The 105,000-nt window shown below is 42.0% G+C and overlaps 3 protein-coding genes across 5 annotated transcripts; all 3 read right to left on the minus strand.

Annotated features, from left to right (window-relative positions):
* Positions 1–6,824: 6,824 nt before the first annotated feature.
* Positions 6,825–65,805, minus strand: tmem63a (transmembrane protein 63A). 3 transcript variants are annotated; one of them, XM_084083218.1, is made up of 23 exons: positions 65,665–65,805; positions 60,317–60,488; positions 58,102–58,184; positions 56,499–56,577; positions 54,473–54,510; positions 53,238–53,380; positions 51,230–51,281; positions 50,422–50,530; positions 48,055–48,125; positions 46,983–47,063; positions 43,905–44,028; positions 40,603–40,736; positions 38,920–39,078; positions 37,882–38,035; positions 37,156–37,262; positions 36,321–36,407; positions 35,931–36,002; positions 34,892–35,054; positions 33,187–33,292; positions 11,056–11,223; positions 9,566–9,681; positions 8,996–9,037; positions 6,825–7,398 (listed from the first exon to the last, which is right to left on the minus strand). In XM_084083218.1, exons 2-23 carry the CDS (start codon positions 60,476–60,478, stop codon positions 7,252–7,254), a joined length of 2,397 nt encoding a protein of 798 aa, XP_083939344.1. In that variant the 5' UTR covers positions 60,479–60,488; positions 65,665–65,805; the 3' UTR covers positions 6,825–7,251. The 3 variants fall into 3 exon arrangements, with proteins under 3 accessions (XP_083939344.1, XP_083939345.1, XP_083939346.1); XM_084083219.1 differs by having other exon boundaries at positions 60,317–60,485; positions 65,665–65,786; XM_084083220.1 differs by having other exon boundaries at positions 60,317–60,485; positions 65,661–65,681.
* Positions 14,797–16,194, minus strand: LOC311063852 (nuclear factor 7, ovary-like; the record flags this gene model as incomplete). The annotated part of the gene is made up of 1 exon (XM_084083464.1): positions 14,797–16,194. The coding sequence occupies one exon, from the start codon at positions 16,192–16,194 to the stop codon at positions 14,797–14,799; it is 1,398 nt and encodes a 465-aa protein (XP_083939590.1).
* On the minus strand, positions 24,149–29,473 carry LOC311063855 (uncharacterized protein; the record flags this gene model as incomplete). The annotated part of the gene is made up of 2 exons (XM_084083467.1): positions 24,149–25,515; positions 28,087–29,473. 2 exons carry the CDS (start codon positions 29,471–29,473, stop codon positions 24,149–24,151), a joined length of 2,754 nt encoding a protein of 917 aa, XP_083939593.1.
* Positions 65,806–105,000: the final 39,195 nt, after the last annotated feature.

Genomic DNA, 105,000 nt, shown 5'->3' on the forward strand with positions numbered 1-105,000 from the left:
TTATGATCGTACTCCGTCTGTATGGCGGTGTCGCGCGCCGGAAATAGATCCTACGATCGCACAATGCGTCACGATAAGACACATTGTCGTACGCTTTGTACGTAGATGAGCTATTTCTGGATGGTTTCATCACTTGTTCATCATGTCTCAGTCTCTCAGCATCAGATTCAAGCAGCAGAACGGAGGACAAGTGGGGAACAGACTTTTTGCTAGTTTTACACATTATAAAAGTCAAGGGCGCCGATACTGTGGGTGCCTCGGGGCTAAAGCACCCAGGGGAAATGAAGAGCACCCATCACAAAAAAGAAAAAGAAAAAAACACCGACATCTTCACTTCAAGGAGTACATTTTTGGTACCGAATTAACCGAATTAACCGCATTAAAGTAACAAAACCCCCACAAAAAGCGCTACGCGCCGGCCGCTGCGCACCCAGAAGTGCGGACATAAATCGCCGCCCCTGATAAAAGTGATTATAAGCGTTCAAATGATGTGTCATATCGTTGCTGTTTGAGCTTGTACCTTTGCTATTTTTGAATTTGAATCCTGATAAGTAACAGTTGTGGACATACTGTATGAGGTTTCCACCCGACAGAGACCATATATTGAAATCTGAACGTACAGGTGAAGAAGATATACTTGAGTGTTAAACCTCAAATCTGAAAAAAGAGCCTGTCAAAGTGACCGTATCCGTCATCTCACAGCAGTTACTAGTTTATGGATAAATTGTAAACTGTAATCTGTTGAATAGTGGATTCTTCTACATTTAAAACTTGTGTAATGACAACCCATTTCTTTGGATTTGCACGATTCCATGTGTGTCTACTTATACGGCACATTTGATCTGATCCTGTCACAAATATTCATCATGATGCAAACAAGATGATTGGTTATGGTCTGGATTACTGCATGCTCAGTCTGTTTGACAACTCAACGCATACACACACACACACACACACACACACACACACACACACACACACACACACACACACACACACACACAGAGCTGCCTGAACAGAAGACCTCTCAGCACCACACACACACACACACACACACACACACACACACGCTGCCTTAACAGAAGACCTCTCAGCACCACACACACACACACACACACACACACACACACACACACACACAGATAAATGAGCTACACGACGTGTCGCGGGACACGCTTGGCGGGAATCGGTCCTCCACCACCTAATTCATGTTATGAGTTATCACCGCTCTCATGAACAGAGAGACTAAATATTTACCCTCCGGTGTCATGCTGTGTAGACAAACACTGGTGCTCCCTGTCTAAAGATGTAATGTGTGGTTATTAGCAGCAGTGTGTAATTACTGCATCATGTGAACCAGAATGGTGCTGCCTGGTGTACGTGACTGTGTGCATGTGTGACTGTGTGTGTGTGCATGTGTGTATTACAGGCGGGGTCGTGTTTGGATATTAATTCTCTGAATTACGCCAGGCATTGTTTCAGCCTCTCTAGTTGGTCATTACACAGCCAACAGGCCAAGTCAGTGCTGTACTGTTGTAGTGTTGTACCACGACAGACTGGGCTGGACCTGAACAATGCCGTCTATAAATCACTGCTGGAATGGAACTAGTAGTAGGCCGACATGTACATGATTTACTCAAATACTAAACTTTGAGGCAGTGGCGTGCACAGACATTTTGAGGGGCAGGTGCTCAAGTAAATTATACTTTTTTTTGTTTCCTTGGTCTGCTCTTTTTTCCCTCTACACCTATACCTCTTTGCCAAAAATAGACGATCTACAAGCTCACAACGCCTCGCAGCGCGAGGCGTTGTGGGCTTGTAGATCTGCGATTTTTGGCTAAAGTTCTCCTCAGAAAAGGGATGCTAGGTTTCGAGTGGTTATGGTAAAACGAAAAATCATATCACATAAAGATGTGGCGGACCCCCTGTAGTAACTCTGAGGGCCCCCTAGGGGTCCCGGACCCCCTGTTGAAGACCCCTGCTGTAAACTGAAAAAAAGAAAAGGGCACTTCTGGTCAAGAGGGCAAAGGGCAGGTGCTCTAGCACCACCTAGAGTCTATCTGTGCACGTCCCTGCGTATACTTTTACTTTTACTTCTAGTTATTTACCATTTACTCTGCCAATTTAGATTAATATAAAACATGCCGATACATTATGTTGTAATATACAGTAAAGCTACGCAGCAGCACCAATTAATTCATACATCACATGAAATCGTTGCCCAGCTTTACCAGCTGCAACATTAACTAATTATTACAACCAAAGTTACGATTGTGAAATGGACTACAGGCATATTATGATGCCAATACTTTTGTACTTTTACTCAAAGTCGAATTTTGGACACAGGACGTCTTCTTGTGACAGAGTATTTCTACATTGTGGTACTTGTATTTTTAAATCTGAGTACTTCTTCTTCTGCTTTGAATGAGACGTTGATCAGCTCGGTTGATCGTATAAAATAATCACCCTTTGGCTTGAGAACTTGTTTCCCCAGATTATACTGGCCTAAATTATAAGAGGCTTTAACAGGTGCTAATGCTTCTGAATAATAATAATGAATTGCATTTTTATAGCGCTTTTCCAAGTGCTCAAAGCGCTTTACAATGGTTCATTCATTCATACAGGGTTAGGTATGAATGTTCATTAACACAATGTAAACACTACTGTAGATCAGAGCTAATTAGTGCAGTATAAAATATCGTCACTGTTGGGCAGAAACCTCTTATTTCCATATTTAATTATTATTAATAATTTAATTAATTTTCGTAAATTAGCGCCCTACTCGATCATACTACAGTGTCACACACAAGCATCAATAGAAGATCCTCAAGCACTAAACTCAGCGCGAAGCAACGCGTTTTGAGCTTGTAGATCTGCTACTTTAGCTATTTTAGAATTTGAATCCTGAAAAAGTAAGTTTTGGACATATGAGGTTTACACCGACAGAGGCGATAAGGAAAGAGTGCCAGCCGCTAAAACCAGGAAGTACTGAAGTTGTTTCCCGACAATGTCAGGAAATAATGTCACCCTTCATTAGGGCACAGTGATCCTATGTAATCCAACAACTCCCTCTTTCCCCCCTGTCAGCTGTTAGATGTGTTATTTAACCCTTTAAGACCGGGAACACATCTGTATCATTTTGAATTTAAAAATAGCAGATCTACAAGCTCATAGCGCGGCACCGAGTGCCGCGCTATGAGCTTGTATATCTGCTATTTTTGAATAGCCAAAGATATCTTAAAATGGCACACATGCGTTCCCTTCCCGGCCTTAAAGGGGTTAATAGCTTAGCACTTCATTAGCCTTACTTGACAAACGTGCTAATCGCTATAGGCCCTTAAAAACACACTTTAACGGCTACAGGTTTTTCAGGGGAAAAGGACAGAGCAGGATACACAGTAAAACCCAGTGTTAACGTATCAGTTTCTATCTCTTGACAGCGTCCAAATGGAACCAAATGGACCCCCATCTGTACGCTGTCACAGTTCATAGAAGACCACGGCTCATACCAGTGTCAGCTTGAATTAAAATGAACTCTTCAGTTCAGACGTGTATGTGTTCTTCTATTTCACTGCTTAATCATAGAGAAACGAGAGGAACTTTTAAGAGAACCTTTTGCAGGACAACAGCACCGCCTACAGACACACACGGAGACGTGCAATACTTCAACACATTTTTTAAATCCATTTACTGAAGGTCAATATTTATTAACACTGAAAATTGTGCCGTCATTACATTAACAATATGTTCATCAATGACACAAATGTTGTCAAATAAAAGAAGACGTTTGGTGCCTTCGAAATGTGTAACAGCTTCTGTAGAGCAATATAGTACAGTGTCAAATAGCAAAGTGAAAGTTATTCAACGTCAACTTTTCTGAAATAATTTGGTTGCCTTGTTAAATAATAACTCTCCAAGGTGCAAAACATTATTATTATAAAAGTACAGTAGAATGTAACCCGTTATCTTTATTTAAATCAATTTACGTTCCTTAAAGCTGCAATGTGGAACTTATTATAATGAATAAAATCATATTTTAACCAGTCTGTATTGTAGCGTATGTCAAAGTTAGACTGGAGCTCTGAACTGCCTGTTGCCTGTACTACTGACAAATTAAATGGAGATAAGAGGGTTCTGCCCGACAGCAACGATATGCATTATAACTGTAACGCGTTAATGGCCAACACCAGGATCAAATGGGACATAAATTACAGATTGCAGCTTTAATAGTTAACTTTCCTTCCTTTAAACCAGAGCAACGTGTCTCAAAGTAATAATAAGCAAACCAGTGGCTAGACTGTAAACAAATAAAATGTCACAGAGTCTATAGGTATAAAATTCCCACAAATATTGAGATAACAGTTTGTCCAACATGTTTCAACAGGAAGCTCTTGATAATAAACACCAGAGTTCTTAGTCTCGCGTAGCCAGACAACTATTCCACAATCTCCGAATGCTATATAGAGTCTGGAACTACAACTCCTGAAATCCGAGAGAGGAAACTGGCACTTCCGTTCACGAAAATATATTTTAAAATATATTTACATTTTAGTTTTTAATTTCCATTTCTGCAAAGCAGCAAGCTAAATATACTTAGATGATTTGTATTTATATGAGGATAAATTTGCGTGACTGTAAAGACGAAACGGAAGTGGGGAGGAGGCTTCACATCCGGTTTATATTCTAATCATGATCAGAGCCCCAGACTGTATGACCGGAAACATTTGAAAATTGTGGGAGGCAACAGTCTGGTAACGCGAGACTAGACAGTTCTCTGTCCGTACAAAACACATAGGATGTGAGGTACAAACAAAGGCACAATGGAGACGTTTAAAAACCCAGGTGATAAACTACACTATACCAAAACATTACAAACACACACAATCAGGCAGCATGTTATGTTTTTCTATCTACACAGTACAATCCTCCCTGTTCATTTATCCACTTGAAGAAGAGTGTAAAACGTCTATTTGGTTGCAAGTGAAAGGGGGTGTAAGTGATATTTATGTGTTAAAATAAGTGTTAAATAGCTAGTGCTTGTTCAGTAACAGGGGTCTCCCCCAGCTCTTTGGTAGACAGATCTTTTTTTTAATTTTCAGGTCGGGATACCAACTTCATCCAATCAGAGCAGAGCGCGAGAGGGAGCGAGAGAGCGGAACTACACACTATAACACTATAAAACTGACGCTGATAAAATGTTCTTTGTGTGATCAAATTGGTATCCCGACCTGAACATGTTTTTTTATGTTCACTAGAGAGACACGGATATGGCCATAGGCGGCGGGTAATGAAGGCTAGGGTAGGCTAAGCCTTCCCAAATGTTATGCTGGGAAATTCTGGGAATTGTGCAAATTATATATAATATATGAGTGCAGCATTATTTAGTAATTTTTTGGGATAATAAATCACTAAAATCAGGCAAAAATAAGAATTAAATAACCTAACCCTAACCCTATAACCGAAATAAAGTAACCAAAAACCAAAAAGAAACTAACACAATCCGCCCAGAAACCACATTTTTTTTGCGTGCGGCCGACCCCCAGCCTTCCCAATTGTCGAGCTCACCCGCCGCCTATGGATATGGCCCAATACTGAACAAACCGGAGGGGACCAGGTATAGACTCCTGGGGAACCCCGTTGGTCAACTATGTGGTTAACTGAACACTGAGGATTGTACTGTGAACCACTATGGCATCTATAGTGGCTTGATGGGTTTGGTCATGGTTGTATGATTGGCTACACAGCGAGTTCATGATCACCATGGATGTTGGCTGTGTGTTCAGGCTGTGTGTTCAGGCTGTGTGTTCAGGCTGTGTGTTCAGGTATGAACTACAGTCACTGTATGGAGAGTGTGTTCTTATGCTTGTTTTCAAAGGGCACTTTGTGGCTTAACATTCTTTCTTTGGTAAAAGTCCTTGATGGAGTGTGTGTGTACAGAACTGTGCTTCACAGCAGTGATTCTCAAACATGTTCATATCTAAATGTTTTGTGCCAGCGACGCCCATAAGACGGGGGTCTTATAGGACCCCCTCCTCGAAAAACGTAATGCTGAATCTCAAGGGATTATTCCTAATAAAGAATTTAATTCAAGTGAAGATAATTGTCAAAATTATTCCACGTTTTCCCACAATATTTTGAATGTAGCCGAAGTATATAAAGGGTTTAAAACTGTTCCTCACTTTGCTGGGGACCCCCACCAAGGAACCCCTGGGGGGGGTCCGTGGACCCCCACCAAGGAACCCCTGGGGTGGTCCATGGACCCCACGTTGAGAACCACTGCTTTACAGCATGCCATCTGGAGTGTTAATTTAACCCTTTAAGACCTGGAACGCATCTGTGTCACTTTAGATTTCTTTGGCTATTCAAAAATAGCAGATCTACAAGCTCGTAGCGCGGCACTCGGTGCCGCGCTACGAGCTTGTAGATCTGCTATTTTTTTTTAAATCGTGAACAAATATTTTTCACTTAGAAAACATTTTTAAGAATCGCCTCAGGTCTTAATGGGTTAACACTGAAGAGTGTTAAAAAGGACCCGTGTGGGTGATAAATGAACACTCAGCGCTTTGTGGTGTAAAAACGTTTGACATATTTGTCCTTCATGGGTTTCTCCACCAATGGCATCTTAAAGAGATGCTTGTTTACAGTTCAGTAACCATGATCCATAACTCACATGGAATTAACGTCAATTCCTCTTCTTGTTTTTGCTCTCTTTGCTTTAGAGAGAGAACGCAGTGTTTGACACAGGAACTCACTTTAACCGCCTGTTTCCTCACAGTGTTGTTGTTGTTGTTGTTGTTGTTGTTGTTGTTGTTGTTGTTTGCAGCTCCAGGCTTTTTTTTTTGGAAGCGAGTCCACTCTCCTCTCTAGCGCCACCTGGAGTTCCCAACGAGGAAGAGAGCGGTGGGGACTGAAGTCAACTCAAAACGCTGACCGCCTGGTCAAATCTGACTTCCTACGCCCTGAAAGGTGCTTTAACCACTTTACACCACCGGGGGCCATATTTTGGGCATTGGTCATTATAGGCAAAAACTTTGAAAACATAACTTTTTTTTTTCTTTCTCAAAATATTTAAAAATGTGTTACGAATTTTGAAAACAGCAAAAAATAAGCATATCTACGAGATGTAGCAGATCTTGTAGACGGGCTATTTTAGCATAACATAGGGCTAAAGTGGTTAAGGTTAGGAAGAGTACCAAGTCAGCACTCAGGTGTGTGCTCCTCCAGCCCCTCTACCTGCCTGGGGGGGGGGGTTCAGGGTTCCAGGGGGTCCTCGTCGTCCACAGGACTGGAGCCGTTGGTGGGACTGTTGTGTATGGAGCCGTAGGACGGTGGAGACCTCTTTGGGTCACCGCCGCTGTTGGATGATGACTCAGCTTGAAGCACTTTGGGCAGATACACCTGTAGACACAGCAACAGTTTTTTGAAAAAAAAACAAAAAAATATTTTTTCACGATTTTTCAAAAATATCAGATATACAAGCTCGTAGCGCGGCACTCGGTGCCGCGCTATGCTTGTATATCTGCTATTTTTGAATAGCAAAAGAAATCTAAAGTGACACAGATGCGTTCCAGGTATTAAAGGGTTCAGATACACCTGTCTGGACGATATTAATTTAGTACATCGTTGCTGTCAGGCAGGAACCTCTCATCTCCATAATCTAACTTTTTGTGTATTTTCATAAATGAACACCCTATTTGATCATACAGCGTCACACAAAAAAAGCATCAAAAGTAGCTCTTGGAGCTTGTAGATCTGCTACTTTTGCTGTTTTAGAATTTGAACCCTGAAAAGTAACAGTTTTGGACGTGCGAGGTTTCCACCCGACAGAGACGATATTGGTCATTACTTGACATTTTGGACGACATGGGTATCGGCAGCTATGTGCAGTCTAAGTGTCCAGATCTCTAACCACTTTCAACTGGGTGTCCCGTCTATACTTTGGGCATGTCACTTCAATACAGAGCCAATCTACAATCTCACAATACGTTGCATTGTGAGCTTGTAGATCGGCTATTTTTGAAGTAGTGAATTATGATTAAGCGGAAGAACAACATAGAGTTCAGTTCATGTTTATTTTTGATCTATCGAAAAATATGGGTCAAAACATTGGTAATCGGTAGCCTAGGACTCTCCAAAATCACACCTAAAAATCAGATATTGGTCGGGCTTTAAATTCTGTTCAATGTGACCTCAATGTGACTCATCTCCTCCATGCTCATTTCACCAGTCTTGGGTGGCTTAGAGTAGAGGAGAGAGTATCCCAGTTTAAAATGTGCTTGGTTCACAAAATTAGAAGTAATGTAGCGCCCAATTACTTCTGTGACTGTTTTAACAAGGTCAGTGATACTCACAGCCATTTCACCAGGGGGAGCCCTACTGATTTTAAGCCCTACAAATTTTCCACCAATCTGGGAAAAACATCATTCCTTTACTCAGCAGCAGTTCAATGGAATGATTTGCCTTCCAGCCTCAAATTGACTGGTTCTTTTGACAATTTTAAAATGGCATTAAAGAGATGGTTGGCCATTAACATGATGTAACTTTTAAACAACAACATTTAGATGTTTTTAAAAGTAAAAAAGAGAGAGGGATCTTAGTTTTTGTTTAGTTGATGTTCAGTCTTCTGTTTGTCCTTTTTGAACTTGTAAGTTTTATTTGGCCTTGTTTTATGTTTTTTATGTTATTATATTGTATTGTATTGTATTGTTGCTCCCTATGTCCCCTTTCCCAAAGGACCACAATTGAAACAAGCCTACGGGCTTTCTTGTGTTTTGACCTGACCACTCCAAAGCAGGGAAATGGAAGTGAGAGACAATGAACACCAGCAGACTGATAGAACTACCAACGAGGCTCAACTGGCTTTGAATGGACTACTGCACTGTACTATGTTAAGAAGACCAGTGAAAAGAACGTTATTACTACTGTACATTACTACTGTACTCTGAATGTTAAGCATAAGACCAGTGAAAAGAACATTATTACAACAACAGCTTACCAGGCGGCTGTCTGCAAGTCCATCATCATCCTCCTCCTTCACCTGCAACACACCAGCAGCATGAGATGTGGAAACAGCACTGTTGATTTATTCGACTAAAACTATGACAAAAAATGTTGTTCGACTACCTTTTTCCACTGACGAAAACTAAACAAAAGCTTAAGAAAAACTAAGCTATGATGACTAAAACAAAGACAAAATTATGTTGACAATTTCGTCAACAAATAAAAACTAGACTAAAATGTTAGTGAGGGATCTAGTGGAGAAGAGATCCAGTAGAACTAAAAGACAAGTCATTTTATGTTTGGTTGCGCTCGGGTGTTGCACTCTGAAAATAGCAGATCTACAAGCTCACAACGCGTCGCGCTGCGACGCGTTGTGAGCTTGTAGATCGGCTATTTTCAGCATGCAACCAAGTGTAAAATCAGCCATTATGACTCCATCAAGGCACCACCAACATACATTTTAGTCGACAAATGACAAAAACTAAATCAAATTTTGCTGTCAAAATCAACACTGGGAAGCAACACATGCACACACACACACACACACACACACACAGAGACTCACCACATAGGTGAGTGGACTGAGGTACTTGAAGTGTCCGAACAAGGTGTAGCTGAGACCGATGAAGACTGTGATACACAACACCACCAAGGTGAAGAGAGACGTCACAGCCATGAAGCCTGAGAGATCACACAGACACACACACACACACACACACACACACACACACACACACACACACACACACACCCACACACACACACACACACACACACACACACACACACACACACACACACACACACACACACACACACACACACACACACACACACACACTAGAGGGATTAGAATTACACATCAACATATTGTGTGCAAGGCTATCCATATGCAAGGCATAGCTGGCGGTGCCAGGACTCGGGACTCGAACCCAGAACCTTGCGGTCCAAAAGGCGAGTCCGAGCTACCCGGACACATAACAGTGGGGCGGCAGTGGCTCAGGGGTAGAGTGGCCGGTAGAGCGGCCGGATGGAAGCCGTGAGGTTTCCAGTTCGATCCCGGGCTCCCCCAGAGTTAGTGTTGAAGTGTCCTTGAGCAAGACGCTGAGCCCCTAATTGCTCCCGATGAGCAGGTTGGTGCCTTGCATGGTTTCCTCTGCCATCGGTGTGTGAATGTGTGTGTGAATGTGTGTGTGAATGTGTGTGTGAATGTGTGTGTGAATGTAATGCACAATCTATGTAAAGCGCTTTGGATAAAAGCGCTATATAAATGCACCATTTTACTAAACAGTCTAATGACAGCATGTCTTCCCTGTGGAACTTGACATCATGTTGATGAGGTCATATATGATGACGTGAGTCTTGCCCAAATATGGGCGGACAGTGAATCTGAGATTATGAAGCGCAAAAAAATGTGAAAGATGTTCCCACAAAAATGTACACTGATCCAACCGACAGTTTGCATCATTAACCCATTGAGACCTGAAGCCGATTCTACATGTCTCCTAAATCCCAACATTTTTCTGAAAAACGCATGTTTCTATATCAGTGATGCTCAATCTTTTTCATGTCAAGGACCCCCAAAATTATATGTATTTGGCCGCGGACCCCCATCAAAATATTTTGTTCCAGGAACCCCCCCAGAAGCAAATATTTGAGTTAAAAATGTTCGCTTTAAAAATATACATATTCAAAGATTTGCACACATTTCCACGATTTTTCAAAAATAGCAGATCTACAAGCTCGTAGCGCGGCACTCGGTGCCGCGCTACGAGCTTGTATATCTGCTATTTTTGAATAGCCCAAAGTGTAAAATAATGCTTTTTAGCTCAAATCTAAAAATGACACAGTTCCAGGTCTTAATGGGTTAACCACAGTGTGTGTGTGTGTGTGTGTGTGTGTGTGTGTGTGTGTGTGTGTGTGTGTCTGTGTCTGTGTCTGTGTGTGTGTGTGTGTGTGTGTGCGTGTGTGTCTGTGTCTGTGTCTGTGTCTGTGTGTGTGTGCGCGTGCGCGTGCGCGTGCGTGTGCGTGTGCGTGTGTGTGTGTCTCCCTCACCTGTCCGGAGCACAGAGAAGAAGTAGAGCCAGATGAGACAGATGATGGGCGCGGCCAGGGCTTGATTGACAGCTCCCAGGTGGACCTGGCGGTCCAGGCGGGCCGGCAGGTAGGCGAAGTACAGGTTGTGTTTATCCACCAGGTGTTTCAACATGAGATATAACAGACCTACACACACACACACACACACACACACACACACACACACACACACACACACACACACACACACACACACACACACACACACACACACACACACACACACACACACACACACAGTTGTTTAAATTGAAGCCATATATACAGTAGGAAGTGACAGTTCATATGCATGGCCCCTAGTTTAGCTACTGTATTTTTTACTGTATATTATAGTAGGGTATGTTTCTAGGGCTTCTACTGGTTCTACCGAGTGAAGACCCGCCCTCGCTGAGGTTGCAGCCAATAGCAGTTGTTTTCTGTTTTTTTTTCCAGGAACCGGTACTTCAAAGATGGCGGATTTGAATTCACCAAAAAAGTGGCTTCAAAACTGTCTGTAGAAACCAATGAGGCTCGCTTTGTCCATATTCTTTTTACAGTCTATAGTCATAACATATACGGTAGATTTGTTATCTGATGCAGCTGAACTCAAATCACACAAAATGTGTGGCTGTTTATTTGAATTAATCATAAATCCTTCACATACTGTACCTTTGCCTTTGCAGATCTATATTAGAACGCATTCATATTGTAGAATTATTTTGTAGAGTGACAGGATATGTCCCAAGTTAATACATGAAACCAATTCATTTAAACCATTCGTCATTCATCCAAACTCACAAAGGGATTCTATAATTTATGAGGAAGCTGTGTAGGAATAGATTAGAATATAGGATAACACCTTTATAATGAAATACATACTATATGCTCTCATTATAATGATACACTGCAAAACAAAAACAAACAAAAAAACTTTAAAGAGGTGGTGCCATGTTTTTGCACTTTTTCTGTTTTTCATGTGTCTATGAGGTTGATAGAACTTCATTAAGCCCCCCGGAGGTGGTTTTATGGTGTTTTATGTCTTCTCTGATTATTTGGAGTTTTTTCCTGGAGGCTGAAATCTTGAGGGTCAAACGTGCCAATAGAGAAACAGCCCTTTAGTGACATCACAGAGCCCCCAAAAAAACATACCCTCCCCCTCATTATCATAACACAACAGGTGTGGGCAACATGAGGAGGAGGAGGGACTAGGACAGGTGGGTGGTGCTAAGGTGGTGGAGGAGGTGCTAAGGTGAGAACCAGGCATACTTAATGAACTGGAGGCGTGTCCACATAAAAACATTTTTTTTAAACAATTTCTGTACACTTTTTTTTTGTTGAAAAAAATCCTTACATAATAATAATACCTTATGATCAGGTTTTAGGGTTGAAAAATATCATGGCACTCCATCTTTAAATGTTGAAAATGTTTGTAATTCACCATGTAGGAAATTATCTTTTCAAATTCTAAATGCTTACCCACCAGTGTTACTCAAATATGTCATGCTAACACGCCCTGCAGTAAGACTGGACTAGAATCCTACATGCAGTCATGAAACATGAAAATCCACTACTGTAGCTCACTGTAAAAACAACCATGACTTCAGAGCATTTTTTCTATATTCAGACTTTAATTATGAATGCAGTCACATTAAACATCAGAAACACTGTCTCCCATATCATTGAGCGACTAATACAATATACAATGACAGTTCACTCCTGTTATTTATTTATTCTTTACATTCTTTTCTACTGCAGGAAATCAGTATGTTAACCCTTTAAGACCTGAGGCCGTTTCTAAGAATTTTCTAAATCCTAAAAGTTTTTTGAAAAAAAAAATCTGAAAAATATTTTTTCACGATTTTTCAAAAATAGCAGATCTACAAGCTCATAGCGCGGCACTCGGTGCCGCGCTATGAGCTTGTAGATCTGATATTTTTGAATAGCCAAAGAAATCTAAAGTGACACAGATGCGTTCCAGGTATTAATGGGTTAATCAGTCATTTTCTTAGTAGGATCGAAGTTTTTAACCACATGTTTGTGCTTTGCTATTTGTACAATACATGAAAAGAATAGAAAACAAAGTACAGTTTTGGAACATTAGTCTGATACATCATAGTAGGCCTGACCTCGATTAGATGAATAGTCGACTAATCGCTCGAGGGAGTCTCTGATTCGACTGCCAATCTCTCAGTCGAATCCAATCAACAAAAAAAAAAAGCATGATTCGACTACCAGTCGACTATAGGCAACATTTGGCCAATCAGATTCGACCACCAGTTCCAACCACGTGCATTGGCCTGGTGCAAATTTGGCCATAACTGAGTGACAGTTTGTCCAAACATCAACAAACTAGATGGATATGTCTAATGAAGCTGTTGAAACATGTCCCCATAAACTGAACAGTAGGGGTGATGGTATTGCAGAAGGTGGTCATGCCCTGGCACACATTTAGCCATACATGAATGACCGTACAGTATGTCCGGTTGTCATGCAACCTGTTAATTATATACAGTTTTCAGAAACTGTCAAAGGACTAGATCGCTTGCAGTCCATGTTGGCTTGAAACCCCAAATTGCCACTTTGCAGCTATATTTATTATTATTTTGATAATTTAATGTACACTCTGAACCTCAAATATAATAATAACCATCACTAACTAACAATCATTAACATAACAATTATACACATTACATACATTTTAGCATTACTATTATCATTGATAGTTTTTTTTTTTTTAAAGATATTTTTGGGGATTTTTTGGCCTTTAGTTATAGTCACAGTAGAGACAGATAGGAAACAGGGAGAGAGAGATGGGGAGAGACATGCAGCAAAGACCCGTCGGGATTGGGACTCGAACACGCGATGCGCTGTCAGGCAACATTGGAGCCTAGCTGCCCGGACCGCTAGGCCAGCGATCCGGGCCATTATTATTGATTATTAACAAAAAAAAACAGTAGATGTTATTCAAAACCACTTAAATCATCCCATCCTTATGAACATTTTGATGACATCAGAGATCAGAGTGTTACTTTAGACACTTGTGTTGATGGTCATCCATAGATCACAACACTATCCTCATCGTCTGTCTGGTGTAAACCTCATATGTTCAAAACTGTTACTTTTCAGGATTAAAATTCAAAAATAGCAAAAGCCACTTCACGCCGTGTTTCGAGCTTGTAGATCTGCTACTTTTGATACGTTTGTGTGATGCTGTAATATTATCAAGTAGGGCGTTAACCCATTAAGACCTGGAACTGTGTCATTTTTAGATTTGAGCTAAAAGGCATTATTTTACACTTTGGGCTATTCAAAAATAGCAGATATACAAGCTCATAGCGCGGCACCGAGTGCCGCGCTACGAGCTTGTAGATCTGCTATTTTTGAAAATTCGTGAAAATGTGTAAAAGCAAACATTTTTAACTCAAATCTTTGCTTCTGGGGGGTCCCTGGAACAACATATTTTGATGGGGGTCCGTGGCCAAATACATATAATTTTGGGGGTCCTTGACATGAAAAAGATTGAGCACCACTGATATAGAAACATAAGTTTTTCAGAAAACTGTTGAGATTTAGGAGACATGTAGAATCGGCTTCAGGTCTCAATGGGTTAATTTACAAAAAAACACAACAAGTTTAAAAATAAGCGGTTTCTGCCCGACAGCAACGATACAGATACTATACGACTAGTTACGTTCCCCTTTAAAGACATCATCATGATGTCTAACTATCCACAGTTACACTGATCTTCCCTGGTAACATCTTCAGAGGGACAGTTTCATCACAATTGTAAATGTATGGAAAGAGTGTGTCAGTGAAAGTGTTTTTTTTGAAGGTGTGTATGTGTGTGTTAGTATCAGGATCAGAGAATGACAGCTTTCTTTTCTTCCAGTCCAGCTGGACTCTGATCCTCTGAGGATTCTGCTTCAATGAGAGATCAGTGTCTGACCCTGATGAGGAGCCTGCTGCGTATTTACCTTCATATAACCATATTGACCAGTGCTGACCCCCTCTGTCTCCCTTCCTCTGGTAAGACTCTGCTAACACACCCACTCCCCAGTATGTATTGTCTCCAACCTCAACATCCCAGCTGTGAGTCCCTGAGTTAAAGCCCTCAGAACCCAGGACATAGCCAACCTCGTCAAACCTCTCTGGGTTGTCAGGAAGCTGCTGTTTCTCTCCCCATCTCACGCTGGTCAGATCATCAGACAGGGTGTATGATGGATAGGCAGTGTTGGGGTCCAGAATGAAAGGAGTGTAGGAGACAATGTCCTTCATCTTGTTCCAGACTCTGAAGGTCAGGTTGTTCAGGTGTTTGGTCACGTCTATCAGTGGTCCAGAGACCGGCTGTGGGTCCTGCAGTGTGAACTGGACTCTTTCCATTGTGGTCTTGTAGTTCTGCAGGAATGAGATGTGTTCAGCTCTCAGCTCCTCCTCTATGGCTCTGATGTTGTTTGAAAGGGTTAATATGTCTCTGTTCAGACCCTCAATCTTCTCCTTCATCATCTGACTCTTCTGTTGTTCTTCATCCCTCAGTGTAGTGATGCTGGCCTCCTCTTCCTCTTCTAGAAACCGATGAATCTTCTTAAACTGGTCCTTAATCTGCCTTTCTGTGTTCTGGGCCTGGACCTTAATGTGTTTTGCTGTTTGGTCACAGTTTGTTTTAACTTGATTAAAGACCTTCAGTTTCTCCTGTAAAGGCTTCAGTGATTTCTGGACTTCCTGCTTGTGATCCAGAGCAGCTTCATCGATGGGTCTGAAACTGTGGTTGGTGTGTTTTTTAGAATCTCGACACACACCACACACTGGCTGTTGACAATCCAGACAGAACAGTTTGAGTTTCTCAGCATGCAGACTGCAGATATCCTCAGGCCCTGTTGAAGCTCTCGGTCTCTCCTGTATGAAGGCCTCACACAGGTTCTTCAGAGCCAGGTTACGGGGTAGATGATCTGTTAAATGTATTTCCTTACAAACTGGACATTGCTTTATTCCCTTCTCTCTCCACCATTCCTGCAGACAAGCATTACAGAAGCTGTGGCTACATGACAGGACAACAGGATCTTTAAATATATCACAACACACAGGACAGGACAAATCCAAAAGAGGCAACTTGGAAGCCATTTAGTCTCTGAATGAAGCTACAAACACTCTCCTCAATACAGGAAGTGAGTCATTGATGGTAACACGTCCTCCTCTAGAATGTTCCCTGAAGTTTACTTTCACTGTGAATCGTGGTTGTTGTTAAAGTCCATTCAGCTGACAGAGTCAGCTGCAGGTTCCAGTGGTCTGGGTCAGTATTCCCTCCTGTAGCTGATGTGGAAACACAGTCTGTCCTCCTCACTGGAAGATGCGTTTGATCTGAAGGTGAATCTTATTGCCCGTCTCTCTCTGTGTGTGTGTGAGCATGTTCCGGAGCGGAGTAAGATTAACAACCTCTCTGTTTCCTGTTTTGTGTCAGATGAGTCACACAAGGGGCAGAGCCTTGCCAACACCATGAAAATTGTTGCAAAGTTCAAACATATTCACCCTTTCATCCACGGAGGGCGGAGGCACCTGCTGCTGCATGCGCCCGCTCAGTGGGAGCAGTTAGGGGTTCAGTGTCTTGTTGAAGGACATTTCTATACGCAGTGTCAGGTAGAGAGCTTTTCAGAGGATGTCAAGACATCACAGGAAGACAGGAGAGATGTCATGTGACACGTCTTAACCCATTGAGACCTGAAGCCTATTCTACATGTCTCCAAAATCTCAACGGTATTCTGAAAAACGTATGTTTCTATATCAGTGGTGCTCAATCTTTTTCATGTCAAGGACCCTCAAAATGATATGTATTTGGCCGCAGACCCCCATCAACATATGTTGTTCCAGGGACCCCCAGAGCAAAGATTTGAGTTAAAAATGTTCGCCTAAAAATATATATATATATATTCAAAGATTTGCACACATTTTCACGATTTTTCAAAAATAGCAGATCTACAAGCTCATAGCGCGGCACTCGGTGCCGCGCTACGAGCTTGTAGATCTGCTATTTTTGAATTGCCCAAAGTGTAAAATAATGCTTTTTTAGCTCAAATCTAAAAATGACACAGTTCCAGGTCTCAATGGGTTAAAGAGAGTTTGGAAGTCAACAGACAAAAAAAAGTGCTTTTAAGGATTTGTCCAAACGTTAACACTCCTATTGGTAAATGTTTACACCGGGAGTTAAATTAACACCACAGATTTAGATGTGAAGGCATTGTAATGGCCTGACGAAAAATAGAAGAAATTAAAACACTCCTAATTTCTACTACCCTCAATAGTTTCAGCAAAGACCTATAAACCCTATGAATTTAAACCCAATAAGTGTGGGTTGTGCTGTTTGCACCCCGAATAACGCCATGCCCCACGCCGAGAGGTTTTCAGACCAAATGTAGCCGTGAAACTATGAACCACTCTCTGCACAGGAAACACACTCTAAAATGCCTATTTCTATTTATAGTAACCTCTGTTGCATATTCTCTCACTCACCAAATTGTCCGCTGATAAGATCAGAAGGCTCGTATGAAGAGATCCTCTTAACCCATTAAGACCTGAGGCGATTCTTAAAAAAAAAATCGAAATCCTAACAGTTTTTTGAAAAGAATCTAAAAAAATATTTTTTCAATTTTTTTCAAAAATAGCAGATCTACAAGCTCATAGCGCGGCACTCGGTGCCGCGCTATGAGCTTGTATATCTGCTATTTTTGAATAGCCAAAGACATCTAAAGTGACACAGATGCGTTCCAGGTATCAATGGGTTAAGACTTCTCTCGTAGAAAAGGGTTTTTTATTTAACACTCAAGCTAATACAGGCTTTTAGCAATAATACAAATACATATATATATATATATGAAAAGGCAGATTTTCTGATAAGACAGACAAGCTCTATCTCTGCGTCCTCAATCTAAGGTGCCCGGCGCAGACAGAAAAATATCCCCAGATTCACTTAATTCAACCAAGATACGGGCTTGCCTAGAATTCTTGATTGAATGTTAAATCTGGACAATATTCCTCAATTCCTGCGACCTACACGGCCATTGACAAACACATCCCCAGAGTCAAATCTGGAAAATATCGATCATTTCCCATGCAATAAGCAGGCTACCTAAGATGAAGTGACCCAGCAGTCGGTAATGCTAGGAGCTGACACAATTCTCTGTTTATTCAACCAGATTATGGGCAATGCCAAGGTCCCAGTCGAATACAGCAGAATCCACTATCGCTCCCCGCAACCTTGTTGCAGTCTGGCCACCCAAAAAAGGAACTAATCAGAGAGAGCTAAAACGGGGAGAAGCTCCGCACAAGGCTATGTCCGTCGCCCGGCAAAAGGGACAAACATGGGATGGCCTCCCTCCTGGTTAGATCATTTCAGTAGATAAACCTTATATGGTGCTGGTTGGATTATTTCAGTAGCCAAACATAATATGGTGCTTTCTTTCTACCAGTTAAAACATTTCAGCTGTTGCCATAGCAATTTGGTCATGTGAGCGAAAAGGTACAGTTTGCCTAGCAAGTCATAGCGTAAGAGGAAGTTGTGGCCGTGCTGATAGCATCAAGGAGCAGAGGTGTCAACAGCAGCAGAGGGTTGATTTGCCTTCCAGCGTCTACGTTGTCGTCCGCCGCGCTCGTTCCTCCTTTTCAGCAGAGTGCGTTGCTCGGCAAGGTCACCCCGCTGCTGCTGCGGGGTCAACAAAGGCCGGGGGAATGACTAGGCCCATGGTTCTCAAAGTGGGGTCCGGGGACCCCCAGGGGTACTTGAGGGGGTTCCAGGGGGTACCCAACAAAATGTGTGAATATAGCATCACAATAATTATGACCTTTTATACTTTGGCTATTCAAAAATAGCAGATATACAAGCTCATAGCGCGGCACCGAGTGCCGCGCTATGAGCTTGTAGATCTGCTATTTTTGAAAAGTTGTGATTTTTTTTTTGCAAATCTTTGAATATATATTTTTTAAAGCCAACATTTGTAACTCAAATATTTGCTTCTGGGGGTCCCTGGAACAACATATTTTGAGATGGGGGGTCCGCGGCCAAATACATATCATTTTGGGGGTCCTTGACATGAAAAAGTTTGAGAACCACTGGACTAGGCCATATCTCAGCCTAACCATGTCGGTATGAAATGTGAAAATATGGCAAAACTTTAGGTATGAAGTCAGCGGGAAAGGCAAGCCCGCCAATAAAATGGCAAGGGACAACCACATAAACATGTCAATGTTGGTGAAGCATCTGTCGGAAAGATACCCTGATGAAGGATAACCTGATCACCAAAGTCCAACCGGTGTGATAGATAACTAGACAAAGTGCTCCTCGGAGCACAGGTCTCCGCCAGGTCAGGTAGGTTACTCATGATTTGAGGCATTTTGTTCCAAAAATGTGTTTTGCAAAATTAGACCTGCTGGTGGCGCTATAACAGGCCAATGGTAAAAGGGTGGCATTTCTTCCTCGGCCTAATAGAAATGTGCGTGTGAAATTTACGGACGGACGGACGGACGGACGGACGGACAGGGGGTAAAACATACTCTCTCGCCATGCCTTTCGGCCTGGCGGAGACAATAAGTAAAATATAGGCCTCCACGAGTGCATGCTTGAACTCGTACTATAAGTAATCTATAAGTACTAAGTGATCTCAATTCCTGCCTCAATGAGATCCATCGTTGGATGGGTAAAAACCTTTAAAAACTCAACGAGGGAAAAACTGAGATTCTCCTCACTGGAGACAAATTTCAGGCAATGCTTCAGGAAGAGCGAGATCCCAAACCTGGCCAGACTGGTCAAAACAGAGGTCACAGACCTGGGTGTGATCTTGGACTCCGACCTAAATTATAATTCCCATTTTAACAAGGTCACAAGAACAGCCTTTCTCCATTTAAGAAACATGGCTAAGGTAAGACCTTTTTAGCGGTGCCAACCGCTCTACGTTTGACTCTGTCTGCGTGTCCGTCCGTCCGTCCGTTTGTTTGAGCCTGGGATGAGCACGGCAAAGAAGCAACACATACAAACACACGCACGCACGCACACACACACACACACACACACACACACACACACACACACACACACACACACACGGACTTGGAGATTGCCTATGCCATCTCTCCTCTCATTGGCCACACGTGCCACTGGTTATCAAAGAGGGGTCCAGGGACCCCCAGCGTATGTTATGTCCGTCCGCCAGTATGAGCACGGGATGAGCACGGGATTGTAAACAGCTAAAACTCGTTTGCAGCATGCCACCAAGTCCAAATTTGGTATGTGGACTTAGACCACCAATAGGGACGAGCATGAATTACTGAAGTTATAAAAGAGGGGTCCAGGGACCCCCAGCGTATGTTATGTCCGTCCGCCCGTATGAGCACGGGATTTTAAACAGCTATAACTCCAGTTTGCAGCATGCCACCAAGTCCAAATTTGGTACGTGGACTTAGACCACCAATACGGACGATGAATTGCTGAAGCCCCGCCCCCTCTGTCTTCCCATTGGCTGGCCTTTAAACAGCCATAACTCAAGTTCGCAGCATGCTACGGAGTACAAATTTTGTACATGGACTAAAACCACCAATAGGGACGAACTGTAATTAGTTAAGCCCCGCCCCCTCTGTCTGCCCATTGGCTGGCCTTTAAACAGCCATCATTCCAGTTTGCACCATGCTACCAAGTACAAATTTGGTAAGTGGACTCAGACCACCAATAGGGACGAACTGAAATGAGTTAAGCCCCACCCCAAAGGCACCACTTCCTTCACACAGGGTGTGATTTTTTAAATCAGAGAGATGCAGAAGTCCTTATCCATGCTTTTATAACAAGCCGGCTAGATTACTGCGACTCTCTTTTTACAGGGCTAGCAAAGAAATCCATTAGAAAATTACAAGTAATTCATAGTAATATGGCAGCTAGAATTTTAACCAACACTAGAATAAGAGATCATATTAGTCTAGTCTTATCAACTCTTTAATATGGCATTTATTTAAATTCATCTTGTGGTTTCATTATTTTTATTACTTTTATTTTGTATTGCTATTTCTATTTTTGATTGTGTATAAATCTGCCCTATGTTTACTTGATTTTTAGTTTAACTACATTGTTTAGTTTTGTTTCTGTTTGCCAATTCTTTTTCAGGCATTCTACTGTTTATTGTCTTGATGTGAAGCACTTTGGGTTGCAATTTTGTATGAAAGGTGTTATACAAATAAAGTTATTATTATCATTATTATTATTATCATTATTATTATTATTATTATTAAGTGATCTCATACAGGGAGATTATGACCTTATGTTCCATTAGCTAATAATTAAATCAAGTTTCGTCATGAGACTCCTAACATACAATAAACTCATTACAGCAGTGGTTCTCAAAGTGGGGGGACCCCCAGGGGTCCTTGAAGGAGTTCCAGGGGGTCCCCAGCTAAATGGTATTTAGGAACCAAATAGACCCTTATGGGTCTGTCACTCTGAGAGTGTACAAATGGAACCAAATGGACCCGTTAGGGTCCATTTGGTTCCATTTGTACACTCTTTGTACACTCTCATAGTTAAATTAACATTGATTTTTTTATATTAATTGGGGTCTCAGAGATATAAATGCCATTAAATGGGGGTACGTAGCCTAAATGCATGTCAAACTGGGGGTCCTTGAAATTAAAATGGTTGAGAATCACTGCTAGAGCCGTAAAAAAAATTCTCTTATGGCATATCTTTTCTTTTCAAATGGGGGTCCGCGGGCTAATAAGTGTCAGTTTGAGAACCACTGCATTACAGCACCAAACCACAAGCTGTTGAGTCATTGCCACTGTACCAGAGACCCAGCGCTTTGACGCCATAATGTACTATTATGAAGATATAAAAGATGTCCAAAAGATGCCAATTACTTTTATATATTTTTAACCCCAACCTCTGATCTGTAGGTAGTTGTACATCGGTGTTCCAACCACTGGACGAGTTCACAACGTGTGGTGCTGAGACATGTTGTGAACTTGTAGATTTGCTCATTTCAGGTAATTCCAATTCCATCCTCTAGACCTAACCTCTAAATGCCTAATCTGATTCTTTTCCTAGTTGTAAGCCTAACTCTAGGATACATTTTTAACTATAAAACAAGAGGTGGTATGTTGTTGTAGGGACAGAAATGTATTGACAGCAGCAAGTTTGAGAATGAGTGAATGTTTGGGATGGCCTAAAGCTGTGGTTCCCAAACTTTTTAGCTTGAAATCCAAAAGAGAAATGTGATGTCTCCCTGGGACCCAAACTAGTGAAAATAACAGATCTACAACAGATCTTCTTTCATTCATTAATTAAATTCTCTATCTCAAAAAAAAAAAAAAAGAATTTGCATTTAATTTATTAAGTATTAAGAATTTTGGGGGGAATTATTTGAAAATGTTTTGAAATAATTAATAACAAAATGTGGGGGAAAAAAATAAATCATTTTTACTGTACCCATAAAAATGAATCCACGTATTTTATTATAATACCTTTATAATAAAATACATGCTAATCTTCCCTTATGCTCTCATTATTATGATACACTGCAAAACAAAAACAAAAGAAAAACTTTAATTGTTGAAAATGTTTGTAATTCACCATGTAGGAAATTATCTTTTCAAATACTAAATAATTACCCACCAGTGTTACTCAAATATTTCATGCCAACACACCCGGCAGTAAGACTGGACTAGAATCCTACATGCAGTTATGAATCATGACAATCCACTACTGTACAGCAGTGGTGGAAAGTAACTAAGTACATTTACTTAAGTACTGTAATTAAGTACAATTTTGAGGTATTTGTACTTTACTTGAGTATTTCCAATTTCCAATACTTTTACTTCTACTCCACTACATTTCAGAGGCAAATATTGTACTTTTACTCCATTACAATTATTTGAAATATTTAGTTACCAGTTACTTTTCAGATATAAATGATGATATAATGAAACATACATTAACCATTTTAGCCCTACTTTATACCTAGGCTATTTGAAAATAGCCGATCTACAAGCTCACAACGCGTCGCATAGCGACGCGTTGTGAGCTTGTAGATCTGCTATTTTCAAATATTTAGTACTTTTACTTTTGGTACTTTGAGTACATTTTGATGCCAATACTTTTGTACTTTTACTCAAGTACATTTTTCATTCTGGACTTTTAATTGTAACAGAGTATTTTTATATTGCAGTATTGGTACTTTTACTTAAGTAAATAATTTGAGTACTTTTTCCACCACTGCTGTACAGTAGCTCACTATAAAAAACAACCATGACTTCAGATCATGTTTCTATCTTCAGACTTTAATTATGAATGCAGTCACATTAAACATCAGAAACACTGTCTCCATATCATTGAGCGACTATACAATAAACAGTTAACAGGACATTACAGGGAGCATGTCAATTTAAAATACAAATTTTAGTTGAGTGTCTTGTCTTCCTGTTCATTTCCATCCTTCTCCTTATCTATCCCTTTGATTGTATTCATCCTTTTCACTCCAGTTATGTATTTATTCTTTACAACAGCAGGACAGGAAATCAGTATGTTAATCAGTCATTTTCTTAAGTAGGATCAAAGTTGTTAACCACATGTTTGTGTTGAATGAATGAATGAATGAAGGATTGTATTTAAGTGTCATGCCACCTCGTGGCCCATCCCTCATGGGATTATATGACTCCTTTTCAGATTGTGTTATATTGTTCTTTGTATAATATATGAAAAGAATAGAAAACAAAATATATTTTTGGTACATTAGATAAATCATAGTATACACATCTTAAGCTACATTGGAGCCTAGGTGCCCGGACCGCAAGGCCAGCGATCTGGGCCATAATGATTGACTAACAACAGTAGATGTTATTCTTCTTCTATAAAACTGTTACCTTTCAGGATTCAAATTAAAACATTGCAAAAGTAGCAGATCTACAAGCTCAAAACGCAAGCTTGTAGATCCGCTGCTTTTGATACTTTTGTGTGAAAAACACAAAAACGTTTCTGCCCGACAGCAACAATATATATATATTATACTACTAGTAATGTTCCCCTTTAACATCATCATCATCATGATGTCTAACTATCCACAGTTACACTGATCTTCCCTGGTAACATCTTCAGAGGGAGAGCACATGCAAAAAAGTATGGAAAGAGTGTGTCAGTGAAAATGTATTTGAAGGTGTGTATGTGTGTGTTAGTATCAGGATCAGAGAATGACAGCTTTCCTTCATTCCAGTTCAGCTGGACTCTGATCCTCTGAGGTTTCTGCTTCAATGAGAGATCAGTGATTGACCCTGGTGAGGAGCGTGCTGCGTATTTACCTTCCTCTAACTCTATTCTCCAGTTCTGACCCCCTCTGTCTCCCTTCCTCTGGTAAGACTCTGCTAACACACCCACTCCCCAGAATGTATTGTCTCCAACCTCAACATCCCAGCTGTGAGTCCCTGAGTTAAAGCCCTCAGAACCAAGGACGTGGCCAAGGTGGTCAAACCTCTCTGGGTTGTCAGGAAGCTGTTTTTCCTCTCCCCATCTCACACTGGTCAGATCATCAGACAGGGTGTATGCTGGATGGGCAGTGTTGGGGTCCAGAATGACAGGAGTGTAGGAGACAATGTCCTTCATCTTGTTCCAGACTCTGAAGGTCAGGTTGTTCAGGTGTTTGGTGACGTCTATCAGAGGTCCAGAGACCGGCTGTGGGTCCTGCAGTGTGAACTGGACTCTTTCCATTGTGGTCTTGTAGTTCTGCAGGAATGAGATGTGTTCAGCTTTCAGCTCCTCCTCTATGGCTCTGATGTTGTTTGAAAGGGTTAATATGTCTCTGTTCAGACCCTCAATCTTCTTCTTCATCATCTGACTCTTCTGCTGCTCTTCATCCCTCAGTGCAGTGATGCTGGCCTCCTCTTCCTTTTGTAGAAACTGACAAATCTTCTTAAACTGTTCCTTCATCTGCCTCTCTGTGTTCTGGGCCTGGACCTTAATGTGTTTTGCTGTTTGGTCACAGTTTGTTTTAACTTTATTAAAGACCTCCAGTTTCTCCTGTAAATGCTTCAGTAATGTCTGGACTTCCTCCTTGTGATCCAGAGCAGCTTCATCGATGGGTCTGAAACTGTGGTTGGTGTGTTTTTTAGAATCTCGACACACAACACACACTGGCTGTTGACATTCCAGACAGAACAGTTTGAGTTTCTCAGCATGCAGACTGCAGATATTCTCAGACCCTGATGAAGCTCTCTGTCTCTCCTGTATGAAGGCCTCACACAGGTTCTTCAGAGCCAGGTTACGGGGTGGATCCATTGAATGTATCTTCTTACAAACTGGACATTCCTTTATTGTCTTCTCTCTCCACCATTCCTGCAGACAAGCATTACAGAAGCTGTGGCTACATAGCAGAAGAACAGGATCTTTAAAGATGTCATGACACACAGGACAGGAATAATCCTCTTCTGGAAGAGACGACGTGGAAGCCATTTAGTCTCTGAATGAAGCTACAAACACTCTGCTCAATACAGGAAGTCAGTCAGTAGTGGTAACTCTCTCTCTCTCCTCTAGAATGTTCCCTGAAGTTTACTTTCACTGTGAATCGTGGTTGTTGTTAAAGTCCATTCAGCTGACAGAGTCAGCAGCAGGTTCCAGTGGTCTGGGTCAGTATTCCCTCCTGTAGCTGATGTGGAATGACAGTCTGTCCTCCTCACTGGAAGTTGTGTTTGATCTGAAGGTGATTCTTAATGCCCGTTTCTCCGTGTGTGTGAGCATGTTCCGAGGGGAGTAAGACAACCTCTCTGTTTCCTGTTTTATGTCAGATGAGTCACACAAGGGGCAGAGCCTTAACAACACCATAAAATAGTTGCAAAGTTCAATTATATTCACCCTTTCATCCACTGAGGGCGGAGGCAGCAATGCAAGTCACCTGCTGCTGCATGCGCCCGCTCTGCGGGAGCAGTTAGGGGTTCAGTGTCTTGTTGAAGGACATTTCTATATGCAGTGCCAGGTAGAGAGCTTTTCAGAGGATATCAAGACATCACAGGAAGACAGGAGAGAGACACTCAGTAATGAAACTCATTACAGCACCAAACCACAACTGCTGTCAAGTCATTGCCACTGTACCAGTGACCCAGCGCTTTGATGCCAATTTTACAGATTATGAAAATAAAGAATACATATTATATAATAGTAATACGTTTGTATTAATGTGCTATTATGAGGATATAAAAGACGCCAATTACTTTTATAAATATGTTTAACCCTCACCTCTAATCTGTAGGTAGTTGTGCATTGGTGTTCCAACCACTGGACGAGTTCACAACGTGTGGTGCTGAGACATGTTGTGAACTTGTAGATTAGCTCATTTCAGTGCAAGACACTGGTGTAAAACTACGTATAAACCAGGTAATTCCAATCCCATCCTCTATATACCCAACCTATAAATGCCTAATCTGATTATTTTCCTAGCTGTAAACCTAACTCTAGAATTATGTTTTTACTATAAAACAAGAGATGGCATGTTGTGGTAGGGATACAGAAATATATTGACAGCAGCAAGTTTGAGTTTGAGTGAATGTTTGGGATGGTCTAAAGCTGTGGTTCCAAAAACTTTTTGGCTCAACGTCCAAAAGAGAAATGTGATGTTTCCCCGGGACCCAAACTAGTGAAAATAATAGATCTACAAGCTCACAACGCGTTGTGAGCTTTCTATCGTTCACTTATTTGATGTTTTAAAGAATTTGCATTTCATTTATGAAGTATTGAGCATTTTTGGCAAAAACATTTCTTCAAAACAGTCCGTACAAAGCAATGGGGCTCCAACACTTAAGCTCTATATACTTTGTCTTATGACTAGCAGCAAAACTATCCAGGGTTAACCTCTTAAACCATCTATTGTTAGTAAAACAGACCTGAGTTACAACTGTACTTAGACACTTTCTTCCTGTCTAAACCAAATCTCTTTGGAAAAAACAGCTATTTGGGGTTCAATTGGCTAAAGATAAATGTATTGATATTCAGAGGATTAGACACAACTCACTTATTGTGTATTTTACTCAACCCTTTGTTGGTTTCATAAAACATCTGTAACATTTTAAATACTGACCTCTGCTAACATATAACTTGCAGCTGAACTCAAATCACACGAAATGTGTGGCAGTTTGTTTTAATTAATCATAATTCCTTAACACACAATTTTATTTACAGATCTATACTTTCATTAGAACTCAATTCATATTGCAGTATTATTTTGTAGAGTGACACATGGTTTTGATTGAACCGTTTCATGTATTAACTTTTGATACAACCTCATTGAATCATGAAAATCCACTACTGTACCTCACTATAAAAACAACCATGACTTCAGATCATTTTTCTATAGTCAGACTTTAATTATGAATGCAGTCACATTACACATCAGAAACACTGTCTCCCATATCATTGAACGACTATACAATAAACAGTTAACAGGTCATTACAGTGAGAATGTAGAACATAGTACATAGTACAGATAGAAACAACTACATTTTAGTTGAGCGTCTTGTTTTCCATTCATTTCCATATCTATCCCTTTGAGTGTCATTTTCTTAAAGGGATAGTTCACCCCCAAAATGACTTTTTTCCTATCCATTAGTCACCCCATGGAGACTTGAATTCATGGATTTGTTTTGTTTTTGTCGCATTCCTAAGACAATAATATGATGTCCGGCAGCGGTTCCAGTAGGAGACACAAAGAGTCTCCTTTGTGTCTCCTACCGGAACCGCTGCCTGCCGGTCAACTGGTCATCAAATTATTGGCTTAGGAATGCGACAAAAACAAAAAAATATCCATGAATTCAAGTCTCCATGGGGTGACTAATCGATAGGATTAGATAGGATTTTTTGGGTGAAGTAACCCTTTAAGTAGGACCAAGGTTTTCAATCCACCGGTTTGTGTTATTGTTCTTTGTATAATACATGAAAAGAATAGAAAACAACAGGGTCTGCATGCTTACTACTAGTAAATGTAGTAATGTTCCCCTTTAAAGACTAACTATCCAGATTTACACTGATCTTCCCAGGTAACATCTTCAGAGGTTGAGCCTGACCAGTGTTAATGAATGGAAAGAGTGTGTCAGTGAAAGTGTGTGTGAAGGTGTGTATGTGTGTGTTAGTATCAGGATCAGAGAAAGACACCTTTCCTTCATTCCAGTCCAGCTGGACTCTGATCCTCTGAAGATTCTGCTTCAATGACAGATCAGTGGCTGCCCCTGGTCTGGAGCCTGCTGTGTAATTACCTCCCTGTAGCCCTATTCTCCAGTGATGGCCTCCTCTGTCTCCCTTCCTCTGGTAAGGCTCTTCTAACACACCCAGTCGCCATTGGGTATTGTCTCCAACCTCAACATCCCAGCTGTGAGTCCCTGAGTTAAAGCCCTCAGAACCCAGGATGAGGCCATACTGGTCAAACCTCTCTGGGTTGTCAGGAAGCTGCTGCATTTTTCCATGTCTCACACTGGTCAGATCATCAGACAGGGTGTATGCTAGATTGGCAGTGTTGGGGTCCAGAATGAAAGGAGTGTAGGAGACAATGTCCTTCATCTTGTTCCAGACTCTGAAGGTCAGGTTGCCCAGGTGTTTGGCCACGTCTATCAGTGTTCCTGAGACCAGCTGTGGGTCCTGCAGTGTGAACTGGGCTCTTTCCATTGTGGTCTTGTAGTTCTGCAGGAATGAGATGTGTTCAGCACTCAGCTCCTCCTTTATGGCTCTGATGTTGTTTGAAAGGGTTAATATGTCTCTGTGTAGACCCTCAATCTTCTCCTTCATCATCTGACTCTTCTGCTGCTCTTCCTCCCTCAGTGCAGTGATGCGAGCCTCCTCTTCCTCTTGTAGAAACTGATGAAGCTTCTTAAACTGTTCCTTAATCTGCCTCTCTGTGTGCCGGGCCTGGTCCTTAATGTGTCCTGCTATTTGGTCACAGTTTGGCTTAACTTTATTAAACACCTTCAGTTTGTCTCGTAAAGGCTTCAGTGATTTCCGGACTTCCTCCATGTAATCCAGCGCAGCTTCATCGCTGGGTCTGAAACTGTGGTCGGTGTGTGTTTTAGAATCTCGACACACAACACACACTGGCTGTTGACATTCCAGACAGAACAGTTTGAGTTTCTCAGCATGCAGACTGCAGAGAACCTCAGACCCTGATGAAGCTCTCCGTCTCTCCTGTATGAAGGCCTCACACAGGTTCTTCAGAGCCAGGTTATGGGGTGGATGGCCTGTTGAATGTATTTCCTTACAAACTGGACATTGCTTCATTCCCTTCTGCCTCCACCATTGCAGTAGACAAGCTTTACAAAAGCTGTGGCTACATGACAGTATAACTGGATCTTTAAAAATGTCAGAACACACAGGACAGGACAAATCCAAAAGAGACGACTTGTAAGCCATTTAGTCTCTGAGTGAAGCTACAAACACTTCCTCCTCTAGAATGTTCCCTGAAGTTTACTTTCACTGTGAATCGTGGTTGTTGTTAAAGTCCATTCAGCTGACAGAGTCAGCAGCAGGTTCCAGTGGTCTGGGTCAGTATTCTCTCCTGTAGCTGATGTGGAAAGACAGTCTGTCCTCCTCACTGGAAGTTGTGTTTGATCTGAAGGTGAATCGTACTGTCCGTCTCTCTGTGTGTGTGTGTGTGAGGATGTTGGTAGTGAGGGGAGTAAGATTAACAACCTCTGTTTCCGGTTTTATGTCAGATGAGTCCGGCAAGGGGCGTAGCCTTGACAACCCCATAAAATAGTTATATTCACCCTTTTATTCACTGAGGGCGGAGGCAGCAATGCAAGACACCTGCTACATGCCCGCTCAGCAGGGGGAGTGGGTTCGGTGTCTTGTTCGAGGACATTTCTAAACGCAGCGTCAGGTTCAGTGTCTTGTTCAAGGACATTTCTAAGCACAGTGTCAGGAAGAGAGTTTTTTTTTGTAGGATATCAAGACATCACAGGAGGACAGTCATGTTCTCACATGACATCTAAGGATTTGAGTTCATGGCAGTTATGTAGTGTTGGTGGACATGGTGACATGGCCCTCTTACAAAGGTTTCCGTACAAGAAACCACGGCAGACTTTAAAGACGAGTTAAATATAGGCATCCACGAGTACATGCTTGAACACATACTATAATAAGTGATCTCATACATGGAGATGCTGACCTCTGTCCCAGTAGCTAATAATGAAATAAAGTTTCTTCATGTGACTTCACGTTACAGCACTAAACCACAACTGTCTTTTCAGATAGGGGTGGACATAAATGAAGTACTGATAGAAGAGAGGAGACATGCCCTATACGAGTTAAACCATTAAGACCTGGAACTGTGGCATTTTTAGATTTGAGCTAAAAAGCATTATTTTACACTTTGGGCTATTCAAAAATAGCAGATATACAAGCTCATAGCGCGGCACCGAGTGCCGCGCTATGAGCTTGTAGATCTGCTATTTTTGAAAAATCGTGAAAATGTGTGCAAATCTTTGAATATATATATTTTTAAAGCGAACATTTTTAACGCAAATTGTTGCTTCTGGGGGGGTCCCTGGAACAAGATATTTTGATGGGGGTCCGCGACCAAATACATATACTTCTGGGGGTCCTTGACATGAAAAAGATTGAACACCACTGATATAGAAACATACGTTGTTCAGAAAACTGTTGAGATTTAGGAGACATGTAGAATCGGCTTCAGGTCTCAATGGGTTAAACTAAGTACGGTACTGATAGAAGAGAGGAGACATGCTCTATGAGTTAAAAAACCCAAGAGGCTTATATATTACTGACAACTTTATATGTCATAGTTTGTGTCATTGGAATACTAGTTAGTGGAAGTATTTTTTTCCTCATATAAACAGAATGTCTCTGCAGTATAAACCATGCCATAGTTGCACCCAAGACAAAAATAGCAAGACATGCCATCTCCGGGTTTACTTCCCGTGTCTGCGTGAAGTAGGTGGCTGCCTTTTTAGGAGACCGGAAGCAAGTTAGAGTCTATTGTTTGCAATGGGAGAGTGAACGTGAACCATAGACTGTATAAATGAGATTGACAAAGCCACTCCGCTGCTTTCTACAGACCGAAAATGAAGCCGATTGTTCCAAGACTGTAGGTCCGCCATCTTTCAATATCGCGTCAGAATGAGACCAGACCATTATTGGTTGGGTAGCTTGTCAATCAAGAGCGGGGGGCGGGGAATGAATGCTATTGGTTGTGAAGCTTGTCAATCAAATCATCCCGCCCCTCCTAGAGAATAGCCTACTTTATCGTCAATTTTAAAATAAATAGGACCATAATTTAGCAAAACGCATATCCTGATGATTGAAAGGAGACTTTAAACTAGCGACTGGAAGCATATAGAATTCATGACAATTTTTATTACAGTAAGAAAATCTAGTCTAAAGTTTGTCAAAAAACCCATTCACTTGCGTTAAAATAAATTCTTTCTGACACCGCAGGTCGGTGCAGGGTAAAACAGCGCCACTCTGGCCATTTTGTCGGCCTCATCGTAAATATCTAAGACTTTCCCCTTGATGTGAACACAGCGTCTGAACCTTTCTTTAGCCCCACATGTTCACTGAACTAAATACTGGACCAGATCGTCACAAGACACACAATATTCCCAAGATTTTCATACTAAAATGGCTTTTTTTCAGAGAGACATCAGGATAAAATCGACTACATTATCGATTTTATCCTGAATCGACTACATTATTATTAGTGTGTTGCCGGGACCTTTCGGTCCCGGCAACACACTCTCACAGGATCTAGCACCAGTAAACATTTGTAGGTAAACAAATGGTAGGAGACCATTTGTAGGATTTGTGTACCATGTCACCTCTAGTGGCTCCAATTGGGATGGTGTATCTTCATAAATTAACCATCTTTGGTGGCACACCGGTGTTCTAACCACTGGACAAGCTTACAACGTGTGGTGCTGCGACATAATGTGAATTTGTAGATTTGCTACTTTCAGTGCCAATGACACTGGCGTTCAACCCCATCCTCTATACCTCATCTCTAAATGCCTAATCTGAATCTTTTCATAGTTGTAAGCCTGACTCTAAAATGATGTTTTAACTAGCATATAAAACAAGAGGTGGCATGTTGTGGTAGGGACACAGTCAGACATGTATTTACAGCAGCAAGTCTGAGTTTGAGTGAATGTTTGGGATGGTCTTAAGCTGTGGTTCCCAAACCTTTAAGCTTCAAATCCAAAAGATTAATTTTATGTCTCCCAGGGACCCAAACTAGTGAAAATAACAGATAGATTTGCTATTTTCAAGTTTTTATATTATTCCAATATATGGAATTTCTTAGATTTTCTTTCATTCATTTATGAAATTCTCTTGAAAAATGTTTGGATTTGCATTTAATGTATGAAGTATTGAGACTTTTTGGGGGGAATTATTTGAAAATATTTTGAAATAATAATTAAAAACAAAATGTGGGAAACAAAATATAAAAGGCATACTTACTGTACTAGTGACCCATACAAATGCATCCGCGACCCACAAATGGGTGTGTGTGCAAGAAAATGAGTGATTCCCCACTGCATATGAGCGAGTATGTACATTCTTGGAGAGAACACATACAGTACACACACGTGTGTGTGTGTGTGTGTGTGTGTGTGTGTGTGTGTGTGTGTGTCTGTGTCTGTGTCTGTGTCTGTGTCTGTGTCTGTGCGTGTGTCTGTGTGCGTGCGTGCGTGCGTGCGTGCGTGTGTGTGTGTGTGTGTGAATATCTCCTCCATTATAGGCAGTCGATCTATTTGGAGGAGAAGGTGCTTCCTGTACCCATAATTAGTAATATGGCAGATTGAAGTGTATGACCAATGTTAACTGTGAATAAGTTCATATGCATTTGTTGTGAACATTCTGAACTTGTTTGTACTGAAGCACAAGGACACATGTTGTTTCGAGTGCGCGGGACATCAAAAGCAACTGAAAAATATTTGTGCCCCTGTAATGTATTTTATAAATGTGGACTCAAATAAAGAAATTGAAATGTGTGTGTGTGTGTGTGTGTGTGTGTGTGTGTGTGTGTGTGTGTGTGTGTGTGTGTGTGTGTGTGTGTGTGTGTGTGTGTGTGTGTGTGTGTGTGTGTGTGTGGGGTAGCCACTCACCAAAAGGCACAATGACAGGACAGGTGATGCTGTAGGCCATGATGACAGTGAACACACACAGAGTCCAGCCGTACATGGCTCCATATTCAAACTCATACGCCTGGTTCTGGAGAAGGAACATAAACAGGCAGAATGTAATCAAGCACATAAACAAAGTGTTGACATATTACATATAACTATGTACAGACCATACTAAATATAACTTATAACTAGTGATGTACACAGTTATTCCACCAGAGGGAGCTCCACAGACTCTGAACTTTGGAATGGGTTTCCTGCTAGCCTTACACTCAAAGGGCCACGATGGAAATAAACGTTTTTTTGTGTTTGATTCTTTTGACAGATGTACAATATTATGTTCATGTGTATATGCATTTTTCTCAATAATAATGCCAATCATCTATAACTAAACCACAAAATGTGCTATATAAATAACTATTGATTTTATTTATCTTCTACGATTTTTTTTATTGTAGAAGATGACATTTTTCACATTCCATTCCAAAAAGATCTGGGACCTTCCACTGCTACAGTTATGAGTCAAGTAAAATGTTAAAGTCACAAACAGTACACAATAATAAAAATCCACACACACACCAGTATTGCGAAAAATGTCTGATAGTAATATTAACCCTGAAAAAGCATCTTTACACCTAACTAAATATTGTGTAAATTACGTTTTTTTTGTAAAACAAAAGCAACAGAAATTCTTATCTCCATATTTTTGTGTTTTTTTCGGCCTACTACATACTACAGCGTCACACAAAAGCATCAAAAGTAGCAGATCTACAAGCTTGAGCTTGTCGATCTGCTACTTTTAATATTTTAAAATTTGAATCCTGAATAGTAACAGTTTTGGACATAATATGAGCTGGGGTGCACATAACTGGTGCGCAGGTGCGCATGCGCACCCAAAATAAATAATGCGCGGCACATCAGACGACACCAGGCGCTTTTGCGTACCAACAGCTGGGACAGGAATTTCCAAGCTTTTATTTTTTAGCAAAAATAAAAAATAAAAGCCTGGAGATCGAGGCTAGGAATGTTCTTCCTGAAGCCACACTTACACAATCACGCTAAAGCACGCGTCGGCCCCATGTACAGCCATTAGGCGCAAAAGGAGAGGACGCATGCTGCACGTGATTGTGTGAGTGTTGACACAGACACGCTGCGACTCGCAGCACGCTGCACGCAGCCAGCAGCAAAATATGCCGTGAACGTCCCAATCTGGTGGATAAACGCAGCACAGGGCACCAACCTTGGTGGGGTCACCAAATGGCGTGAAGAAAAAAAAAACGGCGAAAAACGACAGAATTTAGAAGCAGGGCGCTACAACATTGACATTTTTTCTCGAGCACCCCCCCCCCCGTTGATAAAACGGCGGCCGGGGGGCAACGGACCTTTTATTGACCATTTATTTGGCACGCACCAAGTAACAACTCCTGGTGCTGTTCTGAGGACTACACCAAAAAAGTTATGTGCACCCCTGCATATGAGGTTTCCACACGACAGACACGATTATGGGAGCAGCAATACTGGTGTGCCGATTTATACCATTTAACTTTTTTTGATCCAGCACCCAGCCTAGTACAGGTCTGGGTCCTGGGATGGGTGAGTGTGTTTTATAGCTCTTTATCAGCTCCTTTCTCAAAAGGAACAAAACAAAACGGTGCATATTGGAACGAGTGCTGGTCCCCTGACTGACCTGTTTGACGTACTTCCTCTCAGCAGCAGAGCGGGCCAGCGCCATGCGGATGGTGTACAGCAGCAGACCTGGCAACCTGAGCAGCTCCATGCCGGAGCCCACCAGGCCCGCCGCGATCACGTAGTTCACGAAGAACGCACCCTGGTCGGGTAGGAACACACACCTGGAAGAGAGTCAGCAGGAGAGGAGAAGACAGTGAGACAACGAGGGAGGGACACACAGACGGCAAGAAGAAAGAACAATAATACAAGTAGATTCTTTGAGACGGGGGGCTGGGGGACTGAATGGAGTTAACCCATTTTGGGCGGGAACCCCTATTTGTAACTATACCTTTCAGGACGGGAACCCCTTTTGGGGTTCTTGTTGATATGTACAGTATATAGCAACATACATTTGTTGTAATTTTTGAATAAATATTTTTCAGTTTTTCAGAAAACTTAGGTCAGGATTTAGAAGGCGTTTTTAGGCCTCAGGTCTGAATTGGTTAATACAAAATGATGCATTGGTAGAGGTTGCAGAGTTACCTTTCCATGATGCAACTCCAAATATTAGTGGCATACACTTATGTATCTTCAATACTTACACTGCACAGTGAAACAGGATTCTGACAATAAGTTACACATTTAAAAAGAAGAGAACATTAGATCTGTGGATCCAGCTCTGATGGCCTTCCTAATTCAAATAGTAAAATCAATACAAAGTTGATTTGTTTAAAAAAAAAAAAAAAAGCAGTTTAGAATTGGCTTTGTTTCCATTAGTGTTTGTGCTAAAAAGGTATTTTGAGAGCGGTTTCACTGTAAGGATAAGGATAATTCCTTTTAACAGGTTGTTCATGAAAGTCCTTGCGGTCTTGTTTCCAATGAATGCAAGTCAATGAGGAGACTATTACTGGAAGATATCTCATCAATATTTGGAGTTGCATCATGGTAACTACACAACCCAAACCCAAATAAAAACAAACTGAAGCAAGTTATTATTTTTCACACATCTGTACAGTACAGCGTTCATGAGAGAGACAGTAAACATGTGGATCACTCACTCAAACCTCAGCTTCCCATGACCATCTGACAGGAACTCTGTGTCAAACAACCAGCGGAAGAACACTGCAAGACTGACAGGGAGGGAGGGAGGGAGGGAGAAACGATGTTACAGAAGCAGAATGAAACATACTGTAGTAACTTGCAGGACTGTCTAAAGTGAGGTTAACAACTTAAGCCCTACAAGTATGTTATACTGACATGGTTGTACGCCCAAGTATCAAGTATGGCTTAAGCAGTGAATCAGACTAATCACTTTAGTCAATTAAAACAAATCAATTACGAGAATTCCACTGTGATTCGTTGATATGATAAATAAATACAATTACAAAAAGAAAACATGCTTCTTTAATGGACAGTTGCATCCGTTGTGAGTACTTAACATTGATTACCTGGTGAGTCCCAGCGAGGGCAGGATCAACACCATGAACAACAGGAAGAAGTAGAGTTTATGCATCATGCTCAACTGCTCTGTGGACCTGAACACAACACACATAATATGTATGATATTATTATACATAAAACTACTATCACTGTGTTCTACTGAACACACCACACATAACATGTATATTATTATACATAGAACTACATCACTGTGTTCTACTGAACACAACACACATAATATGTATATTATTATACATAGAACTACATCACTGTGTTCTACTGCATTGGTTCTCAAAGTGGGGTCCGGGGACCCCCAGGGGTACTTGAGGGGGTTCCAGGGGTCCCCAGCTAAATGATGGACAGGAACCAAATGGACCCTTATGGGTCTGTAACTCTGAGAGTGTACAAATGGAACCAAATGGACCCGTTAATTAACATTGGTTTTACAATGTGAATTGGGGTCCCAAAGGTATAAATGCCATTAAATGGGGGTCCGTAGCCTAATGCATGTCAAACTGGGGGTCCTTGAAATTAAAATGGTTGAGAATCACTGCTATAGAGCCATAAAAACCTTCTCTTATTGGGGTCCCTGGCTTATCTTTTCAAATGGGGGTCCGCGGGGTAATAAGTGTCAATTAGGGGGTCCTTGACATGAACAAGTTTGAGAACCACTGTTCTACTGAAAACAAAACATATACACAGAACTACATGTTACACTGAAGACAACTCATACATATAGAACTACATCAATATACTCTTCAATCATTAGAATGACAGAGTCAATATGACTGTGTGTGTAAGGTTTATACAAACAAAGATTAGAACATAATGTGCTTACTGTACCTGCTCCAGTGTGCCTCTCCCAGGGTAGAATAGTAGACAACCGTAGGCAGCAGGGCAGAGAAAGACCACAGAAGAAGAGTGGGGAAAAACTGACTGACGACAGCACTCTGAAACAAAAGTGACATCATAGCATTATTAATGACACTGAAACAAAGTGACATCATAGCATTATTAATGACACTGAAACAAAGTGACATCATAGCATTATTAATGACACTGAATACTAAACGTATTCAGCTTAACCAACACTAACTTCTGAGACATATTTGGTTGCGCACCATGTTGTGCACCAAAAAACAGAAGATGTAAAATGCATGCGACGTGTGTGTGAGCTTGTATCTGTATCTGCCATTTGTGGTGCGTGACAATTCAGGTCTAATTCAGGGTAAAACTGTGAACAAGAGGTGGTCTCAGATACAACCATATGAGGTGTAAACCTCATATGTCCAAAACTGTTACTTTTCAGGATTCAAATTCAAAAGAAAAAACGCGGCATGGATCTGCTACTTTTGAGTGCCGCTGTAGTATGATAAAATAGATAGGGCATTCATTTACGTAAAAAAAACACACAAAAAGTTAGAATATTGAGATAAGAGGTTTCTGCCCAGAAATTATATACAGGTGGTCCCACATACATCTACAGTAAGTGGTCTCAATTAAATTGAGGTGGTCTCACATGCATTGAGGTGGTCTCATAGATACAGGCGGTCAGGTGGTCTCACTCACATTGAGGTAATAAATGGGCTTGGTGACGTTGAACTTGTCCATGGTGCTGATGATGATGGAGGGCGTGGTGAGGAAGGTGAGCAGGAAGAAGAGGCAGAAGTTGAGCAGGAGGCAACGCACCCACCAGCGAACACCCTGTACCGACAGGTTGTCCCTGAGACACACACAGAGAGAGAGAGAGAGTAAAGTTATACACCCTGCACCCACAGGTTGTCCCTGAGACACACAGAGAGAGAGGAACAGTTATACACCCTGCACCCACAGGTTGTCCCTGAGACACAGAGAGAGAGAGAGAGTAAAGTTATACACCCTGCACCCACAGGTTGTCCCTGAGACACACAGAGAGAGAGGAACAGTTATACACCCTGCACCCACAGGTTGTCCCTGAGACACAGAGAGAGAGAGAGAGGAACAGTTATACACCCTGCACCCACAGGTTGTCCCTGAGACACAGAGAGAGAGAGAGAGGAATAGTTATACACCCTGCACCCACAGGTTGTCCCTGAGACGAGAGGAATACTTATACACAACTATTACAATTTAACATGTAGGCATTTAGCAGACAGTCCTATGCAGAGCAAGTTACAAGCGTGAGATGGGAGAAATTAGAGTAAGCATGAACCCTAGTCAATAAACAACAAGGTAAACAGTTACTCTGTTACAAGTAAAAAGGCCTCTGTTCAAAATGTTACTTGAGTAAAAGTACAAAAGTATTGGCATCAAAATATACTGAAAGTAAAAACAGTGCTTATGTGGTTAATGTATGTTTCATAATATAATAATTTATGTCTGAAAAGTACGGTAACTAGCAACTGAAGTTTTCAAATAATAAATCTATAAGCTCCCAGCTCTCACTCTGAGCTTGCATATCGGCTATTTTCGACGAAGAGCTTTGGTGTAGAGGAAATTCTAGCAGACCTAGTTTAGAGCACTGGGCCCTGCCCCTGAGCCTGTCAAATAGGGTTGACCTGATATTTGAAGGCTTATCAGAACCGGTTCTTTGGGGGTTTGGGGGGAGGGGTGGGGGGCACAACTTACCAGAACACGTTCAAGGGGTGAGGTGCGTAGCTGACTCTCCAGCTGTTGACCTTCAGATCTCTACTGTTGGATGAGGGCTGGGGCTTCCTGCTGAGGCAGCAGAGAGCCGCTCCGCCGCTGCCGTCGTCTCCCTTCAGAGCATTGAAGTCTCTCAGAATGCTGCAGGGAATCAAACCATTCACCCATTAAACACCTGAACCCTAGTGTCCCTATTCTGGTTATGTCATAATGGGTGAACGTTCTGCAAAAAATAGTCGATCCACAAGCTCACAACACGTCATGTTGCGATGTGTTGTAAGCTTGTAGATCTTTTTTGTTTTTTTTTCGGCGAAGAGATTTTGGTGTACAGGGTAAAAAGGAGGAGGTCAAGTACAGACCCCTGGTGGACTCAACAAAGTATATAGAATTTATAGTATGTGGTTAAGGCCCACATACTGTAGCGACTGATTGCCTCGTCATTCAAGGGTCCTTCTGGTCGATCTACACGGTCACGACTTTTTTTCTGTTCTGGCCCCACAGTGGTGGAATGAACTCCCCACTGATGTCAGGACAGCAGAGTCACTGATGTCAGGACAGCAGAGTCACTGATGTCAGGACAGCAGAGTCACTGATGTCAGGACAGCAGAGTCACTGATGTCAGGACAGCAGTCACTGCCCATCTTTCACCGCAGGCTGAAAACCCACCTCTTCAGGAAACACTACCCTTCCTCTTCGCCTTGCCTACTTGTTGTTAACTAGTTGTACGAACTCTTGTTTTATTGTTTTATTGGATCTTGTTTATTCGATACACTTATTTGTTTTAGCTCGTGCTCATTTGATTTTCCTATTTTGTCTCATCTGTTTATGAAAGTAGGTAGCTGATATATTGCACTTTACTTTAGCGTTAGGTATACTCTTGGTTGCTTGTTTTAGAAGAGAATGCACTTAATGCTTCTGGTGATTAGTAGTTGTGTAGTTGTGTCTGCTAAATGACTGTAATGTAATGTAATGGCCCAGTCCAGGAATTGTTTTGAACATACAAATGAGGGTAATAGTCCCATTTGTAAAGAGTTTGACTTTGACTGAAATTGTATTGTATTGTATTTGTGCATTGATAGAAGTTCAATGATATGGTCAAAGGAGCCGAGATATGTCTGTTTTTATTACACACACACCCATGTTTTCATTTATTTATGTCCACATAAGAGCAAACAAATATTACAAGGTGCTGTAAAAATGTACAGTCAGCAAATCGTGGACAAATACTCACACACCCTTCAGGGGTAAGTAACAGCGTCTTGTATGTGTTTAGATATGTCCTTAGTTATGAGATCAACTATTCTGTCGTGGCGTGCTATGTAAAGCCCTTTATAGGCATAGCAGCCATTCAGAATGTGTGACATGGTTTCTGTAACGAGCCCTGTGGTGTGATGCAAACAAAGAGGTACATGGGTGGAGGGAAACCAGAGGCAAAGGTTGAGTCTGGTGGGAAGGATCTGTAACCTGGCTTTTACTGTAAAAGGTGATAATGTCCTCATTGAGAGCACACACACACACACACACACACACACACACACACACACACACACACACACACACACACACACACACACACACACACACACACACACACACACACACACACACACACACACACACACACACACACACACACACACACACAGAAACAAAAGCAGAACTCACAAGGTGGCCATGGCCTCAGACTGCAGTGTCACATAGGCCATCCCTAGAGGGCGCTGTGGCACCAATTCCCTCTGCCTGCTCACCTCCTCGATGAGACGGTTCTCCTGATTGCTGTAATAGTCTATGGCATCAACCTGAGAACACACACACACACACACACAATCTAAAAATGTATACGAGTACATATGAACATATAAGATATTGCTGTTCTCAACCTGTGGGGGGGGGGGGGGGGGGGTCCCCTCATGATTTTTGGGGGGTCCCCAGATGACGGTGAAGTGACAATTTAAAAGGACTTTTAAGACCTTTTTAAATACCTAAAAGAAAAGACTTACTGCATCAAAAGTAATCAACAAACTATACTATAAATACTGGTCAAACATTGGCCAACTTGTCTAATAATATAAGAAATAGGCAAAACTAAATCTACACGCTCACAACATTGTAGATCTGCTGTTTTCACAATATTTATCTGTGGAATCGAGTCAAACTAAACGTAATGCCTCAAACTCATACAAGTCCAAGTGCTTATCATGGTGGGAACGACCCGCCGGTTCAAATATGATTAATTTGGGGGGGGGCGTGGCCTGAAAGCTTTGGGAACCCTTGCTGTAGACCAGTGGTTTTCAACCTTTTTCATGCCATGGACCCCTAAATTGTTATACATTTGGCCGCGGACCACCATTTGAAAATGTTTTGTGCCAGGGACCGCCAGAAGCAATGATATCAGTTATTTTTTGCTTGAAAAAATATATAAATATTCAAAGATATGCACACTTTTTCAAGTTTTTTCAAAAATAGCAGATCTACAAGCTCATAGTGCGGCACTCGGTGCCGCGCTATGAGCTTGTAGATCTGCTATTTTTGAATAGCCAAAGCTAAGTGGTTAAAATGATTGTGACACTATGTTAACACATTTTTCTGGGGACCCCCTGGTACCCCCTCAAGGACCACTGGTGGGCCCCGGACCACTGGTTGAGAACCCTTGCTGTAGATAACAAAGAGAACACAATAGCACACTGTTAGCATAGCATCAGCATCAGCACAGAGACAGATTGTCATCTATGTGTGACATATTTTGCATGAGCTCCTCATTACCACCACACTCCAGTTAAAACCATTGCGTTCCGTCTCTAGTTAGAGCAGTGCAGTGTTTTTTTTAACTCCATAGAGGTACGTTTGGTTCCATCTGTACACTCTGCAGAGTTCAAATTACACCGGGATTTTACTGTGTGGTTACCAACTGTGGTAGAATGACACAGTGTGTTAAGGTGAATTAAGGTGAGTGCAAGTAATGTATTGAATGAATCAGGGATGAAAACAAGTTACCGACTGATTCAACGGTATGCAAACAACAACCTCTAGATTACTTTTTACACTGTGGCTTCTAGCCATCTATAGTGTTGTTCTTAAATGAATTAGTGCTGGAAGATTTATTTTTGGGCTAAAGCAAACTTAAAGCTCTACGTAAATTGTGATAGAAATCATTGCTATAGAGTGTTTGTTCAGTAACAGGGGTCTCCCTGTCTCTCTCTCGGATCTTTAATAATGTTCAGGACAGGATTCAAATTGTATCCAATCAGATGAGAGAGAGAGCCCATTTATCAGCTTCAATGTAATAGAGTTTCTGAGAGTTTACAGTTTCTGTTTCCATTTTACTTGTTAATCCTGCATCCTGCATGAGTTCTTTCTCCTAATTGGATGAAAGTGGTGTCCTGACCAGAACGTGTTACCACTATACTAACACATTGATTGCCTAGATCGCATATATGCGTTCTTTGATTTTTGGGGGGAAAATTCCACAAGGGGCGACCTAACACAGCTTTGGAATGATCGATCGTCTCTCAGAGAAGAAAAATGTGGAGGCGACATGGACACAGTGTGTATTAACCCATTGAGACCTGAAGCCGGTTCTACAGGTCTCCTAAATCTCAACAGTTTTCTGAAAAACGTATGTTTCTATATCAGTGGTGCTCAATCTTTTTCATGTCAGGGACCCCCAAAATGATATGTATTTGGCCACGGACCCCTATCAAAATATTTCGTTCCAGGGACCCCCAGAAGCAAAGATTTGAGTTAAAAATGTTCGCTTTAAAAATATATATATTCAAAGATTTGTACACATTTTCACGTTTTTTCAAAAATAGCAGATCTACAAGCTCGTAGCGCGGCACTCGGTGCCGCGCTATGAGCTTGTATATCTGCTATTTTTGAATAGCCCAAAGTGTAAAATAATGCTTTTTAGCTCAAATCTAAAAATGACACAGTTCCAGGTCTTAATGGGTTAAATTAATTAGTGCTGGAACATATATTTTTGGGCTAAAGCAAACTTAAAGCTCTACGTATATTGTGATAGCAATCATTGCTAAAGAGTGTTTGTTCAGTAACAGGGGGTCTCCCTGTCTCTGCGGATCTTTAATAAACAGAAAATGCATGTTCAGGACAGGATTCACATTTTATCCAATCAGAAGAGAGAGAGAGAGAGAGGGCACGGTGGTGCAGCCGGTAGCACTGTCGCCTCACAGCTAGAAGGTCTTGGGTTCAATTCCCTCCGGGGACGCTGTGGTCGTGTCTCCTCCTCCGCGTCATCAGCGCCCATACCCTAGGTGGAGTTGGTGAAAGGGCCTACTCTGTGTGGAGTTTGCATGTTCTCCCCGTGTCTCTCAGGGTAGTTAATACCCTCACAAAAACATGTAGTAATCCTGGTCACTAAACTCCTCCCCCATGACAGCCAGGGCGCCTGATTGAGGAGAAGGGAACTGGTTGGAATAATGTGTTCCTTCCACGCGTTACTTCCTGCCGTGGAAACTCCCCCCTGTCAGGTGACAAGAAGGTCAGTTGGCTCTCATGCATTGAAGGAGGCATGAGCTCGGCCCTGGCCTCCCTAGGCTGGTGAGGGGAGTGTAGAGCCCAGGATCACTTAGAAAATCGCGGGATAAAAATTAATAAGAAGATAAAATGAAGGGAGAGAGCCCATTTATCAGCTTCAATGTAATAGAGTTCCAGTTTTTGTTTCCATTTTACTTGTTTATCCTGCATCCTGCATGAGTTCTTTCTCCTAATTGGATGAAAGTGGTGTCCTGACCAGAAAGTGTATAGGTCTGTCTGTGTGTATGTCTGTTTTTCTAGTAGTTAATCTCACTGAACAGCTGGACCAATCAGCAATATTTGCGCCGCACACTGCCAGTAGGGCTAACTTAGTACCTACCTCCACACATACTCTATATGTCTCATGTTTTCATGCTGTCACTAGGGCCTGTCCTGTTTTTATGGTATTATCCCAGAGAGAAAAATCCTCTCACCTCCTCACAGTGCCCGGTGGTGAAACAACACAGGTGACCACACAGACGTGGGTGGAACATCTCGCGGGTCCCCGTCCTCTCCAGCACGCGCTCGTAGTAGTGCAGGTTTTTTTCCGCTCGTTTCCTGTGAAGGGGAAAAACAAAATATCACCACAAGATAGGGATGCAACTATCGCGTTTCTTCTAATCAATTTTTCCATTGATAATTGTTTTTGAATAACCCATTCATTGAGAAGCGGTGAAACATTCTAATAAATTTTTTATAATTATCTAAATCAATTAGTCTAACAAACAAGCCCCATTTTATACTTAGTCTTACAGCCCCACAACTTTAACTTGTTCAACTGAAGGTCACAGTATTTCAGCTTCCTGTCTGAGTCCTGATAATAAGGTTCTTATCAGTCCCTCAAGGTCAAAGCATTCATATCAGCCCTGAGTGTTTATTTACTGTAGCTCTGAGAGGTGGCAGATGTTAGGCGTTAGTGCATTTTATTACACGGCTTGGTTGAATGCTCGATTCTGATTGGTCAGTCATCAGTCATTATTTCTGGATAATGACCGATGAGCTCTATAACGGACCGCTGTGTAATCAGAGACTCAGAACACCTGCTCATGTCAACCTGTGCTGCTTGGTTATATGCTTTATCCAACATGACAGCCATGTAAACAAACAAACAATGTCATTTACAACTAAACGTTGCTCTCAAGAATGTTTTTGAAAACATTTGAAGTGAGAAATAGACGATGCAATAACCGAGAAGTCATTCTATTTGATCCACTGCGCTTCCTTGTTTATCGTGGCACAACAACGGGGGAATACCAAAACGCTCGCCCCAAAACACAGTCGCCCCGGGGCAAATCCGGCGGTATTACAGGCAAATCGGCAGTAAATAGAATGGGGGGCGAGTGTGTTTTGGGGCGAGTTTTTTTCCATTTCGTCATTTGTTTTTGCGAGGCGAACTTGTCCGCCCAGCCCAATACTTATGGAATACTTTCATTGCCGTAAGCAAGGAAATACTTCGTTTTGTTGTTACTTTTGGGTAAATGTATTTATGTATTTATTAAGTAGCCGTGTAATAAGCGGGATAATGCATGGGGAGGTAGTCATTATTGAAATTTAAAGCCCTTCAGGGCGATTAACCACCTCGGCTGCGCCTCGGTGGTTAATCGCCCTGTCGGGCTTTAAATTTCAATAATGACTACCTCCCCATGCATTATCCCTTGCACATTACATTACATTACATCTATCTTATATACAATTTGAATCCTGCGCCATGTCGGTTGTCCGTATGCGACGCCAGTGACGGTGTGACGTAATCTGACATCACGATGACAACGCCAGTGTGACGTAATCTCACGACAGCATGACATCACATGACATCACATCCTACCTATAAATTCTAGGATGCCTCAGATCGCACCAGTTCGACGGCTTCCATAGTGGGTTTTGGTCATTGGAGAGGTGATGCACGTCACCTCTTTCTGAAGTGGGTACTTTCAAAGCCTGCCGTGGATTTAGGAGAGCACAAAACTCTCTCTCACACTGTGAGGTGCCTGTAAGGTGGCACTGCAAAGTGAACGACGCGTCACGCTAGACGTTCGGGCCGCGTAGCGGCCCGAACTTCTAGTATATATATACAATTTGAATCCTGCGCCATGTCGGTTGTCAGTATGTATGTATGTATGTGGCCAGTGTGACGTCATCTCACGACAGCATGACATCACGGTCGTGACATCACGATGAGACGGTCGTCCCGAATATGGACACAACGCCAGTGTGACGTAATCTCACGACAGCAGTGGGTACTTTCAAAGCCTGCCGTGGATTTAGGAGAGCACAAAACTCTCTCTCACACTGTGAGGTGCCTGTAAGGTGGCACTGCAAAGTGAACGACGCGTCACGCTAGACGTTCGGGCCGCTACGCGGCCCGAACGTCTTCTAGTTACATTACATTACAGTCATTTAGCAGACGCTTTTATCCAAAGCGACTTACAATAAGTGCATTCAACATAGGTAGGGAACAAAACTACTAATCACCAGAAGCATTAAGTGCATTCTCTTCTAAAACAAGCAACTAAGAGTATACCTAGCGCTAAAGTAAAAGTGCAATATATCAGCTACCTACTTTCTTAAACAGATGAGACAAAATAGGAAAATCAAATGAGCACGAGCTAAAACAAATAAGTGTATTGACTAAACAAGATCCAATAAAACAATAAAACAAGAGTTCGTACAACTAGTTAACAACAAGCAGGCAAGGCGAAGAGGAAGGGTAGTGTTTCCTGAAGAGGTGGGTTTTCAGCCTGCGGCAAAAGATGGGCAGTGACTCTGCTGTCCTGACATCAGTGGGGAGTTCATTCCACCACTGTGGGGCCAGAACAGAAAAAAGTGGTGACCGTGTAGATCGGCCAGAAGGACCACTGAGCGACGAGGCAATCAGTCGCCCCGAGGCGGCAGACCGAAGTGGTCGGGCAGGGGTGTAAGCATCAACCATAGCCCGGAGGTAAGAAGGAGATGTTCCTTTCACTGCCCTATAGGCTAGCACCAGGGTTTTAAACTGGATGCGAGCCGCTACGGGGAGCCAGTGTAGAGAACGTGCCCCTGAGATGTTATGGCGTTAGTGCCCCTGATATGTTGCTCAGGGGCACATCGAGCCGAGTGTCGAACCGGTGACCGGTGACAGCCTCTCTACCCACTCACTATGGCCGCGCAAATGTTTGCCTGCATTTGCATAATGTGACCAAACTTAACCACATGAACCCTGGCATCCCTATTCTGGGCTTGTCGTGGTAGGCGGACATTTAGAAAAAAAAACAGCTGATCTACAGGCTGAGCTTGTAGGTTGCTTATTTTCGGACCTGGATTATTTGTGCTTGCGTGTCATACAGTGTTAAACGTCCATGTTTAGCTCCTCGCGGCTTTTCTGAACTGCCTAGACACAGTCGCAGTAGATGGGGGGAAAAAGCGAACCAAGTATAGAGCCCTGGCCTGGAGGACCCCGGTCAAAGAAGTATATAGAGTTTAAGTGGTTGAACGTGTTCAGGTAAATGTGTGGTTGTGATTCTGTGCGTTCTTACCTCTCCTTCTCCAGTTGCATGAGTTTGTCCACATCGTACGCCAGGTTCACATCGTGTACGTGACACGTTGGATACGCCTCCCTGTGCAAAACAAGCACAGGACAAAACCATTTACATCATTGGTTCTCAAAGTCTGGGGTCCGGGGACCCCCAGGGGTGCTTGGAGGAGTACCAGGGGGTCCCCAGCAAAATTAGTTAATACAGTGTCATAATTTTTTTTTTTAAGCAAAATGTATTCAAAGAGTAGGCATGACATTGTATTCAAATTTTGCAAAAACTAAACAACTCTTCGGTTTTATATTTTCAACAGTGTCATCATTTTAACCACTTTAACCATAGTTTGGCTATTCAAAATTAGCAGATATATAAGTGCATAGCACGGCATGAGTGCCGTGCTATGAGCTGGTAGATCTGCTGGGTTTTTTTTATCGTGAAAACTTGCGCAAATCATTGAATATTTTTTTAAAGCGAACATTTTTAACTCAAATCTTTGCTTCTGGGGTTCCTGGAACAAAATATTGTGAGATGGGGTCGGCGGCCAAATACATATCATTTTTTGGGGGTCCTAGACATGAAAAAGGTTGAGAACCACTGATTTAAATACTAAAAAAGGTGCTGTAAGTGATATTTTTGGTTTAAACTAAAAGTATATATTTAATACATTTATAAAATCTCTATATACTCTAACAGTAGTCGTTGCTACAGAGTGTTTATTCAGTAACAGGGGTCTCCCCACCTCTCCAGCTCTTTAGTAAAAACATTTTTCAGGTGGGTTAGAAACTTATTTTTCAGTTTGTTTCATCACTTCTAATTTCACTTGCTCATCCTGTATGAGATCTCTCTCTCCTGATTGGATCAAATTGATATCCCGACCTGTATTTTCTGTTTATCAAAAAGCTGGAGAGACCCCCGTTACTGAACAGTCACTTACACTCCCTTAATGTGTTTTACACCTGTGTGTGTGTGTGTGTGTGTGTGTGTGTGTGTGTGTGTGTGTGTGTGTGTGTGTGTGTGTGTGTGTGTGTGTGTGTGTGTGTGTGTGTGTGTAACACATCAGCTCTGTTGTACTCACATGAAGTGAGTCTTAACAGCCTCCTCAGTGGCTGCTTTAGGGACTGAACACACGAACAAGGTGTTTCTGGTCTAGAAGGACAAGAAAGACACACAACCACCAGACAACGCGTCAACATCAGGACACCATCACACATCACTGTTAAGCCTGGTATCGTTGCTGTCGCTATCGTAGACTTAGTAAACGAGTCCTGTGTTGTCTCTGCACTTGGACCGCTTTTTCTGTCTACGCCAAATATCTCTGCCAAAAATAGCGCATACACACGATGTGTTGTGAGCTTGTAGATCTGCTATTTTTGGATACTGTTCCCCCCAGAATATGGATGTTGGGGTTCAAGTGGTTAAGTTGATTAGCCCTGGTGTAGGGTTAGCAAAATGATTAAGCATAGCATATAGCACATGGTATTGTATACCTTTGTGTCAACACATGCAGTAGACTCCCATTCGCTTTCCTAGATGGAGTTCAAAGGGGATTCATACGTTGGGTGATCTATTTGATGAGAATGGTTTGCGTTCGTTTCAGAATTTATGTGACACATTTAATTTGCCAGGCAACTCATTTTTCTTTTATTTACAACTGAGAACAGCCATGAGGACTTATGGAGTTCCGTGGCAGACTTCCCTTACAATGCACCCTTTACATAGACTCATCTGTGACGTTAGTAGGTCAAGAGGCCTTGTTTCCGCATTGTATGTTTTTTTTATTAGAATCTAATTATGGGTCCCTAGCTGTGGATACTCTATGGAGAAATGATATAGGGAATTTGGAGCCTGATTTTGATTGGGACACAGTTTGGTCTAATATATTGCTGTCTTCTAGGAATCCAGATCATCAACAGATTCATTTAAATTTTGTTCACCGTACATATTTGACTCCCCGTAGATTATGTGCTATGAGGTTTATAAATAGCCCCAACTGCACATTTTGTAATCCAAATGTTATTGGTACCTTTTTTCACATGGTTTGGGAATGTCCAAATGTTTCCTCTTTTTGGAGTATGGTTGCTGCTAAATTGTCATTACTTTTGGGAGCTAATATTACACCTTCTCCATCGGTATTTATATTAAATGATGTGTCCCGGCTACAACTGAACTGCACACATAAGCGCATCTTCTTTGCTGGCTTAACAGCTGCAAAGAAAATGGTAGCTACAAGGTGGAAACCTCCTCATACTCTAACTTTTCGCCAATGGGCTTTAACTTTTTTAGATATTGTTTATTTAGAACTGTCAACGGCAAGGTTGCATGGAGCAAGTGAGAAGAACATTGATATGTGGTCTAACGTTGCAGATAAGATTAAAGACTTGGTTTAAGTGTTGTATAACAGTGTTATAACCTTGCACAGGTATAGACATGGTGTTTGATCCTTACATTTTGAGACATTGTTGGTCCGGGGAGGGGTGGGTGGGTTTATTTTTATTTTTATTATTATTGTTTCTGTTTAAGTTGTTTGTATCTTGTTTTTGTTGTTGAAAAATGTATTCATTTAAAAACATGATTGTATTTCGATATAATAAAAACAATTGATAACAAAAAAAAAACACATGCAGTAGACTCCAGAGAATCTGTGCCACATGTGTGCTACATCACCCTACTGTATCCTAGGCCCTAGGGCATAGTACACTGGAGTAGGATGATATTATTGTCATTAGTATCAGTGGTGTAAATTAACTAAGTACATGTACTAAAATTACTGTACTTAAGTCATTTTTTAAAGTACGGTACTTTTACTTTACTGGAGTATTTCCAATTTTCTGTACTTTTACTTCTACTCCACTACATCTTAGAGGCAAATTTTGTACTTTAACTCCACAACAATTATTTGAAAACATTATTTACTACTTCAGCCCTATCTATCTATCTATCTATCTATCTATCTATACCCGCTATTTGAAAATAGCCGATCTACAAGCTCACAATGCGTCGCGATGCGATGCATTGTGACCTTGTAGATCTGCTATTTTCAAAAAGCTGGAATACACACTTGTGAAATGGGACATTCTGCATAATGAGTACTTTCTACTTTTGCTACATTTTGATGCCAATACTTTTGTACTTTTACTCAAGTAAACATCAGGACACCATCACACATGCATGCATTCATGCATGAATGAATGAATGAATGAATGAATGAATGAACGCACTCACTCACTCACTCACTCACTCACTCACTCACTCATTCATGCATACATACACGGGACATACATACAAACTGTTCTTTTTATGGCCTGCCACCCGTTTAGTGCCAGGCCATAAAAAGGATAATAAAAGTGTGAAGACATAATTGTGGATATTGTCTCATAACATCAGCCTTTGATGACTGGATGTCAGAAGTGTCAGTGAAATGACAGCGTTGTTTGTGACTCACCGTTTCCCTGTGCATGCCTTTCATCTGAGACGTGTGATGTCTGAGCAGCACCACCGTCAGCACCAAGTACAGCACCGCAAACACCGTGTGTAGCCACAACAAGTTGTTCCTGTAACAAACACAAGTACAGCTCTACAAACACTGTGTGTAGCCACAACAAGTTGTTCCTGTAACAAACACCATAATAATATTATTGTCATTATTATCAGTGGTGTAAAGTAACTAAGTGCATTTACTCAAGTACTGTACCATTTTTAGGTACTTTTAGTCTTCTACTTTACTGGAGTATTTCCAATTTTCTGTACTTTTACTTCTATTCATTCACTACATCTCAGAGGCAAATATTGTACTTTTACTCCACTACAATTATTTGAAAACTTTAGTTACTAGTTAGTTTCATAGATTATTATTTCAAAACATACATTAACCACTTCAGCCCTATATATATATATTCCAGCTATTTGAAAATAGCAGATCTACAAGCTCACAATTTCGTCGCGATTGTGAGCTTGCATATCTGCTATTTTCACAAATATTTGTATTCATTTGAAAACTTGTGAAATGACATTTTGCATAATGAGAACGTTCTACTTTTGGTACATTAGGTACATTTTGATGCCAATACTTTTGTACTTTTACTCAAAATCTGGCATTTTTTTTATTCCAGGCTTTTACTTGTAACAGAGTATTTCTACATTGCAGTATTGATACTTTTACTTAAAAGAAATGTAAAAAATTTGAGTACCTTTTCCACCACTGATTAGTATTATTAGGCCTAGTAGTAGTATTGTAATTATTTATTAATTACCCTCTCTGAAGGTTCCCAAGTGTTGTCCTTCCAAAGTTGTATGGGTCATTTCCTGGAAGAAATATATATCGTGTTGCTTTTAAAACATATCCATTTCAAATACAGTGAAAAACATTTTTGCCCAATGCTGGCATACATGAGGTATAGGCCCAGACCATACATGGGCAACTGGCGGCCCGGGGGCCACATGCGGGCCCCACCTTCACTTAATGCGGCCAGCAGGTTAATATTCGGAATACTGATATATCATTGATTTCAGCTGTTACAATTCCAAACATGCAAACATGACCCGCTTTAATTACTTCAGTCTGTATTAGTAGCTTAACTCACTGAGTGCCATTAACGTGTTTCACGTGTTTTTAGCGCTATGGCTCAACGTGCCATTAACGTGTTTGACGTGTTTTTGAAAAATTAGCATAAAAATGAAAAAAAAAAAAAACTTTTTTTTTTTTTTTGTAACACATGTTCAGAACCCAAGATATCATCATCTTAAGGTGTGCAGCTCCATCCAGTCCTTGTTTAACTTAGAACTGAAAAAGGCTGTATCTCGCTTCCTAAGCACTTTTTGTTTTTTGTGAAAAAAACTCTGGCACTGGGACAACATCATTTTTAAATATTTTTTGTTTATTCGTTTCTGTTCTTTTACATACTCATAGGTAGTAAAATTGAGTGCCAGAATTGTCAAGCGTTTAAAAAAAATTAAAAATTCTGGCACTCAATGAGTTAATGACTAGTGTTAAAATTCTATTGTCTTTTTTATGTCCAATGTATTTGTATTTAAGTTCATAAAGTTAACATAAGTATAACTAAATGCATTTGAAATTAAATAAAAATGTTAATTTTTATTTAATTGATTTGAATTGAAAAATAGCAAAAACAAATCAGGATTTAAATTTAAAAAAAGCAAAAATAGCCGATCTACAAGCTCAAAACGTGTCGCAGCGATAAGAGGTTTCTGTACAGTATATGCAATGTGGCCCTCTGGAGTGAGTGTGAAAATATAGTGGCCCTCTCCATCATCAAAGTTGAATCACCCCTGGCCCAGACAAAGGGCTGAGAATGGGTTTATTGGAGGAAAAAAACAAAAACGTGTTTCAGAACTGATGACAGCTGTGGGATTGGGCCTTCTGCCAGATGTACTAATCTACATAATGAGCAGGTAATCAGTACAGGAAGAGATTTGTAGATCAGTCAAACAATACAGGCACTCATACACACGCACGCATTATGCCTCTCACTGTGCAATCTTATAAACCCTGGGCCCCCTGACTTCCATTATCACACTGGACACCGTTAGCCGCAAAATAAAAACAAATATCTGATTATGCTTAAAGACCCATTCCACCACAATCCATGTTTGGTTTGTGTGGTTAAAGGGATAGTTCACTCAAAAAAATTACTTATTTTCTATCAATTACACACCGCATGAAGCCTTGAATTCATGGAGATTTTTTTTTTAAGTTTTTGTCGCATTTCTAAGCCAATAATTGACGGCGGAAAGATGCTAATAATGTCTCCTACCGGAACCGCCGCTGGTCATCAAATTATTGGCTTAGGAATGAGACAAAAACAAAAAAAATCTCCATGAATTCAAGTCTCCACGGGGTGAGAAATTGATAGAAAAGAAGACATTTTGGCACAGGCGCTGGGAAGAGGAACGCACCACTATGTCTTTACCGTAGGAATGCATGACAGACTGGTGGACGTGTATATTTGCTCAAAAGACACGGCCCCTTAGGGTAAAACACTCATACTGTGTATATTGGCGAGGCCTGAAAAACAAGAGCTATCACCTTTTATGTCTCGCCACAACTTTGAAAGCTAAAGGCCAATCCCCTCACGTGACCTTGTATAAGCGACGCGATTGGTTAAAAAACGTTAACCTGGACGAAGACGATTAGTATGGTCGGTTAGGCTCGCCAGGGCGAGACAATAAATGACTACTTCTATACCCTTGTTTTCCTGTGTCTGTCCGCTGTCCTGTTTATATATAAAAAACACAACGCACCCAGCAGGTCACCAGACAGGTTGACGGGCAGGATGATGGACACAGAGGTGATAGTGATGAGCACCAGTAGGACGATCAAATGGCGCTGGAAGGACAGGTAGTAGATCGCATCAATGCCACACTTCTCCTTCACCTTCTCCTCACTGTGGCAGAACACACACACACACACACACACACACACACACACACACACACACACACACACACACACACACACACACACACACACACACACACACACACACACACACACACACACACACACACACACACACACACACACACACACACACACACAGAAATTATTGGTCTCAATCTATTGGTGAGTTATCTGACTGAACTCTTCCACAATCCCTGAGCATTACAAAGAGTCTGTAACCACCTCTCGCAAAAGCTGCACACAGGAAGCTGTCATCCATTTGTAATTTCCGTAAATATATTTTAACCCATTAAGACCTGAGGCGATTCTTTAAAAAAAAATTTTTTGAAAAAAATCTAACAAAAAAAAGATTTTTCAAAAATAGCAGATCTACAATCTCATTTTTTTATGCTATTTTTGAATAGCCAAAGAAATCTAAAGTCACACAAATGCGTTCCAGGTCTTAACTCTCTCAGTGCCAAGCCCCGAGTTATCCCGAGTTTTTTCTGAATGCCCTCAGTGCCAGAACGAAAAATCCTGAGTTTTTAATTTTCTCTTTTTTTTGGAAAAAAATGTTCAGAACCCAATATATCATTATCTGAAGATGTACAGCTCCATCCACTCTTTGTTTAACTTATAACTGAAAAAGGCTGTATCTCGCTTCCTAAGCACTTTTTTTTTACTTTGAAAAAAAAAAAAACGCTGGCAGTTTAGAGAACATTTTTTTTATTTCATTGGCACTGAGAGAGTTAAAGGGTTAAATATATTTTTTTATATCTTTAAAACATATTTTCTTATTTCATCTAAGCAGCAGAGATAGGCTTCGACTGCTTTGGTTTCCAGTACGAGGATGTATTTACTCAACTGCAAAGAACAAAACAGAAGTGGCGGAGGGGACATCCCCTTCATGTTCTAATCATTTTCAGAACTTCCCGTGTACACACACACCGTTAGGCTGAAAGCATTTGAAAATTGTGCGAGTCAACAGTCTGTGGTGAGAGACTGTTTGGCTAATGACCGCCAGTCCTGTGTGACTGGAAAAACACATCAACAGCCACAAACCAGATAAGATCTGGTCCGTTTAGATTGAACTTACTCCATTCTGATGATGTAAGGCAGCCAGGAGCAGAAACCCTGCACAGAAACAGAGACATGTTAATAATAGCAGTTCACTCCAACAACCACAACTATAGATATATTGTTTTAAACATCATTCTAACTAATACAGTAGGTAAGCTCAGTGGCCTTGTGGTTAACTCATTAAGACCAGGAACGCATCTGTGTCATTTTTTTATTTGAGCTAAAAAGCATTATTTTACACTTTGGCTATTCAAAAATAGCAGATCTACAAGCTCATAGCGCGGCACCGAGTGCCGCGCTACGAGCTTGTAGATCTGCTATTTTTGAAAAATCGTGAACATTTGTGCAAATCTTTGAATATATATATTTTTTATGGGAAATATTTTGACTCAAATCTTTGCTTCTGGGGGGGTCCCTATTACAAACTATTTTGAGCTGGGGTCCGCGGCCAAACACGTATCATTTTGGGGGTCCTTGACATGAGAACGTTTGAGAATCACTAATGTAAAAACATAAGTTTTTCAAAAAACTGTTAGGATTTAGAAGACATTTGTAGAATCGCACAGAAGCAAAGATTTGAGCTAAAATGTTTGCTCTAAAAATATATATATTCAAAGATTTGCAAAAATGTAATGGGTTAAGCCGCCTCACGCTACAGAAGTAAGAGAGTACTTAATTACTTACTTACTAACTAACTAAGGTGGATGGCTGAGACCTGCACACCACAACTAAATTATAACAACTGCTACAGTGGTGAACCATGTCGTTGAGATCACTTTCAGAGTGATTTGATCACTTCCACCCTGGATTCCCCATTTTGGAAATATACACTTTTCGACAGGACAGGCTAAAAGATATTTTTGTTTTCTAAACATTATTTAGAACATGAGTATGAATCAGGCTTAAGTGATTGATTGCTATGACACATATAATGATACAAAAAAGAAGAAATGTCAAGAATGCCAAATGGCATCTTGTGACTAAAAACTGTGTTCCTCTAAGTCTGTCACGTCACAGAAAACACAAGGCAATCAGGAAGTGGTTTTAGCGTTTTCACAGATTGTCACAAGTTTATGCATATGATCACACCAGTGATTGTGATCAGTTCTGCTGTTCTTAGAAGTTTTATGTGAATGCAGTCAGTGACACATGCATGGATTAAAGCAAAATAAAATCTCACGACTGAAAACTGTTGCTACTAGGCCACATCCTAATATGTGATTTGTGAAACGAGCGTGAAAGGAGCCCCCCCCACCCACCCACCCCCACAGTAGCGCCATGTGTCCTAACACAATATGTAAAATGTTTTGGTAGCCATACAGCCAACCACTTGAAGCAATTGCAGATTGAGGCTTCTAACGTTTGCCGTTACGAAATATCGAGATCATTAGGGTTTTCTGGAAGACTGAACGTGTATTCTATCGCTAGTTTGACTACTTCAAATACTCTTTTAATATTAAAATCTTTTCATCCTAAAATAAATCTGAAAAAAGCCCAAAAATAGGTTATCTACAACAGCGGTCTTCAACGTTTTCAAGCCAAGGACCCCCTGGCTGAGAGAGAGCTGAAGCAGGGACCCCCTCTATATTGTATAAAATTGTGTTTCAGAGTAAAGTTTTTTTTTACTTAGTCTGCTATTTTTTCCCTCTACACCTATAGCCTCTTTGCCAAAAATATCCGATCTACAAGCTCTCAACGCCTCGCGCTGCGAGGCGTTGTGAGCTTGTAGATCTGATATTTTTGGCTAATGTTCCCCTCAGAAAAGGAATTCTAGGGTTCAAGTTAATGTAAAAAAAACGAAATCCTATCACACAAAGATTTGGCGGACCCCCTGTAGTAACTCTGAGGACCCCCTAGGGGTCCCGGACCCCCTGTTGAAGACCCCTGATCTACAAGCTTCCAACACGTCACAGCGAGACGTGTTGGAATCCAAATAACTGAGATCAGTCATCAGAACGTTCCTCCATGCACATGTGTGTGTTCCTCCATGCACATGTGTGTGTTCCTCCATGCATGTGTGTGTGTGTGTGTGTGTTCCGTACCAGCTCATTCTCCTGTTCCTCTGAATACGACACATAGGACGACATGCGTCCATAGCGGCGGTGTGACGTCTCATCGAACCTGGAGCAGAAAAACAAAACGACACAACCGCTGAATAAAAATAATTATTTCACTTCTCTTTAATGAACCACATGAACCCTAGCGCCCCTATTCTGGGGGGGGATGAACATTCGGTGAAAACAGCAGTTCTTCAAGCTCACATTGCATTGCGTTGCGATGCAATGTGAGCTTGTACAGTAGATCGGCCATTTTCGGCGAAGAGATTTGGTGTAGAAGCAAACAGGAGGGAACCCAATATAGACCCTAGGGGACCTTGGTCAACAAATGATGTATGGTTTAAGTGATTCATTCATCGTAATTGTTTTGTTCATCACCTACCATTTCAATTTGGGCATTTAGCTGCCGCTTTTATCCAGTGTGACTTACAAGTACGAGATCGTAATACGCAGCGCAAAGGCTGCAGCATACTCCATCTGACCCTGTGTTCGCCTTCAGTAGGTCAATAAGAACAAAATGACGTCATAAGAACTTTGGCCTTTCTGTTGTTCATTTCGGCTGTTTTTGCAGCTCCAAGATTTCCTAACTATCCGAATACGTCCGCTGGATGAACGTCATGTGTGATGGGTCAGACATTTAATGTGCATATGTTTTTTTTTCTCCGCAATCTATCAGCAACGCATCATGGTCAGTTTGGAAGAAGTAAGGAGGTACTGTACAAACCTCTGTACTTAAGCAATTAATTAATGGAGAGAGAGGTAGCACACACTTTGCCCACTGTGTCTGTCGCCATAAAAGGCGACTGATGTAAACAAACAGTGAAGGACCGTAGTAAAATAGTAAGGCACAGGGTTTGATTATTCATGCCTGAGAGAGGGTGCAGACTGATGACATATTGGGCGTGCGACAGACAGTGTTGTTATTCAGGCGGGCTGCGGTGTATTAAAATAAACGAAGCTGTTCTGGCGCTTCAAAGACTAAATGAGTTCTGTTTCTTGTCCTAATAGTGTCTAAAGCAGCTCTACACCTTGGCTTGGACTCTACAATATCACTGTTCCAGCAGTGTACAGTATACAGTGAGTGATTCTACCATTCAGAACCCAGAGCGGAGAGTATAACACAGGGTATAACAGGTCCATTTGGTTCCATTTGTACACTCTCAGAGTTAAATTAACATTGATTTTACAATATAAATTGGGGTCCCAGAGATAGAAATGCCATTAAATGGGGGTCCGTAGCCTAATGCATGTCAAACTGGGGGTCCTTGAAATTATTATTTTTTACGGCTAGAGCCGTAAAAATCTTCTCTTATGGGGTCCCTGGCTTATCTTTTCAAATGGGGGTCCGCGGGCTAATAAGTGTCAATTTGGGGGTCCTTGACATTTTGAGAACCACTGCTCTAGTCAACTAACAACAGGTGAATAGTCACATAGAGTGCAGATAGAGAGAACAATGTAGTGTCTCAAAGAACGTAGGATACCAGGTATTCGGGTAAACAATGAACCTAACGTCAACCATTCATACAAACAGAAAAGGTAACATTTCACATTGACCTCCATCTTGTGGATGTGATATACTGTAACTGACCCTTCGTTGTTGTCTGAGACGAGAGCCAGGCGCCCATAGTCCCACATCTTCTTCCTGATAACAGTGAAGAGGGTCAGCAGCACCTGGGATTGACAAAACACACCAACCAATACAATGTCACGTTACTGGTGACCACTGACCAGTCAACAAGGCTTACAGTATATGAGATGCTTTGCAATGCACTAGTTTCGTTCATTGCCCATACGTTAGTTTTAAGTGGCAATAATAATGAATGGCATGAATTAGAACATTTCTCACGCTCTCTAAGCTCATGAGATGTCGGATCCATTTCAAAGAAGCAATTAAAGAGGCATCGAAGAAGCCTTTTGGTCAGGAATGTGTCTTAGCCGACCAGAACGGCTAAGACACATGTGAGAGACAGAGAAAGAGCCGGAATAGATCAAAGTCAGCATGCTTGTTCCACTGTCAACTATGAATGTCAGTTATTATAAAGATAGCTAAACGCACACACAAGTCCCATTCATTGCATCTGAACTGGTTTACATTACATTTACACCTGGCCACTAAGAGATTGATTCCTGTGCTATTTTCATCACGACACAATTGTACAATTGTATAAAACAGGGAGGGCTTAAGTGATTTTAACTCATGGCTTGCGCTCCAGCCATCAGAAGGGTTGGTTCCCGCCTGGTCTCACGATACCAGACAATGGGAGATCACCTAGGACCCAAGAGTTCAACACTTTGAATCCCTATATATCCAAGTCGATCAGATTTGGATGTTAAATGATGTGATCTGAAATATTATTTCAAATCAGCCTCTGATTGGAACAATGTGGACAGCCATGTTGGTCTGTTGTCCAATCAGAGTGTGCTATTAAAGGGAAAGAGGCACACCACCTATGTAGACACAATGCGGTGTGACAGTGGAGCTAACAACACGGTAGAGCTGAAGACCCTGATGCTAGACAGGAGGGCAGCGATTCAGGAGTCTAGAGTTGGTGTTGACTAGACCGCACTCTCACATCATCCCTGTCACTGTATTCAGTGTTGTGAGCCTGTAGTTCGGCTATTTTCACTATTGTGCATCGTCGTATGACAAAGAATAAATGGGCCCTATGCGTACAAGCAAAGAAACATCTGCCCTCGCAAATACAAATATGAAGGCTTTCTTCCCATGTGTGGCAGCCATACTAGCATGAAAGAGTGTAATGTTACTTGGAGTGTAAATGTTACTTCCTTCACAGATTGCTACCGACAATGATATTAGTCAAAGTTGTGTTCCATTCCAGTCAAACACAGTGGCTCTCTGGAAAGACTCTGCTACACTAAATGGAACAGAACCTTAATTAGTAATACATCATTGGTAAAAACCTTTGAATGAAGTAACATTACACTCTTATTTCATGCCAATGTTGCACTTGCTGCCATGCATAGGGCCCATTAGCAATAATTCATGAAAACAAAACATAAAAAGATTAAATCTGGACAAACACGGTTTCTACCCACAGCGGCGAGTCATGACACACATAATGTAAACCAGGGGTCTTAAACAGGCGGTCCCGGACCCCTCGGGGGCCTCAGAGTTACTACAATGGGCCCCCTAAATCTTGAACCCTAGCATTCCTATTCTGAGGGGAACATTAGCCGAAAATAGCCGATCTACAAGCCCACAGCGCCTCGCGTTGTGGGCTTGTAGATCTGCTATTTTCGGCCAAAGTGGTTTGGTGTAGAGTGAAAAAGAGCAAACCAGGTACAAGTGGCTAAATGTCTGAAAATATACATTGAACATGAATCCAACACAACACTACACAATGATAGTGCTGTCAAAACAAGTCTATGAAGCCATCTATGAAATGTATGAAAAGGTTTAAAGGAGTAGTTCACCCCAAAAAAATGACTTATTTTCTATCAATTACACACCCCATGAACCCTTGAATTCATGGAGATTATTTAGCTTTTTGTTGCATTCCTGAGCCGATCATTTGATGACCGGTGGACTCAAATGCAGGTCAATTGAGTCTCCTGCCGGAGACATAAGCAAATTACTGGCACAGGAATGCGACAAAAACTAAAATAATCTCCATGAATTCAAGGCTTCATGGGGGGGTGTGTAATTGATAGAAAATAAGTAATGTGTTGGGTGAACTACTCTTTTAATCTGCAACACAGTTTTATGTGGGGGGTCCCTGCTTCATCTCTCTCTCAGCTAAGGGGTCCTTGGACTGCTGTAAACAATGACACAAATAACCCACCAGGAAGACGGTGAAGTCCAGCAGCAGGACGATGGGGACCCCTCCAAAGCTGACCCCCTTCAGCACAGTGCTCTGAGCAGAGCTGAAGCAGCTGCTGTTGTCTGCCGGCGTAGTACCGTTAGCCGCCAGCAGGGCCTGCTCCTCCCACCACATGGAAGACATCACTGGACTTCTATTATAGCGAGGGGAGAATAAGAAGATCATTATAAAATACAGAACACAATAGAGTCAAGAGGTTTTATTGTCTCAATAAAAAAACTAAAAAAACAATATTTTTGGATATCACTCCTACAGATATTATCCAAACATCACGCAAATCGGTACACAGTATCTCTATAGTCATGTGATCAAGACGGATCCGTCCGATATTTCATATTCCATCCTGATTGGCTACGGTTGCCTTCCAAAGTTTGCAGGATTGGTCCGTTTTGAACAAAATGCCTCAAATCATGAACGCAGCGTGCGATTTCCGTGGAAATTTCACACGCACATTCCCACTAGGCCGAGGAAGAAATGCCACCCTTTTCACCTTGGCCTGTTATAGCGCCACCAGGAGGCCACAATAACCTACGTGACCTGGCGGAGACCTGTGCTCCGAGGAGCACTTTTTCTAGTTTGTCACTTTGTTGTAAGCATTTTTGCTCTATCTGTGGTTAACCAGCCATACCCACGGTATGGCTGGTTCCCCAAAAGTCACGCTAATATTAGTGAGCTGAAACACAGCTGCAGTGCTCAATTCAAAACAAAGCTCACCTGACTGGAATAAACTTCCTCTTTTTCAAAGGTTTACTGCCTGTTTCTGCTGCTTCAATACTACCTTATTTTCACATCTTGAAAACAACCTTTTTGTGCATTAAAATAAAGGAAATATTGTGTTTCTATTTCCTTGTATAAGAGCTGAGAGCTGGGGGTGTGTGTGGGAGAAGACGCTCTCTGTATTTGTGTGTTTTTAGTGTAAGCCAGTGGTTCTCAAACCTTTTCATGTTAAGGGCCCCCAAATTGATCCCCATCTGTAAATATGTTGTGCCAGGGACCCCCAGAAGCAAAGATTTGTGTTAAAAATGTTCACAAATGTTCAAGATTTTTGAAAAATAGCCAAAGTATAAAGGTTAAAAGTGGTTAAAATGATTGTGATGCTGTATTAATTATTACTAAACTAGACCATACCCGGTCGACGCATCCGTGGGGGGATATGCGCACATGATCTGGCAACCCGGGAGGCAGTTCGTCCCATAGCTGGGCAGCCCCGTAACCATGGCGACAGTGTTTGACACATAAACGCTAATAAGAAGCTGAGATTTGATGAAATGGAAAAACGGGCTTCACAGTTAAGTTCAGATGGTAATGGTCAATGGCTGTGTGCAAAATCAGAGCAATTGGTCCAGCCAGTGAGGAGAACCGGGTAGCTTCACCTCCACTACAAACGCACAGAGGTTACTAGAATTATAGTAGGATGTTGCAGCCAGAAGAGAATATGAAGGCAATACCAGCCTTTCTCATGATATGGACAGTATGGTTTCTGAACCACTTGAACCCTAGCATCCCTATTCTTTGAGACACACACATACGGGTATTTCGGGGCGTGGCCGAATCCGCCATTCTTTCATTGGGTGAAACAACAACTTTCACCATTGGAATAGGCTCTATGCACAGCAGCCATATTGGGAATGAATTGGGCCCCTTCCTTACTTCCTTCACAGGTGTTACCAATGATACTAATTAAGGCTCTGTTCCATTTAGTGTGGCATAGTGGTTGTCTTATTTTCAAGGACCCCCATAACTCTGAGAGTGTACAAATGGAACCAAATGGACCCTTACGGGTCCATTTGGTTCCATTCGTACACTCTCAGAGTTACACACCCACCATAAGGGGCCATTTGGGAACCAGAATGGAGTGTTTCTAGTGAGCCAACTAACATGCACGTTATCAGCACCATGACCAGAATGGAACAGAGCCTTCATTAGTATCATTGGTAACACCTGTGAAGGAAGTAAGAAGAGGCCCAATTTCTCTCCAAAATGGCTGCTGTGCATAGAGCCTATTGCATTATGGAACGAACACTTTTTGCCGGGTCAAACAAGGGCATCACGTGACATTGATCTTCCCCTATTGACTCATACACTAGGACATGACGTATGTGTAGGCAGAGGAATGCTGCTGGTCATGTCATAATAAGTGAACATTCCGCGGAAAATAGCCAATCTACAAGCTCACAACACTTCACAACACGACTTGTTGTGAGCTTGTTCATCAGCTATTTTTGTCAAAGAGATAAGAGGGAAAAAAGGAGCGGAACAAAGTCAGATACGTGGGGGACCCCGTTCAATGAAGTGTATTGCAGGGGTCTTCAACGTTTTCAGGCCAAGGACCCCCTAGCTGAGAGAGAGATGAAGCAGGGACCCCCTCTATATTGTATAAAATTGTGTTTCAGATTAAACTTTTTTGTTTACTTGGTCTGCTCTTTTTTCCCTCTACACCTTTACCTCTTTGCCAAAAATAGCCGATCTACAAGCTCACAACGCCTTTTTTTTATTTTTGGCTAAAGTTCTCCTCAGAAAAGGGATGCTAGCTAGGGTTCAAGTGGTTAAGATAAAAAAAAAAAAACATATCACACAAAGATTTGGTGGACCCCCTGTAGTAACTCTGAGGACCCCCTAGGGGTCCCGGACCCCCTGTTGAAGACCCCTGGTGTATAGGGTTTAAGTTTAAGTTAACTGTGTCTGGGATGTGATCTGTGTTTCTGGTCATAAGAGCAGAGATATGTATTCATATGGATAGACAAGAGGCCATATTATTTCACACTGACATTGTGGGAGGTTAAACATGGCTGTCTGCTGTGTAACGGTGGATGAAGGGATAATGAGCCACATAATCACTATGTCCTCTGTTCAATTCCAGGACGTCTGTGTATGGATGTACACCTTCCTGCTCTAATGACTGTCTCTCTAAAACCAGTTGAGGTTCTCAAAGTGGGATCCGGGGACCCCCAGGGGTCCTTGAGGGGGTTCCAGGGGGTCCCAAGCAAAACAAGGAACAGTAAGAACACCTAAGGCCTATTTTATTTTTTCGGTTATTTGAAAATAGACTATTCTACACAACGCTGTGAGCTTGTAGACCTCTGCTATTGTCAACAAATATGTTGACAAATCTCTTATGGGGGGGGGTCCCTGCTGGCACAATATCGTATCAAATTGTGGCCAAATACACATCAATGTGGGGGTCCTTGACATGAAAATGGCTGAGAAGAGAACTACAGCTGCTGTATCACGTTTACACATCATGTTTACACGTGTTTAGACCGAGAAAAAGAAAAGGAAGTCTCGCTAAACGAGATTGAAATCACGTCTAGCGAGATTTCCGTTTTTTTTCTGCATAGCGTTCTGTCACTATGAACGTCATATCTCACCAAAACAAAACCCCCAAAAAGCTGTTAAAATACACGATCTAACGCAAGGCCTATTGGGGCACGTTTTAAGCTGTGGCGGACCTGGGATGGAGTTATGACATGTTTCTACTGTACCATTCATCCTGAAATATATCATAGAAAAGCTAAGGAAACTGTGGTCCATAATTCCCCTATAAGAATACACAACTTTAACCCATTAACCATAAACCAGGAAAGCGTCTGTGTCATTTCAAAAATAGCAGATGTACAGCCTGAGCTGCGAGCCTGTACATCTGCTATCTTTGAAAAATCTTGTGTGAGAGCTGCTGATTTAGAAGGCATTTGTAGAATGGGCCTCAGTCAGATCTTAAACCATTCAATCCATTTTACATTTCTTTGGCTATACAAAAATAGCAGAAATACAATTTTTACCCACATATATATATATTTGAGTCTGTATTATTTATTCATTTTTACTCAAGCTATTTTTACTCAAATCTGTGCTTCTGGGGGTCCCTGGAACTAAATATTTCGAGATGGAGGTCCGCGGCCAAATACATATCATTTTGGGGGTCCTTGACATGAAAACGTTTCTACAAATTCTACGATTCTACAAAATGTCTTCTAAATCCTAACAGTGTTTTTGAAAAAACGTATGCTGCGTTATATTAGAGGTTCTTAAACCTTAGTTTTCATGATTTTCAAACTTTTTCATGATTTTTCAAAAATAGCAGATCTACAAGCTCATGTGAGCTATGAGCTTGAATATCTGCTATTTTTTAATAGCCAAATAAATCTAGAAAATTACACAGATGTGTTGCCTGCTTGAGAGTGTTAATGTGTAACAATGTTGACTCATTTCACATTGATCACAAGGCACAGCAGTGTGTTTTACAGTGAACACAGTATGAGTAAAGACAGAACACTTCAACTTTGAACAGTTCAAAGGAGTCCATGGTGTATAAATGCACATGGTCACAAGTCATAGTGATGTGATGATGTGCCCCACCTTGGTGGGAATAGGATTAAGACCGCTTCAAGAGAGTCATGCATGTCAACACCAGTGTTGCCACATTTTGCGAGAGAAACAAGCAACCAGAGGTCTATGAAAACAAGCCCAAAAGAAGTGACTATTAATGACAGGCCACATGCACTTCAAACCTATATATATACGACGGTTATTTGACAACGCATTCACAAACAATCTAATGAACACAAATCTGGTACGAGGGTCCCTGGCAAAAAAAAATCATTTCATAAGGGGTCCGTGAACAAATACACCTTCATCTGGGGGTCCTTGACATGAACATGTTTGTGAACCACTGGTTTAAACAACATTATGATGAAAGACCAAATAACCAACTTTAGAAACAACCCCCCCCCCCCCCCCCCCCCCCCCCACACAAAAAAACAAACTAACAAACTAACAAAAACAACCACCAATATTTACAAATTTACAGAAAAACAAGCCCAAAGTTGCTTATACTAAGCAGACATGGCAACACTGGTCAACACTGACTTGTGCTGTAAACACATAATCCTCTGGTTGCTGCTAAAGCCATAATAACTATCCCTAAACTCATACTTTATTATGTATCTGTATATGTTGTTCTCTTGCATCATGGACACTCACTTACATATGAATTATTACACAAGACAATCTCTTGTGTAATAATAATGTCCTGTAGAAAGTGACAGTTGATCTGCATTGCTTCACTAACAGCTGTGTGTTATTTAGACAGATAAGATAATAACACACAATAATGGTCACACCCCAGAGATGGTTAAACCAGCACAGATATTATTAATCATTAATCATTTAGTTCATTGCACGTTGTCGTGAATTAATTAAAACATCAGTGTGTAAAACTGTCCAAAGACCAGTGTGTTTGTAAATAACTACTGATAATACTGCCATAGCTAACCTACAGCTAATAAAGCTAAATCATCTGGCACACATACCTGTATAGTGTGTTGTGTCAGTTATTTCCTCAGATGATGTGGTAACAGCATGTCAACACAGTGCAGAGCAGTGAGGTCTGTGAGCTCTATGGTTTAATGGTTAATGTGTGGCTGGCTTCCTCTCCTCTCTGCAGCGTTTCATATCCGTGTCTGCGCACACACACACACACACACACACACACACACACACACACACATAGACCTGAAACATGACCGTCATAGCATTACAGTCATGGCGGAACTTCAACCTGGTTTTGGCATTTCTTTCATTTACGGCCCGTACATCTACATAAACGTTCATATTACAAATATAAAGTGCTTAACCCACGGCCACGGATGTTAAAAGTTGAAACGCTTGGGTCTAAGTACCTGTATCTTTTGTATTGTTCAATAAAAAACATTTTAATCTGATCAATGGCCATTTCACCTTTTGCTTTCAAGTACGTGACCGTGACCCCATCGGTTGGGAGGGAGTATTGCACTCTGATACATTATAACTCTATGATAAAATGGCCACCAATCGGGTTAAAAGGCTTTTTATTTAATAATACGGAAAATACGGGTACTTAGACCCACCCGTTTTAACTTGATACATTTGTGGCCGGCCGTGGGGTAAGCGTTTTATATTTGAACGTTTATGTAGATGAACTGGTTGTAAATTAATAAAGTGCCAAAACCAGGTTGAAGTTCCACCATGACGCTTGTGACCGACGAGCGTCATGTGAACCATGCCTCGCGCACACTCTCCTCCTGCGCCCTGTGTGCGCAGTGTGGGGCGCGTCATGTGCGCATGTGTGTGGCCCATGTGTGCTCCCGCCAAAGTAAGTTTACATTTATGTATTTGTTTGTTCATTCCTGCAACAAAAATGAAAACAATTGTTCAGTCCTGCTCCTGCTGGTAGGAGAATGTTGTCCTTGTGAAGCTCATGGAAAAGATGAGATATTTATACTATTAAACGTATGTATTCTGCCAGAACATTCAAATGGATATGAACAACAAATGGAACCAAATGGACCCAGTGACCCACTCAGAGTTATTATGGAGTCCGTGAAATGTTACAGTTTGAGAACCACCGTGCTACACTAAGGAACAGAGCCTTAATTAGTAGTGTAAGTGGTAAAACCTGTGCAGGAAATAAGGAAGAGGCCCAATTTCTTTCCAATATGGCTGCTGTGTGTGCATAGAGCCTATTATTGGGTGAGTAGAGTGTACACACACAGTGCTACATGTGCTACATGTAATATCACAGCTATTCTAGGGCTGTGGTGCTTTTTATCAAGCCCTGTTCTAAAATAAATAAATAGATACATAAGTAATGAATTCTTAAGACAAATATTTGCACAGGCACCACTTGAAGTGCGTGCCCAGTTCCCTCCAGTGCCCACTTCATACAAATGCCCAGTTCACCAGTAGGCTACCATTAAAGTGCCCAGTTCTCTCTATGGTGGCCTCTTCACAAAGGTGCCCAGTTCACCTGTATCAGAGGGTAAAGGACTTGTACTGTAACATTCACTCATACAGTCAGTATGTGTTGTTTGATTGATTGAATACTTTATTTAGAAAGACATGGAAACAGTACATGGAAGTACAATTCACAATACAAAGGTCCTCTAAACTGGATTGCTCATAAAAGCTTAAAAGGTTTATTTATTTGTATGGTTACATTGGACTGGGCAGTTCAGAGGTGGAATTTAGACATAATTTGATCCCACTGGGGCGAAGCTGATGTGTGAGTGCTATATTCCCGTGCTTCTTGTCTGGGGTCCCCAAGGGGTCTATTACTCGGCCCCATCATTCTTTCCCATTGCTATTTTTGCTGAAGGTTTTCCTATTATTATGACATGCCCAGCAGAGTGACTTCAGGGTTGCGTGGTTAAAGCAGCACTATATGCAACGTATTTTAATGAATAAAATGTTGTCCACTCTGTATGGTAGAGTATGTTTATACAAATTGTATTTACATACTCTTACTCTACCATACAGATTGTATAAATCATATTGTATTAACATACTCTAAACCATATATATTGTATTATACAATATAACTTATACAATCTGTATGGTAGAGTATGTTAATACAATATAACTTATATAATCAGTGTGGTTGTATTTGGTCTCCCTGCTCTTCTATTGAGACATTTAGATCATGTCAAAGGTCATGTCTCACCTAGACACAGGATCTGACATCCTGTGTCCTCGGTTCAATTTATCCCCTGAGCAAGCAGGCAGGCTCTATTAGCTAAATGGTAAAAAAAAAATCATCACTTGCGCAGGAAACCGGGTTCAAATCCGGGCTGGAAGAGGAAAGTTATCCTACATAGTGCAGCTTTAATTGATGAAAATGTCCATTGTTGTTGACATTCATTTGTAATCAAACGTCACTCATCTCTAATGCTAATGGTCTCTCTCTCCTCCAGTGTGTGGTGAAGGTACCAACGGTGAAGGAGGCTGACAGCTTGTCTGGTTTGAGGACCCTCACCCTGGGCTCTCCTGCTTGGACATTCCTCCTGGCCCAGACCCCTCCCCTCCTCTTCCTCCCTTCATGAGGAGTACTGTGTCAGCACAGGAGATGTGAGTAATTGGACCAGTAATCTGTCCTGACACACACACAACTGTAATAATAGCAATTCCTGTGAAAACGACCTCTCCTTAAAATGCGGTGCATGCGCTTCCTCATGTTGATTAGTCACATGGTCACAGAGTATCAGGATCTGAAATATAATACGGGAAAGTAGTGATAATAACAATTATGCTACTAAACAAGACACAAATGCAGCATTCTAACACTCTACTCGTGTTGAAGTTAAAGGCATAGTTCACCCCCCCAAAATGACTTTTTTTCTGTCTATTACACACCCCATGGAGACTTGAATTCATGGAGATTTGTTTGTTTTTGTCGCATTCCTAAGCCAATAATTTGATGACTGGCGACGGCTCCGGTTGGAAACACAAAGTGTCAACTTTGAGTCTCCTACCGGAGACATTAGCATCTTTCCGCTGGTCATCAATTATTGGCTTAGGAATGCGACAAAAACAAAAAAAATCTCCAAGAATTCAAGGCTTCATGGAGTGTGTAATTGATAGAAAATACGTATTTTTTTTGGGTGAACTATACCTTTAACCCTCCCTAACCCTCAAATGAAATGGCATGCCATTATTGCACCAAACGCCACTCTAACAACTAAATCACAGTTGAAGTATTCAGCTCCAGAGAAGTCAGACTGACTTCACATGATGTTCTGTTCTGACGAATGTCAAATGTAAACGGTCGTATTTACTACTGTTACACTTCACACTGGTCATTTCTGTGTGAATACTAAATTGTCATATTTACTGTGAATTTTAAATGTTCAGATTTCTGTGTGAATATTACCGTATGTGTTTAGTGAAGACATTTCAATCTTTGATGATCACTAACGGTTGTATTTACTTTATTGCGCGCTACAGTTGAATTGGTGTTGTTGTTGGATTATTCGCTCGTATCTCTATGTTGTCTCTCTTACCTACTTCAAACACCTTCAAACGCATTATATTTCAATGCATAATATACACTGTTCAATCATGTTGTTTTGCTATACGTCACCTGCGGCCACTGAACGTGAACCTCCATTAAAACCTACACAGACCCATAGTCAAGTCACATGCAGCCACAGGTATTTGTACTTTACTTGAGTATTTCCAATTTCCAATACTTTTACTTCTACTCCACTACATCTCAGAGGCAAATATTTACTTTTACTCCACTACAATTAATCGAAAACTTTAGTTACTAGTTACTTTTCAGATATTATGTAATGAAACATACATGAACCACTTCAGCCCTATTTTATACCTAGGCTATTTTCAAATATTTAGTACATTTACTTTTGGTACTTTAAGTACATTTTGATGCCAATACTTTTGTACTTTTACTCAAGTACATTTTTAATTCTGGACTTTCACTTGTAACAGTCTTTTTATATTGCAGTATTGGTACTTTTACTTAAGTAAAGAATTTGAGTACTTTTTCCACCACTGCAAACCACCAGGTCACATCATTATCAGAGGAATTGTTGTCTTTTTTCTTCAGCCTGTAACTTTAATAACTAGCGAGTGTACAAACCGACACAAAGCGTATGTAAGTAAACACACTTCACTTTGAAGTAGCAGTGCACTGTACACATTACTAATCAAAAGAAGGTATGCATACAGAATGAGCTCTATAGGGGCCAGTGAACCCCTACCTCTCTGCTTTAATATTTATGAACTGCCTTCGTGTAAATAAAGAACTCCCAATACTGTACTGCACGTGCAATTTTACGCATTGATAGTTTTGTGAATATTTAATTCAGTATAACTCTGATATGGTGCGATGAAGTAGAAGATATTTGCTCCTGATGCCCCTCCACCGTAATGTAACAACAACATGGCTAATCTAACGTCTATAAGGCTATTTACACTGTTAGTGTATTTTATCAGGCAGCCTGAGGAATATAATTCAACGTTTTCACATGTATAGCCTTGCATGTGTTGTACAACAAATCCTAAGTGACGGGCTGGTCTTTAGCGATTTATTTATTTCTGATTCCTTGTTGCAGCTCCTGTATGATAGTCTTTTAATTAAAGAGACCTTTCTTTCTTTCTTTCTTTCTTACTTTCTTTCTTTCTTTCTTTCTTTCTTTCTTTCTTTCTTTCTTTCTGTCTTTCTGTTTGCACCAAATCATCAATATATCATTCAAAATAATTATACAAAGGTATTGTGAAATAATCATAAAACATGTAAAGGTGTAAAGGAAGTAAAACAATTATATATGTACTGTACAGCCAATCTACATGCGTCGTTGTGAGGCTGTGGATTGGCTATGTCTGACTATATTTGGCTATATTTGACTGTTTGGCTATATTTGGTTATTTTTGGCTATATTCTGCAATGTTTTGAAATTGTCGTCTTATGTTTGGCAATCAGGTTAACAAAGAGGCTGCTAATTCTTAGGTGATGGTAAGCCCCCCCCCCCCCTGTCTTGCCTGTCATCAGAGGTTACCACTCAGAAATATCCACAGCGGTTGCTAGGCAACTCCACCTGGAGACCATGCACCCCTCTGGTAGAAAAACTTAAGACTTAAGCAAAGCTGCTAAAGTCTGTGGGATGACAGTTTGTTATTAATATCTGAATCTGCATTCATGCAGTGCTCTGCACCGGGATCGCTTTTGCAATAAATTAATGTCACTCGATGGTAATCCTGGCCTTACAGCTCAGTGTCATTCTATAAGACTCATGTTCTCTGTGTTACACTTTCTCAACACTTTATCTAACTTATTTCTTCATTCCTTATAGATAAGTTATTTGTTCTACCTTCTGTTCTCCTAAGCGTTGCTCTGAGCACAGTACAAACTAGACCTGTAACAACTATGGTAAATGGTAAATGGTGCATTTATATAGCACTTTTATCCAAAGCGCTTTACATTCACCCATTCACACACCGATGGCGGAGGAAACCATGCAAGGCATCAACCTGCTCATTGGTAGCAATTAGGGGTTCAGCGTCTTGCTCAAGGACACTTCGACACTAACTCTGGGGGAGCCCCCCAGCCCGGGATCGAACTGGGAACCTTTCGGTTTCCAGTTCACTCTACTCGGCCACTCTACCCCTGAGCCACTGCCGCCCGCACTGCCACTATGACATAATCGATCATGATTGCAACTATTTGAGGTTTTATCATGCACGATCACATGATCGTTAGAATGGTTTCCATTCATTTGCATCAGTGGTTCTCGGGCCCACTGGTGGGTCGTGAAGACATTGTAAGTTGGGCCCCCAAATAATTGGCAAAACATGAAGATTCTATTGATAATATAACAACAACAACAAAAACATATGTCATGGTATGTTTTTTTTAAAACCTTGAACATAGAACATAATAGTCCCTGTTGGGTGGAAACCTTGTATGTCCAAAACCATTACTTTTCAGGACATGGAAAAAAATAATTTTACATTATTTAATTACATTATTTAGTCCAGGGGCCTTCAACAGGGGGTCCGGGACCCCTAGGGGGTCCTCAGAGCTACTATAGGGGGTCCGCCAAATCTTTCTGTGATAGCATTTAGTTTTTTTTACATTAACCACTTGAACCCTAAAATTCCTTTTCTGAGGAGAACATTAGCCGAAAATAGCTGATCTACAAGCTCTCAACGCCTCGCGCCGTGAGGCGTTGAGAGCTTGTAGATCTGCTATTTTTGTCAAAGGTGTAGAGGGGAAAAATAGCAGACTAAGTTAAAAAAAAAACTCACTTTAATCTGAAACACAATTTTATACAATATAGAGTAGGGTGTCCCTTGTTCATCTCTCTCTCTCAGCTAGGGGGTCCTTGGCCTGAAAACGTTGAAGACCCCTGATTTAGTCACAAGCTCTTTTGCTAATACTTTTCATTGGTTGAATATTTATAGTTAAGGTCAGTGTGACCTCACACAACATGTTCAGTAAATTCCTTCAAAGTCTCCATTCACTACATATAATATAGCACACACTCACAGAAGTAAACAGTAACTGATAGGCGGAGGCATTCAACCACAATCCTGTATTTCTGGTTTTATACACAATGTGGAGAGAGAACTCGACCCCCCAGTTAGAATTTCAGTTCCTGCGATGTTGTGACAGCATGTCTAATAAACCCCTTGAACCTTGAACTTGAGGAACAACATGGTTTTATAGAGTCAATCAATAACATCAGCGAGATCTGTCTGTATTTCTATCAGACCTGAGCCACTGAATGAAGACTGTACCACAGTGTTCTCAAACCTTTTCCATGCCAAGGACCCCCAGATTGATATATATTTGGCTGCGGACCCCCATCTGAGAATGCTTTGTGCCAGGGACTCCCAGAAGAGAAGAATTATTCAAAATTATTCAAACACTTTCATGATTTTTTCGAAAATGTTAAAAAATAGCAGGTGCACGAAGTGACACGCTGTGAGCTTGTACATCTTCTATTTTCGAATAGCCAACGTATAAAATATGGATGAAGGGGTTAAAATGTACGGGGAAAAAATGCTGGGGACCCCCTGGAACCCCTCCAAGGTCCCCGGACCCCACTTTGAGAACCAATGCTTTTACGAAGCTTAATAACAAGGCATGAGAAGTTAACGAGGTGTTTTATACATGCCATGCCCATGATAGATGAAGACAGTAATTATGAAGGTGGTTTGGTTCACACTGTAACGTTGATGTATAACAGAATGTAATCATCAAAGAAATACAAGCCTGGAGATCTTCTTTACATGAAGAAGACAACGTGCTCTGTCATTCTGAATATTCACTATGAGGTCTTGCTACATGACTTCTAGTAATAAAAGCCATAAAATAATTATCCACATTGAAGCTTCATAGTATCATGTGATATTAATAACCATGTGTGAGTTGATTGATGTGGCCGGTAGGGAGGGTGTGTACTTCTGTTCCTCATGTGATGCAGTTTAAAAAGAAAACCGTTAGGATTTAGAAGACATTTGTAGGATCCCCAAAAGCAAAGATCTGAGTTATAAATGTTCGCTTAAAAAAAATAATATATATGTACAGTATATTCAAAGATTTGCACAAATGTTCACGATTTTTCCCAAAATAGCAGATCTACAAGCTTATGAGCTTGTAGATCTGTTATGTTTGAATAGCCCAACGACATCTAAAATGACACAGATGCGTTTCCCGGATTGAATGGAGAAAACTCAATGCTACATCATCCAAAGGAAAATAATTGTATATTTAATAGGGGTGCTAAGTGATATTTTATTGTTAAAGAAAAGTTCTTTTTTTTTAAAGTTAGAACTCTATCATGGCTATAGAGCAGGGGTTCTTCAATCTTCAATCTTCTTTTTGTCAGAATGCCAATTTTATCCAATCAGAAGAGAGAACCCTGCAACAAGAATTCATCAGCCTCATTCATTCCGGTTCCACATTAGTCTGCTGATTTGTTTGTTTGTCTGTTTGTTTGTTTCATTACTTCCTATTTCACTTGTTTGTTCTGTATCCTGTATGAGTGCTCTCTCCTGATTGGATGAAATTGCAAGTCTGTCCTGAAAATGTATTTTCGGTTTACTAATGAGTTGGAGAGACGGGAAGAAGACCCACCCCCAAAATTATTTTCTTTCAATGTTTTTGTTTTTGTCGCATTCTAAGCCAATAATTTGATCATCAAATTATTGGCTTAGGAATGTGACAAAAACATCCATGAAAATGAATTCAAGTCTCCATGGATAGAATGTTTTTTTGGGGGGGGGGCTTGAACCTTTTAACCTTTTAAGAAAAGCAGAAACATACTGCATTGTCTGGCATGCTAACTAACACCTGGCACACTTCTTCGTTTTGGCATACTTACAACTGGCATACTTGACACACTTCCTTGTTTTTGCATACCACGTATACAGTAGTACACATACCAGTGGAATGACTACTGCCTCCTCATTACATAGTTTGCTTAACCTCACAAGATAAGACGATACTGTGAGGCACGTGCGTGTGCGAGAGAGAGAGAGAGAGAGAGCAACATAAAAAGGGAGAAGGACCATGACAGAACGATAAAGAAGCACACACACCAAAATCCTCAGTGTTCATTTAACCATGTGTACACTCTCAAAGTGTTAGGCCAACATTAACGGAGGAGGATTATGCTGTGCAAGGGAGGGAAAAAAGCATGTGACAGAAAAATGTTCTGCAGATAATTGTCACCAGGGATATCGGGGGAATTTCCTTTTCTTCATACTGTAAACACCTCCTCTCAGCGCTGCAATGCTTCTAGCGTCACACTTCGAGCATGACATACATTTGATCACTTTAAACCTAATATACTTAGTTGACCGGGATCCTCCAGGGCTCTATACTAGATTTGTCAATTAGATATTTCATCGTAATGTAATATCAAGGAGTGCTGTAAAGCCCATGCATGAAATCCATGAAGTCGCATGCATGGAATAACTGATGGAGGGGAAACAATGAAGGCCTCCCTATTCATTAGAAGGATACCAGAAGTGTGTTTTCAATGAGTGGAACATGGAGTTTGAATTGGAATGGGCTTATATGAGTGGGGATCAAAGTGTCTGATCAAATGAATATAAATATTGAATCAGGCGACTTTAAAACCGTCTGGGGTGCACACACACAAGTCAAAGTATATAGATGCAAAAATGACCCCCAGAAATGGTTTAAAAGTGAGATTCCACTTCAAAATAGAGCGTGTCGTTGCTTTCCTGCTCCAATACAGGGGTCGTCAATGTGACTTGGCCTTGTCTGTGGGAAACTTTAGATTTTTTTTTACATAACATTAAAATGTTCTTATTTTGATCATAAGACCCAATTAGAATGTCTCAGTCTCTTCTTCAGAATGTGCATGACACTGATTTACCGTGACACTGTGGCACATTAGGATGCCACTAAGACAGCGGTTTTCAAACTTTTCTTTATTTTCAAGGACACCCACAACTCAGAGAGTGTACAAATGGAACCAAATGGACCCATTAGGGTCAATTTGGTTCCATTTGTACACTTAGAGTTACAGACCTGTAAAGGTCATTTAAGACTATAGCTCGTTGTGTGTTTCTGGTAATATAATTTTCCACTCATTTTTTGTGTCCGTGGCAAAAATAGAATTTTGACAAGAATGTCCACCACAAGCCAGCATAGTGATGACCTCTCTGCTCCAATACCACGCCTGGGGAGGGAAGGTCACCAGAGCTGTGCTGCATGATGTGGTGGGAGGGGCTTTCGTTCTCTGAGTCCACGATAGTTTTGTGTTGGACCGGTCAGCTGCTAAGCTTCAGGCCTGAATTGCCATGTGATCTGTGGTGTGAAGTAACTCAATATACATTTACTCAAGTACTGTACTTCATGAGTAGAGTTGTGAGGTATTTTTTTTTTTACTTTACTGGAGTATTTCCAAATTTCAGTACTTTTACTTCTACACCACTACATCTGAAAGGAAAATATTGTACCATTATTCCACTACAGTCATTTGAAAACTTTAGTTACTAGTTACTTTGTAGATTTTGATTATTGTTACAAAATACACAGTAACCGATTCAGCCCTATATACATTTCGGCCATTTGAAAATAGCAGATCTGCAAGCTCACAATGCGACGCATTGTGAGCTTGCATAATGAGCATACTTTTACTTTTGATACTCTAGGTATATTTTGATGCCAATACTTTTGTACTCTCAACTCAAGAGATTTTGAACACCAGACTTTTACTTAAAGGAGGAGTTCACCCAAAAAATGACTTATTTTCTATCAATTGCACACCCTATGAAGCCTTGAATCCATGTATTCTTTTTTGTTTTTGTCGCATTCCTAAGCCAATAATTTGATTCCCGTCTCCTACCGGCTAATGTATCCGGTAGGAGACACAAAGTCGATTATTTGTGTCTCCTACCGGAAATACACACGGTCATCAAATTATTGTCTTAGGAATGCCACAAAAACAAAAATAAATCCATGAAATCAAGGCTTCATGGGATGTGTAATTGATAGAAAATAAGTATGTTTTGGGGTGAACTCCTCCTTTAACGTAACAGAGTATTTTTACATTGCTGTATTGATACTTTTAAGTAAAAACTTCTTACACCACTGTAAGCTTCAGGCCTGAATTGGCATGTGATCAGTGATCAGGCGTAGCAGGGAGAATTAGGATGTTTCCACATGTGAGGAGACACAGGCACTGGGCCGTGGACGTTTGTAGGACGCAGCGTGGCTAACTGATGTCGGGGGGGGGGGGGGGGGGTGATGTCTCTCAGGAATCCAATGCAATTAGTAGCCTAGTTCAGGGGTCTTCAACACGGGTTCAGGGACCCCTAGGGGGTCCTCAGAGTTACTACAGGGGGTCCGCCAAATCTTTGTGTGATATGATATATTTTTTTTTACATTAACCACTTGAACCCCTTTTCTGAGGAGAACTTTAGCCAAAAATAGCCGATCTACAAGCTGCGAGGCGTTGTGAGGGGTCCCTAACCCTAACCCTATTTTTGGGAAAGAGTTAGGGGGAAAAACGAGCAGCAAAAGTTGATCTGAAACACAATTTTATACAATATAGAGGGGGGTCCCTGCTTCATCTCTCTCTCAGCTAGGGGGTCCTTGGCCTGAAAACGTTGAAGACCCCTGGCCTAGTTCAATTGACCGTGGGATTCCGTGGCTGCGTTGTGCATTTTGTTTTCATCTCTCACTCTGTGACCGTGTCCGGTATCACTCCCTACTTCACTTTATCAGTGAGTAAAGTGACCGCCATTTGAAGATATTTCATTCCCAGTGATCTACAAGTTCACAACGTGTCGCGAAAAGTCTCAAGTGTTTTCAACGGTTCCTTATTTTGCTGGGGACCGCTGGATGTCCCTATTTTTTTAGTTTGGTTTGGTGCTAATTATTGTACACTATATATAGCCTAGTGGACTTGTCTTATCTCATAATGTATTATGTACAACCAGTGGTGGTCATGCATTGTGCTGAAAAAAGGCAACGCCTCTCTCTCTCTCTCTCTCTCTCTCTCTCTCTCTCTCTCTCTCTCTCTCTCTCTCTCTCTCTCTCTCTCTCTCTCTCTCTCTCTCTCTCTCTCTCTCTCTCTCTTAAAGATGTTCTGTTTATTTGTCTTGCCCTTGACTGTTATTGTCTGCTTCACATGCCTTCAGTGTAAAAAAGGTGTATGCACTTCCAACTATCTACAAAACATATTCTTTAATGAGATAAAGTTAAAGGTAGGGTAAGTGATTTTCTTTGGTTAAAATAAGTGTTAAATAGCTCTATATTCTGATAGTACTCATTTCTATAGAGTGTTTGTTCAGTAAAAGGAGTCTCCTTGTCTCTCCAGCTCTTTATAAAACATAAAATGCATTTTCGTTTCAGTTTCATTTCCAATTTTATCCAATCAGGATAGAGAACTTAATCAGGAGATTAAACAAGTGACATTGGAAGTGATGACACTAAGAAATGAGCAGACAAAATTGGAACTGGAACACTATAAAAATGAAGCTTAAAAATTGGCTGAGATTTTGACACCTACCGGAAAATGTATTTTCTGTTTATTAAAGAGCTGTAGAGACGGGGAGACTCCTGTTACTGAACAAACACTCTATAGCAATGATTACTATCAGAATATAGTGTTTTAACCAAAAAAATATCACTTACCATACCTTTAAATAGTTGTATGTTCTGATGGTAATCATTGCTATAGTATAGAGTGTTCGGTAACAGGTAGGGGTCTCCCGGTCTCTTCAATTTCATCCAATCATTCAGGAGAGAGAACTCATCCAATGTCCTGTATCCTATATGAGTTCTCTCCCCTGATTCGATGAAAATGGTATCCCAACCTGAAAATGCATGTTCTCTTTTATAATAGAGTTGTAGAGACAGGGAGACCCCTGTTGCTGAACAAACACTATAGCAATGATTTCTATCAGAATATAGAGCTTTAAAGCTGTATTATATCACTTTGTTTTGGTGAATAACATTTTATTGTGTCCAATCTGTATGGTAGAGTATGCTAATACAATATAATCTGTATGATAGAGTATGCTAACAATATAATCTGTGTGGTAGAGCATGCTAAATTAATATGATATAATCTGTGTGGTAGAGTATGTTACATATTGGGGTGGTTGTATTTGGTCTCCCTGCTCTTCTATTGAGACTTTTAGATCCTGTCTGCTTTGACATGGATTTTGACCGTTTTTTTTCCTACTTAATTAAGCACTATATCATATTACAAATAGCAAACGCTAAGCTTCCAATAAGTTGTGATGCAACACATTGGGAGGTTATAGATCAGCTATTTTGGCAATTTGGTTATTTTAGAAGAAAATAGATTTTTGTAATGTAATGTAAAGATTTTTGTAATGTAATGTTAATCAGGTTAATCAGGTTAACCACTGTAGTCTTAGAGGACTTGAGCTTTGCCAAAAAATAGCAGATCTACAAGCTCGCAATGCGTCGCAGTGCGACGCATTGTGAGCTTGTAGATCTGCTATTTCTGGCTAATGTTCCCCCAAGAATATGGACGCTGCCTGCATGGGGGTTCAAGTGGTTCAAGTCTTTTTGCCCTGCACCTTAGAACATAAAACTATAATGTCATTATTCCACCACCAGAGGGTGCTACAGCTCAACCATGGTCAATAAGGTTGACTTCAAGTTGACTTCAGGGAGGGAGAGCACATTTCTCTTGTGTTTGGGTCTTGAGCTATAAAAGGTTTGGGAACCTCTGCCTTAAGGAACCAGATATGGGTGTACACCACATAGATAAGGTTCTATAGTCCTTCTTACAGTTTAAATACGATCCGAGGCACTTTGCTGAATGTCACCCTCACACTGTAAAATAATAGCTTATCATACCGAGACAACAGACACACCCCCCGAGACAACACAGGAAGAAAGAATCCCTCATCTTCCTCCCCTCAGTCTTTTCCAAAGACTTTTTATCGTGAAGCTCAACGCGTCGTTCTGCTTGGTGACAGTTTGTTTTGACTTCTTTAAAGACCTTGGGTGATTCATGGGCTTCTTCCTCCTTGCGATCCACTCCCCGGTGTCTCTCCTGTACGAAGGCCTCACACAGGTTCTTCAGAGCCAGGTTACGGGTGGCCTTCCTCACCTTCTTACAAACTGGACACTTCTTTATTACACAGTCTTTACAGAAGCTGTGGCCACATGACATGAGAACGGGATCTGTAAAGACGTCACGACACACGGGACAGGATAAATGCTCCTCTCTAAATGACACCCGGGAGGTGATTTTGTGTCGGAGTGAAGCTACAAACGCTCTGCTCAGCGTCTCCAGGGCCAGGTTACGGGGTAGCTGACGAAGCTGAGACGTTGAATTCCTTTCCCTACAAACTGGACAGTCTTTTATTTTCCTCTGTCCCCACCATTCCCGCACACAAGCATTACAGAAGCTGTGGCGACACGACAGCATAACAGGATCATTAAAGATGTCACAACACACCGCACAGGACAGATCCTCTTCTGAAAGAGACAACGTGGAAGCCATTTAGTCTCTGAATCTGAGTGAAGCAAACACACTCTGCTCAATACAGGAAGTCAGTGAGACGTGGAAACACTCTCTCCTCCTAGATGTTTACTTTCACTGTGAATCCTGGGTTCTTGTTACGGCTCCACTCAGGTGACAGTCTGCAGCAGATTCATGTTGCCTGGATGAATACTGACTGATGTAGCCACGGAAAAAACAAAGACAGTGTTGTATTGTGTTTCATTTCTCTACAAATATCAATTTGACGGTGATGTCGTCGCTGTGATGTCAGACCATGGTGCGTGGTGATGCGGGCCAGGCCATGTCTGCTGACTCTTTAGTTTCTATCTTTGAAGTTGTGCATCGTGTCTGTCCTTGTCTGTGTCTGTGGTGGCCGCACAGATATTGCCCATATATGGACTGGATACTTGCAATGTGGTGTCGATATGCAATAACCCCCGACAACGATATCACCGTACCCATACCACCGTTATGTGGAGATCTCTGACATCAGCGCCAATCCATGTTGAACAGTGTTGATTTTGACGGAACATTCTGATTTAGTTTTAGTCTTTTGAAAGAAATTCATTTTTTTCTAGTTTTAGTCGCCTAAATATCATAAGATTATAGTCGACTAAATCTACAATTGATTTAGTCGACTAAAATAAAAATCTGGTGGCGCCTCGATGCCGTCGTAATGGCTTTTTTTACACATGGTTGCATGCTGAAAATAGCAGATCTACAAGCTCACAACGAGTCGCGCTGCGACGCGTTGTGAGCTTGTAGATCTGCCATTTTCAGAGTGCAACCAAACATAAAATGACTTGTCTTTTAGTTCTACTGGATCTCCTCTCCACTGGTCCCTCACTAGTAGTCACTACATTTTAGTCTAGTCTTTATTTGTTGACGAAACTTTCAAAAGAATGTTCCAAAATAGCAGCTTTACAAGCTCACAGTGCTGTGAGCTTATATATCTGCTATTTTCGAATAGCCAACGTATAGAATATGGATAAAGTGGTTCAAATGATTGTGAGGCTGTATTAACACATTTTGCCGGGGACCTCCTGGAACCCTCCCAAGGACCCCTGGGGTCCCCGGACCCCACTTTGAGAACCACTGTTGAGCGGGATGCTGATGCATGTGATGTGTCTGATGTGCACTTGCCCTGGGTTTATGTCCATATATGGACATTCCTGACATCATCACATCAACGTTGTTTGGCGCAGTACCGTGACAGAACAGTACTAAGTGGCTGGATTATGCCCAGATATGGACATGCCCGATGATGTCACAATAGTGACATCATAGCTGACTGAACCCAACCCACTGTACCCAGACCTGAACATGCTGACCAACGTGCTACTGCTGCAGTCACCCCGACAATGCCGGGCAAGCTGTTCTGCTCTTGTCAAAATGAAGTTCCGTCCGCAGTGGTGGAAAGTAACTAAGTAGGTTTACTCAAGTACTGTATGTACAATTTTTAGGTACTTTTACTTTACTGGAGTATTTCCAATTATCAGTACTTTTACTTCTACTCCACTACATCTCAGAGGCAAATATTGTACTTTTACTCCACTACTATTTGACCACTTTAGTTACTAGTTTCTTTATCGATTTTTATTATTATTACAAAACATACATTACCCACTTCAGCCCTATTTCGACCATTTGAAAATAGACGATCTACAAGCTCACAATGCGTTGCGATGCAATGCATTGTGAGCTTGTAGATCTGCTATTTTCAAAAGATTTGTATACATGATTTGAAAACTTGAAATGGAACATTTTTCATAATGAGTACTTTTACTTTTGGTATATTTTGATGCCAATACTTTTAGTCTGTGTGACGTCACAGACTGGCCTCCAAGTGCTTTGTGCCTATTTCAGTGCTGACATCATATATGCACCCTATATGATTTTTTAATTTATCATTTCTGGGACCACAATCTATAATGTAAAACCCTCAGTGTTCATTTAACTTTGAGTGTCCCTGAAACCAACCCTGCAGAAGTCTATAGGTGCTACACCAGAATGTTGCGTGCCGTATACTTAACATCAGTGAGAGTGCACATGTTACCAACAAGAATCTGTATGAGGGAATACCAAGGGTAAGCGAGAAAATAGCAGCCAGGAGAATGAGACTATAGCGTAGCATGGACACTGCCAAAGACAACAAGAGCTGCCAGCCAGCAAATTGGTGTTTTGGGAACCAACACACGGGCACCGGTCACGAGGCCGTCCCACACTAACTAACATACGTGGATGTACTCAAGAAAGACGCAACAAGCTGGCCAGATGTATGGAGAACCGGGATGACTGGAAGCGAAGATGGAGTCCTCGTCTGTGGACGACCTAGAGAGAGACGTAGTTCAATTTGTTTTACACTCTCTGACTTACAGACCCGTAAGGGTCCATTTTGGTTCCTAATGTGGAGACCCCCTGCAACCCTAGGGGTCCCCGAACCCCATGTTGAGAACCGATGCCACACCATACTGACAATACAGGACACACTCTTACTTTGTGTGCTTCTGTATCTTTTAGTTGAACCAGTTTTGTAGTTAACGCCTCTAACTTTGGCAGCTGAAGTTTGTTACCATGTGTTGTTGTGAATAACAGATAAGATGAGTTGAGTAGCTTTTGACCATGTGAGGAAGATTTGACATCAAGAATAGAGTGTGGCTCACTATATGAATAGTAGTCAAACCTGACATACATGTGCGTTGGGTCGGACAGGACGTTCCATTGCATTATATTGGACATGTATAAGTCTGGCTCCGTACTCGAGTACTAAATCTCTCATACTTTGAAATCTGAATTGTTGACTCTGCCTTATTTTGTGTCCTCGTGTTTTCTGAGTACCCCAATACACAATCACTTTGACGTCAGTCATGTCCAAATTTGGGCACGGGTTCCCAATAGATGGCGTTGGGTCAAATAGGTGGTTTTATCACTGTGACATGGTGTGAGAATATAATAATAATAGTGTAATTTGTGTCAAAGAACATTATCATCTGATCACAATGTTTCTTTACTCTGAAGGTATATTGAAGCATTAAAAACAAACCCCCAGACATTGTAAATATCAGTTTTTCCGCAGATGGATGTTTTCTTCTTCCTTTTTGTTATCAAGAAAATAGCCAGGTTGAAGTGAAAGAGTAAATGTCAAAATTACATTAGCTGACGACATTACCCACAGCAACCCAATATTCAATTAGAATGATGTTATAAATATTGATCTATACCTATTATTAGATTATTATATTATATACATGCTCTGTTCAGTTGTTACCAGGTGAGAAAGTAGATAGGTTGTCAAGTCAGAGCGGCGGTTGTCCAGAAATATCTATATATATATATAAATCCACAAATCTCTGCATCTGTCTATCTGTCTGTGTCACTTTATGCCCTTATACGGAGATCCCTGATGTCAACAATATGACGTCATAGCACTGATGTCATAGACTGGCCTATGGCAGTAAGCATTCGGACAACAGGTGCTGACAACGCGGTACAACGGGTACAATGGATATCGCATAACGTTCCCAGGGCATTGGCCTAGTAGGCTATAACATAAATTAATTGAACATAAATCATAAATCATCAACATTAATCATGACCTATTCTCAAAGGCAAAACAATAACACAATAATAGGAATAATAGATGCGCCCCAAAGCATGCTGGGAATCTCTCCCGCAGCCTCTAACAGCGGTGTAATTTAACCTTAATGTACTGTCACAATGTACACGGTCTTATTTGTCACAATGTTTTCTTGTTTATGTGATGGTGACATTGTGTCCTTTTTGTGGCATCTCTCATGTCAATCATGTCAACATATTTTTTTCTGACATTCCCACCACTTTCTCAAGCATAGATTTTGTTTAAGGTTTGTGTGTGTGTGTGTGTGTGTGTGTGTGTGTGTGTGTGTGTGTGTGTGTGTGTGTGTGTGTGTGTGTGTGTGTGTGTGTGTGTGTGTGTGTGTGTGTGTGTGTGTATCTGTTTTCTTGTCTGTGGACAGTGCAGACGCACACCCCCACATCGACACATGTGCTCTCCTGCTTGTTTGTGTGTACACACACACATCGACATCAATCAATGTATGTTTGCCTGTGTGTGTGTGTGTGTGTGTGTGTGTGTGTGTGTGTGTGTGTGTGTGTGTGTGTGTGTGTGTGTGTGTGTGTGTGTGTGTGTGTGTGTGTGTGTGTGTGTGTGTGTGTGTGTGTGTGTGTGTGTGTGTGTGTGTGTGTGTGTGTGTGTGTGCGCGCGCGTGTGCGACTGTTCATGCCTCACTGTGGGACACGTTGATTAGCGCTCGCCGCGGCTCAGCTCCCAGCTGTCCTTGCGGCCGGCCCCGCTGATTGAAACCAATCAGGCTGGCGATGGCCCCATCGCGGTGACCCCTCACCCCTCCCACCCCCGGCCTAATCACCTGCTGATTGGCCCACGCGGGGCCCCCTCCCGGTGGCACGGAAGGTTAATTTGAGCGGCGGATGGAGGCGCCGGGGAGGGAATAGGAACGTGCGCTAGGCGATATTGCATGGATATAGCCCTCCTGTCAATCACTGCCACTTAAAGGCGAGCTGGCCGGGGAGGGAGGGAGAGAGAGAGGGATGCTGGCCAGCCAGGATGCAGAGGATACTGGGTCTCAATCAGGGTTGCCAGATTTGCTTATATTATAATTTCCCCGCAAGATTTTATTTGAAAATAGCTGATATATATGTTAAAGTGCTCATGTGGCCCAAAGTTGCTTCTTTTGGGCCGGTTTTCCTAGACCTGGTTGCTTGTTTCTCTCACAGAATCTGGCAACACTGGTCTCAATAATGTAAGGTGCAGGGACCACCTAGGGGTCCAGATATGGGGGCCTTACACCTGTGGTTCTCAAAGTTTTTCATGTCAGGGACCCCCAAAAGGAGATGTATTTGGCTCTGGGACCCCCCATCTCAAAAATATTTTCACAGACCACCAGAAGCAAAGATTTGAGTTGAAAATGTTCACTTTATATTATATTATCAATATTCAAATTTTCACAATAACAAAAAAAATAGTAGATCTACAAGCTCATAGTGCTCAAGCTCAAGTGACGCGCTATGCTGTTTCTGAATAGCCAAAGTATATAAAATATGGGTAAAGTGGTTGAAATGATTGCAATGCTAATTTAACAACTTTTGCTGCATGCAGGGACCCCCTTTGGAACCCCTCCCCTCCACCAAGGACCCCTGGGGTTAACCCGGCCCCCACTTTGAGAACCAAGAGATTTACGGGGTCTGTAACTCTGAGAGACAACAAATGGAACCAGTTGGACCCTTTTGTATGTAGCCTACGCTCTCAGAGTTAAATTAACACTGAGCATTTTACAGTGTAGATTGGGATCCCAAATAAAAAACTATAATAATCTAATGGGTGTCCGGGGATCCTTGAGGGAGTTCCAGGGGGTCCCCAGCTAAATGATAGATAGTTTGGAACCAAATGGACCCTTGTGGGTCTGTAACTCTAGGAGTGTACAAATCTGAGAGTTAAATTAACATTGATTTTACAATATAAATTGGGGTCCCAGAGATAGAAATGCCATTAAATGGGGGTCCGTAGGCCTAATGCATGTCAAACTGGGGGTCCTTGACATTAAAATGGTTGAGAATCACTGCTAGAGCCGTAAAAATCTTCTCTCATGGGGGTCCCTGGCATATCTTTTCAAATGGGGGTCCGTGGGCTAATAAGTGTCAATTTGGGGGTCCTTGAAATGAAAAAGTTTGAGAACCACTGGCGTAATGCATATCAAACTAGGGGTCCTTGGAACCTCTACTGTACTGTACTGTATGTAAACAGGGAGTGTTCCACTGTTCTGGAAGCAGGCTTGTTTTCAACTGGTGGTCCATGGACCACTGGTGGTCAGTGAAGGTATTGCATGTGATCCCTGTCCATGCATTCAGTAATGTGGTTCTCAAACCTTTTTTTTTGTGCCAGGGACCTCCAGAAGAGATATATGTTAAGAAAATTCAAAAGAAGTGACGTGCTGCGAGCTTGTAGATCTGCTATTTTTGAATAGCCAACATATAAAGGGATAGAGTGGTTAAAATGATTGTGATGCTATATTAACACATTTTCCTGCGGACCCCCTGGAATCTCCCCAAGGACCCCACATTTGAGAACCAATGATGAAGTGTAGTGTAATTTATCCATTTGCATTCAAATGTTTCAATGCCTTATAGCATCGTAACGTTTGAAGACAAAATGAATACATTCTCATATTTAAATTCTATTCATGTCTTCCCTATTCTCTTATCTGCTCTGTTGTACTACCGTTCGACCAGAGGGTGGCAGTGTTTGCATTCACTGTGGGTCAATACATTGTACTGGAAGCTCAGGAATATCCATTGTGGGAAGTAGCCTACATTTACTCAAGTACTACTCAAGTACAATTCTACTTTACTTGAGTATATGTCAATTTTCCCAATACTTTTTATACTACTACTCACATCATCTCAGAGGCCATGTTTACCTTTTCTCCACTACAATTATTTGAAACCTAACCTGGTTACTTACTTTGTAGATTCTGATTATTAATACAAAACATACATTAGGGGCGCAGATGGCCTAGTGGTTAAGGCGCATACCACTTATAGGCTCTGTTGCAGCCTGTCAGCGAGTCCCGGGTTCAATTCCCGAGCCCAGTGGACCCTTACTGTGTGTCAGTCCTAGACTCTCCCGCTGTTTCCTGTCAATCTCCACTGTACTATAACAAATGAAATACATATCTTTAGACCTGATGTTGATTTTGAAAACGCCTTTTAAAGTTTTCTGAAAACTTGAAATTTGTATTAAAAAAATGTTGGCAATGGCTAAAACATTGCAGATATACAAGCTCACAGCACGTCACTTCGCGCTGCATGTGAGCTTGTACATCTGCTATTTTTGAACACATTTGAAAAAGTCTCAACAATGTTTGGAAGATTTTGAACATTTATGCTTTTTTCTTTTTTACATAAATCTTCTCTTCTGGGGTTTTCAGATTTTCAGATGGGGGTCCACGAGCAAATATCAATCTGGGGGATCCTTGAAAAAAAATAATGACACATATATGCTTTCCCGGATTGAAGGTTATAAGAACGTAAGGCTTTCCAGGACTAAATGGTAAAAAAAAAAAAAAAAAAAAAAGTAATGAGTATTTTTTCCACCAATGTCTGGAATTAGAGATTGGCCATGTTTTGATTTAATCAGTTTGATTCAAGCTGCTTTCAAATTGACTTCTGACTTGCTTTGGGTTTGAAAATAAAAACAAAGAAAAACAAAGTGCTCTGTGTTAATATAGTGCTGCTGTTTTAACCAAGACATCACCATACAAAACACAAGCGTTGAACCCATTTGTGGTAACTTCACTCCAAGAAGGAACACACTCACGCTTTGATGTCTTTGGTTATCTTTATATTAAGACTCGCAGGTGACAATACAATGCAGAACACTGTGGTGGTTACAAACATAGCTACATGCTAGCGGCTACATTTCCTATCTGCCGGTAGCACCGGAAGTAATCCCTTTTAACCCCCAAACCTGTGACACTGGGATTCATGGTCAACAGCTCCATCTGCAGGCATGACGCATAATAATAATCATAATAAATGTACTTTACAACACCTCTCTCCCCTTAGATTTCAACTTCCCCATGAATGTTAAGTACATCTGAAACATACAAAATACATTTCTTTCTTTTTTTTTCTTTTTTTCACATTCACAGATTGTGCATCATTAAGTGTTTTTTTTTTTCTTTTTTTCAAAATATATCAAAACCCAAATCTATCGGGAGGTCTACGGGCACGCTGTGACCTGCGCACCACCCCGGGTGTTTCCGCAGTCACCACTGGTGATGGTGATTTGAGAGGATCTGGTGCTGGGGACATGAGAGGGGTCTGTGCGTGTGTGGGAGAATGTTCATCCTGTTCAGGGGGCACAGACACCTCTGCCAGTGTCTCTCGCTCGGGTACAGGCACAGTGGCACCTGTTCCCTCAATAGGGTAACTCAACGGCAACTGTGTGACTGTCTCTGTGTCTGGACCTGCATCATAACGCAGGCGCACATGGTCCTGATGTCTGCGGAACTCCCGTCCGTCCCTCAGCTTGACAACATGTGAGACTGGACCACTCTGCCTAAGGATAACCCCAGGCAGCCATTTCTGGTTGTTGTTATGACTGAAATCCTTCACATAGACATTGTCACCTTGTTTTAACTGTCTCTCTCGTGCATGTTGATCATGTCCTTCCTTCATTTTCTCCTGTTTTCTCTCCACCTTTGCCTTCAGGTCGGGACGCAGCAGGTCCAATTTTGACTTGGGCCGACGCCCCATCAACATCTCGGCTGGTGTGCGTCCAGTTGTAGTCTGAGGAGTGAGGCGATAATTAAACAGGAAACGTGATAGTCGTGTGCTAACAGAGCCTCCTGTCAATCGCTTCAGGCCCTCCTTCACTGTCTGAACAGCCCGCTCGGCTAGGCCATTTGAAGCAGGATGGAAAGGAGCCGTCCGGATGTGATGAATGCCATTCTGCTGCATGAACTCACTGAACAGCTCACTGGTGAACGTGGGGCCATTATCGCTCACGAGAGAATCAGGCAAACCGTGAACTGAAAACACTTGTCTTAGTTTGTCTATGGTCATGGGGGCCGTAATGTTGCTCATGATGTGGGCCTCTATCCACTTGGAATGAGCATCTACCATTATAAAGAACATATGTCCCATAAACGGGCCTGCAAAGTCCACATGTAGCCTAGACCATGGACGGTCTGGCCACTCCCATGGGTGCAGTGGTGCTGGTGGCGACATGTTCTGGTTGATCTGGCATTGTGTGCATGATTTCACCTTGTACTCCAACTCCAGATCCATTTTCGGCCACCAGACATAGGATCTTGCAAAGCTTTTCATTCGAGACACACCTGGATGAGTCTCGTGAATCTCCTCCACAATCCGTGGACGAGCCGGGGGCGGTACGACCACTCTCGTGCCCCAGAGAATGCATCCATCTTGCAAACTCAGTTCTGTCTTGCGTTTTGCATAGGGTTTAAGGTCCTCACCTTCCACCTCACTGGGCCACCCTTGCAACAAGAAAGTCTTAACTTGGGACAGGGTTGGATCTCTCTCTGTCCACTGCCGGATCTGTGTTGCCTTCACAGGTGTCTCTGCCACTCTCTGCAAGGAAAACACAGTCTCGGGCGGCACATAAGTAGTAGCAGGTGTATCAGGTAAAGGCAGTCGACTCAGTGCATCAGCATTTGAATTATCTTTACCTGCTCTGTACACAATAGTATACTGGTAGGCGGACAAGGTGAGGGCCCAACGCTGTATTCTGGCTGAGGCAAGCGGTGGGATGCATTTAGTCTCGCTGAAGAGGCTCATCAGAGGTTTATGGTCCGTATGAATGGTAAATGGACGGCCATACAGGTACTGGTGAAACCGTTTTACAGCAAACACAATGGCCAGCCCCTCCTTATCCAACTGTGAGTACCCCCTCTCGGCGGCGTTCAGGGTGCGGGAAGAGAAACCAATAGGCTTCTCAGAGCCATCCTCCATTATATGAGAAAGGACTGCCCCCACGCCATAGGGCGAGGCATCACAGGCAAGCGTGATCTCTCTAGCTGGGTCATAATGAACAAGCAACTTTGTTGAGTGGAGGAGCTCTTTCACTGCCTTGAATGCTCTCTCCTGCTCTTCACCCCACTGCCACTTAGTGTCCATGCACAGCAACTTGTACAGTGGGGCCAGGACCTGTGAAAGGTCATGTAAGAACTTGCCATAATAATTTACCAGACCTAGAAACGATCTGAGTTCAGGTACACTCTTGGGACTTGGTGCCTCTTTGATGGCTCGCACTTTGTCCTCCAAGGGCCAGAGCCCCTCTGCTGTGATCTTGTGACCCAGGTACGTTACACTGGGCGCCATGAACACGCACTTGCGTCGTTTCAAACGCAGTCCTGCGTCAGACATCTTCTTCAGCACCTGCTCTAGGTTAGCCAGATGCTCCTCCTCCGTGGCCCCTGTGATCAAGATGTCATCCAGATACACTGCCACGTGAGGAATTCCCTGCAGCAAGGTGTCCATTGTTCTTTGGAAAATGGCGGGGCTGGACGCCACTCCAAACACTAGGCGGTTGTACTTGAATAACCCCTTGTGTGTGTTGATTGTGACAAACTCTCTCGACTCCTCGTCAAGCAGCAGTTGTTGGTAGGCATGGCTCATGTCCAGTTTTGTGAAGAGCTTCCCCCCTGACAGGGTCGCGAACAGGTCATCCACCCGTGGCAACGGATACTCCTCCAGCGTCGAGCACTGGTTCACTGTCAGCTTGTAGTCGCCACATATCCTCGCCGTTTTGTCCTCCTTTAGTACTGGAACAATAGGAGCCGCCCACCTTGAGAACTGTACAGGCTCTATGATACCCATTTTCTGCAAACGGTTCAGCTCCTCCTCCACAATACTTTTCATAGCATAAGGAACTGGTCTGGGCTTAAAGAACCGTGGCTTGGCATCCGAGTCCATATGGAGCTTCACAGACACGCCCTTCAGTGTGCCCAGCTCATCCTTGAACACCTCACTGTAGTTCTGCAGAATGTCCTCCACAGTGTGTGTGCGGGCATATTTAATTTCATGCCAATTTAGGCGGAGTTTGCGAAGCCAATCGCGGCCCAATAGACTAGGCCCGCTCCCTGTGGCTATCACCAGCCTGGCTGTGTCTCTCTGACCTTCAGCTGCAATGTCCCCATATATCACCCCTAAATGAGGTATGGGCTGTCCTGTGTAAGTCCTGAGCTTGAGTTTTGAGGGCTTGATAGGAGGCAGGCTGCGCCCCCATGATCCCCTGTAGGTCTCCTCACTTATGACTGAGGCAGTAGCCCCTGAATCAATCTCAAACTTAATGTCCTGCCCATTAACAGTAACTGTGGCATAATAAGGCTCAGGTGGCTCCTCATCTGTTTCCACCCCAAACATATTATATGAACATGTGGCCTCCCCATCCTCCTCTTCTAGATGGTGTGTGGCTGCCTGAGACTGCTGAGGTCTCCTCCCCCCAGGCTTAACTCTCCCCTTAGAGCTCCTGCACTTTTTAGATAAGTGGCCCTTTTTGTTACATGCATGACAGATAGCATCCTTAAACTTGCAGTCATTAGCATAGTGTGACCCCCCACACCTAAAACATTCCACCCGCCTTTCTTGCTTACCAGTCTCCTTCCTGACTTGGTACACTGCCACTGACTGTGATCCATTCCCTTTTTGGATATCCTTAGCATCACTTGCAGCCATTTCCATGCCTAGTGAAATGTCCAAGGCTTTCTGAAAAGTCAATGGTGGTGTTTCTCCCAGCAAGCGGCGCTGAATGGCGTTTTCATTAATGCCGCATACTAATCGGTCACGGAGCATGTCATCTAACACTGCCCCAAAATCACAATGTTCAGATAGCTGCCGTAGCTCGGCTACGAAATTAGCCACAGACTGACCTTGTCTTTTGAACTGACTGTGGAATTTAAACCGTTGGACAATAACAGAGGGTTTTGGGTTGTGGTGGTTTCCCACGAGCTGGACGAGATCATCATATGCAATATCTCCTGGTTTCCGTGGAGTGGCCAAGTTCCTTATCAGCTTATAAGTCTTTGCCCCGCACACACTCAGGAGAATAGAGCGCTTTTTAGCCTCCTCAGTAATGTCATTTGCAGCGAAAAAGTGTCCCAACCTTTCCTCGTACTCCGTCCAGTCCTCGTTTCCCTCCACAAACTCGCTGATTGTCCCAAACGTCGTCATTTTCACACGTTGTCCACCGGCCGCATTCACCGGCAATTCCACGTTGTCGTCACCGTTCTCCACGTCTCCGTTCTGTGTCGCGTCGCTGTCACTGCTACTGCTGCTCATAGTAATCCAACTTGAGCCCGTAGTAATCCAGTTCACCTCGTCGCCAAAAATATGTGGTAACTTCACTCCAAGAAGGAACACACTCACGCTTTGATGTCTTTGGTTATCTTTATATTAAGACTCGCAGGTGACAATACAATGCAGAACACTGTGGTGGTTACAAACATAGCTACATGCTAGCGGCTACATTTCCTATCTGCCGGTAGCACCGGAAGTAATCCCTTTTAACCCCCAAACCTGTGACACTGGGATTCATGGTCAACAGCTCCATCTGCAGGCATGACGCATAATAATAATCATAATAAATGTACTTTACAACACCATTCATCAGCTTCAATTGCATTAGTGTTCAATTCCAATCTTGCCAGCTTATTTTGCATTTATTTTTTGTATCCCTCACGTCTAATTTCACCTGCTTCTCCTGGATCCTGCATGCAACCTCTCTCCTGATTGGATGAAATTGGAATCCTGACTTGAACGTCTATGTATTTTTCTTTTTGGTTTATTTAAGAGCTGGAGAACAAAACACTCCATAGCAATGATTACTATCAGAATAGAGAGCTACTTAACGCTTAATTTTAACACAAATATATCACTTACACACTGCCTTTGTTGCATGATGTTATGGTGTTATTGATAGCTGTAGTTGTGGCTGACATGCTGATGTAAGCATCAACACAGCTTACAATCAAAGACAACCATAAACATTGTGACAGGTGATAGCACACACCAGATTACCTCTCATTCACACTGTCTGTGAAGAGCCTGTGTGTGTGTGTGTGTGTGTGTGCGTGTGTGTGTGTGTGTGTGTGTGTGTGTGTGTGTGTGTGTGTGTGTGTGTGTGTGTGTGTGTGTGTGTGTGTGTGTGTGTGTGTGACTGTGTGTGTGTGTGTGTGTGTGTGTGTGTGTGTGTGTGTGTGTGTGTGTGTGTGTGTGTGTTGAACCTTGTGGTCGGTTCCTCTCCCTCCCCAGTCTCTGGTGGGTAGAATAATGTTGCCAGATTACCATATCATTACCATATCATTACCATATCATTTCCATGTCATTATCACACCGCTGCCTGCAATAGTATACGTGTGTGTGTGTGTGTGTGGACTCGGCATCTGATCATCAACTGACTCTCTTTCTTTTTTCCTCTGACACACGCGCGCACACACACACACACACACACACACACACACACACACACACACACACACACACACACACACACACACACACACACACACACACACACACACACACACACACACACACACTCCCCTGACGAGTACATACTTCCCCCTGTCGTGCTCCACTGTCACAGTCTATCTCTCTATCTTTGTCACACGTCCATGTAAGCACATCATAATTCTCAATAATCTGCCATTCATAATCCTTGTTTGTTAATTAACAATGCCAATTAAAGTCAACCTCTTGGTGTAGTGGCCACAGTAACGAGCGTTTCTCTTTGGAGAGAGTGATGGATATCGTATGAACCCCTAGATCAATCAATCGACTTTTTTTTTTCTTTTTCAACATTTTTATCCCATGATTTTTGTAACCCATTTTTTCACCCAGCGCCAATTGCCTAAGCATGTAATCCTGGGCGCTACTCTCCCTCTGCCAGCCTGGGGAGAGCCGCGAACTGAGCTCATGCTTCCTTCAATGCAATCGTCTTTTGTTTGGACCAAAACGTCTTACCTCTTGTACTGTAACGTCATCAGTGTTAAACGAGGTGCACACACTATTTATTTGTTTAAAATAAGTGTTGAATATCTCTATATTCCCGTAGTAATCATTGCTATAGATCGCTCGTTCACTAACAGGGGTCTCCCCCTTTCTAGAGTTCTTTGGTAAAACAGAAAAAGGTTAGGATACAACATTTTATCCAATCAGGAGAGGATGAACAAGTGAAAGTGGGAGTGATGAGACAAACAAACAAACACATTTAGCATACAAAATTGGAATTTGGAACACTATAAAAACTTTAAGCTGATTCTCTCTCCTGATTGGATGAAATTGGTGTCCCAACGTGTAAAAAAATTAGTTTAAATCAAGAGCTGGACAGTCAAGAGAGACAGTGTTACTGAACAAACACACATTATTACTGTCAGAATATAAAGCTTTAACTTTTTAACAAAACAACTTTTAGTTTTAACCAAATAATGATCACTTACATAGTACCTTTACTGTCAGTGTACCATTATAATACCCTTTCCCAGCTATATATAATATAGGGGCATATTATATATCCATTCTGTAATCCAGTTTGGGAGCAGCATTGATATATCGTAGCTGTCGGCCAGAAACCTCTTATCTCCATTGTTTTAAAGGATCCCTGCATGGCTATAATAAGCCAAATATGCATTAATACATTATAATTGCCCTCTATAACTAAAATAAAACATTTAAAACACCGTAAATATTTTATTTATTTAAGAAACGGTCGATCTTTCACTCAAGAGGGGCAATGTCTGTCGCAAGTTGATGATGTCATGTGTGGTCTAGCCTTATGAAATGTATGGAATGCACGAGCAAAAAACAGCATATTTGTCTCCGCCAGGAGACTATTGTTTTCGTTCTCGTCCTTCCGTGTGTCCACCAAGCTAACATTGGTCAAGCTTCACGTGACACGTGACAATATGTTGGAAGGGTGTGCTTTGATTGGCTAGCGAGACGCATGATGAAATAGAGTCCTATAAATAGGTGTGTCACTTCGAAAGACTATTTATGTCTTTCGAAGTGAGGTAAGGCAGGATTAATCAGGAACCGGAGGAGTGTCATACTACAGCGTCACACAAAAGCATCAAAAGCAGCAGATCTACAAGCTCGAAACGCGTCGCTGCGTGCCGCGTTTCGAGCTTGTTCTGCTACTTTTGATGCTTTTGAATTTGAATCCTGAAAGCAACAGGAGGTTTCCACCCGACAGAGGCCGATATCATGAGCCCAACGTAAAACCCAGCCGTATAGGAACACAGCTGCAGACTGATGAACCACTTAACCACATGAACCCTGTAGCATCCCTTGTTCTGGGTGGGATATTTGGTGGAAAATAGGCAATCTACAAGCTCACAGCTGAGCCTATTCACGGTGAAGATATTTAGTGCCGGAGTGAATACAGGAGGGGCCCTGTATGGAGCCTTGAGGGACTCCGGTCCACTATAAGCGTTATACTGTAGGTTTTAAGTGGTGGAAGTGTCAGTGATCGTCATTTCCTTGAGGATCCAGCACCACGGTCACCCATCATGTCACATCATGGCACCAGACTACAGCAGGGTTTGGGACCCCTACGGCATTGGTTCTCAAAGTGGGGTCCTTGAGGGAGTTGACATGAAAAAGTTTGAGAACCACTGATATAGAAACATGCATTTTTCAGAGAACTGTTGGATTTAGAAGACATTTGTAGAATCGACTTCAGGTCTTAAAGGACAACTTTGTTTTTTTTTTACAACAAGGGTTATTTTATTAGTTTGTAATGATAATAATTAAAAGATGAGTGTTAAAAAAAATCATGTATTGCTTTCTATCGTTTTTTAATGATTTAGTTTAGTGATTTTTAACTGGGTGGGGGATTGGTAAATAATCATGAACACAGCCTCCGATTTCTGTGAAACTTTGTACGCACATCCCCACTAGGCCATGGAAGAAATGCCACCCTACATTTTTCAAATCAGCCTCATGTTAGCGCTGTAACAGGCAGATTCACGTTCAGTTTTGACCTATAAATAGGCCAAAACTTGAATCTGACTGTTACAGCGCCACCATGAGGCTGATTTGAAAAATATAATGGGCTAGAGTCAATGTAAAGTCATTCATTTGGCCCGTTGGAGTGGAGAGCTAAGAACCCCATTGAAAAGGCATTTAGGCTTAATGACGGCCCCCCATGTCGGCTTGTCCTACACACACCCACCCACCAGCGCTGGCTCCATTACAGACGACCCTGCGTCCCTTCAACGGCAGCCATAGAGGCCCATAGAATCTCTCCATTATGACGACTCCTTCTCACCGTACAAAGTCGGCCATTTTGGCTGCGTTGGCAGCCTGGTGAGAGAGAGAGAGAGAGAGACCGTTTAGTGAGGGGGGGGGGGGGGGAGCATGCATGTTTGGGGTCACGCCCTTGTTTACATGGGGGAACCGGGAGCTGATGGTTTTAAAATGGCGTCCAGATGGTGACAGAGGCTTTGATTGCAGCGGAGGTGGGGGGGGGGGGGGGGGCCTCCGCTCCACCACGCGGCCGTCCAGGACGGCCAGCCACTCCTCCTGCCCCCAACCCCCCCCCCCCCCCGGTTGTACAGTAGAGAGATGAAGCTGCACTCCTCTATCTTCACCCTCCATCTATATCTGTTCTCTCTCTCTCTCTTTCTCTATCTCTGTCTCTTTCTCTCTCTCTCTCACTGTGTGTGTCTCTGTCTCTGTCTCTCTCTCCATTATCTGTCCCATGCTCTCTCCACCGCCTCTCAGCTCCATTGTGTCCTTTCTCTCCTCCGGACGCTAATTCTAGGAACTGTCCGTCTTTATGTTCCAATTTGCCTTATCTCAGCTGACATCTCACCTCTCTCTCTCTCTCTCTCTCTCTCTCTCTCTCTCTCTCTCTCTCTCTCTCTCTCCCTCTCCCTCTCCCTCTCTCTCTCTCTCTCTCTCTCTCTCTCTCCTGGATCTTACTTAACTCCCCCGAACACACACACACACACACACACACACACACACACACACACACACACACACACACACACACACACACACACACACACACACACACACACACACACACACACACACACAGACACACACGCCTGCAGGTGATGCATGGTGGAGTTGCTGTGTGTACATTGTCTGTGTGATAGATTGGACTGACCATCTGTAAATTACAGTGTCTCCTCCACACACACACACACACACACACACACACACACACACACACACACACACACACACACACACACACACACACACACACACACACACACACACACCAGAGCCCAGGCTTTAAATAAGAGCAACACTGTATTGAGTTAGAGAAGCAGAGAGAGAGAGAGAGAGAGAGAGAGAGAGAGAGAGAGAGAGGGGTGAGGGGGGTCCAGCATATGATGAAGGGATACACAGAGGGACATAGATTTGGCATTGTGGGGGTGGGGGGGTATTTTTGGAAGACTTTTGATGAATGACATGCCCAGATTTGGAAGTGGTTTTGAAGTGGTTAAGTCTGGTCTGTGAGCTTCATGACCATTTAACTAATGAAACATGTTGACAATATTAGTGACTAAATAACAACTGAATTGAATCTACAGGGTTAGGCTTTTTTTTTTTTTACTCAAAGAGTTCAGTTCACACACAGTGTGAATGTGCCTGTTTAGAGCATTGGTTCTCAAAGTGGGGTGAGAACCAATGCTCACCAATGCAGGGGTCCTTGAGGGAGTTCCAGGGGGTCCCCAGCTAAATGGTAGATTAGGAACCAAATGGACCCTTATGGATCTGTAACTCTGAGAGTGTACAAATGGAACCAAATGGACCCTAACGGGTCCATTTGGTTCCATTTGTACACTCTCAGAGTTAAATTGACATAGATTTTACAATATAAATTGCAGTCCAGTTGATAGAAATGCCATTAAATGGGGGTCTGTAGCCCTAATGCATGTCAAACTGGGGGTCCTTGAAATTAAAATGGTTGAGAATCACTGCTAGAGCCACAAAAAAATCTTCTCTTATGGGGGTCATATCTGGCATATCTTTTGAAATGGGGGTCCGCGGGCAAATAAGTGTCAATTTGGGGGTCCTTGACATGAAAAAGTTTGAGAACCACTGGTTTAGAGGAGGAGGAGGAGGAAGAAGAAGAAGAAGAGGGAGAACAGGTCGCTCCACAGCAGCAGATACAGATGTTGTGTTTGTGTGTAAAATATGATTATTATTCTCTCAAATTATAGAGATGATCACACTGTGTCCGTGCCTGCGTGTGTGCGTGTGTAACTGTGTGTGTGTGTGTGTGTGTGTGTGTGTGTGTGTGTGTGTGTGTGCGTGTGCGTGCGTGCGTTTGCGTGCGTGCGTGTGTGTGTGTGTGTGTGTGTGTGTGTATGTGTGCACGCGCGCGAATTTACTCTCTTCATTGCAGTAAGTGATTCCACAGGCTGTTGGATGAGCTCCAGATGAGCTCAGAGGGGAGAGGAGAGGAGTGTGTGTGTGTGTGTGTGTGTGTGTGTGTGTGTGTGTGTGTGTGTGTGTGTGTGTGTGTGTGTGTGTGTGTGTGTGTGTGTGTGTGTGTGTGTGTGTGTGTGTGTGTGTGTGTGTGTGTGTGTGTGTGTGTGTGTGTGTAGTTAGCAGCAGGGTTTTTGCAGCACTGTGTTTATGTTTAATTAAAAACTTAGACGTGAAACACAAAGAGAGAAACAGATAGAAGAGAGATTTTTTGTTTTATTTTGCCAGGGGGCAGATCCTGGGGTGATGTTGGGGTGGGTGGTGGTGGTGGTGGTGGTGGTGGTGGTGGGGTGGCATGAGGGGGAAGATGGCTGACAGCTTCAGGCTTTGCCCAGCAGGCATCCAGGAAAAGAGTTAAAGCGTTGAACTCTCTCTCACACAAGATTATTACTGTGTTAAAGTGACTTCTTCTTCACTTCCTACATGAAGTGTGTGTGTGTGTGTGTGTGTGTGTGTGTGTGTGTGTGTGTGTGTGTGTGTGTGTGTGTGTGTGTGTGTGTGTGTGTGTGTGTGCGTGCGTGCGTGCGTGCGTGCGTGCGTGCGTGCGTGCGCGCACGCATGTGTGTGGGGTTCAGTGTCAGCGATAGCAATCCCATTCAAATTGCACGGTCGGCCCCTTTAAATGTTCTCTCATGCCAAAAGTGTCTGATCCAGGCAGGAGGAGAGAGTCAGACGCTGTCATAATTCCAGTTACGTGTTCTCTTTAAAACAGCAGTTTAACTCCGTCATCTGCCTGTCTAGAACACAGTTCCACAGTGCCCTTAAATCACCATTGCACTTGATACGTGAAGTTTTCCCCAATTATGTCATGTCAATGACATCACTCTATACTGGCGAAATACAACACCTAGGCAGAAAAATTATTATTATTATTATTTTTTCAATCTTGGCCCGGCTCTGTGGTCCATGGCTGGCCCTGTAGGCCTCCAGCTTCATGCGATGCAATGCCATGCGGGTTCCTCCCATCATGTTTGATTGATGCCGGCATTTCCCAGATTTTTCCAATTGTCATACCCATCTCTTGTAAATGTAGACTCCAAGTGCTCCTCAGGGAAACATCTCCAAGCTTAACAAAAAACAGGAGAACAGAGTCTTGTTTTTTTTACGATATTCATGCCATGGGTATTGGTGACACCATCTGCTTTTGAATGAGCGTAATTTCCCATTTATTTCAGTAGCTGGGAATTTGTCAGCTTTGGTTGAGTTGCTGGCTCCTCGATAGCTGATAGAAACTTCCAGATTTTCTCTTTAGTGACCGGCAGTCCAAGGGTTGTGGGCCTCTGTAGGAATGGATGCAAAAGCAGCAACAACAGCCTCTGTGTTCTCCCCCAGTGCGGGTGGTGGTGAGCCGATACACATATCACACCTATCATAATAGATTATTTTGAGTGCCGACACACATTGGCACTCAAAAGACTCAAAACATCCTCCAGACACGCAGGATGTAGAGAGAGAGAATAAATGCGTATTAAGCTGTCTGGCGGCCTTGAGTCTAGGGGGCGATATTCATAGTAAATACACAAACAGCTGCCTGGCTGAGGGAACAGCCTGGTCACAACTGTCCCTGTTATACAGTGCAAACAGTCTACCCTGTATTTTTGCCACTGTACTTACTACAACACTAAGTGTTGGAATGAGGATTGGAAAACAAGAACGAAATGACAAAAGGCGTATTCTACCAGGTTGTGTGTGTGTGTGTGTGTGTGTGTGTGTGTGTGTGTGTGTGTGTGTGTGTGTGTGTGTGTGTGTGTGTGTGTGTGTGTGTGTGTGTGTGTGTGTGTGTGTGTGTGTGTGTGTGTGTGTGTGTGTGTGTGTGTGATTGTGATTGTGATTGTTTTCATAGACCTGATTACTTGTTTTTCGGATTGCTTGTTTCTCTCGCCAAACCTGGCAACATTGAATCTGCGACGCTAAACGCTATAATGTTTTTTATATAAGTGGTGGCAAAATTTTTTGACACCACACGGGTCTTCCCAACAATAGCGAAGATTGAAGTCAGTGTGAACATGGCCAAATACTAACTTAATAGCCAAACTAGGTCTAATGAAGCACGTTAGCATTTAGGCTAACCCTCCTGCCTGAGGCTGCAGTAAAACTTGCACTGTCTGCAACAACTGTTGCAGTGTGAATGAGGGGAGCGGAGCACGGTTACTGCGGGGGGCGGGCCGTCTCCCCATTCGTGTCGCCATTGGCTTAAAGGAGTGAAGGACAGCCAGGACAGCCAATGACACATAGGTGTCGCTTAGGTGTCGGACTATGTCCCAGCCTGTCTGTACACCAGGCGCTCTTCAAGCACCTGGTAAAAAAGACTGTCATGTTTTTAATGTCTTACCAGGAGACACAAACAATGATGTGTTCTATGGATGAGGGAGTTGTATGGTTCAGAACCATGCTTCTCAAACTTTTACATTTCATGTTCTCCCCTTAACTCTGACAGTATACAAATGGAACCAAATGGAACCTAACGGGTTCCATTTGGTTCTATTTGTACACTGTCAGAGATACATACACTTGTAAGGGTCCATTTAGACCCCCCTAAAGGAACCCAGAGAGTCCCTTGAATCCACTTTGAGAACCACTGGTTCAGAACCATGGACAGAGCTCACCTGTCCACTGTACTACTCAGTACCAAGGACAGCTCCACTCTGCTCAAACCTAGCATTGCAACCCAGAGCTTACTGTATTATTGTGACTAGAAAAAAGCCCCTTCCTCTGCTAATTAAATTGTGCGTTTGCTATTTTTGAGTGGTGCCAACCACTCCTATATCTGGCTTTGTCCGTGTGTCCGTCCGTATGTACGTATGTATGTATGTATGTATGTATGTATGTCCAATAAACAAACATTGATGACAACATCAATACGGGGCTCATCAAAGGCACCACTCTCTTCACACAGGGTGTGATTTTTATTTTGTGAATAGTTTGTTTAAAAGCACAATATCAGTAGTACTGTACAATAAATGGGCTTTGATTTATTGTCCACACACTGTTGGATGTTAAAAGTGAAGTGTAGTGTAGAAGAAGTTGCTCTTCTGTGTCTGTCTCATTGTCATGAACTGAATCACATCATGACAAAAGTGGGAGACGACACACAGAATTAACTTTAAATGTATTTATTTATAACTCAAAGAACCAGAAATTATACTTAAGTAGCGTGTGGTGTGGATAGTCAGTGGTATCAGTAGTGTAGTGCATGTATGGATGTGTGAAAATGTAGTGTATGTGCAAGGTGCAAACCAAAGGAGAACTAAACTCAAACAGAACCAAAAACAAACAATGTTTCCTGTGTAGGAGAGAGAGACCGAATGGCTTTGACCAGCCTGCTTAAATACTCCAGCAGGTGATTGGAGTCAGGTGTGCCTCGTCGTCTAGGCACACCCCTGCAGGCTGGTCCCCTCCTCCTACACAGAAACAGAACACCATTAAAGTCACAGCAACACACATAGGATGGGTCATCACACCCCCCCCCATAAGATAGGAGACCAACCAGGTACTCCATAACATTTAATTCAACTTTACAGTTTTCATCAATCATATTAATACCTGACCCATCCATCCCACCACCAACTCACCCCCTCAGTCACCTGTAGAAACAGAATTGAGAGTGATGAGTGACAGAGTAATTAGTTGGATACCGGCACAAATATCGATTAACTGTACTTGGCAGTTTTACCTTTTCAATTGGCTGACCAAATAAACTTTAGTCTTCATGATAGCAGTAAGAGATACCACAACTGGAGAACCTACTTGGTCTAAGGCAATCTTCCATGCGTGGTAAAAGGAACAAGTCAGGTTTTGTAACACTGTTGACTTTTCTTAAGTCTGTGCAAGGTCGAAAAATGGAATCAGGCTTTTTAATCAAACGAGACACAGAGGCCCAACTACCATTTGAGGGTTCTGCCAAATTGTTATCCAGCATGTACCTAACCTCCTTATCCAGTTGGACTCGTTTTGCCTCTCCAATATCGTGCTCTATCAGCTGTGTCTGTGATGGTGGGTCTGCAAATAGCAAAGGATAGCTATTAACCATAGAAACCCACTCCTTCCTTTTTGTCTCAACCACCGGTCCAAGTACTTTGGGTAAAGCTTTTGTCTCAGCGTTGTTTACCCGTACTTGAATCCCATTCTCATCTGCCGGCCAATCTCCCCCTCCATTAACCTCCCCCGCCGAAGAACCGCCCACCGTGCCTGTGCACAATGAAGGCTCAACGTAAGGGACGTCACTGGAGCTTTGGGACGCCGACATTTGAGAACAGTATGGGTTCAACAGATTCACATGACACAGCTTAGCTTTTCCTTTAGGCCACACTTTATCCCCTGCCAAATCATTACCCAGGATTATGTCAACCCCTTCCACTGGTAATTCAGGACGCACTCCAACCACCACCTCCCCACTAACCAACCCGCAGACTATGGTCATTCTATGGAGCGGTACAGGAATGATCTGCATACCCATACCTCGCATCAACATGAAATCGCCCGTCTCTGAACCTGAGTAGAATGGAATTACGTCTTGACGAATAAAAGTATTTAATGCCCCTGTATCTCTCAAGATGTTAACTCTTACTGCCTTCATACCAGGTAGTGCTACATAACCCTCCGAAATGAATGCTGAATACTCAGTCTTAGAGTCACACCCAGTGGAACACCTGATGTCCGAAACACTTTCCATCTTAACATTTAGCTGAGGTGAGGGAATGGCAGATGCAGCAAAAGCGGCCGGTTTGATTTGTGCACCACTTAACAACTTCTCTCTAGCTTTAAGAGCAAAACAATCTTTTTTCCAGTGCCCACTTTTATGGCAAAAATTACACACATTAGAGTCATCCCGTTTCCCTGAACCATCTTCAAACTCGGAAAAACTTGAATCCCCCAGCCCCCCAAAACGTTTGCCTATATGCACTGGACCACCAGTCTGATGCCTATAGACACCACCAATTACACTTTTGTGTGTTAAACCGTACTCATCAGCCAAGATGGCTGCTTCTTGGGGTGTCTTAACTTTTCTCTCGGTTATGTAAGTAGCAATATCAGCAGGTACACAGGTTTTTAATTGTTCCAGAGTTAGCAGATCACACAGCTCTTTGAAAGTTTTAACCTCTGATGAAACACACCAACGGTTAAACTGGACCAACATATCTCTCACAAATTCAACATACGTTTGCTCTTCACTTTTCCTCCAATTCCTAAAACGTTGTCGATAAGCTTCTGGTACCAATTCATATACCCGCAGCACTGTACTTTTTACAACTTCATATCTTTTACTTTCTGCTATGGTCAAAGAAGCATAGGCCTCCTGGGCCTTACCTGTGAAAACACATTGGAGTAGCAGAGTGCGCTCACCATCAGACCAACCCCTGGCGTCTGCCACCCGCTCAAACAGGGAAAAGAACAAATCTGGATCCGTCTCTGAAAACTTGGGAAGTAACTTCAAGTTAGCTCCTACATTAAATTGCTTTGCTTCCCTAACACTCAACTTTAACTTCTCCTGCTCCAATTCCAACTTTAGTAATTCAGTCTTTTGTTTCATTTTTTCAATCTCCTTCTCATGTTCCAGTTTAATCTCTAGCAATTCTTTTTGTTGTTCAAAAGTTAACTGCCTATCAGAAAATGAAAATGTTTTACCCTCTTCCCCCTCCTCATCCAATGGCACCTCCTCCTCCGGTAATATGTCCTGTGTCACCAAGCTGTCCATCAGAAATATCTTGACCCTAAATTTTACCCGCTTGTCACGGATCTCAATTTTGTAGTGTTCTGCTATTTTTAACAGTTGTTCTTTTGTGCATTTGTCTAGTAACTCCACAGAGGGAGCCCTAATAAATTCCTCGACCAAACTCATCTTTTCTTTAAAAACTTGCAAAGGTTTCAACAAAAAGGTGGAACAAGACCCCGGAGCCCAACTCCCCTATCTTACCTGCCCACCACAAACTGACTTACTCACTCACCCCTAGACTTCAGTGGCCCTCCTGAGTCCCCCATTCCGACAAGGCATCCCAGTGGTACCACCGCATCCCATCTTTTGTGGAACACAGTCTAAATCCCCAAAAAAATACAGAGATTCCCATAGGGAGAACCACTGTTAAAATCTACCGGGAGTTGGAACCCCAAGGCCTACACCACTCACTTAACTCCAAAAAACCCTGCACTTAAGAAAAAATGAGTTCCTAATGCTCTCTCCCCCAACCAAAATACAAACTGTGTGTGTCTCCCAACCCAATTTGTTTAACTTAAGAACAAACCCCAACAAAACCTAAATAACAAACTTAATTGTGTGATAGAAAACGCTTAAGTCTTATTATCACTAATTTAGGCTAAAAAGTGACGAGCCCCCATCTTGTCATGAACTGAATCACATCATGACAAAAGTGGGAGACGACACACAGAATTAACTTTAAATGTATTTATTTATAACTCAAAGAACCAGAAATTATACTTAAGTAGCGTGTGGTGTGGATAGTCAGTGGTATCAGTAGTGTAGTGCATGTATGGATGTGTGAAAATGTAGTGTATGTGCAAGGTGCAAACCAAAGGAGAACTAAACTCAAACAGAACCAAAAACAAACAATGTTTCCTGTGTAGGAGAGAGAGACCGAATGGCTTTGACCAGCCTGCTTAAATACTCCAGCAGGTGATTGGAGTCAGGTGTGCCTCGTCGTCTAGGCACACCCCTGCAGGCTGGTCCCCTCCTCCTACACAGAAACAGAACACCATTAAAGTCACAGCAACACACATAGGATGGGTCATCACACTCATTCACACTGTGGCCACAACATGTTCTGTCCCCGGCGGTCATTTATGCTCGTCTCCCACGGTTGAAGCACGTTGAAACCTGCTGTAGGCAAGGGGTCACAAACACACTTCCACGCGACAAATTTGAAAGAAAACAATGTGCAACGCAAAGCATGTGGCCGTCCATTAGTTACATAACTGTGGGGGCGGGTTTGCATGCATATGGATCCACGGTGCTACTGCTATACCGCTAAATCACATGAAGCCAGTCCCATAAAACACTACCGGTCCATTTTAAAGCCGTGAGGAGCAGTCTGCCTCAGTGGTTCTCAAACTGTTATAGTTGCTGTTATTGTTGACAAGTTTTGCTCACGTCACATTCTTTGTAGTTATGCTGTGTCCAATGCAGAGTAAGTGCACACACACACACACACACACACACACACACACACACACGCAAGATGTTGAACGTGTTGCTGTTTCTGTAGCGTGCACCTCTCAGAAAGTGAAAATGCGTCATCATAGCAGAGGGTTTCAAAGTCATGTCCAATGTCCCTTTATAAAACACCAACGTGCTTCTCT

This window comes from Gymnoscopelus microlampas (genome assembly GCF_963454915.1).
Source record: "Gymnoscopelus microlampas genome assembly, chromosome: 16".
In the NCBI taxonomy this organism is placed as follows: Eukaryota; Metazoa; Chordata; class Actinopteri; order Myctophiformes; family Myctophidae; genus Gymnoscopelus; species Gymnoscopelus microlampas.

What these genes read in the sequence shown, in the direction of transcription:
- tmem63a (XM_084083218.1), bottom strand. Translation starts at nt 60,478, where the DNA reads ATGTCTTCCATGTGGTGGGAGGAGCAGGCCCTGCTGGCGGCTAACGGT. An exon ending in CCTTACATCATCAGAATGGA is followed by an intron (nt 53,381 to 54,472) that starts GTAAGTTCAATC and finishes GTTCTGCCACAG; the next exon opens with TGAGGAGAAGGTGAAGGAGA. An exon ending in CTTGGGAACCTTCAGAGAGG is followed by an intron (nt 50,531 to 51,229) that starts GTAATTAATAAA and finishes TGTTTGTTACAG; the next exon opens with GAACAACTTGTTGTGGCTAC.